At 40.6% G+C, this 144,179-nt stretch overlaps 8 protein-coding genes and 4 long non-coding RNA genes across 20 annotated transcripts; 3 read left to right on the plus strand and 9 right to left on the minus strand.

Moving 5' to 3' along the window:
- Positions 1–3,985: 3,985 nt before the first annotated feature.
- Positions 3,986–24,939, minus strand: LOC134226225 (dynamin-like 120 kDa protein, mitochondrial). 2 transcript variants are annotated; one of them, XM_062706844.1, is made up of 11 exons: positions 24,776–24,939; positions 23,103–23,524; positions 22,929–23,045; positions 15,931–15,975; positions 15,001–15,770; positions 14,527–14,801; positions 14,289–14,450; positions 13,717–13,904; positions 6,902–7,493; positions 4,577–4,866; positions 3,986–4,510 (listed from the first exon to the last, which is right to left on the minus strand). In XM_062706844.1, exons 1-11 carry the CDS (start codon positions 24,802–24,804, stop codon positions 4,446–4,448), a joined length of 2,955 nt encoding a protein of 984 aa, XP_062562828.1. In that variant the 5' UTR covers positions 24,805–24,939; the 3' UTR covers positions 3,986–4,445. The 2 variants fall into 2 exon arrangements, with proteins under 2 accessions (XP_062562828.1, XP_062562829.1); XM_062706845.1 differs by lacking the exon at positions 15,931–15,975.
- Positions 24,940–30,578: 5,639 nt separating this feature from the next.
- LOC134222857 (uncharacterized) lies at positions 30,579–32,337 on the minus strand. The gene is made up of 2 exons (XM_062702002.1): positions 32,115–32,337; positions 30,579–31,069 (listed from the first exon to the last, which is right to left on the minus strand). Exons 1-2 carry the CDS (start codon positions 32,134–32,136, stop codon positions 30,579–30,581), a joined length of 513 nt encoding a protein of 170 aa, XP_062557986.1. The 5' UTR covers positions 32,137–32,337.
- A 1,199-nt stretch (positions 32,338–33,536) lies between these two features.
- LOC134226226 (nucleolar MIF4G domain-containing protein 1 homolog) lies at positions 33,537–36,892 on the plus strand. Its single transcript, XM_062706846.1, has 3 exons — positions 33,537–33,698; positions 33,771–35,648; positions 35,888–36,892. Exons 1-3 carry the CDS (start codon positions 33,688–33,690, stop codon positions 36,840–36,842), a joined length of 2,844 nt encoding a protein of 947 aa, XP_062562830.1. The 5' UTR covers positions 33,537–33,687; the 3' UTR covers positions 36,843–36,892.
- Positions 36,893–44,305: 7,413 nt separating this feature from the next.
- Positions 44,306–70,273, minus strand: LOC134226228 (eukaryotic translation initiation factor 5A). Of its 3 annotated transcripts, none has more exons than XM_062706848.1 (4): positions 70,120–70,273; positions 46,768–47,162; positions 45,217–45,415; positions 44,306–45,149 (listed from the first exon to the last, which is right to left on the minus strand). In XM_062706848.1, exons 2-4 carry the CDS (start codon positions 46,974–46,976, stop codon positions 45,075–45,077), a joined length of 483 nt encoding a protein of 160 aa, XP_062562832.1. In that variant the 5' UTR covers positions 46,977–47,162; positions 70,120–70,273; the 3' UTR covers positions 44,306–45,074. The 3 variants fall into 3 exon arrangements, with proteins under 3 accessions (XP_062562832.1, XP_062562833.1, XP_062562834.1); XM_062706849.1 differs by having other exon boundaries at positions 70,057–70,206; XM_062706850.1 differs by lacking the exon at positions 70,120–70,273 and adding an exon at positions 70,082–70,102.
- Positions 70,274–71,290: 1,017 nt separating this feature from the next.
- On the minus strand, positions 71,291–72,703 carry LOC134223379 (uncharacterized). The gene is made up of 3 exons (XR_009982551.1): positions 72,598–72,703; positions 71,921–72,525; positions 71,291–71,546 (listed from the first exon to the last, which is right to left on the minus strand). It is a non-coding gene; the product is annotated as an uncharacterized LOC134223379 (long non-coding RNA).
- Positions 72,704–80,518: 7,815 nt separating this feature from the next.
- LOC134223381 (uncharacterized) lies at positions 80,519–81,604 on the plus strand. The gene is made up of 3 exons (XR_009982552.1): positions 80,519–80,629; positions 81,293–81,398; positions 81,474–81,604. It is a non-coding gene; the product is annotated as an uncharacterized LOC134223381 (long non-coding RNA).
- Positions 81,605–83,601: 1,997 nt separating this feature from the next.
- LOC134223380 (uncharacterized protein K02A2.6-like) lies at positions 83,602–85,724 on the minus strand. The gene is made up of 2 exons (XM_062702524.1): positions 83,733–85,724; positions 83,602–83,670 (listed from the first exon to the last, which is right to left on the minus strand). Exon 1 carries the CDS (start codon positions 85,292–85,294, stop codon positions 84,362–84,364), a length of 933 nt encoding a protein of 310 aa, XP_062558508.1. The 5' UTR covers positions 85,295–85,724; the 3' UTR covers positions 83,602–83,670; positions 83,733–84,361.
- A 5,585-nt stretch (positions 85,725–91,309) lies between these two features.
- Positions 91,310–94,144, minus strand: LOC134223382 (uncharacterized). 2 transcript variants are annotated; one of them, XR_009982554.1, is made up of 4 exons: positions 93,954–94,144; positions 93,422–93,902; positions 92,716–93,071; positions 91,313–92,652 (listed from the first exon to the last, which is right to left on the minus strand). It is a non-coding gene; the product is annotated as an uncharacterized LOC134223382 (long non-coding RNA). The 2 variants fall into 2 exon arrangements; XR_009982553.1 differs by having other exon boundaries at positions 91,310–92,652; positions 93,422–94,141.
- A 929-nt stretch (positions 94,145–95,073) lies between these two features.
- Positions 95,074–97,848, plus strand: LOC134226231 (NF-kappa-B inhibitor-interacting Ras-like protein). Its single transcript, XM_062706854.1, has 3 exons — positions 95,074–95,321; positions 95,495–95,731; positions 97,054–97,848. The coding sequence occupies exons 1-3, from the start codon at positions 95,208–95,210 to the stop codon at positions 97,357–97,359; spliced, it is 657 nt and encodes a 218-aa protein (XP_062562838.1). The 5' UTR covers positions 95,074–95,207; the 3' UTR covers positions 97,360–97,848.
- LOC134226229 (uncharacterized) lies at positions 97,809–119,970 on the minus strand. 3 transcript variants are annotated; one of them, XM_062706851.1, is made up of 5 exons: positions 119,813–119,970; positions 108,080–108,461; positions 107,317–107,845; positions 107,127–107,243; positions 97,809–98,106 (listed from the first exon to the last, which is right to left on the minus strand). In XM_062706851.1, the coding sequence occupies exons 2-5, from the start codon at positions 108,407–108,409 to the stop codon at positions 98,021–98,023; spliced, it is 1,062 nt and encodes a 353-aa protein (XP_062562835.1). In that variant the 5' UTR covers positions 108,410–108,461; positions 119,813–119,970; the 3' UTR covers positions 97,809–98,020. The 3 variants fall into 3 exon arrangements, with proteins under 3 accessions (XP_062562835.1, XP_062562836.1, XP_062562837.1); XM_062706852.1 differs by lacking the exon at positions 119,813–119,970 and adding an exon at positions 119,396–119,747; XM_062706853.1 differs by lacking the exon at positions 119,813–119,970 and adding an exon at positions 119,217–119,389.
- On the minus strand, positions 98,124–101,679 carry LOC134221387 (uncharacterized). The gene is made up of 2 exons (XM_062700578.1): positions 100,518–101,679; positions 98,124–98,185 (listed from the first exon to the last, which is right to left on the minus strand). Exons 1-2 carry the CDS (start codon positions 101,230–101,232, stop codon positions 98,124–98,126), a joined length of 777 nt encoding a protein of 258 aa, XP_062556562.1. The 5' UTR covers positions 101,233–101,679.
- A 10,757-nt stretch (positions 119,971–130,727) lies between the features above and the next one.
- On the minus strand, positions 130,728–132,763 carry LOC134223383 (uncharacterized). Of its 3 annotated transcripts, XR_009982557.1 has the most exons (4): positions 132,650–132,763; positions 132,403–132,572; positions 131,222–131,493; positions 130,728–131,161 (listed from the first exon to the last, which is right to left on the minus strand). It is a non-coding gene; the product is annotated as an uncharacterized LOC134223383 (long non-coding RNA). The 3 variants fall into 3 exon arrangements; XR_009982556.1 differs by having other exon boundaries at positions 131,222–131,489; positions 132,403–132,757; XR_009982555.1 differs by having other exon boundaries at positions 132,403–132,757.
- Positions 132,764–144,179: the final 11,416 nt, after the last annotated feature.

Here is a 144,179-nt window from a genome sequence, read left to right on the forward strand (position 1 = left end):
GGCTTGACGATCCTTCCCCAGGTCATCTGTGAGTTGTGACGCCTGCCTAGGATGTGGTGGGGTTTGACAGTTTGCTTACTTACTTATGGATCCTGTACACCTCCGGTGGTGCAAAGGGCCGACTTGGAAGATCTCCATCCTGAGCGTTGCCCAGCTATCGCTTTAACCTGTTGCCAGGTTAGATTTCGGTCGACTTCTTTTATTTCTTTATTGAGGCTTCGCCGCCATGAGCCTCTGGGTCTGCCTCTGCTGCGATGTCCCGCTGGATTCCAGTATAATGCTTGTTTACAGATTTCGTTTCCGCCCCTACGTAGAGTGTGGCCGATCCAGCTTCCCACTTCCGATCCCGAATTTCTGTTTCTGATGACAACGACGATGGAGCTCGTTGTTTGAGATCCAGTTGTGAGGCCACCAGGCCCGAATTATATACCGCAGGCATCTGTTGATGAACACCTGCAGCCGTTGAGTGTTCTCCACGGATACACACCATGTTTCGCTAGCGTATAACAGCACATATTTCACGTTAGAGTTGAAAATTCGTATTTTGGTGCGTTCACTTATCTGCCTATTTTTCCAGATATTTCTTAAACTCGCAAAGGCAGCTCTTGCTTTCTTGATCCGTGCGCCTATGTCGATCTTGGTACCTCCGTCTTAAGCCATTTGACTACCAAGATATTGGAAGCTTTCAACATTCTCCACTGGTTGCCCGGCTACTGTGAAACTGGAAGGGGTCACCGTGTTTACATCCAACGATTTGGTTTTGTTGACGTTTATGGCTAAACCTGCCGTATAGGAGCGCTCGGCAAGGTCGTTGAGCTTACTCTGCATGTCAGAGCGCCGTTGAGCGAGGAGTGCAATGTCATCAGCCAATTCGAAGTCGTGCTTATAGGCTGCCATAGAAGCCCGCGGTTTGGTTCACGGTCATTCGCACCTACCAGAATCTCGTCGATTACGATGAGGAACAGTAACGGTGATAGAATACATCCCTGCCTCACACCAGCTACGACCCGGATAGGGTCGGACAAGACCCCATTGTGCAGCACTCTACACGAGAAGGCCTCGTACTGTGCCTCGATGAGGCCGATGATTTTCTCAGGAACCCCCTTGCGTCTCAGGGCGCCCCACATATTCTCGTGATTGAGACGGTCGAAAGCTTTTTCGTAGTCAATGAATACCAAGTAAAGGGACTCTTGGAATTCGTTGACCTGCTCCAGAATGATGCGGAGCGTGACAATATGGTCCACACAGGATCTTCCGGCACGGAATCCGGCCTGCTGCCGCCGGAGAGTCGCATCGATCTTCTCCTGAATCCGGGCTAGGATAATTTTGCATAGAACTTTGAGAACGGTGCATAGCAGCATAATGCCTCGCCAGTTATCGCATACAGTCAGATCACCCTTTTTGAGTGCCTTCACTTACCTTGCATCCTGTCGACCAGAAAAGTTGCGATGTCCCAGATATTACGAAATAAACGATGCAGTAGTTGAGCGGATGTCATGGGGTCAGCTTTGAGTATCTCGGCTTTATGCGATCGACCCCTGCACAACTAACAATTTTGGTGCTAAAAGCTTCAACTTCTAGCTAGTATAATATAATGAATAAAAGCATTCAATGCTGAATAAAAGAAAAGCCTCCGCAAATAATCCCTTAAACTTCAACTCGATTATTACCCAAATATCTATCAGCTAGTCAATTTGTGCCAAATATATTTCATCTTTTATCGTTTATGCAGCTTTCATATAGTCATAAAACAGCTCTGTCTGAATTAGCAACAAAGCTTATCGGTTAAGAGCTCATGTATGTAACTGAGTTGCTTATTAGCAACTTCCCATATCACGGTGAGTATCATTCACAATGAAAACGTTTTCGCTGTTGTTATCCAGCATTTTACGAGCGCTAATGGCCGCCACAATCCAACTCAGTTTTTGGTAGGGTGGAAATAGTTTGAAGTTTGGCTTGTGTCGTATGACACAAAAACGATAAGTTTTCATCATCATAATGATGAATACATGATGATGATGATCGCTGCGGTGTCATATGACACAAGCCAAACGTCAAATCGAATCCATCCTACCAAAAAGTGAGTTAAATTGTGGCGGCCATTACCGCACGTAAAATGCTGGATAGCACTAACAATATAGCGTAATGCCGCTATAAATGAACTAACGAAGCTTTTAGGCAACTTCTATATCTTTGAAGATTACACAACGTTTAAGTGAACCTTAGACTGCTTCTTTTAATAGCTTATCAGTATGGAACGTCAAAACCGCAATATATGCATTTGATTTTTGTTTCCGAAGTTGTGTATGAGCTATTGATTTCTGTAATGCTGCTACAAAGGTATTCACCTGCTCTTATAGTAACTGACAAAGCGCTGTCATTATGCTAGCAGATAGTGTAAGAGAACAAGCCATTTAGAAGCGATATTTCTGTTGACGGCTACTGTTAAACGATTAGCAGCAGAGTAGCATTTATACAGATCGAGAAAATTTTACTCTGAAAACATTAAAAAAACTTATTTAACAGATTCCATTGAAGCGAATTATATTACTAAATGGTTTAGTAAAGATTGAGAAAAAATGTGTAACATGCTGTAAAGTAGTTGTGCAGGCACGTCAAAAACAGCTGAATAGATTCGCCAGGTTTGCTGGTAAACGCATTGAATAGAAGTTCTTGATCATATGTATAGCACATTCACTCAGCTTGAAGCCGTATAGACGAGTTGAAACAACATTTACATTGACATTAAATATTAGTTGGGTATTTTCCGGGCATTAAACCACCGACGAAATGGTACCACTGCAGCGCTATATCGAACAGTAAATTTAGGAGCGCATGCGCATACCCTGCTGGTTACTAAATGATGTTAAAACTTCATCTGCAACCCTTACAATTGATTTCGATCCGTTCACCGTTACACAAATCTACCGTATCCGTTTCGCCGAAAACCCATGTTGTAGCATAATTATTTACCTCAGTCGTATCACTGAACCGTACGCAGTTTGGAAAGCAATGAACAGATTATGTGTCTGCAAGGTGTTCTCCCGGAATTTATCAAGGATTTGCCTGAGGGCAAACAGTTGATCGGCCCACACGTCACCACCTGACACCCACTTCAGTTTTATCTTTCAACAAATTCCCTTTTTGGTCGTTGCACAAGACGGGAGATTACACTATGGGGAATCCTCATACATATCGGTGGCCAAAAATATGCAAATGCAACATATATTATAAGAAGGAGCATCCAGGGACTCTTTTTCAACCCTTTAAAGGCCGTCGTTAACTCTTCAACAAAATTATAATTTAGTTTGTGTATTGAAACAGTATTAATAAAATAGCAAAAAAACATATTTCTGGTAATAATGTTGTTCATTTTGGTATCATTACGAGGTATACTGCCGTGAATCGCATATCTGTCCCATCTTTGCTGAGTTTCCTATTCATATGGAACAAATATTCTATTCACGGCAGTATAGAGAATTAAAACCACAATTCTCAAGAAAATTTGGATTGCAGATGTCTAATAAAATCCCAAATATGCGTAAGCTAGTCACTCACTATAGGGGTAGTAGGTGCAATATGAACATACGGGGCAATATGGGTCATTCTTTTTAATAACTTATTAACAAATTTTATCATGTGAAAGTTTATGATCTTTAAGAGAATGGTCCACATATGCCTCAACGTGAAAACCGCATTAAAATTCAATTCAAACATGAAAATGTAAATTTTCGCTGCATAGGCAGAATTTTTATAAGATTTAAGTTAAGGTTTTGACACAAAACCAATTAAAATACAGGTAAAAAATGCGAACAAGTCCAGTGACTCAGTGTGGAAAATTCTTAAGTGTTATGCATGTTTGTATGTGTCCATAATTTAGAAAATCGAGAATTATTTTTTGAGTTTTTGATTGGATAACGAATTTAACAGTCGTTGAGAGTAGAAAATGTGATATTTTTCAATTCAACAACAGGAATTCAAGCGATTTCGATTCAGTTTAGATTTTTATTACAATCAAACGTGCCATTCAATTCAGCCAATCAGTTCGCTCAATACGTTTGCTTTAGATCACAAGAAATGATGCAACTGAATAAGGAGTCCAAGCGTAACGAATTATCACTGTACTTCAAATAAAAACCAAATAAAATCACAATTCAAACAAAAATACTACCGAAACGATTAACTGTTTGGGTACAATTTAGATCTGGAAGAAAAACGTGAAATAATAATATAAATAGCTTGGGCTGGAATCGCTTGCGGTTATGTCCACTTTGATGAACAATGAGTAGTTTTGCTCACGAAGGATGCTTTGGAAGGTACTTTGTTTCTTAACAAATGGGATGCCTTTCTCTTCGTTTTCGAATGATGAATGCTTTTGAAGCAGCGTAGTGTGTTTTGTCCGAATGTTCGTCTCCGAAATGCGCTAGAGGCAGTTTTTACGGCTCTCACTTCTCCTGGTTGAGCGCATTGATAAATTCTTCCAGCTTCTCTTGAATGTGTCTTACTCGAACTGGAAGAGAACAAAATCATGGTTGAAACTTCGATATTCATTCAAACGTTGAATGTTAACACTCACTAAGTTCCTCGGCCAGCGTTACGCGTTTTCCGATTAGCAGTTGTTGTTTTCTATCATCGTCTTCACTGTACTCGTCTAGCACTTCTTTAATTTCCTTATCCAACCGGCGGGCTTCTCGATTGATCACCTGCTGCCGCAGGGCGTTGGCTGTCACTTTGATCACCTGTTGGATGCGCCAGAAGAGCACCACGTCGCTACAGTTTATCTCACAGTCGGAACCCTGCTGGGTGTACAGATAGTATGCTTTGCGGCAATCGTATGCTCGGTTGATGGCTTGTTTTAGGAAGTGCCTACAATTAAAAGGTGTTGTTTAATGGATCAAAAGAATGAAATAATTGATGAAACATGAACGAGAATAAATTAAATAAACTAATACCTAAAAGAGTTAGAGAAAAGAAAAGCAGTGAGGAACTTTGGAAAGTTACATATCGCGTATAAAACATAAATCCCTGAACATGTACGTGGCAAAATCACGTAAGCAGTGTTGTAAAATGTCATTTGCATTCGTTTGAATAATTTTCCCAGAACCTTTTTTCAGAAGTTAGCTATTGATTCTTAATGTATGACGAACTTATAGCGCCTAAATGTGCCTACAACCTAACAGGATATTGCTGTAAATATGTAATCTGAGGCGTGGGAGGCAAAATGTAATTCAAATGACATTATGTAAAATGACACGTGACATTTTGGAGAGCTTTCACTCTCCAGCCTTGGATGTTATATTTAGAGCAATATACCCTTGAACAAAAATATAGCCCTACTCAAGCTTTATGAGTACATCTAAAATTATGATGTGAATTTTACTTCTGAAGAAAGTTATTTATAAATTAGTCAAATGACATGCAGATGACATTTTACAAGCCTGCACGTAAGTTTTAAAAAACGGCGTAGATTTCTAAATTTGCATAAAAACAACTTCTACGGTAATTAGTTTTCGCGGATTTTTCGTACTCCTCGTGCTACTTAAAAACCTCGGTAACATATTTTGTGTTTAAACCACGTAAACAAATGCGTGAATTCTTGAATATGTGTAAAAACGTTATTACGCATTGCAAGAAAGATTTTGAATACGGGAAAATTTTATGCGCTTCCAATGAATATTTTCCTGGGTAGTGATCAAAGGCAGCCTATGCTAAATTTGCAATGTTTTGCTTATGTTTTTTTTTGACACCTAACTATCACCTACCAGAACAATTTATCTGAAAATAAGAGGATTATTGGGGATTTTTTATTGGATTTATACCCGAGCTTTGAACGAGGAGAATGGAAGGAGGATGGAAATAAACAATGAGTAATCAAATAATAGAAAAGCGAACTTCAAGGAAGTGGAAAATTCTTAGGAAACAAGTTTAAAATAATATTTGTTTCATCCTTAATCATTTGGCGAGGAACGAACAATTGTGTAACATAAAAAGTTCGGTTTGGAGTGATCCTAAAGACTTTTGATGAAGCTATAGGTATAGATACAACTTTGTTTTAGAGTAAAGCCATTCAATGCAAGGAATAAAAGATACTTTTAAGGGGATCCTATGTCCAAGAGCTTGTCTTCCTTGCAATGGCCACTGCGAATTGGGGGCTTGGCATACATAAAAAGCTACATGTATTCGCATGTAGGCCCTATCAAAATGATCGTGTGGTGTGCCGCTCACAGCATATAAACCCAAGCCCTGGTGGTGGGTGGGACTCTAAACAGACCTTACCTATACAACGGCCACCGAGGAGATAGGATGTTTGTGCAGACCCTATAAGCCGCATGTAAGACCAATCATTATAAACTGCATAAGAACTTTATGATAAATCTATGCATAACATTCATCTAAATTTAATTTTGAAATAATTTAATGTTTACGAGCTGTTCAACTTATTAAACTTTGTGACAGTTGATTTGCTCTATTGTTTGAACTCAATTCAACGCACACTATGCATGATTTGTTCTGTGCGGGGATTTACCTCTGCGCGTTATTTCCGCGTAGCCATCCAAATTTTTCTTTTTCTCCGTAATAGCTCAATGCAAAATAAAACCCCGCATCAATTCACCAATGTGCCTTGATAAATTTTTGTTGATTGTGTGGTTGCCAGCGTGGTTCCAGAGTGCATATTATTATGATGTCATCTCGCTATTATTATCATAACCAACAAATCAGTTCCAAAAACTTTTGTGCCCGTATGCCCGTCTGAAGCAGTGCATTGGCTATATCTTCAAAACGTAATGACCGATTCGACACATTAGAGTTTTTGGAGTGATATTACAGTTTTTAAATAATGTATGGGAAAGGCAGAAAGATAAGAAATTTGAATTATCCAATGCTATTGTAGTAAATTTACCTTCTGTAGATTGGATACCACGTTTCCCGGATATAATCTGTTTCCACTTCCACATTGCCTCGCTGTAAGTTTTTCCGCACTGTCGTCAGTTCATCGTAGCTCAGCGTGGGCGAGTGTTTTGAATCACTTGCGAGAATTTTGTCCAGCTCACCTTTCACGTGCTTTCGCTTGCTCTGTTCATCGGTGGATGAACGCCACTGGAGCCACTTCTGTGACGTCGTCGGACCGAACATTTCACTGATTGTTTGCTCCGTTTGTTGAAGCTTCTCCTTGACGGAGGTTTCGAAGAATCGTACCGCTTGATCCCATTCGTGTTTATCGTGCACACTGCGGTCTTCGAGAGTGTTCAGTTGAATCACCCGCAGCATATCGATCGCTTTGTCTTCCCACGTATGTCGGCGAATGGCTTCATCGATGACCGCACTTTTCAAGTGATCGTACAGATTATCGTGATCCGGTGTTTTTCGGGCCACCTCCATCAGATGCTGGAACTCTTTCTGCAGGGCCTCCCATCCTGCTTCAACGGACTTGGCAGGTAGCGCTTGTTCGGCCCACTGGCGTAACTTGATATCAACCATGGTGTTGAAGGAATCTGAAAAATAAATTGATTATGTATTGAGATTTAAAGGTAAAGGAAATGGTGATTCAATTGTTATTCAAAAAATTGTTATGCAAAACCGTCATGTTACACCTGTGTTCAGAATAATAGCAGCGGAAGCCGTTTTTCATACAAAATGGTCAACTTTGTCAAGCTGTAACTTTGTACCCCGATGACCGATTGAGCTGAAATTTTGGCAGTGAACTACAAATATGTTGAAATTTACACATACTATGTATTTTTTTTGAGTAGCGCGTTCAAAAGTTACGCACTAGATCAAATTGTTTAAAATAAAAGCTGTTTTTGTTTTCAAAATATCAGGAAAACTATTGATTGGAATGTTATAAATTTGAACTCAGGTGCTATGAGACACTAAGTTTATAATTTAAAAAATACAAATTGTGGAATTTGACATTTGAATTGGCCAATATATCAAAAATAAAAACTGCTATTTTTTTGAACAATTTGACCTAGTGCGTAATTTTTGAACGCGCCACTTGAAAAAAAATGATACAAAGTATGTGTAAATTTCAACATACACCCAGGTTTTTTTTTACACGGTTGGAATTCATCAATTTCTCGGTAAACCCGAACTTTCACAACTTTATAAATACCCCCTGAATTTTCTTTGATTTTTTGTGAATTTTTTGGTGGAATCAACTCATTGTTTCTTTGACGCTGAAGGTCTTAAACGACTAAAACCAAACCGTGTAAAAAAAACCTGGGTGTATTTGTAGTTCACTGCCAAAATTTCAGCTCAATCGGTCATCGGGGTACTAAGTTACAGCTTGTCAAAGTTGACCCCTTTTGTATGAAAAACGGCTTCCGCTGCTATTATTCTGAACACAGGTGTACATATGATATTTAATATTTTGCAACGTATGCAACATCTCATACAACATGAAATTACAATCAATTGGATCACCGTCCATTATGACTGACCCTCTTGTACAAAAATTGTCAAAGAACATAGTGCCAACAGATGTCCATTATGTTCAATTCCATATCGTCCTCGCAGTAACTTAGTGATTAGGCAGTTGAATACGGACAGGCAATAGGAATAATAGTTCTCGGTGGGCAAACATTTTCACACTCGTTCGTAACATGCAACAGAAGCTTTACTCGATAGCAATATTATGGAGAACAATACCTACACTGCCGTGAATCGCATATTTGTCCCATATGCATAGGAAACCCAGCAAAGATGGGACAGATATGCGATTCACGGCAGTACATCTAGCAAGCCGTGTCCATCAGCAGTATACCGGGCAGAGTTGTGATGTTCTATCCTCCGTATGACCCCCCTTGTCACCTCACTGAGTCTCAAAGGAAGAACTCATATCAGTGATGAGTGATCACACAGGAAGCGCAGGAGAACATGGCTGGAAACGATATGCGAAGGTTTTAAGCGAGTGTTAATGGCGCCCGGCGTAGGAATGCACCAGTGCCCGCTATGTGCAATGAGGGGAATTTGTTGACAGACAAGACCAAGATGAATACACCACTAGGTGTTCCAATCTGCCAAATTCACGATTCAGCCATCTTGAATTTTAGTATGGGAGAGCCAGCCGGTTTGTTGTCGTTTTGCACTGAAAATGAATTTTTCACCCCCGCCTTCTTCTCTTCCACAAACTGAGCACATTGCAACACCTAGCTGTGTATTCATCTTGGACAAAACTATGGTGGCAGCCAGGTGGAAGAAGCTCTTCGAAGATTTTGTTGAAAGGAGACAAAGAAATGTATATTAAGGCGAAGGACGGACATAGTCGACGACAGTTAAGCTGTGGTACCACCAACGCTGAATGAGGTAAAGGAGGCTTTAAATGAGCTGGAAACAGTGAAGCTGCTGGGAAGGACAAAATCCCGGACAAGAAGCTGCATCAATCGATCCACCACATTATTCAAAAGATATGGGATGATGGAGAACTGCCTACCGGCTGGTTTGATGGCCTTTTATGCCAAATATATTAGAAAGAGCACAGACGAGAGTGTGCCAATTTCAGAGGGGAGATGCTGTTGCGTGTTCGGCGGCGAAAATCAGGCAAGTTTTCGTAAGGTCCAATTAACGTACGAAGTATTTCGTTGCGATCGGAATCAACACAACAGCAGGAAGTCTACTGGTGGCGGTGTCTTGATTGCCGTGCGTTCCGGAATCAAAGCAAAACCAGTTGAAAGCGATTCTTGGAGGAGTCTCGAACAAGTCTGGGTATCAATCGAGATGGGTGACCGAAGACTGTTCCTGTGCTCGTTGTATATCCCTCCTGTTCTGGTCTGTGACATACAACTCATCGATACTCACTGCCAATCAGTCTTCGCCGTCTTAGAAACAGCCACTCCGACTGATGAAGTGCTTGTCCTGGGCGATTTCAACCTGACTGGTGTCCCTTGGAAGCAGTCCCACAGCGGTTTCCTTTACCCTGATCCAGAACATTCGATCCTGCATGCTGGCGCTGTCAGCCTTTTGGATAACTACAGCTCAGCCACTCTTAGCCAAAATAACGGCTTTCTGAATGAAAACGTTCACTTTGGACCTATGCTTTGTAAACAGAGCAGACAGGACAATGTACCGCTCATATTTCCAGCACCTTGCGCACTGGTGCGCAAAAATGCTGCTCATCACCCTCCACTACTTATCAGCATCGAATACAGTCATGTACACGACTTCATCGAACGTACTGCGCTCGTGTCATACGATTTTAAGAAAGCCAAAGCCGACCACTTAAGTATTACAGATGTATTTTATCGAGTATCGATTGGGGAAACGTTCTGCTGGGGGGAAAGCTGCTCTAGTCTTCTCACATGTCATGATGTACGTCATCGATAGGCACGAAAGAGAGTTCTGAATAACATTTCGCGACCTCTCTGGCAGACAAGCGGATTACGAAAACTGAAGACAGTTAAGAGAGCTGCTCTGAGGCAATTTACCAAGTATCGGACACTACCACTGCGAGATCAGTACGTGAGGCTCAACCATGAATACCAGCGTGTCAGTCGTCAGAACTTTTTGCGTTACCAGCACAGTATTGAGCGTGAGTTCAAGCAGCGGCCGAAATATCTTTGGAGTTACATCAACAAACAGCGCAAAGAATCTGGTCTGCCATCTTCAATGCAGTACAACGGTGAAACAGCGTCTACTCCATCGGGCTCTGTGGGCTATTCGCTGAAAAATTTGCCAGTGTCTTCAGCGATGAGCGTATTAGTGCTGTGCTGACCAAGTTAGTCTCGCAGCTAGCAACGTTCCATTAAGCAACCAAACATTAGGCGTGTTAGATGTCGACGTTGACGCTATATCTAGGGCCGCACAAAACTCAAGTCGTCCTATAATCCAGGACCAGACGGTATTCCATCTGCTTTCCTCAAAAAAACAAATTTCTTGTTTGCTTGACCGTCTTCATCGTATTTTCCATTTGTCACTGTCTAGTGGCATATTTCCATCTTGCTGGAAAATCGCTCACATGTTCCCGGTGCACAAGAAAGGTAGCAAACGCAACGTAGATAATTACCGAGGAATCACGTCATTAAACGCCGTTTCTAATCTGTTCGAACACGTTGTTATGGAACCACTACATTCGCACAACATCTCAGCCCCGACCAACACGGCTTTACCGCCGGTCGTTCTACCACTAGCAATTTGCTATGCCTTACTTCGTACATCACCAACAGCATGCTCAGAAGGATGCAAACCGATGTTATCTACACCGATCTGTCTGCCGCATTTGACAAGTTGAACCATGCTATCGCTGTTGCCAAACTCGACAGGTACGGCATCGGTAGTGATTTATTGTGCTGGTTCCGCTCATACTTGACTGGCCGACAACTGATGGTGACTTTAGATGACTGCGAATCGAATAGTTTCCAAGCAACATCTGGAATACCGCAAGGAAGCCATCTTGGGCCACTAATATTCCTGCTCTACTTCAATGACGTCCATCTAGTCATCGAAAGCCCTTGAATGTCGAACGCTGACGATTTGAAAATGTTTCTCCAAATTAGTTAAACTACTGACTGTCTTAATTTACAACGGCAGGTCACTCATTTTGCCAGCTGGTGTTTTCTAAACCGTATGGTCGTAAACCCAGCCAAGTGCTCCATCATAACGTTCACTCGAAAGAAACAACCGATAATTTTTGACTACAACCTACTTGACACGACACTCGAACGCACGAGTCACATCAAAGACATTGGTGTAGTCCTGGACTCAGAGCTAACATTTAAGCAGCACATCTCGTACGCTGTCGATAAAGCTTCTAAGACATTGGGACTAATATTTACACGCCACACAGAGCCTGTTGATGTTGTATACAAATAAACGCGGATCAGATGGTTAGCCTGCGGATGATCCTTGATAAATTCCGGGAGTATTTACAAACTGCAGACTCACCATCTGTTCATTTTAAAACGCCGTCAGATTCAGCTAAAAGAAATTAGCTGTGGCAGATGTATGAACATGGTTTTCCGGTTTAACTGATTAGGCTGATACGTGCAACGCTTGATGACTCGAAATCAAGTATTCGGATTGCAGACCTCGTTTGTTTCCTTAGATGGATTGAAGCAGGGTGATGCACTTTCGAATTTATTGTTGAATATTGTACTCAAGAGCACGATTAAGAGATGTGGAATGCTAAGAAACGGTACTATCATGGTCGCTGTTGCTTCTGGGCTTTGCGGACGACATCGACCTCGTTGGAATCGATCGCAGGGCAGTAATGCCCATGATTTCATGATTCAACCATTCGAAATTGTCGAGTTTTACTTATCACGCATTTCCTAGGGCAATCGAACCGCTGCAACATCGATACGTTGCTTGTTCCAAACCTAAATTATTCGAAATACATGCCAACGTGCAATGATTGTTACGTCAACTATGGAACCATGGGCAGAGTAGTGGTGGCTTTTGTCACGCTGAAGAGGGAGGCTTAACCATTAACTCTACTAAGGTAAAGTGCATGGTTGCGGGTAAAGGTAGACCCAGTCGTGTTGGTTCTAAAAAGACAGAAACACCGTCTTCGACCAGAACTGTACCATCTGCGGGAAAGGTCGTTGGGTTATTATTCTGCAATCAATTGTGGGAATATAATTTTGCTAAGCTGCTGATTGACTGATTCAAGCAAATAATTTAATATTCACTGTCAATGATTGTTTATTTCGACATTTCACTAAGATCCAGCAAATCCAATTACTGAACACATATCAGCAATGAATCTTTTGATGGAAATCAGTAATTTGGTCTTGCTGTCAAAAAACGTAAATTTCGTGTCAGCCGCTTTCTACCATGCGTTCGTGTTTGAGTAATATTTCGCATATTTTTAGTTTTCACACGTTTTATGGTCATCAGGGGAGTTTAAGTTGAGAATAAACCCACAGCTTAGTAAAAAACAAGCTTTGTGGATATTTTTGTGTTGGAAGAAACTACCTCGGACTACCATTCCGCGGGAGACTGCAAAGTTTATGCATCGTTGGCCGTTGACGTTCGATCCGGTATGCAGACTGTCCAGACTTACTACCTGAGCTATCATGTCGCCGATAACGATTTTTATGTCTCGCAGTGGGCATCCATCATCCATCAGCTGTGCATAAGACGCTTCTTTATCGTCGTCGGGTCGCCCTATGTTTGTTTAGGCGGCTTATTGGGCTTGCACAAACCTCCTGTCTCGTCGGAGGACCGTCGTGTCAGGTCTCTTTAGCGTCCCATCTAACTCCTGGACTTGGGCTTGTGCGCTTTGAGCGGCACACGATCGCTTTGGCGGAGACTGCTTGCGGATACATGCAGCTTTTTATAGAAGTTTAACAAAGCTCACTGTCAAACCCCACCACATCCTAGGCAGGTGTCTCGCAGATGGCCTGGGGAGGAATCGTCAAGCCCTTGGACATTGTCGCTGCTGCCCAGTTTTTACGTCCTAAGTATTATATGACGTAACAGCCATTTTACAACATGCATGTTTTCCATTTTTCTGTTAAAGAACTCGATGAGTAGTACTCATTAACATCATTTTTGGAAAATGGCGTATACGTCACTTTTTCAGATTACGGCAGAATAGAACTTCCTTCTATGTGGAAATCATTTCATATCAATTCATACCTACATTTGTTGAAGGATATCTTCAACTGTTTGGTTGAGAAATATCCGATACGATATTTCGATCGATTAGTGATCAATTAAATCTGCAGAACGAAAGCGGAACAAATAGGACTAAGAAAACAGAATACATATACTTACTCGTCGATCCTGATTGCGCCGCCGGTAGATATACGTTCTCAAACACATAATTGGACAATTTCTCCCAAAGCTTATCGTTCAGTAACTCCTCCCACTTTTTGGCAGACACCTGCGACAAGTTGACGACTTCATCCAGCACTTCACCTTTGGCTTTTTCAAAGAGCTCATCTCGTCCAGATTCTCGCAGTCTTAAAAAAGAATAGTAAACATTGAGCACATTAAATCAGATATATAAACCGTTGACAGAAAAAGTGATACATAAACCATTTTTGTCAATAAACTAGCTTACTAGGAAAACACAGAATGGATGTTTCTGGAACATGCTTCCGAACTCAAGTGGTACATACATTACCACTTTTACTGGTAACGATTTTTGGATTATGTTGAGTTTTGTTTCCAGTAATAGTGGTACCTATGCTTTTCATACCTCAATCTTAAGTCACTTTGATCTTAACAGGTGGTGCAATTGAATTGCAGAACTTGTAAGAGACGAATTGTAAAATCTACTCTATTGGTCAATGCAATGTACCACTTTCGCTGGCACCGGGTCATAGGTTTAAATATCCACAAACCTTGGGAAATTGTTTTTCCATTCCGTCTCCAGGTTGAAACGAGTGGCCTTGAATGCATCGGCTTGTTGCTCGATGGTTTCTCGTACCATCTTCCAAAATCGATCAGCCACTGCCAAACTGAGGTTACGCGTTGTGACCTGGTGTGACATCGTGACACCACTCCTGCAACAGACAATTCATAGTTTTATATAGTTAGCTGTCTATCAATTCTGAAATATAATTATATAATTCAACTTACTGGAACAATTTGGAGTTTTTGAAAAATTTCTCCTCGTATTCGCGGATGATTTCGATTGAATCATCCTTCCGACCACGCCCGGTAACAACTGCAAAGTACCCAAGGGCCTTCATCGGGAACAACTTTCCGGACAATATTTTCCTGATGCGGTTAGGATCAGCTAACTCCTCGGCCATGTCCACCTTAGTCAGTACAAATATGGTTCGCTTGCCCAGGGGATCGCACTGCGACACCAAGTCGGTGACATTACTTCGTTCGGCGTCAACGGAACCATCCTGGAAAATTGTATTACTGTGTTTAACGTAATTTTGGTCTTTGAGGAAGATTAGGTTATTAAAAACATATAGGAAGATAAAAGTAAAGATGTGGTAAGGGCAGAATAAATAAATAAATGTATCAGACTGCTAAAATTATAAGCAAACAAAAAGAGCTAGTTCATCGTGAAAATTTGGAAACCATGCAAACTTTACAAACCTGAATGCACAAAATGATCGCATTGGGATTGCTCATGTAGTGCTCTGTCATGTGTTTGATCGAGTCTTTGGTATCGGCGGCCATGTCCACCGTCTGAGTTGAAATTATACCCGGTAGATCGACCAGCACCATTCGTTGCAAACCGGGCCCCTTCACCGTCATTGAAATCACGTCCATACTGACGGTCTTACCACCTCGCACCGAATTGCGCATCCTGATCTCCACATCCCGACGCAACTCTGCCAAATCACTCTCCCTCGTCAGATCATACTCGCGATCCGAGTCACGGAATTGTGCCACGTGATACGGGCCTTCCGAGAGTGTTACCTTCACGGGCGCCCGGGTCATCATTTCTCCGCTGCCCCTAGGGAAAATACGCGCTTGTGCGATGGCCTCGAGCACCGAGGTCTTTCCGCTACTTTGATCGCCAACGACCACAACTCGAGGAAGATGATCGGCCGTACTGTAGCTTGTATCGTATCCTGACAACTCGTCCAGTACTTCCGAATACATATCGATAAGCGATTTCTTGATACGTTTCTTTTGTGGTTGTTTGCGATTAGTCCTCAGAATGAGATACTGTTGACGAAGATCGCGGTTCTCCTTCTCCAACTTTTCGATCTCACGTTGATATTTGAGCTGAACGTTCATAATTTCCGTTTGAAGCGCATCGACCTGGGTCTGGAGCGTTTCCACACGTCTCCGGCTTTCGTCTGCTGACAGAGTCTTGGCATTTACGGTGTTCTTGCTGCGAAGTTCTTCTTTGGTAGCTAGAAAATGAGATGAACAAATAGTTAGACAAATGAGAGCGATCGTTAGTCAATGTTCGTTGGATTCAAGAATGACTAAATCACTACACGAAAGATGAACTTGGGACAGTTAATTGTAAAAGATAGTGAATTTTGGGCAGGATGGTTTTCAATGCATTACCTCCGTATAGATCTGATATGAGTTCAGATAGATTCTGGAAGGAACCTGAAGAACGGAAGAAAAGAAATAAAAGTTGTCTTAGGTTAAATATTTTACGTCGTCTCGTCGTGGCTTGGCATTGTGGATGACAAACTATGGTCGATTTCTATCATGGCCTTAGGTATAGGATTAAATTTCTTGATTAATCATTCTTGAATGGCCCAAAACCCCTACCAGCTACGACGATACTGACTGTAAAACAGTGTGTCTATGACCATTATCATTCAAGAAAATCACATAATCTATATGCATAAAAATGAATTTCTGTCTCTCTGACCCTTACAGACTCTAAAACGACTAAACCGATCGGCGTGAAAATTTGTATGCAGAGGTTTTTGGGCCCGGGGAAGGTTCTTAAGATGGCTCCCATACAAATGAAACACTAATTTCATCATCACTCGAGAATTAATCAAGCAAATGGAACCAAATTTGGCATCTGAAGGTTTTGGAAGGGAAGATATGTTTATGTGGTTTTGTTTGTTTGTTTTATTAGCGGCATTTCACACTGCTAGAGTGCATTAATGACGTATCCAAAAATATCCCTCCCATTACCCATTACAATACATCATTTCATTTCTTCTTCGACCTAGTGTTGTACACTTTCCATCCTGAACCTGAATCGGACAGATTTTCTCCATACTGTACTGCAACTCTTCTCGGCAGCTTTCATCATCACACGATCTTTTCCGATCTTGTTCGTATCTACACACTTAACTCAATTCACCGTATTCGGTAAATTTTACCGAAATCTCAACAGCAGAACTGTTCGGTAATTATTTTACAGATTTTCTGTAATTTTTTCCATTGTTCAACTGTCAAAATCAGTAAAATTATTTACCGAACAGTTCTGCTGTTGAGATTTCGGTAAATTTTTACCGAATTCGGCGATTTATTTTAAGTGTGTAGCCTCGATCGATTCGCTTGTTCCAGTCGACAGTCGTCTCTTTGCCGTGGTTCCGGATTGTGGGTTGTTGAGTGCGTTGTCGTCGTCGTCGTCGTCGTTCTCATCGTTAGAAACGTTGTCGCTGATGTTGTGATCTGCCGCATGCGGGGTAGCTTCAATTGTATCGGTGCGATACTCGTTTTTGTCCACGTCTTTGCTCTGTTGTTCGGCGATGTAAGAAGCTGTTCGTTTTTCTTGCAGAGTTCCTCCGCTCGATGTCACTTGTTTTTTGCCTCGAATTGTTACTAGTGTAAATTTGTTGACTATCACCATACGCGATGGTATTTGCACTTCCATCCTCATCCGTATCACTCTGACACCGTTCGGTATCCCAGGAAAGAAATTCTTCCAAACTTTGTTTTGTATGGAGATTACTTTTCCATGCTGCTCCATGTGTTGGGTGATGGTTGTATTGGACATACATGGTGGCAGGTCATGTAGCCTCACGGTGGTAGTGGGGCCATCTACATATATAGGGATATAATATTTTACACCATGGCATCGGAATGTGTATCGCAGATGGTGCTCTTTTTGCAGCCGCAATGCCAACCTTGCATTGTGGTTTATGTGGTGGTTTGAAACCCCTCACCCTTCTGAGAAGGGGGCTCCCATACAAATTAACCAGAAATTTCTCCATAACTCGAGTACTTATCAGAGAATAAATCAATTTTAGGCGAAACGAAATTCGTCGGGTTAGCTAGTTGATAATAAAGTTCAAACATAATAAATACGGGAAATTATGGATTTTTTTTTACTTAAATCATTTTTTTAAAGACTCGCTCGTCGTATCCAGCTTTACAGAGCCAAAAACTTGTTTCCCATTGTTTAGGGAAGACTGATCACCGCATATTTTTTTGATTTCATTTTCTTACTTTCACACTTAAATCATTTCACAGATTTCGGTGAATTTTGTTGCAATTTGTTCGGTAATTATTTCACCGATTTTCTGCTGTATTTTCCTTTGTTCAACTGTCAAAACCACCAGAAAATCTGTAAAATTTTTACCGAACAGTTCTGCTGTTGAGATTTCGGTGAAATTTCACAGAAATCTGCGATTTATTTTAAGTGTGTTCGCTTTGAACGCCGCCGCTTGTGTGTAACCTTTCCTGTCAAAAATTGTATCTTGTTTTATTGTCTCAGCCGGTTCTTTGGGTTATAATTTGACCTTAAAAATTTCCCAAAGAACCCACAAAAACCGAAAAAGTGCTGCATGTGTGAACCGGTTTGAAAAATTGATGTTCGTTCCCGATGTTCGTTCAAAGTCGGACAAATGTTAGGCCAATTTTGAAAAACAGCACTTTTTCGATTTTTTGTTTTAAATTTTAAAAATACTGAGGCGTAAAAAAATATGAGTTCTTTGGGAAAGTTGGAAATAAAATAAAGAATCGATTGAGCGAATAAAAATGTTTGGCGGAAAAGGACAATTGTAGTCGACAGATGAACTCGATGTGTTCTCGTCAACGTCAGTCCAATCGTCTTCGTTCAGTTCGATGTTCACAGAAGGGAAATTAGTTTGAGAAAACAATTCGTCCGTTGGCTTGGATATAGGTGAAGCTGCTGATGGGGTCTTATTTTGAACGAATGTGGATGTGTCCTTGCATTTTGTTTTGTTGCGAGATGCGGCCTCGAACCGTGTATTGTGGCGTCAAATTGTTGTTTCGATGTAAACTAAATTAATGAATGAAACGGAAAACTGCAAACAGACACCTGAGGAAGTTAACTCAGATAGTGTGGGGATGGATGCTGTACAAAAGCTCATCAGACGCACTAAAACTAAAACCCTTTTTTTTTTTTTGTTAAATATCTTGGCTGTGCATATGCACAGCATATGTTTCGAAATGGACAAATTGATATGAAATTTGCGAAAAAGAATCCACGTGTCTTGGAGGGACTCGAACCCTCAACCTCCTACTCTCTAGATAGGCGTGATAACCCCTACACAACAAGACCACTTGAAGGTCACGTTTGCGGAAAAGCCATCAGAATCCGAGTACCAACCTCCACCGCGGTTAGCTCTCTTTTTTGTAAATTGAATATCTTTCGGATGCTTGATTTGTCCAATCTCCACATGTGCTTTACTATTGTATACCCACAGCCAAGCGAGTGCACATTGTTTATTAAACGAGAGGATCGCACTCCATGCCCCCCCAGTAACTGTCTGGGCGGGACGGTATAGAATGCGAATTCAATCGCACTCTGCTGTGCCAAAGGCTTGCTTGGCTAAAGCATTTGATGAGTTTGATTGCCTTAACGTAAGCGGTCGCCTTTGGCACAGCAGAGTGCGATTGAATTCGCATTCTATACCGTCCCGCCCAGACAGTTACTGGGGGGCATGGAGTGCGATCCTCTCGTTTAATAAACAATGTGCACTCGCTTGGCTGTGGGTATACAATAGTAAAGCACATGTGGAGATTGGACAAATCAAGCATCCGAAAGATATTCAATTTGCAAAAAAGAGAGCTAACCGCGGTGGAGGTTGGTACTCGGATTCTGATGGCTTTTCCGCAAACGTGACCTTCAAGTGGTCTTGTTGTGTAGGGGTTATCACGCCTATCTAGAGAGTAGGAGGTTGAGGGTTCGAGTCCCTCCAAGACACGTGGATTCTTTTTCGCAAATTTCATATCAATTTGTCCATTTCGAAACATATGCTGTGCATATGCACAGCCAAGATATTTAACAAAAAAATGGTTTTCGTACGGCCGAGTTGCCGAATAATACGCAATTAATTGTAAAACCCTTTCGCCAATCCGTACCCCACGGTCCGCAATTAAACAATACTTCAAGGGGATACTCTTGAGAATGCTCACACTTATGCTAACGCACAAGGCATAAAAACACATTAACTTCATAGGTGGTAATCTCACCACCCGTCGATCACTAGCAACAACAATCGCGCATGGACTGCAATTAGGTACCTATCGACGTTGCTAGTAAAATTGAGCTTGTTTTCGATCATCACGGCCAGATGCTTTAATGCTCTGATGGACTTAACTGTGCAGGTCCCTACAGTTATTTTGGCTTCCTGCAACCCATGGTGATTATGCACCACAACGACTTTCGTCTTGTGATGTGCTAACGCCAACCTCCTTGAGTTGAGTCATTCCTCGACTCAAGTTCGTGTCAGGACATCGCTTACTCGTCGCCGCTTAGGCCAAAAGTCCGATTTCCCCATCTTATTGATTCATCTAACAGTTCCGGGTTGAACAGCGAGGTACGCCTTCCTAGGTCAACTGTATTGACCCACCTTATGGTTATATTGGGGGTATAATTGACCATTAACCGTACTTCCTGATGGTCGCTCGAAGTACACACACTCTAGCAGGACAAAACCTCTGGCGTCAGTGAACCGGGATCCCCAGTTCAATGGTTTCAGACCAGATAGTGCGCCTACGCAATCCTATCACATACCATAGACTATGTGTACTGCTCTGTGTTCCATCTAGGAGAACAGAAGCAGCTACAAAAGTAAACACCGTTTACTTTGGCTATTACAAAACCCTCATCGTCAGGAGATGAATTTATTTCTTGGATTGGGTACTTCCTGCATGTCACGATTGACACTGCTCTGGACTTGTCCGCAATCCAACTGCCTTTCCCAGCAGGGATGCAATACGGTTCTGACGGCGGTACCCCGTTTGGCATAAAGCCATATGGCATAATGCCGTTTGGCATAACGCCGTTTGGCATAATGGTCATTTGGCATAATGGCCGTTCGGCATAATGGCCATTTGGCATAATTTGTATGCGGTGTCAAATTGAGGGCCGTTTGGCATAATGGTCATTTGGCATAATGGCCGTTTGGCATAATAGCCATTTGGCATAATTTGTATGCGGTGTCAAATTGAGGGCCGTTTGGCTTAAAGGCCATTTGGCATAATTTACATACTGTTCCAAATTAATTGCCCAGGAATCTACTTAACATCATCGGAGGTGAATTACTCCGATGATGCTAAGTAGACTTTAAAGCAAATTATACGACAATTTGCGGTATACAACATTCCGCGGTAATCCATTTCTTGATGAACCACATCGCGATCATAACCATTGCGCAATATTCCATTCTGCGTTTTGTATCATTCCGCAGTTAGAATTATTTTGCAGTGAATCGTTTTGCTGCCAATACCCGAGCAAATTCGAGTATTCAAAGAAGGCAAAATAACATATTTGGCCTTATACCGGGCAAATGCGAGCAGTTGTAGAAGGCAAAATAACACATTTTGCCTTATAACAGGCAAACACGTGCATCACGAAACGGTACACCATAAAATTGTTGAGACAGTCAAACCTCCATGAGTCGATAATAAAGGGACCATCGGCTCATGGAAATATCGAGAAGTGGGATATAAAATCCTTGAAAAGCTTCCCGAGCAACAAAAGTCAGGCAAAAATGGTTGCAGCAACTTGTTTGTGACCAATTCTGATCACAGATGAATTGCAGTAACCTATAGGGTTTTTCAAGGGATTATCGCAGTAATCCATAACATATTTTATAATATGGCATAACTTGCTTACATGACTCGTTATCGAGTCAGAACATCGTCTCTTGAAGGGTTCACTGTATATCCCGCTAAAGATTATTCACTTCAACACCTTATCATTTTAATTTCCTATAATTTACCCTTCTTTGAAACGCGAGCAGTTCTTTGTTTATTTCAATGGAATTTATGAACTGACCATTTCTTGAAAGCCTTGATAGAAAAACTTTCATTCATTTTTTCTGTAATTTACCCTTCTTTATTGCATATGAATTGTTGCAAACGGCAATTAATTTGGAACCGTATATAAATTATGCCAAATGGCCTTTATGCCAAACGGCCCTCATTTTGACACCGCATACAAATTATGCCAAATGGTCGTTATGCCAAACGGCCCTTATGCCAAATGGCCATTATGCCAAATGGCCTTCAATTTGACACCGCATATATATTATGCCAAATGGCCATTATGCCAAACGGCCCTTATGCCAAATGGCCATTATGCCAAACGGCGTTATGCCATATGGCATTATGCCAAACGGGGTACCGCCGGTTCTGACAACAGGGCAACATCAGACTTGACCGTTGTAGCAACGCTTGCGCTTGTCGAATTGATCGTGCTACCGACAAAGGAACAGTAGTCTTGAATCGTAGAATGAGAGAACTTACACAACGGTCTTCGTCTTTATTGCTCGAACGCCTTTAATGAAGACTATGTAAACTGCCAATCGTCTTCAATGGCCTTTGCGAGATAATCATGGACGGATCCGATAATTCGCTTGGTGTTTTTGTTCCTTTTAGCGGTCAACCGTGCGTTCAGACGAAGTTCTATTAATTTTGCATTAATCGATATAGCACACATAAAACCGAACAAATACAATCACCCCTATTCTTGTTTATGGACGAACGAAACTTTAGAACGAATGCAGTGCGTTCGAATCTTTTCCCCATTTGATTTTGCTGGCGTAAACGAGAATGCACATCAGCTTTCGTTCGAAAGCGCGTTCGTACGTAAACAAGAATAAGGATGAATAAGAAAACGGAACGTAAAAAAATAGGTTCTCGTAACTATTGATATTTATTTTTGAAGAGTTTTGTTTCTATCATTTATCGAAGTGAATTTTCACAGCAAGCCAGTTCTTCAAAGCAAATGCGGTCATATATCTCAAAATATTATCCTCAAATTGAAGAACAAGCGCAACGTTTTGTAATACCAGTTTATGGATTTAACTAAGTTTTCCATTGGATGTTTAGGAGATTGAGTGTGAACAAATCTGTAGGCTTTACTACAGATGTTGTTCCAAAGGTTTTTTTTTTGAGACACCACAAAGGGGAGATTAAAATATGCCTGTTATTATGTCCTTTATCTTCAATAAAATTCTCAATCAAAATATTTTCAATTTCTCTTCAGATAGAAAATGGCTCATCTCTAATAGATTTTATTTTAAAATTTGGACCTATTTGTTGACAACAGTCAGAGACACACTGTGATAGCAGACACCAATGTTTTCATATATAACATACACACTATTAGTACTCACTTTCTATTTGAGGATTTTGCTGGGTCTCTGCCGCCTCAATAGCATTATCTAACCGTTTATCAAACCATTCTCGCCACTCATTAATCTTATTCTCGCTGAGCTGTTTCAGGCGTGGATCTAAAACAAAATACTTAGTGGACTGCTTAATATTTTAATTTATTTTTCAGAACCTACCGATTTCGATGGAATCCTTTACTGAGTTCTTCACGGCCAACAAGTTCTTGGTGAACTGACCCCATTTTTCATTATCGGGCATTACCTCTTCGAGCCACTTCATATCCGGCAGTCCATCCTTCCATTCCTCGTAGCGCTTGTTTAGAGTTACCCCACCGCCTATCGCTCCACCCAGTACCAAATAGCGCAGTTTCAATACTCCTCGTAAAACACGCCCCACCAGCATTGCGTATCCACGTGACGATTGATAGTACTGGTAACCTCCGAACTTGGGTCCTCGTAAAAACTCTTGGTAGTAGAAGTTCTGACGTCGCTGGCCATTGCCTCCACTACTACCGCTACCATTGTACGAGAATCCGGAAAAGTTTACTCGACTTAGAGCGTACACTGTTGGTCGAATGTGTTTGAATCGAGGGTCAATGCTGAAAACAATTTTAATTATACCATCATTAATGCTAGTTCGAAAAATTTATTTTTACGTTATAATTACATACGACTTTGTTCTAAATGCAACATATATTTTTTTTCGTGGCGACTTGTCAATAACAAAAAAACACTATTTGAGAAAGATAATTAGGCCAAAACAAATATGAATTCCTCCTTTTGTCCTGTTAGTATTTGCTTTACGAAGGGGTTGGAAATAAACAATAAATGAATAAATTGTTAAAATCGCAAAACTCATCAGTTTTCTTAAGAATTTTCTGGGCAAGTTCAATTATTTATTAATTTTCCAATAGAATTGTCAATTAATGTAAATCAAATTCATATAATAAAGCCAAAAAAATGAGGGCCTTGGAGACAGAAGAAAATAATTGTTCCGGTCTTATTCCTTAATTTCGTTGACAAAAGAATACAAATGTAACCACATGTTATTAAGAATACAGAAATCCTTGAAAAAAAGTTGGTTCACGATTTTTCACACAATAGGCGTGTTTGACAACAACTCAGTTGCTTCAAATGCTTTGTGAGAATATGTACCGGTATGCTGCAGATAAGGCACTTCAGATTGGTCAGTTTTTTCACGGTCGAAACTAAAGTTTTGTTTGCATTTCGTTAGATAATTGGATCTAATTTCCCATATGTTAAAACGACGTATTAAACAATGCAAAAATTGAAATTTCTAGATACGTCGATTCGATAAAAAAAATGATTTAAGGACTTGAAGATCTAAAATCAATAAACTCGATGTGCATTATATAGAGCCTTGAGTGATCGTGTTATATTAGAAACCACTTTTTTATTTATTTTTTGTTAGACAGGGCAGATAGAAAAGTTGGGCTTGAATAACAATTTATCTTACCCATAAGCATACATTGTAACAGGTTTACGTGATCCTTTTCATGTTAAATAACGTAAATAACATTCAGCTATCAAGTCGCTAATGTTAAGCTATTTACGATATATTAGAATCAAAGTGATTTTCGGCATTGTTTTCCCAGTATAAAGGAAAGCGTCACAGAGGAGCAACTTTCTCACCCCATCACACCAAACAGATAAAACGAGGAAAAAATCAATAAACTTTTTACATAACATCATCTCTGGTTTTTCACCGATCGCTTTTGTATGTGCAAAAGCCAGCCGCTAGCTCGGGGAGGGCGGATGACGATCATCATTTTTTCACCCCAGCAGAGATTTTCATTGCAGATTTTTTGATAGATTTCCGTCCACCTTACCTGATTTTTCCACGCAATAATTGTGCCATCGTTGTTCCGGATCGGTTTTCTGCACTGATTGCACTAATCGGACATTCTTTTCCAGAAGAAAAATGGGAAAATTCAAGACCACAATCACCGGGCGATGTCGTGAACTTTTGCTTCGAGCACTGACAGAGAAGAGAAAAGATGAAAAACCGCGGATGACGTAAAATGGAGCATAGGCGTATGGGAAAAAGTAGGGACAAAGGAAGTGATCAACGATTGCACAGCTGTCGCACGATTTTCTTGTCCGGTAATTTTTTTTACCGATCTGAACTGCAAAGCATAAAATTACCGAAAGACTAAATTTTTCGAAATTTCAATGAAAAGATATTTTAGTTACAAGATAAAGATTGTCGCTTCGGTTCTCTTTGTTCTGCTGTCCGAAACATGTGTATTACTAAACTGTCAAATCGTATGTATTTTTCCTTCATTGATATTTAGATCCCCTATCCTCGCCAGCAAAAGCTGTTCCGGACAGCGACGACAGCGACAATCTTTATATATATAGTAACCAAGACCATCCTGAGCGTGGCTGGGTTTGATTGCCGGTACCGGTCAATCACACTTGAATCATTTCACAGATTTCGGTGGATTTTGCTTCAATTCACTGAAATCTCAACAGCACCCAACAAACAATTCAAGACAAAATTTTCAAAACGACTTATCTGCTTTTGTAAACAAAGATTCAAACGACGATTTGACGAATCCGATAGCTCTCCCACGCAAACCAACACCACCAATAGGTAGGTGAAGGTTTCCGCTACCTGTTGATGGTGTTGGTTTGCGTGGGAGAGCTATCAGATTCGTCAAATCGTTGTTTGAATCTATGTTTACAAAAGCAGATAAGTCGTTTTGAAAATGTTGTCTTGAATTTATAAGCTGAACAAGCTACTTTTTTAGCTGAACAAGTTTTCAACGAAATAAGGCCTTTTTCAGCTTCCAATGTTTGTTGGGCAGATTTGTTCGGTAATTATTTCACAAAATTTTCGGCGATTTTTTCTTTGTTCAATTGTCAAAACCACCGAAAATCTGTAAAGATATTCACCGAACAGTTCTGCTGTTGAGATTTCGGTGAAATTTCACATAAATCTGCGATTTATTTTAAGTGTGAGGCAATTTTCGGTTTTGAAACTGTTTCGACTTCCCTGGACATAAAAGTATCATCGTGTCTCATGGTATCCAGCTTTCCACGCTCGGTAATGGCGGCTTGTCGGTGTGCAAAAATCAATCGGTCACTGTACTGTTTGACACTAGCTGGAGGAAAACTCACTGCCGAAAAGGCCTTTTTTCTCTTCCCCTCACCCACGAACGCCAGTCGGCTTTCCTCCAGCTAGTGTCAAACAGTACAGTGACCAATTGATTTTTACCCACCGATAAGCCGCCATTACCGAGCGTGGAAAGCTGGATAAAAATGCAAAAATGGTAACTTAGCTTAGAAACCTCGCGTTTAATAACTGTATTTAAACATGCCGAAACCTCGCGTTTTATAACATGTATATTTACACATGCCGAATTGCACATTAGTGTGCGAGCGCTAAACGTCACTCATCTCCTCTCATCTCTAGCTTCTCTATCAATGTAAATAAATACTTAGGAATGGAAATCCATATATTATGTGCGTGCCTTTTGTGTATGGCGAAAAATCTTTCACTACTGCATTCGAACGAGCTCCCATAAGAAGCCGTGCAAATATGTACGTCACCATTTGCTGTTTACATTTTTCATCGTCCATCCAGCTTTCCACGCTCGGTAAAGGTAGCCTCACACCTCGGGAATTTGGTCCGCGGATTTTTTCCCCATGTGTTTTTACATATGCGATGTTTTCGGGATTTGGGCACGGAAAATAAAAATCCCGGCCCCCTTTAAAATACACGGGGACCAAATTCCGACGGAAAATTTTCCCGAGGTTGTAAAATGCGGTTATTCGTCGGTTCCTATCATACAGTAACTTTATACTTATGAACCGTTGCCTTGCGTTGCCGAACACTGACTGACTCGCTTGCCACTGCTATTCCAGTTCATCTCCTGTTTACCTCTCACCCATTCGTAGGTTCACTCATTCGTCCAGCTTTCACCCGCTACTGAATACTAGTTACTCTCGCGTGTTCTCTTACCCGTCAATGAAACACCATGTCATTCGATACACCCGTTACATCCCTCCAATTTTATAGTATTTTGGTTAGTATTTGTCTTTCAGTTTTTTTCTTCAGTAGAGTATTCCTATTGGCTAGCATTTTATAATAAAACTTTATTTATGTATTACCTTGAATTTTATTTTGATTATTATTCCACAAAATCCGCTAACTTTGTCGGGCGTCGGCTGATACGCTTTCGTGGTGATCCTGCCTTCTCGGTTATATTATCTTGTTCTCCTGCTGTTTCGCTATTCGATGTTATGGGCGGTTGGACCTCGCTTAGCTTCTTCAGATGTGAGCTGTTACGCTTATACGATTTTCCTGTTTCTTTTGATTTTACAGTAACCTCTCCTCCTTTGATGTCTGTTACTTCGAATTCTTCCGATCCAAAATTTGGTTGGTAGGCTCCGGTTTTCAGGTTCTTCATTAATACCATATCTCCTTTCCCCAATTTATGATTTTTCACCTGCCGTGTCGCATCTGCCCTTGTCTTATGTTGTTCCTTCTTTTCCATATCTCTGTCCCTGCATGACTCCCATTTCAGACTCGGCGCCTGATGAATAGATGGAATACGATTTCGTATTTCCCGGCCAAACATCATTTGACCGGGGGAAACACCGGTTGTCTCTTGAGGTGTCGAGTGATAAAGGACCAAGTACTCATAGAGATCGGCCTTCCAATCCGAATCCTGTATGCAACTGATTTTTATGCGCTTTCCAATATTTCGCATCTGCCTCTCCACTGCACCATTTTGTTCTGGCCAGTATGGCGTAGAAAGATTTAAGTGGATTCCGTAGCTCACGCAGAAATTTTGGAATTCAATCGCCCTGAACTGTGGTCCGTTATCCGAAGTAATCGATCGCGGTATGCCAAACGAACTAAACATACGCAATAGTGCTCCGATAACCTTTTGAGTTGTTGCTGGTTTCATTGGGTCTATCTGTACAAACCTTGTTGTGTAGCATACTACAACTAACAAAGAAACGTCCCCTGGAGACCTTCCTTAAAATCTATTGCTAAATCTTGCCATGGCGTTGTCGGGATTCGTCGAATCATCGGATTATGCTTATCTGGTAATGATGTCATCTGACATGGTTTACAATGCCGGATAATAGTATCGACCTGTCTATCCATATATGGAAACCATACTTTCGACCGCAATAACGCTTTCATAGACGCTCCGCCTTGGTGTCCCAAATGAGCCAAATCAATAACCTTTGCTCTTAATTGTGTTGGAATAACAATTCTATCGCCTCGTAATATTAGTTCGTCGTAGAGTGTTAAGTCATGTTTAACCGTGGCTGTTCTAAATTCACTTGGAACTTCATCCCAGACCCCTGAATATAGAGCCTCTTTGACTTTATGTAAGTCGTCATCCTTCAAAGTTTCCTTTTCCAGCTCTTCAATAGACAACATTATGGGCTTTATTTCTTTTGCCAACCAACCTATAACATCTGACTCTGTATAATAGGCTTTCGAGCCTTGGGAAAGACGAGGAAGCGGGTCAGCGAGATTTCCTTCTCCTGGTTCATACCTTACTGTGAAATCGAAGCTTTGTGAGCGTGGGATCCATCTTTCAATGCGGGCTGACGGTTTCGACTTAACCCGGTTGAAGAGATATTCCAGAGGTTTACAATCTGTTACGAGCGTGAAATGCATCCCATAGAGATAAACGAATAGTTTCTCCATGGCCCAAATAATCGCGTAGCATTCTTTTCCGTTTGGCAGTATTTTTCTCGAAATCTGCCAAGCTTTTTGATACACACGATATTGTTCTTTGGATGCCATTCTTAACTTGAAATAGAATTGCGCCCAACCCGTAAGGACTAGCGTCAGTGACAAGAACAGTGTCATCCTTCGGGTCAAAAAATCCAAGGTAATCGACTCTGCCAAGCACAGCCTTGACAGTATCTAGTTCTCAGTTATGTAATGCAGTCCAATCGAATGAGCTTTGCTTGTTTAGCAAATTTCTCATATTAACAGTCATTGCCGAAAAGTTTGGAATGAACTTTCCCACGAAATCTATTAGCCCTAGAAGGGACCGTAGCTCCGAGACAGATGATGATGCGTGTAGGTTCAATATGGCTTTGATTTTGTCATTCGTAGGTCGGATGCCTTCGGTAGACACGATGTGTCCTAAGAAGGTCTGGATGATACCCCAAAAACAGACTTTTCTTCGTTGATTCTCAAGTTTAACTTTTTGATACGGCTGAGAACTTCTTGCAATGTCTGGTCATGTGCTTCCTCTGTTTCCCCATGGATTAAGAAATCGTCCATATAAACAATCAGACCATCAATACCTCGGAATAAGTTTTCCATTTCTCGTTGGAAAAGTTCTGGGGCTGATTTAATACCAAACATTAGTCTACAGAACCTGTAAACACCGCTTCTGGCAACAAAGGTAGTAATATTTCTACTGTCAGGGTGGATCTCAAAGTGGTAATAAGCGGCTTCAAGGTCAATTTTGGATAACTTTGCAACCTAACAGTATAAACAAAAAAAAACATATCTAGTATTACGCATAATGAAAAACAAATACGTATAAATCTTTAACATACCTTCTTTATTCGTGACATTGCATCATCGATGTTTGGCATTGGATAGTTTTCCCGCTTCACTGCAATATTGGCCGCTCGCATGTCCACACACAATCTGATTCTGCCATCTGCTTTCTTTATTGGGACTAATGGTGATACCCATGTTGTAGGAGTTTCCGCTCGTTCGATGATTCTCTTTTCCAAAAGTTCTTGAATGGTTCTCTCCACGTCCGCTTCCATGGACATGGGAAATCTCCGAACTGGTTGTACGACTGGTGTTACCGTTTCGTCAACTTGGATTGACAAACGAACATCTTTGATTTTCGGAAATTCCTTTTTGTTGTCTTTAGTGGCCGTGCCTGCTGCTGAGATCTGGTTCACGTGGTATCCGATTTTCAATATTCCCAGAGCAAACGCAGTACCTTTGCTGAGCAAACTAACTTGCCCTTCAGGGGAAACCAAGAAATGAGACCAGATTCCAATTTCTTCACCAGGAATTTTCACCTCCGTTTCAAACACTGTACTGAAGTAAATGTCCCGGTTGGATGCGAACGCTTTGAATTTCATTTCTCCGCTTTCAGGTTTTCTTTCATTCAGGATCTGGGCTCCTTCGTTTTTCAATCTGTTGAACGTCTTGCTGTCGATGATATTTGCTGGGGATCCAGAGTCAATGACGATCTTGGTAATTATTCCACCAATATCCAGCTCAAGAATCTCGTTCAGATCTTCGGAGACTTTTACGAAGAAAACTCCTTTCTGTGTTTCTGTTTCATCATTCAGAATTGCGCGAATTTGCTTAGCTCCGGAGTATTTGATACTGTTTGTTGCTTCGCTGTGCTTCCTCTTCCGGCAGCAAATTTTAAAATGGCCTTTCGTTCGACATCCATAGCATTCCGAATTCCTCGCCGGACATTTGTCTGTTTCCCTTGCAAGATGACCCGGTCTATTGCAATTATAGCATTTTCTTGAGCCTTCCCATGATCGAGTACTGGACACGGTCTTTCCTACCACTTTCTGAACCAAAGAGCCGTTGTCAAACGAAGATGAGGGTCTGTCGTATTCTCTCGTCTGTTTCTGGACCTCTTCTATCGTTTTTCAAAAGTTAATTCATTCCAGCAACGTCAAATCATCCGTCAATAACTTCCTTCTCAGATCAGCTGATCTACATCCTTCGATAATTTGATCTACGATCATATCGTCGCAATCAATGAATGAACAACGATTTGCCTGTTCTCGTAGTCGGAATACATACTCTTCAAATGGCTCTTGGTCGTTCTGTCGCATTGACCTCAGAAGATGTCGTTCGAATCTCCTCCTCAACTGGGGTGCAAAGTATTCATCAAGTGATAAAATAGCTGACTCATACTGGAGAACCACTATTTCTTCACCCTCCTCCACTGTTTTGTGCACCTCCCATTTCGCTACTTTGTCGTAATATGTTTGGAGATCGATACCGCCCAGCACTAGCAGCAAATTACACTTTTCTTCATCATCCTCGATTTTGTTCGCTTGCAAAAACCGTTCCAGTGCCCTCTTCCACTTGATCCAATCATTTCTTGGATCTGTGCCCACCTTGAAAGGTGGCATTGCAGTCGCATCTGGAACAAAACACACACATAGACACATTTCATATTATAAAATATTCGCCGACTTAATTGTTTTCCATTTCGCTGTACACAAAAAAAAAACTCGATTAGTTAACAGCCCCCTAACCTAACCTCACAAATCATTTATAGAAATCCTCATAGATGTCAGCATCTTAATTCGCACGAAGCCACTCTTCAAAATTTACCAAAAATGCATGTGTGTGTATCACTATTCAGCTTTATTTCTAAATACAGTCTGATGCTCGTTGCTACACTCTTGCAAAAACATCCATACAAACCACAAAAAAACATGTGTATGTATCCATGTAGGTCACCACAATTTCCGAAGTAATTTCATTAAAGTTTTTCATATGACACCTTTTTCCAGCACGAAGCATAATTCCACCGCAACACACAAACCCACATCAACGTACTGTCTTTTAGAGGTTCAAATATAAGCACATAGCACACCATCCAGAGCACAAGAAATATTTTCTCACGTATTCAACCTGAATCCTTCCTTCCACAATTTATTTGCCCCAAGCATTCATCTGTAGCACGTAGCCTTATCGAATTATTGTTTAGAACCTAGCAAAATCTTCAGCACGAAGCTTAAATCCTCAGTACGAAAAATAATTCATCTGTACGAAGCATAGTTCCTTAACTTTGAAGCATAGTTCCCTAGCACGAAGCATAGTTCCTTAGCACGAAGCATAGTGTTTCCCAGCACGAAGCATAGGATTCCCCAGCACGAAGCATAGGATTCCCCAGCACGAAGCATAGCTCTCCAGCACGAAGCAAAAATCTTTCAGAACATTTTTATTTTCGCAATCTCATAGTCTTCGATTTGCTCATGATATCTGCAGCCATTTTTTTTTTCTTTGCATCGGTGTAGTTGCCCTTTGGCGCCGCCATTTTGTTTTTCTCTTAGCGTCTTCCGAAAAAAAAAATCTGATCCACACCATTCTCTACTTCATTCTAATAAATAATCCATAATTTTCATCATCAACTGTGCATCAATTCACAGTTTAGTTTTCCTGTTGAAAAAAAAACTCACCTATTTTGATCCTCGTCGCCATTGTAAAATGCGGTTATTCGTCGGTTCCTATCATACAGTAACTTTATACTTATGAACCGTTGCCTTGCGTTGCCGAACACTGACTGACTCGCTTGCCACTGCTATTCCAGTTCATCTCCTGTTTACCTCTCACCCATTCGTAGGTTCACTCATTCGTCCAGCTTTCACCCGCTACTGAATACTAGTTACTCTCGCGTGTTCTCTTACCCGTCAATGAAACACCATGTCATTCGATACACCCGTTACAGAGGTGTAAGGCAGCCTTAATGGCGGCTTGTCGGTGTGTAAAAATCAATCGGTCACTGTACTTTTTGACACTAAATAGCTGGAGGAAAGCTCACTGGCGTTCCTGGATGAGGGGAAGGGAAAAAAGGCCTTTTCGCCAGTGATTATTCCTCTGGACTAAACCACGATGACGTCAAGCGTCGATTTTCAGTAAGAAGAAAACCTCATCTGAGGGCAAAGTTTACAAAAAATGAACATCAACGTGAACATCCGGTGAACTAAAAGCTCTGAATTCACTCAAATGTTCATCGGCCCGCAGCGGATGTCATTTTTTCGAGCGAAGAGAAGAAGATTCGTGAAAAAAGAAGACGCTCGTGGTTAAGTCCCTAGCTAGTGTCAAAAAGTACAGTGGCCGATTGATTTATACACACCGACAAGCCGCCATTAAGGCTGCCTCACACCTCGGGAAAATTTTCCAGCGGATTTTGAGCCCCGTGTATTTTAAATGGGGCCGGGATTTTGATTTTCCGTGTCCAAATTCCGAAAACATCGCATATGCAAAAATGCATGGGGAAAAAATCCGCGAACCAAATTCCCGAGGTGTGAGGCTGCCTTTACCGAGCGTGCCCGAATAGAAAATACAATAGAATTACATTAAAATATCATTAAATTACAATACGTTTTATTGAGGAACAATCAATTCTATTGTTCTTCTATTGTACCAATTAAATTGCCTTATTGTTGTTCCAATAAACGTACAATAAAATCTATTGACAGAAAAATGTTGACAATAGAATAACAATAAATTCTATTGTAATTGCAAAAATTTATTCGAGAAACTTGCGATTTTTTTATTGTTACGGTAACTAACAACCCCTAATTTCTATTGTAAAATTGCCATTTACAATAGGATTTATGGTGGCAAACAATATTCTTAATTGTTATTCTATTGTGAGCAACAATAGAGTTTATTGTAATAACAATTAAACTTATCGTATTGTTACAATAATTTCTATTGTAATTCTATTGGACTTTTTTATTAGGGTGGAAAGCTGGATAGTATGCAGTCTCGGCAGTGGCACATGAAAAGGCCTATTGACGGTAAAAAATAGCTGATTTTAAACGTCTCGTGAAAAGGACTATTGAACGCTTGTTTCGGCAGTAAGTGAAACACGCAAAGACCAGGCGGCTGTCACAAAAACACGTGCTTATTCGATTATTTGTTTTGCTCTCTATTTTCGCTATGTTATGTTTTGCGCTATTTTCTATTAAATTTTCACAATAAGCGTATAGATTTTCCATTTTCAGTTAAAATAATTGAGATACAATGAAAATCAGGTAACCATTTCATATTCCTATTTATAGTGTTTAAAACGTTATTATTTTTGAATATTTGTTTTATAAAATAAGACCGCAGAAACATGTCCGCCAAGGTTTCTCAGGCAAATCGAAACTTCAGCGCCGGTCGAATCAGCCGAAAACCCGGAAGGAAATTCGCAAGGAAAAACGACAACAGAAAAAGATCAACAGATTCAACTACCATAGCCGCAAACGAACCGATCGCTACCCGCAGGAAGATAGCCGAGCTGCAAAGGGTAAACGCGATACCGACAGTGAAGAAGAGGAGGATGAGTTCGACGATGAGGAAATTGAGTCGGAATTCGAGGACGAAGTAGAACAAACGTTGCAGGAGACGAAGAAAAAATGTCCGCCAATAAGCCAGATGGAAAGGGAACGGCAAGAGGAATTGAAGGAGCTTGAAAACTATGAGCAAGGGCTAAAGGAAAAGCGAATCGAACAGCTGGAGGCTGCCAATGAGGAGGATGATTTGATCATAAAGAAATACGAAAAATTGCTGAAGATCAATAGACGAAAGAACAAGCAGGGCGTTCCCAAGAGCTTTAATGATGGGTTGGATTATGCATTGGAACTTTGCACGGACGAAAACATAAGGAAAATGTATGATGCAGCCAAAGAGGCCGCCCATTTAGATGAACATTCGGAAGATGAGTTTGCAGATGATGTACAGGAAGTTCTAGGAAAGAAAGTGAAGGGTGAAAAAAGGTCTAAGAAGCCCGATGCAGTCAAAAATGGGAAGAAGTCACGTCAAGAGAAGGAGAAGCAACGTATGGAAAATTTGAAGGAAATCGAGAAAAAGTATTTAGGAGATGACGAATTAGACAGTTTAGGTGGATATGACTCTGAAATAGAAGCCGATGTAGATCAAAGTGCGGAAGAGGATTATTCGGATAATGATGAGTTGTATGATTCAGATAAAGATGAAATGGATGAGTCATTAGATGAGGATGAAGCAGAACAGGGAGCAGTCACGAAGAAAGGCAAAACTAAAAAGGTGACATTCCAAATGGAAGATGTATGTTCTAAAGCAAAAAAGGCAAAAAAAATTGTAACTGAACCGGAGCCGGAGGAGGATTCAGAATTTGATGAAGATGTATTTGGGGGCGATGATGAAGATGATGGCTTGGACGATCTTATCAAAGAAAGTGATTCAGATGACGAAAATAATGTTGAAGGTGAAAACAAGACAACTGTTGAGGAAGATTGTGAAAAACCAGAAGTTTGGGAAGATATCTACGGTCGAAAGCGTGATAAAGGAGGAAATGTAATCAAAGAAGATTCGGGAAGTGGGAAGTATGTTCCGCCACATATGAGAGCTCGCATGGAAGCTGCAAGTGGCGGTGATGCTAAACGCCAGGAGAAACTGATGAGACTTAAGCGGCAACTTAAGGGACAGATTAACCGACTGGCAGAAACTAACGTGCACCGAATTTCTATTGAGTTGGATAATTTGTACATGCAAAATGCTAGATTCGATATGAATAATACCCTGACGAATCTGATTCTGGAAGCCATAGTGTCTGCAAGCTTATCACCGGAACGAATGGTCTTGGAGCATGTCCTTTTGGTGACGATTCTGCATGCTAACGTCGGCTCGGAGGTGGGTTCTCACTTTTTGGAAACGGTTGTAGAGCGGTTCAGCAGTCTTGCGAAACAAATCGACTCCATCGATGTCGAGGATAAGACTTTGGACAATTGCATTCTAATTTTGTGTCATCTGTACACGTTTCAAATTTTCAAAAATAAGCTTATTTACGACGTTATTGATCAGTTGCTTCGAAATATTAATGAAAAAGCGGTAGAATGCGTTTTATTGGTGTTAAAATCTATCGGCTTCGTGCTACGGAAGGATGATCCACTTGCGTTGAAGGAAATGATTCAGAAGGTGCAGAAGAAAGCAGCCGAAGCACCAACCGAGCTTAAAAATGAGTAAGTTGTATACTATTTAATTATGCGATATGAGGTTGCAATACATTCCTTCATAGATTGTTTTATTTTAATTTTTTCTATATGTTTGTTATATTTTCCATTATTGTTTCTTATTTTCCACATTTTATTTTAGTTTTCAATTATTTTATTATGAGATTCGTCTTATTTGCTTAAATAGATCATTTATTCAATATTTATTTGTGTTAAAATTAGTTTAATATTGATTTTTCTATTTACAGCTCGCGTGTGAAATTCATGTTAGATACGCTCTTAGCGATCAAAAACAACAACATGAACAAAATCCCTCAATATGATCCATCTTTAGTGGAGCACTTTCGTAAAATTTTGAAGGGTATGATCACAAGCGGAAAATATGTCAGCACTCTTAATATAGGCTTGGATGATTTACTCAATGTTGACGAGCGAGGTAAATGGTGGTTAGTGGGATCTGCTTGGCATGGAAAGAAAGACAGCAAGGATGTAGGTGCCACCGCCCCCTCAACCGGCGCAGTCGCTGGAGGGTTTAGTCAACAATTGCTGGAATTAGCACGAAAACAGCGAATGAATACCGATGATAAGCGGAATGTTTTCTGTGCGATTATGAGTGCTGAGGACTATCTGGATGCGTTCGATAAGATTCTTCGTTTGACCATCAAAGACCAACGAGTAGTGGCTACGGTAGTACTGCACTGCTGTTTATCGGAGAAAGACTACAACCCATATTACAGTATATTGTCACAAAAGTTCTGTGAGTATGATCGTCGCTACCAGTTGGCTATCCAATACGCTATCTGGGATCGGTTGAAGGAAATACATTCGTTGAAGCAAGCTCCCTCCAGGAACTTGTCTAAATTGTTAACTCATTTAATTAGTGAAGGAGGCTTAGCGCTGTCCGTACTGAAAGTGATTGAATTTGCCGAAATCGATAAGATTACATTGCGAGTAGTACGGCAGATCATGCTGGGCGTGCTACTATTGGAAGATGAGAATAAGTGCTTGCAAGTGTTCAATCGAATTGCACCTAGCCAGAAGCTGAAAGCGTTCAAGGATAGCTTGAGATTGTTCTTGCACCATTTTCTGCTGAAAGGAAGTGATAAGTCGCGAGTTGCTGAGGTTCAACTCCAGTTGCTGCAGCAGCGAATTCGGATGGCCGACCGGATGTTGGATACGTCGGACTCGCGCGTGCAGTTCTAGGTAACATAAGGTTATCAAAAATAAAGAAATAAAAAAATATTTCTCCGAAAGTTATGAATGGTACCTATGATTGCTAGAATTGGAAGAAATTTTATTCTTATTTATATTATAAACAGGTTGGATACCACTCACCTTGCCTAATTCAGTTGCGGGTGTTCGATAATGCACACTGGGGTTCAATCACTCAACTGGACCTTTTGAGTAGTCTTTCGAAACAAGGTGTCTTAAATGGTGGTGTAGGTAACTTGGTTCGAACCTGCTACGAAGTTCGAACTGCTTCTGACACATAGATCGGTCCCCTGTTCTTGTTTGTGCCCTCTATCGCACCGCCAGGCGTAATACTCGACGGAGACACGAAAGGCTTTGTGGTATAATAAAGTTTAGTTGTTTTCAACTTCAGTTTCGTTTTTGCGGGATCGCTACGCATGTATTTTGGCGCGTGAAATTTTCCTTTGTACAATGCAGAGAGTAAACAACATTCACAATAGTCAAAAGATGTATTCCCAGCAGGGTTTGCAGAAATCGCTCTCGATAGATAACGAACAACGAAAAAAGAGAGGCAAAAACCCCTTCGAATCATAACAAGCCATGAAAACAAAACTATCGCACTTGTATAACTGATTCGGATAGGCGGCCCCCATTGAGGGGGTTTGATAAAACACGTTTTTCTCATAAAGCAGAAAAGCAATCGAAACTAGAACCTAAATCCACGAAGATGACGTTTGTGGGCTATTCGGATAACCATAAAGCGTATCGCTTCATCAACCCATCAAGCGATAAGATAGTTTTTAGTCGAGATGCGCGTTTCCTAGAGAATGAAAACATCAGCAAGCCTCAGATGATTGAAGTCGAGTCCAGCGTTAGTTCAGAAGGTGACAATGTACCAGTCCATGATGAAAGAGAATATGAAAGCGAATCAGAGTATGAATCTGGTGAAGAAACCCTAACTTCATCATCCGAGGAGATAGTGACACCCGTACGAAGGTCTCAACGAAGTAATCTAGGAGTGAAACCAGCCAGATTTACAGAAACAACCAACATGGCGAAAAAGCAGAAGCACGTTTCTGAGCCAAGAAGCTATGACGAAGCTATCAGTGATGCAGAGAGCGTTCAATGGAAAGTGGCGATTGAGGAGGAGCTGAAGTCGCTTAATAAAAATTGTACCTGGGACTTGATGCCACTTCCAACTGGACGCAAAGCAATAGGATCAAAATGGATTTTCAAACGTAAAGAAGATGAACATGGTAACGTTGTACGCTACAAAGCCCGCTTAGTAGCGCAAGGGTGATGACGTTTCGAGTATTGCTGTCGGTAGCAAGTCAAAGAAATATGGTTATCAAGCATGCTGATGTTAAGACTGCATATTTGCACGAATACTGGAAGAAGAAATTTACATGCGATCACCGCCGGGATCCAACGTCACGGACAGTAATCTTGTGTGTCATCTACGCCGGAGCTTGTACGGTCTGAAGCAAGCCGCACGCGTTTGGAAGAAGACCTTTGATAAAGTGATCAAGCAGATGGGATTCGTACAATCAAATAATGATTCATGCTTGTATGTCCGAAAGAATGGAAAGTAGTCTACTTACTTGGTCGTATACGTCGATGATCTTGTGGTGGCATGTGAGACAGAAGAAGAATATGAAGATATCATTCAAAATTTGAGCAATCATTTCGAAATAACGTCTTTAGGTGATATAAAGCATTTCTTGGGCATCGAGATACAGAGAAACAGCCATGGAGTATCTTTGAAGCAGAAAGCATACATCAAGAAGCTTTTGGAACGTTTTGGAATGCAAGATGCTAAACCGTCCAAAATTCCTCTGAGTCCCAGCCACATCCAAACAAAGGAGGAGAATGAAGACAACTTGCCGAACAACAAACAGTATGCTAGTCTAATCGGAGGATAGTTAATACACGTCCGGATATAGCGGTCAGCGTGTCTATTCTGGGGCGAAAAACAAGTAAGCCTTCTCAAGCGGACTGGGTGGAAGCCAAGAGAATTCTACGTTATCTCAATATACAATGGACAACGAGCTAGTGCTAGGTCTGGACAATTCTCCGTTGCATGTCTACGTTGATGCGGACTGGGCAGGAGATTCAAGCGACAGAAAATCTACCTCAGGATTCATATTTCGTTTTGCCGGAGGATCAATAAGTTGGGGCGCAAGGAAGCAAACTTGTGTCACTTTGAGTAGTACCGAAGCCGAGTATGTGGCACTTGCCGAATGTTGTCAAGAGTTCCGGTGGGTTCAACGCATACTAGAAGACTTTGAAGATTCAAATGCCGGTAATCATATACGAAGACAATCAAGGTTGTATCAAACAGTCTACTTCACCAACCGTGGGACGTAGATCCAAACACATTGAAACCAAATATCACTATGTCCGGGAGTTACAGCAAAATGGAGAAATTGAACTTCGTCATTGCCCCACCGAAGAAATGGTGGCAGATATGATGACGAGGCCACTCCAAGCCATCAAGTTGAAACATTTCCGGGTGTCCTGCCGTCGAGGAGGAGTGTAGGAGTCAGCGACGATACAGGATTCACAAGCATGCCATGATTACCAAATTGTTACTATGTATAGCAAATAAATAATTGTTTTTGTATTCACTATCTGAACATCGTACAAGACAGACGTGTTCTTATTTGATCTATGGCTATATTTCTACACAAACCATGACCACCGTTCACTTTATAGAGTTTAAGTTCGAATGCACTCACCTTCCCCCGGGAGACCCGTAATGCTGGGTAGACACCTTTACGTGGTGTGTTACGGGGTAAGATCTACCACGGTTACATTGCCAGCTACAGGCAAATCCTGACCCAACGATTACCTTCCTCATTATCCAACTCCGTGGTACTTATGAGGGTGTCGCTAAGTCGGTGGCCTCTCGTTAAGTAAGTACTACATCAACACTTCCTTCCTCTCCCTAGTTACGGTGAAGATGGGCGTGGCCAGGAGTAGTAATCCTCATGCTTTTGTTATTTTTGTTTGAGACTGGAATCAAGGATTACTCCCCTTCTTGATTTCTGATAGCATTCTAGATAAGGATCTCAAAAGTAAAACATGAGTATCACTAGTGTCCAATCTACGAATTACACCGTAACAATGCTAATGCTAATGCTAATGCACTCACCTTCCCCCGGGACCACATTAGAATAACCGGATGAAAAACAAAAACAGCCGTAACTCCGGCGACAGGGACCGGATATGTAATCTCTCATCTAGTGGTTCAGCAAAATATATCCAAGCCATACGTTTATTGGAGAGGGAGCATCTTCTATGTGGTAGACAGTATTCTGGTCAACAACAAGAAGATGATGAAGCAATTAGCACTATCAGAAACATCACCCTTCCGTTCGAGGTGTTGAATTCGAAAATGAAGAACTCACCGGCAAGCAACTCCCTAACATTGCTCGTTTACCTTGCGTTGAAGACAGATCTTGGTGTGACAGAAAGCCCAGCATTGATTGGTCAGTACGGAGAAAGTACAGGGTTGGGCAGCCGACTGCCGAAGCTAACCAGATTTATCAACAGTTGATACAGGTTGATACACACCCTCTACGCACACTTCAAAAAAATCTTCACGGACGGCTACGTCGACGCAGAAAACGTAGGATTTGGCATAGCATACGACGATGTGTTCAATATTTTCCGCATAAGCAATGGCTGTCCTGTACGCGGTTGAACATCTCGTCGAAGAAAATGAACAAACTGTGATTTTCTCGGACTCAGCCAAGGATGTTATCGATCATTTAGAAATTTGCGTTCGATCATTTAGTAGTTTGTCAACAACTAATTCCAGAAGCTGAATTTCAAAATGTGTTGTATGGTGGACTTCTAGTACGAAGGTTTTTCTGCAACTCTGCCTAATGGTTCGTTATAAGCATTCAACTAATAACGGAGCTATAGCACTAGTTGCAGTAACTTGAACTAAATGATTGGAATTTTGTTATCATTTAGTTTAAGCTACTGAAACTATAGCTATAGCTCCGTTACTAGTGGAATTTAAACAACGAACCATTAGGCAAAGTTGTAGAAAAACCTTCGCACTAGAAGTCCACCATACAACACATTTTGAAATTCAGCTTCTGGAATTAGTTGTTGACAAACTACTAAATGATCGAACGCAAATTACTAAATGATCGATAACATCCTTGGACTCAGCGATTTTCTCGGAGGCGCTTCAGAAGGGCATGGATTCACACCCATGGATTCAGCAACTAGAAAAAGGAACTGAGAGAGAACAAAGCTAGTGATGCTGTGCCGGATTCCAGGGCATGTCGATATAGAAGGTAACGCTAAGGCAGATAATTTATCAAAACAAGGAACAACGGCTGAAAAAAATAGAGGTTACTATTCCCGGAGAAGATGTACTGCGATACTGAAAAAAGCCATTCGTCTTCAATGGGAAAACGAATGGTATACTTAACAGTTTGAGATTTCTTAGAACTATAAACGTTTCCACTATTCCGTGGATTGATCGTAATGTAGCAACAGAACAAAGAGCATTAAGCAGACTAAGGATAGGTCATACAAATGTAACTTACAGACACCTTTTCTGCAGGGATTCGAATATATGTGAAACGTGCAATGTACAGCTAACTGTACCTCACATACTTGCAGAATGCCGAAAATGTACACAGAAGGGAATGTACATCGGAGAATAATTTAAATGAGATAGGGCTAAGGTAGGCATTTTCGTCTTTCCGTCATAGACTCGAAAACCAATAAAAGAGACACTTTTTTCTAAACTCATCCGCACTAAATGGTTAGCTCAGTAGAAACGTTCTGCAATAGTGAAGTTCTAGCAAATGGCCGTTGCTTTCGTAGGCTTTAGCTCCTACGACGATGGACGGAAGCCGTGTCCCTACTCTGCTTTGTACAAAATGAAGAAGACAAACTAATTAGGTACCTAAGGGAATCAAAATTCTAAAATCTAATAATTTAAATAATTCTTCTTCTTATTGGCATTACATCCCCACACTGGGACAGAGCCGCTTCGCAGCTTAGTGTTCATTAAGCACTTCTACAGTTATTAACAGCGAGGTTTCTAAGCCAGGTTACCATTTTTGCATTCGTATATCATGAGGCTAACACGATGATACTTTTATGCCCAGGGAAGTCGAGGCAATTTCCAATCCGAAAATTGACTAGACTGGCACCGGGAATCAAACCCAGCCACCCTCAGCATGGTCTTGCTTTGTAACCGCGCGTCTTACCGCACGGCTAAGGAGGGCCCCTATTTAAATATCATGAATCGTATTTAAATCTACCGTAGTTTCGCCGGTAAACCATGTTCTAGCATAATTTGCCATAGTTCATTGCGTGTCACTGAATCGTACGCGCCTTTCAAATCAATAAACAGATGTGTCTGCAAGTTGTACTCCCGGAATTCATCAAGGATTTATCCTAGGGTAAACATTCAATTCCTCGTTGATCGACCCTCACGAAAACCTGCCTGGTATTCACCGGTGAAGGACTCTTTAAGTGGACTCAATCTGTTCAACAGGATACGGGACATATTTTTTTACGCCAAATTATGGATGGCTATATTCTTTGGAATTTGGCGCACTCCAGCCTGTGCCCTTTCTTAAAGCGTGAGCAAATGAGGCCGGCCAACCAGCTATCAGCCATTTCCTCGTCTTTCAATAGTTTCAACATAATATGGTACAGAACGTTCAACCGGGAGCTGACCCTTCTCCACAGCCTGTTACAGGGCTGTTACAAACTAAGCAAATTTTAAAATGAAATCCTCGACTGCAAAAAAAAAAGCCGCGACGAACCGAGTACCCGACACCAACATCCGGCTTCTGGCAAAGTTCTTCTCGTCTGTAAATCTCTGACTCTTCACATCGAACTAACCCGCCCTGGGTCGCCTCTGTGCAGTGCGTATCACTTTTCGTGCTTTTATGCTCACCTATGCATGGATTGACTTCCATAGATCGTTGATGTTGTTGCTAGTATTGCACTTATCCGTTTGTCGAGCTTCTGCCGATGCCAACAACCATTCTAATTCCTGAATGAAATTCAAAATTATTTCAAATGCTGAGGTAGATTACTTTCGACTGTGGAAGGTAAATTATGGCATTATGGCGATACGCGATAATGTCTTTTGGGGACCCTAACGAATGGCGGAGTCACAAAAGGCAGACTCCAGCATCAAAAGGCGGACTTAATTATAAGGCGTAATTACGAAAGGCGGAATTTCAAAAGGCAGAGTCATATCTTACTTTGCTTTAAGTAAGCATCTGTTTCTAGTAAGGGAGAGAAATATTTTATTCTATGAAAATTTGCACCTGCCCGGTCTAAGTCGAGGGAAGATATGAGTTCTTTTTTTAACGCACTCTTTTTGGTATCTTCCTTCTTCCTGTCTGTTTGGATCGCATTGCACAACTGGAACAATACCGCCTTGTAGATTAGTTCTCATTGATCACGTTCATATTTGTGGGTTGTAGAATATTTCACTCGAAAACTTCGAGAGACGGACTTAGCCACCGTCAACACGGTTTGCTTTCTCATACGTCTTATCGCTCATCTACGGAAGGTCTACTGACCAAACCTAGAATGCACCTCTAAGGCGAATATCTTATGATAGATCTGCTGGTGCAAGATTTCCACCAAAGTTAAACCAGCCTTAGGCAATGAATTATTGGCAGTGGCTGATCTTCTACTCGCCGCTTCCACATTCAGGCGCTATCGTATATGCGCAAATAGCCAGCATGAGTTAACTGCCAGAAATGTGTATGGCGAAAGACATCTAACGCGGGTTTTCTCAAAATTAGGAACTTTTCATGAAAAACTATTTGGTACCGGTTATGTAGGAAGGTGTCCGCTACTACGCCTACCAAATATTTTTCCGATGAAGGTGCTTAATTTTGAGAAATCGAACCTTAGATGCCTTTCGCCATACTGATTTCAGAAAGATAACTCCTAGTGCGCCGTTGTAATTACGCTCAAAGCAGGCGATTCATTATGCTTTCTCGACTCCGCCTTTCGTAGGACACCCGTTACTCGATACCTCGGTTGGGGTTTATAGCCACTAGATTAAATGATGGATACCTTGATCAAGTTTATGTTCATTTTAAGTTTAATTCGGGTATTAAGACAGAACCTAGGAAAACGTCAATTTGATTTCGAGTTCGATCATGCCCTAAATTGTCAAGTAGAAAGCAGTTTTCTTTACAAATGTGCAAATTAAAGCCAATTGGGAGTTTTGTTTCGACAACATTATGTTTTTGTTAGAAAATTAAATATTTTATTCAACATAGGTAGCTTGCTGCTGGTGCTCTAATTTTGTAGCGGTCCTGCCCTGGTTTCGAATGCGGAAGGGGATTGTACGATTGCCCTTAACTATCCGTTCCGTTCCGCCGCACTGCCATAACTTGTCTCTTGATTCAGCTCTCGCCGCATCACGAAATGAATTTCTTTAGTTATTGATTTTGCTGTTCGGGTGGTTCATTAAATTATTATAATATTTTTATTATATTATATTGGTTTTCTCCTTCTTTAAATTTATTATAATAATTAATGTGTGTTTCGATTTTTCTTGCCTTTTTTGTTGATTTTTGTTTTAATTTGTTGTAGCATTGTACAAAAAAGGGGGAACCTGTGCTTCTCCACTCTTAGTGTTCATTACACAACTTATGAAACACCATCACTTACTGATCTGTCCCTTTTCTCTCTCTCTCTTGCTTCCTCCTACTCTCTCTCCCGGCATGGATTTGTTTGTCGCTGTTTTCGCCTCAGCTCTCTACTACCTCAATTTCCTCAGCTTGTCTTCTTTTCCACTATTGTATTTGAGTTTAAAGTTTTGCCACTGCTGCTGCTTCCTAATATGGTCTTTTGCTTTACCTCAGTTAATTACTTTTACCAGAAAGTATTAATTTATTAATTTTCCTTTTTTGTAATTTGTAATAATAGCTGTTTATACTAATAAGATGCAACTGTATGTGTTTGTGTTCGTTTTTTTTATTTAACCGTTAGTGTTTGTGTGTTGGTGTGTACAGAAGAAGGGGAGGAACACGTTTTGCTTACACTAGAGTATCTGTGTCCTCTCCGGTATCCGGTTGAGTGTTGTTGCTGTAGAATGCGAATGTTGTAGGTTCTTGCTGTAGTAGTAGTAGCAGCGCGTATAGAACTGTTTGGATTGTTGCTGAATTGTGTTTTAACGGTTGGTGTGTGAGTGTGATTCGCGGGATGTTATAATAAGCAACGGGCGAGGTATTAGTTTTTATCAGCAGCAGTGTTGTTCTTGATGGCAATCACAGTTTCTTCGCCGCATGATTTAAGAACGGTACACTGGGGGGAAAAGAGAACAGAAGTGATGTGAATGTGGCTCACAGATGAGGATGGTTGAAATACTTACAACTAACTCCTTGCCAGAATCGAATTCAGAACGCAATTGTGTTCCCAAGTCACCGTCTGGAATTTTAAGATCTTCACGTAAATCGCCGTTGTCATTCAGGAGAACTAAAAAGCCATCATCGATGTCAGTGAGCTGGTAGTCTTCGCGCTTAACATGTGGAACGTCCATGTTGTGGGTGGATGGGCAAATATCTTCGTATCTGGGAATAAAATATATGATGATCAATTGATTGGCTACTGAGGACTCATTGAACACTCATGATATTTAAACGGGTGGATGAAGGTGAAGTAAAAACAAAAAAGTCTACATCACAAATAACAGAAAGACTGATAAAAGCACGAATCCATGTCATTGTAAGTGAAGCTGTAGAAGTTATGTACAAACATGTGACCACCTTTCACTATTCAGATCACACATTTCCAAAAATACTTCTATCATTGCTCTATGCACTATGCTTTATCGACCAGGGAAGAGAATTGCCTCAGATCGTTGATATTAGATGTGCACTCAGCTCACTTGGTTTTGTCAGGATCAATGCATTAGAAACGTATTTCTGCTTATTCAAAATCTCCAAGAAAAGTCGAAATCTTTTTGATGCCTTGAAAAATAACCACCCTATCAATTCCACTTAAAAAAGTCAAGTTCAATATTCGAGACATAAACTGTCGCAATATCCTAAATACCTATGAACTGTTGATTAGCAAGGTCGACGGTAGAATAATCTAAAATCTCTTACCAGAGGCGTCGCGTCCGCCTGTGCAACCTGTGCTACTGAAGACTCATTGAACACTTATGATATTTAATCGGGTGGTGAAGTAAAAACAAAAAAAGTCTGCCCCCAAAATAACAGAAAGATTGATAAAAGCACGAATCCATGTCATTGTAAGTGAAGCTGTAGAAGTTATGTACAAACATGTGACCACCTTTCACTATTCAGATCACACATTTCCAAAAATACTTCTATCATTGCTCTATGCACTATGCTTTATCGATCAGGGAAGAGAATTGCCTCAGATCGTTGATATTAGATGTGCACTCAGCTCACTTGGTTTTGTCAGGATCAATGCACTAGAAACGCATTTCTACTTATTCTCTATCTTCTAAGAAAGTCGACACCATTTGAATTAGTTATATATTCGCCTTAAAATATGGCCAAATCGATTATACACAAGCTACCCTATAGATTGCACTAGAAAAAGTCAGTTTCGATATTCGAGACATAAATAAACTGTCAACACAAATACCTATGAATTATGATATTGTTGATTAGCAAGGTAAGCGATAGAATGATCTAAAATCATTTTTTTTTTGCAAATAGGAATTGTACGGACATTTCAAATAAAGGCATTTTTCCTATGTAAAGCTGTAGAAGATATGTACAAACATGTGACCACTTTCTTTTTCAGATCACACATTTCCAAAAATACTTCTATCATTGCTCTATGCACTACTTCGTATTAATCTAAGTATTGAGTTTCCTCAGATCACGGTTATAAAGCGTGCACTAACGAACTGAAACTAGGAATTACGAACACACAAACGAATACTCACTTTTTGCCGGTGAAAATGTCGATGCCGACCAGATGTACCTTGGCGTGTCCGTGTTTACCGGTCTTGGAGGTGGACATTTCGACGATTTTGCATGGACGAGCCTTGAGCATAACGTGACCATTTTTGCGGAGCGCCGAGCACTGCATCGGGAAGGTGGCGGACGCACCGGAATCTCCGGCCTCGAAGTGGGTATCCTCCATTTCGGCCATTGCTAGTGGTTTTCTTCTTTTCTTGGATCAACCAAACGAAAATTAACGAAGAAGTGCGCGCGAGTGTGGCGTTCTTCTCTGCTGACTGGATGACGACGCGGTACAACGATCTATACCAACAGGATCTGCTGTATAAATGCGGATCTTATCGGCGGTGTTGTGACGATCTTGAAGATCTTACCTACGCTGCTCGCATAATAAGAACGAAGAAAGAGAATAATTAGTAACGAATGAAAACTTTCAGTCTGAATAATATCCGAAAGTACGGTAAACTTGTTGGTGCAAACTGGAAGATGGAACATACTCTGCCGGAAGCTGGAAGCACTGAGATTGGACAACGAAACTTCAATGTATGACATTATGAACCCAACAGCTGCACTCGACGTCGCCACTGACAGACTCTGAATCTGGATCACTCGTGATCAGCCCTGGTTTATACAAGGCCGGCCGGAATCAATTTCGCTGTTGATACGGAATGGCAATTTACGGTCTACCAAATGGGCTTCAAACTATTCATAATCATTCATTCAGAAAGAATTCAATGATGCATCAAGACGAACAGCAATGCCGATTCGCAGGGTGCAGCGTGTTTTGCGGCCCACGAATACGACCACGATTCGCATTGACTAAGGTGCCATTAGAATGTTTATCGTTAGTAGGTAGTTATTATTTATAGATGTCGTTCAGGAGATTGGTTCAGAAGATTATTGATTCACAGTCTTAGAGACCTTGACAATGGTGGGATAAATGCACTCCCTTAAATGTTGCGGAATTCGTTCCTTAATGATAAGGAAGAAACATATATTTGCTGAGGATTATTTTAGCGTGTTTGTTAGACTAATAGCCTATTCAGATTGGGCTATTTATGACTTTGTTAAGTGAGAGTGTATCCAATTATTACGAGGTGTTCAGACTGCAGCAAGATAATATATCTTGACGTTTCCATGTTTCCTCATTTGCACGCTAATACAGGGTTGAATTCAAGGAGAGTTTTAAAATTTAATTTGCGAAATCAAGCATTTGTGTGGCGACAATCGTACATTTTTTTCTGAACAAAGTTTCTACGAAAAAAAAAATATGAAAAGGGATTTTCGAAGAATATTTGAGGCTCTCATTAAGGATAATGAGCGAAGCTACATTCATTAGTTGGGTGCGCCGTTCTTCGGGGAATCAGACTATTCCTCAATTTATTTTTAGGTTTAAAAAGTATTTTGATTCTGTACTATGATCGAACGGAGATTTTATAGAAAAATTTAGATACTTTTGGGAATTCTCACAAATAAATAAAAAAGGACGATTGGACCAATTTCAAGAAATATTATCGAACTAAAATGTATTTCCGCCAGTATCTCCATGTATGAAGGGCAACTCAGCAATTTATTTTTTTTTTCAAAAATGGAAACTGAACCATTGCGTTCTACTCGACAATCAATTATACAGCTTCTAACAAAATCGAATCGTGTGAATGTAATGTAATTTAAACTGGATTTTGGATGAATTAATGCATTACCAATCCATGTTTTATTCAAGGTTATTCTACTTTATATATACATCCCATTCAAATCGTACAGTTGTCCCACGTGAAAAATGTTGAAATCCAAGCCATTTAAGGAGCAGAATTGAAACAATTTATGAAATCTCGCTTAACTTTTCAAAAGGACCTAAGTAACATGTTTTTCATGAATTAATTTGAATAAAGCAATCAATAGCTTTCATGTTGTTATGTTGATTGCGCTATTCAAATTAATTCATGAAAAAAATGTTACTTAGGTCCTTTTGAAAAGTTAAGCGAGAAATCATATTTATTCATCAAATATATTCGTAACCATTCCTACGTTTTAAGTTGTCTTCCGCATTGGCCCTTGAACTTTGAAAATTTATTCGATTTGTTCTATTAAATCTAGGTTTAAGTTAAATACTTCATGTTAATTCTAGAAAGCATCTGTTTTTTAAACAATTCATGTTGAATAAGTGGAGAATAAATAATTATCATCATTATTTTTCATCGTATAAAATGCTTTCCACAAAACCATCACAATCCGAGTTATTCTTCAGCGCTCAGAAGATTTCCATCTAACATGCATTCGACCCTGCTGCGACAGAAAGAGCATGACTGTCAACTACGAAACGAAATGAAAACAGAGAGAATTTTCTCTCTGGCAAAGATAACGTGACGCTTGTCAGTTTTGTTTTGTTGAATTTCTCCCTGCATCCCAGTTAGAACGAAAGCTCTCTCGTAATAATTGTTCGTAATAAATTCTTTATGACTCTTTTTAGCGGGTATCTTTTGACAGCGCAAAATGTATGGAATATTACGTAAATAATGACATCATAAAGCGTATTTACCCTGAAACGCCAATTATTATGTCATTAATGGCGTAATCTGAATAAGGCTATAAGGCTTTGGTCCGATTCGTGAATTAAAATCGAATTAAACTCAAAAGTGACAGTTCGGAAATTATGAAATCCCCCGCTCATAAGAATGGCTGGTGCTACCCAGCAAGACCAACAAAACATCTATCAAAATTATTCAATATCTGTCAAAAGTAATCTTGCTCTGCGAGCAGGGTTATTTGAAAATTTTCAAACTGTCACTTTTAAGTTTAATTCGATTTTAATTCACGAATCGGACCAAAGCCTAAAGGTCTGTCTCATTTGGAGAATTAAACTGAAATTAAAATTAAAAGTGACATTTCAATAATTATCAAATAACCCTGCTCGCAGAGCGAGATTACTTTTGACAGATATCGAATCATTTTGCATCGATGTCTTATTGGAATTGCTGGGTAGCACCAACCATTCTTATGATTGGGTTATTTGCTAATTTTCGAACTGTCACTTTTAAGTTTAATTCTCCAAATGAGACAGAGCCTAAGGGTCTGTTCTGAGAAGAAACTGAGAATTAAACTTAAAAGTGACAGTTCGAAAATTAAAAAATCACCCCGTTATAAGAATGGCTGGTGCTACCCAGCAATTCCAATAGGACATCGATGGAAAATGATTCGATATCTGTCAAAAGTAATCCTGCTCTGCGAGCAGGGTTATTTGATAATTATTGAAATGTCACTTTTAAGTTTAATTTCAGTTCAATTATCCAATTGAGACAGACCCTCTAAGGGTTTGTCTCATTTGGAGAATTAAACTGAAATTAAAATTAAAAGTGACATTTTCAATAATTATCAAATAACCCTGCTCACAGAGCAAGATTACATTTGACAGATATCGAATCATTTTGCATCGATGTCTTATTTGAATTGCTGGGCAGCACCAGCCGGGTTATTTGCTAAATTTCGAACTGTCACTTTTAAGTTTAATTTCAGTTTAGTTCTCCAAATGAGACAGAGCCTAATAGCCTATTCAGATTACGCCATTAATGACATAATAATTGGCGTTTCAGGGTAAATACGCTTTATGATATCAATATTTACGTAATATTCCATACATTTTGCGCTGTCAAAAGATACCCGCTAAAAAGAGTCATCAAGAATTTATTACGAACAATTATTACGAGAGAGCTTTCGTTCTAACTGGGATGCAGGGAGAAATTCAACAACACAAAACTGACAAGCGTCACGCTCTCTTTGCCAGAGAGGAAATTCTTTCTGTTTTCATTTCGTTTCGTAGTTGACAGTCATGCTCTTTCTGTCGCAGCAGGGTCGAATGCATGTCAGATGGAAATCTTCTGAGCGCTGAAGAATAACTCGGATTGTGATGGTTTTGTGGAAAGCATTTTATATGATAAAAATAATGATGATAATTATTTATTCTCCACTTATTCAACATGAATTGTTTAAAAACAGATGCTCTAGAATTAACATGAAGTATTTAACTTAAACCTAGATTTAATAGAACAAATCGAATAAATTTTCAAAGCGGAAGACAATTTAAAACGTAGGAATGGTTGTAAAACGAATATATTTGATGAAAAAACATGATTTCATAAATTGTTTCAATTCTGCTCCTTGAATAGCTTAATATACTTTGGATTTCAACATTTTTCACGTGGGACAACTGTACGATTTAAATGGGATGTATATGTAGATATATAAAGGGATATATAAAGTAGAATAACCTTAAATAAAACATGGATTGGTAATGCATTAATTCATCCAAAATCCAGTTTAAATTATATCACATTCACACGATTCGATTTTGTTAGAAGCTGTATCATTGATTGTCGAGTAGAACGCAATGGTTCAGTTTCCATTTTTGAAAAAAAATTAAATTGCTGAGTTGCCCTTCATACATGGAGATACTGGTGGAAATACATTTTAGTTCGATAATATTTCTTGAAAATTGGTCCAATCGTCCTTTTTTATTTATTTGTGAGAATTCCCAAAAGTATCTAAATTTTTCTATCAAATCTCCGTTTGATCATAGTACAGAATCAAAATACTTTTAAAACTTAAAAATAAATTGAGGAATAGTCTGATTCCCCGAAGAACGGCACACCCAACTAATGAATGTAGCTTCGCCCATTATCCTTAATGAGAGATTATCCTTCGAAAATCCTTTTCATATTTTTTTAAATATTTTTTTTTCGTAGAGACTTTGTTCAGAAAAAAATGTTCGATTGTCGCCACACAAATGCTTGACTTCGCAAATTAAATTTTAAAACTCTCCTTGAATTCAACCCTGTATTAGCGTGCAAATGAGGAAACATGGAAACGTCAAGATATATTATCTTGCTGCAGTCTGAACACCTCGTAATAATTGGATACCCTCTCAATTAACAAAGTCATAAATAGCCCAATCTGAATAGGCTATAACAATTAAACGTAGGTGATCAACAACATATTCCGCTCAGACTCTGATCACGAATCCCACGATACAAACGGCTCATCGTGCTTGTGGTGTGTAACCAACTACTGATTGAGCCATTGACCATCAACGTTCAAACTTGGATCACTGTTCTGCTTCTTTATCGCATAGCTCTATATATTCGTCATTTAATTTTAGCGGTAAATTGTTCCTTCAAGTAACGTTTCTAGTTTTATAACCCTTTTGAGGACCATTATTTACTCTACAAGAGTGCCTTAAAATCGTTATAAAACCAAAAAGTTTCAAGGGGGGGTTCAACCTTTTTATGGTGTACTATTTTGCGGTATTCATTTTTCCCTTTCCTCGATCTACACTTTCTTCATATCTTTGTCTCATATTGCTCTCTCTCTCTCTTCTGTTTCTCACATCTATCGCCCAACTTTTTCTTCATATTCTCTTCCTCTATCTCTCCACAAAGTTGTACCGAAAGGTTATCATTTTACTCATAATAGAGACCCATTAGCGCTATACACCAATTTATTGACTCACTACTTGAGCGGATACGAGCCACGTTTAAGGTCACTCCTGACGGAATCCAATTTTCAAAGTACTCACGTTTTCAAGGGCACACCATTCGATACGGAAGCAACGCACAACTGTCATTTTTATTTTTTCAGCTTTGCTGAAACTGCTTTTTGACAGTTGTGCGTTGGTTCCGTATCGAATGGTGTGCCCTTGAAAACGCGAGTACTTTGAAAATTGGATTCCGTCAGGAGTGACCTTAATGGCTCGGAATCAGAGTAATAGTGGAGGTTTTCGTTTCACAGGAAAGCGAGATAGGTTAGTTAGGCCCAACCTGCCGAGAATAATGACCAAAGTGACCAACCTGATGAAAATATTGTCCACTATTTAATCTCTTTTCAAATGCAGTTTTCCCATCACAAGATTTGAGAAATGTTTCGTTCTTGCCGGCGTGTTGCGAATCCTCATTGACGAATGATGAACACGTCTCTATCTCTCGTATATGTCCGAAGAGATAGATTTGCAGATATAGATAGAGCTGCATTTTAGCTTCAATGGAAGATTGTTGATATAAAGACTCAAAATAAGAGTGCTTGCGCAATCCCTTCAGTGTTCCATCAGCGATTGGTCTGTTGCCCGGTGCCTGAGTGCCAGTCGCTGAACAGGAGAAAACCAAACTGCATGCACTATCCGAGAAATTAAAATTGCCGGTGATCCTCCTTTCTAACAATGGATGACAAGCTGTATAGGCTGAATGCTAGTGAAAAGATCACAAACTCTATCAGCGTACCGCGATTGTTGTCTAATTTATAGTGGACGGTAAGGGTGAATTTGCGTGCCTAATATTTTGAGGCAGCTACAATAATGGCTTTGTAGAGATGAGCTAATAGTGGTAGAATGAACTGTATCTGCATCTTGACAAACAAGAATGGAATTCCGCCTGCATTGGTGCGTTGGCTTCGTGGCCGTGCGGTTAACAGCGAAAGTCAGCTATGCAAAATATGTTACGCCCAAATCACGAGCAACACGTAAAAGCTCATTAATGGTTTTCAATACGGATGCAGGTGTACCCCACAAGTTTAAGAAACAAGCGCGTTACGAAAAAATGATACAGTAGCGTAAGAATCTTTTTTTTAAATCTAGGATTTATTTGGAAGGCTCATTTGCCGTGAGGGGATATGGAGCCGAAATTATGTTTTTAATTCCATTTTGCATGATTTTTGTTTAATTATGGTAGTTTTGAAATATGAACTGCCCTACTAAATCCCCTTTGAATAAGGAGTCATACTAACCAAGACTCCATAAAGAGTCGTACAACCCGGCTATGCATTCATTCTGCCATAGAAAATGAACCATATTAACCCCGATTGGTTTATTTAGAGAAAAATAGGTTTATAGCCTATTCAGATTGGGCTATTTATGACTTTGTTAATTGAGAGGGTATCCAATTATTACGAGGTGTTCAGACTGCAGCAAGATAATATATCTTGACGTTTCCATGTTTCCTCATTTGCACGCTAATACAGGGTTGAATTCAAGGAGAGTTTTAAAATTTAATTTGCGAAGTCAAGCATTTGTGTGGCGACAATCGAACATTTTTTTCTGAACAAAGTCTCTACGAAAAAAAAATATTTAAAAAAAATATGAAAAGGGATTTTCGAAGGATAATCTCTCATTAAGGATAATGGGCGAAGCTACATTCATTAGTTGGGTGTGCCGTTCTTCGAGGAATCAGACTATTCCTCAATTTATTTTTAAGTTTAAACAGTATTTTGATTCTGTACTATGATCAAACGGAGATTTGATAGAAAAATTTAGATACTTTTGGGAATTCTCACAAATAAATAAAAAAAGGACGATTGGACCAATTTTCAAGAAATATTATCGAACTAAAATGTATTTCCACCAGTATCTCCATGTATGAAGGGCAACTCAGCAATTTTTCAAAAATGGAAACTGAACCATTGCGTTCTACTCGACAATCAATGATACAGCTTCTAACAAAATCGAATCGTGTGAATGTGATATAATTTAAACTGGATTTTGGATGAATTAATGCATTACCAATCCATGTTTTATTTAAGGTTATTCTACTTTATATATCCCTTTATATATCTACATATACATCCCATTTAAATCGTACAGTTGTCCCACGTGAAAAATGTTGAAATCCAAAGTATATTAAGCTATTCAAGGAGCAGAATTGAAACAATTTATGAAATCATGTTTTTTCATCAAATATATTCGTTTTACAACCATTCCTACGAAAATTTATTCGATTTGTTCTATTAAATCTAGGTTTAAGTTAAATACTTCATGTTAATTCTAGAGAGCATCTGTTTTTTAAACAATTCATGTTGAATAAGTGGAGAATAAATAATTATCATCATTATTTTTTATCATATAAAATGCTTTCCACAAAACCATCACAATCCGAGTTATTCTTCAGCGCTCAGAAGATTTCCATCAGACATGCATTCGACCCTGCTGCGACAGAAAGAGCATGACTGTCAACTACGAAACGAAATGAAAACAGAAAGAATTTCCTCTCTGGCAAAGAGAGCGTGACGCTTGTCAGTTTTGTGTTGTTGAATTTCTCCCTGCATCCCAGTTAGAACGAAAGCTCTCTCGTAATAATTGTTCGTAATAAATTCTTGATGACTCTTTTTAGCGGGTATCTTTTGACAGCGCAAAATGTATGGAATATTACGTAAATATTGACATCATAAAGCGTATTTACCCTGAAACGCCAATTATTATGTCATTAATGGCGTAATCTGAATAGGCTATTATATAGAATTGATCATAACTTATTTTTCTAAATCCTTTTTAGCTCAAAAACCCTTTAGCTCATCCACATGATATTAAAGAGGGGCTAAATATTAGATCTAGTTTCAAAATAAGGTTTTTGTAAACAAGTCTATCAGGGATTGCAGAAATCGCTCTGAATAGATAACGAACAACGATAAAAGAGAGGCAAAAACCTCTTCGAATCAAAACAAAGCATGAAAACAAAACTATCGCACTTGTAAATACAAGTAGGAAAAAAATGTTAGGGTTGTATACAAGACACGACCGCTCGACGTAAACTTCGTAAAACCAAATATAGTACCCTTAACCAGTTCTTCTTCTTCTTACTGGCATTACATCCCCACATTGGGACAGAGCCGCCTCGCAGCTTAGTGTTCATTAAGCACTTCCACAGTTATTAACTGCGAGGTTTCTTAGCCAAGTTACCATTTTTGCATTTATCATGAGGCTAACACGATGATACGTTTATGCCCAGGGAAGTCGAGACAATTTCCAATCCGAAAATTGTCTAGACCGGCATCGGGAATCGAACCCAGCCACCCTCAGCATGGTCTTGCTTTGTAGCCGCACGTCACACCGCACGGCTAAGCAGGGCCCCTTAACCAGTTATTCCTCTCTATATAGAAGAGAAGGAACCATCCCACCGAAACCACTACCCAGCTTTAGCAGCATCTCCCAATCGGTTAGGGAGTAGGGACCCCACTGTCTAGTTCAATAATTGATAATACCCTAAAAGTAGGCAATTATCAAGCATTGGAACGTGCTGTATAGGGGATGCATGATGTATGAAAGAACTAAAATTTTCAATAGTTTAGCGTTGATAATCAAGAGTTTCAATACTACTGGCAAATTGGTAGAGAGTTTGCGAATCGATTAAAATATAAATCTTTAAAATCCATTGAAAGATAAACGACATATAAATGTTACAAATCTTACATGATTTCGTGACAGTCTCCAATTTTGAAATTTTCATTTTACACCCTGTATCCGAGTCTTCCCCTTAGACGTAGTTTACGTCAAAAAACTGATTTGGATAGGCGGCCCCACCGATGGGATTTCATAAATCGCTTTGTTCTCGCTCATTTCATTTTGGGAACCATATTTTCTTCACACAGCTGTGTAAATCAAGTTGAAATGCATCATCAAAACCGGTGCCCCCGCAATTGGGTCTTAATAAAAGAAATTTATCATGGGTTGTAGCCCCCCGAATCAGTTCATTATCGTAACAGCTACCGAAAAACGTCTCTCACGGTATGCTATATGCTACTTATCGAGAGTGTATACAGACATGATAAGCGAGAGATTTTCTCATTCTCCTTTGGATTCAAATCCTGAAGTCTATATAATAAAAACTGCCCGGACAGAACGCAAAGTTGAAGGAAGTAATTGAAAAGAATTCGAGTGAGTTGGCTTCGCGGATAACGTTGTCATCATAGTGAGAGGTAAATTTGACGCTATCGTCACCGAAAGAATACAGCAACTGGTGTATTCAGGAAGGTCTTAACACAGAGAAACAGACGTCTCACTTAGAACAAAATGCAATCAAAATCATCGTCACGAAAACATTGTCGCCCAATGCAAAAATCCCGGTGTGTGGCCAAGCGGCCACCAGATGGCGGTAGTGTGCAAACGTCAAACACAAGCAAAATCGATGAAAGCGCCATCGGTGGCCGATTGACCACCTACCAAAAGTTAAATAAACCGTTAAAAAGGTGAACGATGGAACATGCGTTGAGTGAGACGTCTGTTTCTCTGTGGTCTTAACATAAACCCGTCAAAAATTGTATTCCCATCCCTTTCACTAGAAGATCTGAAAAAAATTCTAATGATTGGCGGCGAACAACTTCAGTTTGGGGAACAAGTAATATATTTAGAAGTGATTTTGAAAAGCCAAACTGAACTGTAATACCCATCTTAGATACAGTGATTGGGAAGGCAATCAATGATTTATGGCTGTGTTCCAGAACTATAGTAGAAAATGGGGTCTGAACCCCAAAAATTGTGATGTGGATTTACACATCAGTGGTTCGTCCAAAGGCTACGTATGCTTCACTGGTGTGGTGGCCGAAAACAAAAGGGTATTGCACAAAAGAAACTAACAAAACTTTAACGTCTAGCGTTTATTGCTATTACAATAGCAATGCGAAGCACTCCAACGAAGGCTTTGAACGCTATTCTCAATTTACTTCCTCTGTATGAATACTTGCAGCTAGAAGCTGAGAAGGGTTTGTTAAGGCTTGAACAATTTGACAAATTCAAGGCAGGTGATCTTGTCCAGCACTTGGATGTGTCCCAGCCATTGGCGTAACTAGCCCCGATGCCTAGGGAGGGCTTTAGCCTCTTCATCTTCTTCTTCTTCTTCTTATTGGCATTACATCCCCACACTGGGGCAGAGCCGCCTCGCAGCTTAGTGTTCATTAAGCACTTCCACAGTTATTAACTGCGAGGTTTCTAAGCCAAGTTACCATTTTTGCATTCGTATATCATGAGGCTAACACGATGTTACTTTTATGCCCAGGGAAGTCGAGACAATTTCCAATCCGAAAACTGCCTAGACCGGCACCGGGAATCGAACCCAGCCACCCTCAGCATGGTCTTGCTTTGTAGCCGCGCGTCTTACCGCACGGCTAAGGAGGAGCCTCTTCATCTATTTTCTCTATTTTGAGCTTCTTTCTAAAAAATCTCGAACATTTTACCACCTCATTAAGTTATCATAGTGGTAATGTGATAAATCCGGTAAAACCACCTAAGGCAATTGTGGATCAATCACACTCATCCAGATTCTTTTTTCTCAAGCACGTGCTTTCTGTTGTAGCCCACAGTATAAAAGTGAGCTTGTTTGCCTACCGAGGATTGCAACAACGACTCAAATTGATAGCGTATGGCTATTGCATATAAGTGCAGTAGCGTTCGCCTTTGTCCCGCATACTAAATGGACAATATGTGATGGATCGCCGTCAGGTTCCCACCGAGGCAGTGAATGTATTTGCATATTTCTATAAATATTCCATCTATTTCAAATGAAAAAAAAATGCAACATTCCGACGGATTCAAGGATTCCGATGAGAATCCTTTTAATTCGGGAATGATTCAAAGATTCCGACGGGAACCTTTAACGGGAATCCTCCAAGCTACTGAAGGGGACCTCCAAGGATTCTGAACAGGAATCCAACAGGAATGTTCCAAAGATAATAACCTCCGAATAAAAACCTCCAGGAATTCCGACGGGAATGTTTCAGCAGTTCCAACGTGAATGTTCCAGGGATTTCATAGGCAATGTTCCAGGGATGTAGAAGCAAATCGTCGAACGATTTCGAAGCCAATCGTCGAATGATTCCGAAGCAATTCGTCGAAGGATTTTGAAGGAAATCGTCAGAGAGATTTCGATCGTCGATCGATTCCGAAGCAATACATTGAGGGATTCCACGATTACCTAGATTGATATCATGATGATTTCAAATCCATTGATTGTACGACATTTCGCGGTAAAACATTCCGCGGTTAACCATTTCGCGGTGTACCAGTTCGCGGTCTGCCACTTCGCGTTCAGATCATATCGCGGTATAACATTTCGCGGTTTATATTATTTGGCGGTATACCATTCCGCGGTTAGTACTATTTCGCGGTGAACTTTTTTGCGGTCCAATTCGCAGGTTTATTTTTACTAATGATACAAGTAGCTCAATAATGTGTTCTTTAGCTTTGTGAAGCCTCAAAATTTACCTAATTTTAATGTAAAGCGAATAATCATTGAGTTTACACCAGACTTGTTTAAATTTTAATCCCAACAAAAAATATTTGGATGCAAAACATATTTGCAAATGCGACTATGTAAAGAAGGCGAAACAACACAATTCGCCTTATACCGGGCAAATGCGAACATTTAAAGAAGGCAAAACAACATACTCCACATTCTACCGGGCAAATGCAACCATTAAAAGAAAGCGGAACATAATATTTTGCTTTATACCGGGCAAATGCAAGCATTTAAAGAAGGCGGAACAACATATTTTGCCTTATACCGGACAAATGCAAATATTTAAAGAATGCGAAACATCACAATTTGCCTTATACCGGGTAAATGCGAACATTTAAAGAAGGCAGTACATGATATTTCGCCTAATACCGGCTAACATTTAATGAAGATATATTTTGCCTTATGAATAATTTTTAGGCATTCTATCTTCTGAGTTCTACCAAAATAAATAGACAGACAGCGAGCTTTATCATATAAAATAGTGTACAGTAGACGTTCGATAACTGCAAGTCATTTAACTGCAATGCTTTTTAATTGCAATTCGATAGTTGCAACAGTTTTGCAGTTATCGAACCGCTAAACTTCAAACTGATGTCAGACTCAATAACAGCTGCATCGCGCTGCACATTTGAATGCACTTTTATTGCATCTGACGTCGATTGACAACCGTTTGACGTCTAGAATGCATTGCAGTTATCGAACGGCATTCGTTAACTGAAAAGTAAACATGTTGCAGTTAACGAACGGCTACTGTATCTTGATGACAAAGTTCACACATCTAATTATCATATTGACAATAATGTATGTTTTTTTTTTGGAAATAGCATGAAATGGTGCGTAAAAGAAAAATGCATGAAAGGGAAACGCATTTAAAGAAACGGCCAAATAAAGAAGAGGAAATTGAGAGTTGGTAGAAAAAAATGACGAACTCTCAAAAAGAAAAAAAAAGGTAGAAAGATAAGCTAAGCTTGAATACCGCGAAACGGAGCACCGCGAAATGAAATACCGCCAAATTGTATAAACCGCGAAACAGATTACCGCCAAATGATACAGACCGCGAAATGGTACACCGCGAAATGGTTTACCGCGAAATGTTTTACCGCGAAATGTCGGACAACCAAATCCATTAGTTATTGCCTTTTCATTATTAACTTTCATTGAGAGCAATGAAAGGGCAGACGAGCTGGCAAAACAAGGTTCCAATTTACAGTTTATCGTCCCACAGCCTTCTTGTAGAGGATCGTATTGTGCGAAAAAATTCGAATTCAAATGTTGGGAAGAACAAAGGGTGATGGCCAACTGGATGATTGTCCATGTGTTCAATCAAAACGATATATTGCCCCCCTCAAAATATATTTTTTGGGCAAAAAAATCCTGGGGGGAGGGAGGGTGGTGTGTTGAGGAGACATAAATTATTTTTAAATATTTGTATCGGCCTTAATAACTAAAAGGCTACTCGAACTCAACAAGCGAGGTCTAAGTACATTTAGGGGCCTAGTTACTGGGCACTGTCCGAGTAGATATCATTTAAAAAATATGGGCCTGGTTCAAAACGATATCTGTCGTGGAACGTGGAAATATAGCATGGAACGTGTAACATCGAGCATCTGCTTTGTAGTCACATACACGAAGATCCAAATTCTTAAACTTAAATGGTGCATACATGCCTGAGCGAGCACGCGTCAAGACCCCTAGTTGGTTCTGATTTTCCAGCTGATTTGGTGCGACTTGTTGAATAGGAGTTCACCACAAAATTCCAATTAGTGGACGCAGAGGTTCTTTGCCCCAACAATGAGAAAAAAAACATATTATAATTTTTCACTGACATATAAAATGATTTTTTTTAAATTTTTACAGCCCAAATGGAAAATAAAATTAGCAGAGTTGCTCATCCTTCAAAATTGCTCAAAATTAGCTCAGAGTTGCTCCACGAAATCCAAATTTAAAAGTACTCGGGTTTTCAAGGGCACACCACTCAATACGGAACAAACGCACAACTGTCATTTTTATTATTTTACGCATGCTGCGACGAGTGTCTACAAAATTGCAAGCACGAATTCACAAAGTAACCATAAATCAGATGTAGGTACCTTGGTCCACCACCTGCCGAAGATGCCAACTCCCGATAATCAGAGGTTAACAAAATCACTGTTGGAATGATAACATTACCCTATCAAAACTCGGATGAGCAATAAAAAAAAAAAGATTTTAAATTAAAATGACAATAAACGTTTATCAACGTTACTGTTTATCAAATAAATAAAAAAAATCGTAATCTAGGCTATATTCTGTTATTATTCTGTCGTAGTCTAGGCTATAGAGCATGAATTAAAATCCGAATCCAAATCAAGTCAGTTAACAACATATCAAAAAAAGTCGGGAATAATCACGCCGTACCGAGATTTTTGTCACCGCAATCTCTGATATAATATTGCCAAAAAACATAAGGTAATATAGAAATAACCAATTATTAGCACAAATACACAGTTATTTCCGCAAACGTCTACAAACGCCGACGTCTGATTGATTACTTAACACGTTAGCATATCGCGCCACGAACGCGAACCTATCGACCATGCAGTAGGCACAAACTGTTGAGCGGCAACGTGGGGTGGTGAGAATCCTGCGTTATCTAGCCGGGGTAATGAAAACACAAGAGTCGATTGCCGGTTACCATCGCCTGCTGATAACCGTTCAGTAACGAAACGATACGGTTATGAATAGACTCGAAACCTCAAGGAAAATTTGAACTGACGTCATCATGTTTGGAGATTGAGTTTGAAATCGTTTCGCTGCCCTTTGACACTTCATAACATTAGGAGATTGTCGAAATTTATCGTTAGAATTGAATATCGAACAATACGACCATGTGCCGTAGTAATTTGACCAATTGGTGTCACGAGTGCCTTAATATGTAAGACATGTCGGCGATGACATGATTTCTATTCAGGTAATAATGATGAAGCACTAAAAATAGTTTCGTGATCCTTGTAGAATGGAATGACTTTTTTACGCTAAAAGGATAGAGCAGAATCCTTGTTACTAGCCTCTCAATTTTGGTAGGAAATTATTTGCACAATGCCAGATGTAATATTTAGGTCAAGCGTCATCTCCACTAGGGAGATTAATCTGATTATAATGTGGTCTGATAGTAAATTGCTTCTCTTGCTTATGTACACGTAAAAGTAAAACAGAGGTCAATCATCAGATTTACAATCGCATGCTTTCGCTGTTCGCCCAACTGAACCACCTGTTGCCACCTCATTCTAAATTTCTACTCCCCGCTAATCAATCGCTCGAACCATGTGCGGCAACGCACAAACACGTGCTAAAGCAAAGCTCAATCAAAATAATGGCACACCGATGCCTAGAGACCGATAACCACTTGCCGAATGAAAGCAGAAGTAAAAAAAATCATGTCCGGCGAGGTTTCGTCATTTCGTCACCGAGCGAATGTGTGGAACTTCCAACGTGGACCGTCAAGTAAAGAATGATTCAAGATTCAACTGCTGCAATATTACTTGAAACGTTCCAGTCCAGTCGGTGGTGGTACGGAATGGAAGCAGACAAGAAAAAAACTGCAATATCTTAGCTAAAAATAGCTCATAACTTCAATCGAACGGAAAACGAACCTACGGTCGATGCCGTCTCGCTCGATTGCGGACGGGACGTGGTTTCTGGCGGCTGATGCTGCGACACACCTATTTTTCCGATGCAAACGCTGACAGCTAGGATAGATTTTGATGTTTCAATTTCCTTTGACTCCTCTGCATGGTTCTAGCGGTGCAACGATGTTAGGGTAATTCCGAATTTGTAAACGCCGCTCAAGGTAAGTTTTCTATATAATATACCTAGTGTTTTCTCAATTATTGATTAGGACGCAAACCGACAGGCAGAATTAATCTGTAAGGCATCACTTAAAAATTTTTATTCAAGAATTAGCGGACAATTCAACCAAATAAGAAAATAATTTTTAGTAGGGATTATCCCAATTGGCGTAAGTTGGATAGTCAGAGAATTTGTACAAACACCATTTAACATAAAACGCATCACTTTCTTCCGTTTCCACAGATAGTGAATTGGACTAATCATAATTTATGAAAAGAAAACAAGGCTTTTTCCAATAGACGAGGCCCTAGATCCATTTTGACAACATTCTTGCGAATGCTGAGGAAGAATGGTCAAATCTACTGATGCAGAGAACTCTCCGACTTTTCATAGGTGCCTCGGGAGGTTTAGGAATTGTTAGTATGAAAGGTTAAGTTGGGAAACCTCTAGGGAGAACGTGAAACAGAAAGGCTGATATGCAAAGTAGGAAGCAGAGTAGTCTGGGTTTGAACCTACGGGGCAAGATGAGCATCCCTTTTAAAAATCATTTTTTCAAACTAAAAAATGCATTAGAGCACCAATATTTACATTGGCCATATAAATACAATGAAACTGTTTTTAAGACCGATAAGTTATTATTTTTCATTGATACTATCAAACTTACATTGAATAGCAAAAATCAGTTTAAAATTTCAGTAAATTTGTTAATGTACGTTACTCAACAGATTCAGCGCACAGTAAATCATAATTGTAGGTTGTGCAGATCATTTCATTGTTTAAAAATGGGGTGCTCACCTTGCCCCATTTGAGATGAATTATTCTAATCTATTTAAGCATGGTCAAACATTTCACTGTGAATATTTTAAATTGCCCTAAAACATTCTTTCATTATATAAGATGTGTACTTGGTCAAGATTTTCATTAAAAAATATTTTCTAATGCTGATTTCTTCCAAGTTTTCACCAACTTTTGCTAATTTATCTGTATTTCAGATTCATTTCATTTTTATAATATTTTTTCAGTGTCAACAGTTTTGTTGGACTATAGTTTAACAGTGTGTGGGGTTATTTAGAGAGAAAAAGTCATATTAGCTGTAAAATTAGGGGGTGCTCTTCTTGCCCCGGGTGGCGATCTTGCCCGTCCTCCCCTAGCCACATACTTATAGAATATATTTTTACCATACTTCAAATACGTGCCTTGAAAAAAAAGGTATTAAAGAAATTGGGACAAGATGGCCATCCTAAGCGGTAACCCTTGTAAAATAGTGAAACACCCTTGAATTCTACTGATTGGCTATGAAACACCTTTTAGATGACCTGTCTTCAGTATCTTATAACTGGTTTTAAAAAAGGTGTTTTTATGATGCCTATATTTACCATATGGAGCGATATGGCCACCCCTGGGACAAGACGAGCAAGGACCAAAAATTATATCAAGAGTGTTCTGAATTTATTTAGAACGGATGACACATTTCTTGCACTTCTAGGGATTATGTTCAAATGATGTTTCGCTTGAAAATGTCGTTTTCCATAATTTGTTGATCACTGGTTCTACGGCAATCGAGACGGCAATATTTGAATTTGCCAAAAGCTATTTTTTACGACTAAAACTGTATCCGCTGTTTTAAATCATCTCTGATTCAGACACAAACTATTTTGATGATTTTTGAAATGGGGGGAAGCCCATATGGCATAATGCCGCTTGGCCTAACAACTTAAATGTCTAAAGACCATTTAGCATAACGACCATTTGGCATAATTTGTTCTATACCTCGAGACCATTTGGCATAATGACCATTTGGCAGAATCGTTGAAAAGATGTATTAAATACAATGGGCCGTTTGGCATAACGATCTTTTGGCACAATTGTGTGCATTGTAAACACAAAAAAAATTAATCGTGTTGTATGATTTTCGTTTTTAGAAGTATGTTTTCGCCCGGAATAAGGCAAATGAGTAGATGACTCCTTCTTTCAAAGTATGCACTTGCCCGGAAAAGACAAAAGAGTAGATGACTCCTTCTTTAAAAGTACGCATTTCTCCGGAAAAAAGGCAAAAGAGTAGATGGCCCCTTCTTCAAATTACGCCTTTTTCCGGAAGAAGCAAGACGACTAGATGACCCATTCTTAAAAAGAACGCATTCGCCCGGAAAAAGTCGAAGCGTATATGGAGCCGTACACTAATTACGTAAGCATTTTTTCAGGTTTTTTTAGCCCCCCTCCCCCCATGTAAGATTTTTCCAATACAAATTATTTTTTATTTATATGGAGCGTAAAAAATGACAGACCACTCTTCCCCCCATAAGTGCTTACGTAATTCGTGTACGACCCCTATGATTTCTTTTCTACGCATACGACCGGAATAAGACAAATGAGCAGATGTTTCCATCTTTTAAAGCACACAATTTCTCTTATAGCGAGAAAGCATGCACGCATTTGCTTGGATGAGTTCTAATAAAAGATATTTTAGTTACTAGATAAAGATTGTCGCTGTCCGGAACATCTTTTGCTGGCGAGGATAGGGGAGCTAAATGTCAAAGAAGGAAAATCCATACGATTTGACAGGTATGTACCACACATGTTTCGGACAGCAGAACAAAGGGAACCGAAGCGACAATCTTTATCTAGTAACTAAAATATCTTTTGTTCTAATGAGTAGATCATTTGAAGCTCGCATTTGAAAACAAGTCTTCAAAAAATCAAATTTCTCGGGAATAAGGCAAATTAGAACATTATTTCTTCATTTAAATCACGATTAACCCGGAATTAGGCGAATTACTTCTTAAAAACACGCATATGTCCAGAATGCAATAAAATCATTTTTATACCAAATGGTCGATATGCCAAATGGCCAAAAAATCATTGACTATTTTTTTTATTGTGCCAAACAGTCGTTATGCCAAATGGTCTTTATGCCAAATGGCATTATGTCATTTGGGGTAGCCCTTTTGAAATGCATCTAAGGGTTAGGCGATTTTTAATCCTGGAGATGATCTTGTTCTCAATGCAGTTGGGAATACCGCCCAAGCCGACATATAGGGGCAGTAGGGGCAATATGAACATACGGGGCAATATGAGCCACCCTCATTTTGAGCTTATTGACATGTTTTATCATGAAAAAGTTATATGATCTTCAAGAGGATGCTCCACATATGCATCAACGTGAAAACCGCATTAAAATTCAATTCAAACATGAAAATATACTTGAAAATGTAAATTTTCGCTGCATAGGCAAAATTATTATAAGATTTTAAGTTTATAAATAAGGTTTTGACACAAAACACACATGTTTATATTGATACAAATCTGAATTCATCATAAAACTTTTTTTTCCCAAAACCAGTCTCTATGGGGCAATAATGGCATATCTGCATAGAACAAGATATCTGGCCTTAAAATGCGAATAAGTTCAAATTTCAGTATTCAAATACAAGAATATTATCATATATGTAAGATTCATTACGGAAAAATTACAACAGCGCATTACTGCGATAGAAACAGAAAAAATGACCATTGACCAATTGAAATGTGGCTGTTCAAACGGTGAAGAGTGGCAAATCAGTTCAGTCCGCTGTTGTGCAGTTTTTTCATTTTATTTGGTGTGGAATACTCACAACTGTTGTAGGAATATCATATTCTTCTATATTACGATACTTTTTTCGCCTAAATTAAGGTTTTGGAAGGGTGGCCCATACTGCCCCAAATGGTGGCTCATATTGCCCCGTATAGTCGAGAACACACATTGAAATCAATACATTTTCAAAAGTGCATTTCAACAATTTCCAAACGCATTTTTCGTCATCCATCGACGTCATATGAAAGGTAACAATCTCTAGTATAAGTCAACTACATTTGAACGATGCTTTTTTGAGCTTTTCAGCGCTTTTCGGAAAGATTTCCTTAGGTGGCCCATATTGCCCCGATAATCCCTATCCAAAGATTTATATCCTATCGATCTAATTACTATGAATCTTCTCAAATTATAAATGCAGATAGGCTATATTTTAATAAAAACCTTGGTAAATATCAAATTGTGCTGAAAAATTAGTAATTTAGGCTTCAAATCTTGAATTATGTAACTACCAAATTATAAGAAAGCTTGTATTTCATTTGAAACATCTTAAAATCAATATATCAATAACAAGTGAGGTTGGTCAACTGTGTTTTCCATTTTTATAGCCTTTATGCATTTTTGTTAATTATCCCTCGTGAATATAATTCTCTCTTAAGGTGGTTATACAACAAAGCCACAAATCGGCCATCTTGGAAACCACGTGCTTTTTCTAGTGATTTTTCAAGAGCACGAATTGAAAGAACAACAACGCCCATGGGGATCGCAACATCTGTAGATCGTTTGATTACTCATACTAAGCAATCGACTTTAATTTCAGCATTGTACAACAAATATTACGCTGGTTTTGAACTTTTGATAATAGGAGTAGAAAAACGTGTGGTGAATTTGATATTCACCACATGGCTTGATTGTATAATCACCTTAAGTCATAATCAACGTTGGCTGTCTTTCCCCATATGGCGATCGTGCCCCACTTTCCCCTACATGAAAAAAAAAATCATTAGTCTTTTCGCTGACCTTATGCGTATTTTGACAAATGGTCAGACGGTGGGGTAATGTAAAGAATTCTCGCTTTACTTTTCAAAAGGATCTAAGTAACATTTTTTTCATGAATTAATTTGAATAGCGCAATCAACAGAAAAACACGAAAGCTTTTGATTGCAGTATGTACTCAAATTAATTCATGAAAAAAAAGTTACTTAGGTCCTATTGAAAAGTTAAGCGAGATTTTTGTAAATAATGCAAATAAGTCTGGTAAAATATTTTAAACCAAATACATATTCTCATTAAAATGTTACCTGACAGGTATGAACTTTTCGTTTTATCATAGACAAGCAGACGAACCGAGTTCGAACAAAATAAAAGGGCGGGCAAAATTTTATTAAAATTGAATTGATCAGTACTCTGTGAAATATTCACCGATTCTTTTGGTTCGGAAATTCGTCTAGTTTTAAAAACTGGCTCAAAATCATGATTGACCGGGTAATGTTGAAATGCTATAGTTTTTGTGCGCCCACAGACAAACAGACATAACACATTGAACATTTGCTCATCAAATTCATCGTCGTACAAACACTAACGACATCTGTTGTTGTCACTAAGTTGGGCAAATCACGAACCAGATGGCGGTAGTGAGTAAATGTCAAACCCGAGGAAATCCGATGCGTGCGCCACGAGTGATCGATTGGCCAACTAATGATTATTTAAATTGACCATTAAATCAGTGAACGATGAGAATTTCACGAGTGTTAGGTCTGTTTGTCTGCGGTGCACCTATAATATTTACATGGGTGAAATATTGGCCCTTAATATATTTTTCCCCTTCTAACCAGTCTAAATCTACGTTATAAATGATCCCACTGTCAACCAAACATATAACACTATGGGTCTCCGACGCTTCTATAAAAAGTTCGTTTTCGGAGTGAAATGATAGCCTTTCGGTACAACTCCGTTGTACGGGAAAGACAAAAAAAAAACATTTTAATTCACCGAGTAGGGTAACTGTCCTATTTTGGACCCCTATAGGGAGTGCTTCCCAATATATGCTTATATCTATTGAAATACTGGTTCGATACGGGCGAAAATGAAACAATTTCAAAGATGAAGGTCTTAAGGTATTTATGAAATACATATTTTAAATACTATGTTTTTGAACCTTCCTTAATCTGACCAAAAATTTGACAATGCCGGATTGGTAGTACAGTAAAAAATTATGTCCAACATGAAAATCGCGCGCTTCGGATCATAAGTGCATTGATCGATTTCTCTTCGTAGATGTTTTCTTCTAATCAATGCAACGAATTTCAGCAGTTTTGCGTAGATTTTATGGTTCGATGTGATAAATGACGGTTGCATTTTGTCCCAGACGCATCAATCATGGTTGTAACTTATCTAGTTGAGTTACGGAAGACAAAATCGATGAAGAGAAATCAATCAATGCAGTTATACCCCTATGATCCCAAGGGCCAATTTCTGCACCTCCGCTTAGTGCTTAAACCAAGTTTAATCGTATGGGTAAGCACCGCTTAAGAGTTAAGTGGAGGTGAAGAAATTGGCCCTAAGCACGATAGATTTTAAAACGTGTATAGCAAAAAACACTGTCACCTATATTTTTGTCCGATTTTCTCGCAACAAGTTGCGTTTAAAGGGGACTGTCGCAATGAGACATGTCCACATAAAATTTTCTCAAAAGATTTAATGCACGGTAAAAATGGCAACACCGCTAGGGGGATTAATCATGCTTTTTTCTCTTTGAATTACGTGAAATCTTACGCCCTTGGTGCTATTTTAAAATTGTTCTTATTGAAAGGGGCTTCCAGTTGTGTTATGGTTTGCACCCCAAAATTGTCAGAATCATATCTTGCTTCTCAACCAGCCAATTGAGGAAATGGGAACCACCCTAATCATCACTCAGCACAAACCGATGACGCCCTGTTACTGCAGCAGAGGATCCGTTTGCCTCGTCATCACCTACAAAGTTTGACGATTGACAACCGCTTGGCTATTACTCTGCGTGCATGTAGGTAAACACTCAAAATTCCTCCAGACAGGAATTACGCGATGTGTGTGAGAATTTAGACACTCAGCGGACCTGTTATCCAGCACTAACCAATGGTTTGTGAATTTTTTATGCAACTCGTTAATCGGAAGAAAACAGCAAGCCACGTCGACGGAATTCCATAGCATCCTATCTCAGGAATTGGAACTTATTCCTCACAAAATTAGCACTGGAAACGTGTTTTCCTCGTCTCGCCGCTTCCGAGGCTGCTTCTTTTTCTTACTCCGTTTGTTCTGCTTCTTCGGTTTTTTTCTGCCAGTTAACTTGAATGAATTTGGTCAGTTCCTTCGGCATACATCGAAACGTTGTAAATATCGTTAATATGCACATTCCGTAGAATCATATCCTGAGACTGCTTCGATAATTTACTCCGTTCATAGAAACTGCATCCGATATCACCGGACAAAAACATCAAAATAATCGCTCAATCTTTTCCTGACAACACACTCAAAAAATTTAAACTTCCCAACCGGGGCAGGAAGAGTCACCTCCAGCAGGTTCAGAAATTTTCGCACATAGCACAGCAACAGCAGGCCGATGGCACTTTTTTCCTGCTGACCACTCATTCGTCGCCGCCTGCCTCGGACGAGCAATCTTCATCACATTCGCTCACCGCCGCTGTCGCCGATACCCACATCCAACCAAAGCACTGGATGACTCGATGACAGGAATTTTTTTCGGATTTTTCACAAAACAACGGCGCTTGCAGCGGTTACTTCCAGCGTTCCGTACAATGTCCACAGCAGTCGCTTCCAGCAGAACCAACAATTACCGTTTAGCACCGCAATTTACAGAACTTTTTCACTTGACTAGGCGGCAGAAAACCCCAACTCACATGTGGAGATCAAAATGGTCACGGACAAAAGAAGATCGCAACTATGGCGTTTGGTTGCGGAAATACATCTCTCGTCGAGGTGAGACCGAAACAGACGACACCTGATGATGGAAGATGGCTATGGCGCGAGCGAGAAAGATAGAAAAACGAGAAGCGATGACAGTCGCGCGCGCACACACCCGGCTGTCAAAGTTTGCGTTTCAGTTGCCGCGAGCTGTCAAGATAGTTTCCGGTACAAGATAGGGCTGCCAGTTTCATCTAGTACTTCAATACTTGATAAAACCAAACATATTTTATCAAAATGACTGAAGTCAGTGTTAGGAAATATTAACGCATATTTGCTCTCCTTGCTCCCCTGCCAGGGGACTGAAGAGTAGACTAATACGCCTACACACCATTCATTCAATATGGCGTACAATGTTTTTGTTTTAATTTCGTTTAATTCATGAAAACAAAACTTCGGAAGTATCGATAAGCTTTTTTTCGACATAAAGAAGCCATACAAACACAACAGGCTTGAAGTACCACAACTAATTGCAAGTTTTCGCCAGAAGAAGTTAATTGCCGATAATTAGCACTAACTGCGTACGAACCAATCACCCAAAATGAGCGCTGAATTCGGGTATACTACCCAGAAACTGGGTACCAAAAACAGAAGTACCAAAAAGGATGTTGGGTAGATCTGGAGATGAGCCAGCCTCGGGCTGAAAGTGTCCTAAATAAAGACAAAAAAAAGATGTTGGGTAGAGTGCCATTGTACCACGGATGACAGGCGTTTTACCCTCCTGTCCTCTGCAGAGGAAACGACGCACCGCACTTTTTGCTGCCCGTATACTAGATTCTTATGCACGCTTAGTTCAGTTCACCCAAATATGGGTGAACAGTACCCATAATCTCCAAAAAGTGCACATACGTATTTATGGGTGAAGTGCCATTTACCCATATTTGAGTACAAGTCGTTAATGGAAATATTGGTAATGTTCACCTATTTATGGGTATTCTATTATGGGTAAAATTCACGTAAATATGGGTGAAATTTTTATGTTTTCGTCGAGGTTTTCGTTTCGGAAATCGAAATGGATAAAATTCATTTTTTTTTTAATATAAAGCAAAACATTTATTGATTAGGTATGTAAATACCTATAAAATAAAATATTTATTCCGTTGGGTTAAATACATACTCTACATTTTAATAAAATATCTCGATAAATATTCATCTTCCATGTTGCTAAATGCCAGGCCAAGCATCTCGGAAGGGACGGAATATCCCTGAACAGTAGCTTCGTGGCAGTATATATGTTCAATCGTCAAGCGCCTCAAGCACGGGAAAATAAGTAAAGCACTGGTGTGGATATTTGACGGCATTCAGAAACTGGATATGTCGTTGGACCGATTAATTAAACTATTGCCACTTATCGGAAGAAGATCTGAAAAAGTAGAAAGTAAAAGTTAAATGCTATATAATGCCATTAAACTATAAAATTTGAACTAAATATCCAACCTACAATTGAAATCAAAAAACTGCAATGAAGAAATTTGTTCTTACAACATCGTATTGAAAACAAACTTGTACCTAGAAATACTAGAATAAGAGATCGGCGAAGACGCCATCTTGTTTCCAATCGAACCGTCAAAAGCGGTTCCATTTCAACTTGTTTACTTTTTGCTTCAATAAGAAGCAAGCAAAAAGTTCAAGTGTTGCCAGTATAATTTAAACGATTTCATGCATTTTCATACGTTGCCATTTTGTCAGTTTTTCACTCCTCCGGTCTCTGGTTATAGGGTAGCTACTTGTACCTACTTGGTTTAAAAAGAAATCAGCATTCCCATAGCGCCTACATGCCATTTCCCCCTTGCGTTTCCTGTATTTTCTACGGATTCGTGGTCTGGATTTTCCTCTCTCATTTACCCGAGCATTTACCAGTTAATTTGGTCGTCTGTTTTCCTTGTCGTCATCGCGGCCACCACCATAAGCTGGCGATCGGAAACAAGACGAGACAACATGCAAGTTGCAACGAACATCGCTTAGCTCTCCTCATTACAGTTGTCCGGAAATATAATCCATTGGAGATTTTAGTAACAGCCGGCCTTGCGATCCATCGATGTGCTGGGTGCCCAATGGCAAAACTGTTGTGCTGTAGGATTTATTGATACCGAAGCCGAGACCAAAGCAGCGAATTGTGCCGTTTGCGGTCAGAAATCGTCAGTTAAATGAGCAGAGATGGTTCTCTCCGTCGATGGTTCGGAACTACATATTCTGTTTCCTATAACCGTTGATCGCCATGTCACCAGGTGCACGAAGCAAGGTATTGTGCCGTTTGTGGTCAGCAATTGTTTTCCTATTATCGTTGATCGCCATCGCCAGGTGAACCTTCGAGGAAGCCGATATGGTGCTGCCGACCGGTGCTGGAAAAAATGTTTAAGAAGTTGCAACCTATATGTTGTGTATCGAAAACCAATATTATCAAAAATAGTTACCTTGAATAATGTTCGGAACAAAGATTATCACTTTTGACTGTCCAATAAATGATAAAAATATAGGAAAAAATAAATATACTTGCGACGACGACATTGACGCGGCGACCATCAGTTTGGATTTGTTTATGCTCAATTTTTCACCCAAATATGGGTAAATGCGATTACTCAAAAATAGGTAAAGTGGGTTTTGTTAGAATCTCAGTAAACTTCACCGATTTTATGAGTAAGTTTTACTAATAATATTAGTATAATTGCATTTACCCATATATGAGTGAATGAAGTACCCATAAATAGGTAAACCAATCTAAGCGTGTGGGGAGATACAATTGCGGCGTTTCCTAGGGTGCGGTTGTTCCTTTCGAATGGGAAACGCCGCGTGGAATCTTGTGCAAATGCGCTTTACAAAAGCCGCGCGGTGTATCGCATTGACAGCACCCTAAAAAGATATTTTAGGTACCAAATAAAGGCTACCTTACACCTCAGGAAAATTTTCCGCCGGGATTTTGATTTTCCGTGCCCAACTCCCGAAAACATCGCATATGTAAAAATGCATGGTGAAAAAATCCGCGGACCAAATTCCCGAGGTGTAAGGTGGCCTTAAAGGCTACCTTACACCTCGGGAAAATTTTCCGCCGGATTTTGGTCCCCGTGCATTTTAAATGGGGCCGGGATTTTGATTTTCCGTGCCCAATTCCCGAAAACATCGCATATGTGAAAATACATGGGGAAAAAATCCGCGGACCAAAATCCCGAGGTGTGAGGCTACCTTAAAGGCTGCCTTACACCTCGGGAAAATTTTCCACCGGAATTTGGTTCCCGTGTATTTTAAAGTGGGCCGGGATTTTAATTTTCCGTGCTCAAATTCCGAAAACATCGCATATGCAAAAATACATGGGGAAAAAATCCGCGGACCAAATTCCCGAGGTGTAAGGTGGCCTTAAAGGTTGGTATAGTGTTCAAAAGAAATTTCTTTTTCTATCTCAATCACATGTTAAAGGTACCCTTTAAGGTAGCCTCACACCACGGGAATTTGATTCGCGGAATTTTTCCCCATGCATTTTTGCATATGCGATGTTTTCCGGATTTGGGCACGGAAAATCAAAATCCCGGCCCCATTTAAAATGCACGGGGACCAAAATCCGGCGGAAAATTTTCCCGAGGTGTAAGGCAGCCTTTAAGGCTACCTTACACCTCGGGAAAATTTTCCGCCGGAGTTTGATCCCCGTGAATTTTAAAGGGAGCCGGGATTTTTATTTCCCGTGCCCAAATTCCGAAAACATCGCATATGCAAAAATACATGGGGACAAAATCCGCGGACCAAATTCCCGAGGTGTGAGGCTACCTTTAAGGCCACCTTACACCTCGGGAATTTGGTCCGCGGATTTTTTCACCATGCATTTTTACATATGCGATGGCCTTAAAGGCGTACCCTTCCGGCTTTAGCTACCTTCTGGATACTGGGTTCGCCGTAGAGTTGGGCGAGCTCATGGTTCATTCTTCGCCGCCACACACCGTCTTCTTGCACACCGCCAAAGATGGTCCTAAGCACCCATCTCTCGAATACTCCGAGTGCTTGCAAGTCCTTCTCGAGCATTGTCCATGTTTCATGTCCGTAGAGGACAACCGGTCTTATGAGCGTCTTGTACATGACATATTTGGTGCGGTGGCGAATCTTTTTCGACCGCAGTTTCTTCTGGAGCCCGTAGTAGGCCCGACTTCCACAGATGATGCGCCTTCGTATTTCACGACTAACGTTGTTATCAGCCGTTAGCAAGGATCCGAGGTGCGGATACCTTCGAGGTGGTCGAGGAATTCGTCTATCGTAACACTGCTTCCCAGGCGGGCCCTGTCGCGCTCGGTTCCGCCCACAAGCATGTACTTTGTCTTTGACGCATTCACCACCAGTCCAACTTTTGTTGCTTCACGTTTCAGGCGGGTGTACAGTTCTGCCACCTTTGCAAATGTTCGGCCGACAATGTCCATGTCATCCGCGAAGCAAATAAATTGACTGGATCTGTTGAAAATCGTACCCCGGCTGTTACACCCGGCTCTCCGCATGACACCTTCTAGCGCAATGTTGAACAGCAGGCACGAAAGTCCATCACCTTGTCTGAGTCCCCGGCGCGATTCGAACGAACTGGAGTGTTCGCCCGAAATCTTCACACAGTTTTGCACACCATCCACCGTTGCTTTGATCAGTCTGGTAAGCTTCCCGGGGAAGCTGTTCTCGTCCATAATTTTCCATAGCTCTACGCGGTCTATACTGTCGTATGCCGCCTTGAAATCAACGAACAGATGGTGCGTTGGGACCTGGTATTCACGGCATTTTTGAAGGATTTGCCGTACAGTAAAGATCTGGTCCGTTGTCGAGCGGCTGTCAACGAAGCCGGCTTGATAACTTCCCATGAACTCGTTCACTAATGGTGACAGACGACGGAAGATGATCTGGGATATCACTTTGTAGGCGGCATTAAGGATGGTGATCGCTCGAAAGTTCTCACACTCCAGTTTGTCGCCTTTCTTGTAGATGGGGCATATAACCCCTTCCTTCCACTCCTCCGGTAGCTGTTCGGTTTCCCAGATTCTGACTATCAGTTTGTGCAGGCAAGTGGCCAGCTTTTCCGGGCCCATCTTGATGAGCTCAGCTCCGATACCATTCTTACCAGCTGCTTTATTGGTCTTTAGCTGTTGAATGGCATCCTTAACATCCCTCAAGGTGGGGGCTGGTTGGCTTCCATCGTCCGCTGAACTGACGTAGTCATCTCCTCCGCTACCTTGACTTTCACTGCCTGTACTCTCAGCGCCATTCAGATGTTCCTCGTAGTGCTGCTTCCACCTTTCGATCACCACACGTTCGTCCGTCAAGATGCTCCCACCCTTATCCCGGCACATTTCGTCTCGCAGCACGAAGCCTTTGCGGGATGCTTTGAGCTTCTGATAGAACTTGCGTGTATCTTGAGAACGGCACAGCTGTTCCATCTCCTCGCACTCCGCTTCTTCCAGGCGGCGTTTCTTCTCCTGAAAAAGGCGGGTCTGCTGTCTCCGCTTCCGTCTATAACGTTCCACGTTCTGCCGGATACCTTGCTGCAGCGCGACCGCCCGCGCTGCGTCCTTCTCCTCCAGAATCTGTCTGCACTCTTCGTCGAACCAATCGTTCCGTCGACTTCGACCCATATACCCGATGTTGTTCTCCGCTGCGTCGTTAATGGCTGCTTTAACTGTACTCCAGCAGTCCTCAAGAGCGGCCCCATCGAGCTCACCCACTTCCGGCAACGCTGCCTCGAGATGCTGCGCGTATGCAGTGGCGACATCAGGTTGCTTCAGTCGCTCTAGGTCGTACCGCGGCGGTCGTCGGTACCGAACATTGTTGATGACGGATAGTTTTGGGCGCAGTTTAACCATCACCAGATAGTGGTCAGAGTCGATGTTAGCGCCACGATATGTCCTGACGTCGATAATGTCGGAGAAGTGCCGTCCATCAATCAGAACGTGGTCGATTTGTGATTCTGTCTGCAGTGGTGATCTCCAGCTGTACCGATACGGGAGGCTGTGTTGGAAGTAGGTGCTACGAATGGCCATATTCTTGGAGGCGGCGAAATCAATTAGTCGTAGGCCGTTTTCGTTCGTCAGCCGGTGAGTGCTGAACTTTCCAATAGTCGGTCTAAACTCCTTCTCTTGGCCAACCTGAGCGTTCAAATCTCCTATGATGATTTTGACGTCGTGGCTTGGGCAGCTGTCGTACTCACGTTCCAGCTGCGCGTAGAATGCGTCCTTATCATCATCAGTGCTTCCGGAGTGTGGGCTATGGACGTTGATTATGCTGAAGTTGAAGAACCGGCCTTTGATCCTCAACTTGCACATTCTTTCATTGATCGGCCACCACCCGATCACGCGCCTTTGCATATCGCCCATCACTATGAAAGCTGTTCCCAGCTCGTGTGTTGCCGCAGCTCTGGTAGATGGTATGACTACCTCTAAACGTTCGCACTATTGATCCCTTCCAACAAACCTCCTTCAGCACTACGATGCCGAATCCACGGTCCTTGAGCACATCGGCGAGTATGCGTGTGCTCCCGATGAAGTTGAGAGATTTGCAGTTCCACGAACCGAGTTTCCAATCGCTAGTCCCTTTTCGTCGCAGTGGTCTTCGCCGATGGTTCCGGTCCGTACTCTCTTGTTGATTGTTCGTTGCTTATGATTTTTAAAGGCTGGCTTGCAGGGCCTGACACCAAACCCCCTAAATTTCCGGAGGACCATTCCTCCTTATTTCCGGTGGACCATGGTGCACAGTTTCACTTAGAGTCCCTCGCTGGCACTCGGACGATGATCAGCCGCCCCTAACATGGATAACAGACGCTGTTGTGGGCCGATCCTGCACTGAGCTCAAAACTCCATTATATTTAATGTACAGCAAGCATATAAAAATGATTCAACGACTCCCAATGAGATTTTATGTGCGGCATTTAAACTGTACTAGAATTTATCTGCTCTATATTTAAATGTTATTGGTGCTACTAATAGAATTTGAATGTGACGGTCAATACATAAGTTCTATCAAGCCTTGCATATATAATACGATACAATGAACAGCTTGAAAATAATAATAAAATGTCAGACAATCTTCGCACATACGTGGTGCCGCTACTTATTACAGACAGGTAAATGTTATAATTTTCAAATCAGATTTCATCTTTTGTTATTCAATTTCTTGCTTTTAATACATTTTATTGTATATCATGAAATTAGCGTTAACCCAAGTGCAACGTACAAGGCAACGTATAGGTTCTGGGAAGCGTTAAAATGGAGCCAAATGTTCCTCCTGCTAGCAGCAAATCGCTGATTCTTGGCTCTTTGGCGCGGTATCCTCTGCGAACGCTGGTGAACTACTCCGCGAAACACCGCATACTTCATCAGCAGTCATCATCGGCCGGAAGATCTATCGTCGAATGTAAATAGACAGCAGCTCTAACCCAACTCCCGAATCCGACATTGCTATATTCTACGGAGCCAACTTTACAAATAAGTTATTAATGCAAGAAATTGTTACTCCGTCAGTAACACCGGTAAGAAATGAGGACGATGAAAGGGACAAATATGTGCTGACTATCCAGTTTTCCGCGAGCGGTAATGGCCGCCAGCTTACCTGCGGGTTAGTCTCTGATTTGACGTTTCTGGAGGTCAACTGCACCCACCATTCGAGCATTTTGATCAATGTGGTATATAAGAAGGCTTGAATTCACTGAATCAGCACCTTCTTATATGCAACATTGGTCAAAATGCTCGGAGCGGTGGGTGCAGTTGACCTCCAGAAACGTCAAATCAGAGACTGACCCGCAGGCAAGCTGGCGGCCATTACCGCTCGCGGAAAACTGGATAGAATTTAACTATCGGTTTCAGGAAGGCAAACATCATGTAGCCTGATCTATCGGAGCCGATTTTGCGAGATCGCGAGTTAACGAATCAACAAACAGATTGTCGGATGATGAGGAGATCAAAATCAATCGGTTACTTTCGGTTATAGTTGAGTCCGCTGAGACACGATTGATCCGGATTGAAAGTGCCTGGTCGAAGCATCCGTCCTCCGGATGCCGTTGGGGAAGATCAGTTTGCGCCGAGGTTTGCGCAGTATTCGAAATAAGGTGTTTAGAAGTGACAATTGTTTACAGTTTATAAAGAAAGGTCTTGTCGAGAGAGACGTATATCCTATACGTATCTACGATGGTAAAACTGGCAAAACGTTCGCAAACGTATCCATTGTAGAGGGCTCTGAAGGCCTCAGAGCGAAATTGAAGAAGACAAAAAATTGCAATGTCTGAAAGTTGATGTACTTTGATGATAAAATAAATAAAAAAGAATATTCTTGTTATTTTATATATTAAGAATTTAAATATTAAATCAGCTTGAAACGATTCTAAAAGTGGGTCGAATGATTTTTATTAGTTGCTGTACATGAAAGGTATTCAAATTGCCCAATAAGATATATTGCACATGCCTTTAAATTCTATTTAGCGGTGCACATAAAATATAAGAGTTGCAAAATTTCTCATTCTATGTGCAAGATTAATAAAGTGCATGTGCAAAGCTTGATTGCAAAAATATATGTGCAGTGCACATAAATTTTAGATGGAAATTTATCTGAGTGTGACATGGAGAACAGACGCTCAATAAGATTTGCACCTCCGGAGAGGAGCAAACCCCCCCTTCCCTGTCAGCATACGACTATAGTTCCCACCGGGGTTGGTTACCCGATCTTCCCTAAGGTTGCTCGTATCCCGGCCAGCACCGCGGGGAGGTAGGGATAGGAGTTGCTGGGTAAGAGGTAATCAGGTACACGAAGTACCAATGGTACGCTTTACCCAGCATTTGCCGTGCCGTGTCTAGAATTTATTATAAGCATTTTAAAATGATCTTCCTATGCTGCGCTGTAGGATCTGTCAAAATTAACACCGTCGTGTCTTCTTCTTATTTTTACTTGGATTCGTCTATAATGGTTCCCCGGATAAAAATTTACAGTAACTTGTATGACATAACCCATTGAAATACAATAGATTGTGTGGCAAACAATACAAACTATTGTATGCTTATTGTAAAATGTTCACGGTTGTAAAAGATCTTTATTGTACGTACATTAAAATAACAATATATTTAAATGTTTCCGATATTGCGCACTTCCCACCTCGTTGGACTCCGCACTTCAGAAGTGCGAGATAGTCATAAGTGCGAGATGTCAAAATCCTTTGTTCTCCCGGTTGGCGGGTTGATGAATCGGGTGAAACGGGTTGGCGCCAACGTAAGTTGTTTATGTTTTCAAATGAACACGTGGGCTCGGCAGGGTTGCCATTACATTTGTTTGATCAAACTCTAGAAAAATAATAATGATTTGTAGTGCAAGTTAATCTTTTAGCTACTTTCAAGTTAGTTATAATTTGAATTCTTTGCGGAAGCATACTACAATAATTGCAATAGTGGTTCAATAGACGGTTATTTCCAAGTTTCATACATTTAGATGAAGCTTGGAATAATAATAGATATTGTAAAACATTTGACATCACTGCTCGAAGTGCGATCTATGATTTTCCCAAAAATCCATCGAGTGCTGGAAATGGCAATATATTCTATTATATTTTTATTGTTCGCTTATGTTTAGTATTGCTCATCCAAAAACTAAACAATTTTTAAAAGTATTCGGTTTGAATGATCTGGAAATCCGTCTAATGTTATTGAATTAATATAATTTTGGAATATTTCATAGATTTATTATATTGATGAAATAACAATTGAAAACAATAAAATTACAATAGCTTTGTTTGTTAAATAAATAAAAATGTTATACCGGTTCTCAAGTATATATTTTCATATTGCAGGTCTTGTTGCAGGTCTAGAAATGTTTTGCAATCCAGTTTTCCGCGAGCGGTAATGGCCGCCAGCTTGCCAGCGGGTGAGTCTCTGATTTGACGTTTCTGGAGGTCAACTGCACCCACCGTTCCGAGCATTCTGACCAATGTGGCATATAAGAAGGTGCTGATGAAGTGAATTCACGCCTTCTTATATACCATATTGATCCAAATGCTCGGAACGGTGGGTGCAGTTGACATCCAGAAACGTCAACTCAGAGACTCACCCGCAGGCAAGCTGGCGGCCATTACCGCTCGCGGAAAACTGGATAAAAAAATGATTTCAAAAAAAATGAAAGGGAACAAAAACTTTTGCCTATTATTTTACTCGGAGAATGGCTGGATTCATTTGAGCGTGTACAGTTTTGTTTATAATTATATGGGGCACACACTTGTGGTATTCGTACCATGGTACAAGGCGACAAGAAAATAATTTCAAGGCTATCTTTAATGAAGACAATAATTGGTATGGCACTCATTTCAAGATTTTTGTACCATGGTACGAATACCACAAGTGTGTCCCCCATATTAGTGAAGAGATGAAAATAATGAAACTGCATGGTGCAGAAAGTGTTTTTTTTTTCATTGCAGTTTCTGCTGCTGGGAAAGCGGTAGATCACTATGGCTTCTGTACCGTGGTGAGTATCTAAAGTGTTGAAGCGCGTTAGAGCATCATTACTGGGCGCGAGTATTTTGATCACTCTCACTGTACTGTCATTTTAGATTAGTCACTCTTTTTCGCATCGGTCACTATTTTCGGTATTTTCGGTTATCATTTCGGTGGCTGCATTCCGTATCGGTGACGCTCGACGTTTGATAGTTCATCAAATAGTAGCGCTGTTATTTGGTCAATTTGGTCACCTGTCAGCTGCGCTACTGTTTTAGCAGCGCGTTTAGTAGCGACCGGTAAAGTGTCAAGTAATGATACTGCGCTGACAAACGGTTCATACAAAAGATATTTTAGTTACTAGATAAAGATTGTCGCTTCGGTTCCCTTTGTTCTGCTGTCCGAAACATGTGTGGTACATACCTGTCAAATCGTATGGATTTTCCTTCTTTGACATTTAGCTCCCCTATCCTCGCCAGCAAAAGATGTTCCGGACAGCGACGACAACGACAATCTTTATCTAGTAACTAAAATATCATGGTTCATACTCACCACCGGTAATCGTAATCTTATACTAAAAGTTCAATGTACATAATGAACGCAGTGGTTCATCCCGAACAAAAAATAAATGAAAATTTTATCATCATAATACCTGATGACATGCCTGGTAACATGTATCCTTGTTCCTTTACAGAAATGAAGCTTATGATAAATAAAATACTGCTGCTTGCTGGTCACTGATCGTTCATTGGCTACCATTGGCCAATGTCACCAACGGAATGTAATAAGAACTGATGCAGGTATTTTTCTCTTTTCTTCTCGACGTATTTTTTCTAATAAAACTGACATTCTTTTATAATTTACATTTTTCACAGGTTTATATTTATATGTATTGTCTATTCGGAACAAAGTGAGTACGCTTTTTAAACCGATGTTGGATTTTTCTCCAGATACAGGCAACCCACTTAACTTTGGAAGTAGTGCGCTGGATTCGTCTAAAGATATGCTAAACAACCGGAGGAAAATAAAGTAATTTGTAAAACAATTAATTGTATTGTATTTTTATTGTAATATTGAAGTATAATGTATTCTAAATCCTGTAGTATTTCTATTGCAAAACAATAGAAACAGTAATTGAAAACATTTAAAGCACAATGTTTTCTATTGTTTTGTCGCTCGAAATCATCCCATTGAAGAACCGTAAAGTCAATTGTTTTGCTCGAATTTTGTATGAAAAATTTTCGATTTTTTATTGTACAGATACATAACAACCCCCCTTTTTAATTGTAAAAGTCCCATTTACCATTCATTTTATCGTGGAAAACCATTATTTCTCATGTGATTTTATTGTCAAAATTCCATTAAATTCAATGGTAAAAATTATGTTTTAAATGGTGTTGTAACAATAAAATTTATGATATTTTAATGATATTTTTTATCCGGGTCGTCTTCTTCGTACACTACTTTTACATGGAGCGTAGTGAAAATTAACTCCCTTAATAGCAAATTAAAATATTTTTCGGCTTATCAAATTGTTTCTAAAATGTATTTAATTATGAGTGTGAGAAAAAGAAGCGGTCAAATCACAATCTATCCCCCCGCTGATCCGACAAATGTATGGCCGGACTATCGAGGTTTCTCTCGTTAATCCGACTGTCAAATCCATACAAATGAACCAAAACAAAATCACAGCACAAATTTGAAAACTGACAGCATAATGTGTTCAAATGGGTGTTGATACTTTTTTATCCGGAAAATTCCGAATTAGCGAGATCCGGACTAACGAGTCGTCGGATTAGCGAGGTCCGGATAAGCGGGGGGATACTGTACATATATGGGCCTTTTCACGAGACGTTTAAAAACAGCTGATTTTATCGTCAATTGACAGTTCTTCTATGAAAGTGACAGCTTCGGACTTGCAGGCCTGTTCAGCGGTTGTAAACAAGTGCAGTCTCGGCAGTGTCACATGAAAAGGCCTATTACAATAAATCAAGCTCTATCTGAAATATAGGCGAATGTCGCAAGAGAGGATTCTCTTCGTCGACTTCCCCTCTTTTTGATAAAAGTGACAAGCAGCGGATTTCTTCGTGGTTTATCACCTCTGCACGATAGAAAACAATGCGAACTTGCACTCTGAGGTGCTAAACTGCATAGAAATTCTCTGCTTGTCACTTACAGTATACCCCCGCTGATCCGACAAATGTATTGCCGGACTATCGGGGTTTCTCTCGTCAATCCGACTGTCAAATCCATACAAATGAACCAAAACAAAATCACAGCACAAATTTGAAAGCTGACAGCATAATGTGTTTAAATGGGTGTTGATACTTTTTAATCCGGAAAATTCCGAATAAGCGAGATCCGGACTAACGAGTCGTCGGACTAGCAAGGTCCGGATAAGCGGGGGGATACTGTATATTTAAAAGAGGGGAAGTCGACGATATTATTTTCTCTTGCGACATTCGCCCTTTTATCAGATAGAGCTTGAAATATATACACAGAAAAAATTAAGAACCAAAAAAAAAGTTTAAAGCATACACTTAATTTTTATTACCGGGCTCGGTTATCAGATTACCGAATTCTCAACAGCTGAGCTCTCGGTAGTCAGCTTGGTAAACCACATTGACTACCGAGTCCTCGGTACTGCGTTCTATTCGATGAAATGTCAAATTTTACCGAGATGTTCTGTAAAACCAACTGAGCATTACGGTAATTCACATGTTCGTTCACATGTCAAAAAAATTAGTTTTACTGATATCTCAGTACTTTTTCTTACAGTTTTCCAGTACTTTTTTGCGGTGCACCTGTAAAAAAAATACCGAGCGATTTGTAATTTTGTTTTTTTTTTAAATATTTCCGACGTAAATAAATATGAAAAATTAAAATTAAACATGTTTTATTTGAATTACTCTCATTTACATATTATTTTGTTCGTATACTTCTGTGCATACATATATAATCCGCAAATCCCGTTTCTTTGAAAACAAAATCCAATCTGGGGGAAAAACTGGAAGTTCGACGGGGCGTAGCGTCCTTTCTATTGATAAGGGCCACATGAGGAAAATGTATCTACTGCTGGAAATATAATGAAAACACTTTGATTTTACAACATAGTTACAGTCTAATCATATTACCAGGGACTAATACCGGGATCCGACACTCGCGATTTTCTCGTGTTGCGCTTAATTCTCAATCGGTGTGTAGGAGTCCTAGGTATACAACTGAAAAGACACTAAAGACGCTGTCACTTTTCCGCGTGTTTCTCTCACCGTGCATTACTGACAGCATAGTTGTTTTTGTTATGCTTGTCAAATGCTCGGTTTTCTCTCTTCAACCTGCGATTTTTGTAAGTATTTTTCGTAAGTAATTTTCAATAAATAATAATAATAATTTTCAACACAGCTTTCACATCTCTTCACAAAATCAGCAATGTGGTCAGCGTCAGGGCCCAACGTTGAAGGCGGTTGGCCATGTGAACCGGAATACCCTTCTTCTGTCCGAATATCCGCAGGAGTGGCTGATGATCCGTCTGGAGGGTGAACTTGCGTCCAAGCAGCATCCGATGGAATTTCGTTACGGCAAACACCAGTGCAAGACCTTCCTTCTCGATCTGTCCGTTTTGCCTACGCGGGTGTGAGTGAGCGGGAAGCGTGTGCAACAGATTTGAGTGAGCCATCGGGGAACCTGTGTAGAAGGCAGGCACCGATTCCGGACTACGAGGCGTCGGCAGCAACTATGATGTCTAGTGATGGATCGTAGTATATCAGAAGCAAATCCGACTGGAGTACTTCAAGCGCCTGAACGATTTCTGGCACTCGCTGTTCCAAACGAATTTGGCATCCTTCTTCAGCAGCGCGTCGAGTGGCTGCCGCATCTCCGTAGAGTTGTGACATCTTTGGGCGGTGGCATCTTGACAATAGCTTCCACCTTGGATGGGTCTGAGCGGAGACCGTTCTCGTCTACGATGTGCGCCAATGCGCGAAATGTTGCACTTTTCTTCCCTCAGAACGAAACCGTAGGCTTGACGGCGTTGAAACAGTGCGTTGAGCATCTTGTGGTGCTCCTCTTCGGTTTTGCTGGCCACGAAGATGTCGTCCAGAAACGTGTCCACTCCTTCGAGATCGGCAACCATGCTGTTCATCAACTGCTGGAAGGCCCCGGGAGCGGATTTTACTCCTGGTGCGAGCCGGTTGAAGCGGAAGAGACCTCGATGCGTGTTGATTGTGAGCAGCTGCTTCGAGTCGTCGTCAACTTCCACTTGAAGATAGGCGTCACTCAGGTCGATGACGCTGAAATATCGGCACTTATTGAGCTTGGTAAAGATGTCATCAGGGACCGGTAGCGGGTAATGGTTGGCCTCCAGGGCAGCGTTCAGTCCAGTTGAGTAATCGGCACAGATTCGTACTTTTCCTCCGGGCTTCTTCACTACGACGATCGGAGCCGCCCACTGCGAAAAATCGACAGGCGTGATGATGCCCAGCGATTGAAGTCGGTCCAGCTCCGCATCGATCTTCTCCATGGACGTGAAAGGAACTGGGCGCGCGGCTTGAAAACGGGTTTGGCATCGGGCTTGAGATAGAGTCGGACCTTCATCTTCTTGCAGTGTCCGAGGCCGTTCTTGAACACTTCGGGATACGCAGCTTTGTACACTTGGATTTGATTGACTTGACCATCGGCAACGTGGACCTGGTTGCATATTGCAGATAGCTTGAACAGCTCGATCCAGTCCAGACCGATCAGGTTGATGCTGTTATTGGTCACTTGAGACCCGTTGATATCCACCGTTTGGAACTTCCGTCTAGAAGTGCAGCTGACCTGGTTGATGGAGAAAATTCCGTCCACGTGCTTCTTCTTGAGTGCCGCCTTCGATGTGTAGCTGCCACAATACCCTTCTTTGTGGCCGGTTTGCTTACAGTCCCGACAAACGTGCTTCGTGTAGGTGTAGTCCCGGACGATGCTGGGTCATTAGGCCGAATGGTCACTAGGCCGAATGCAAACTGGGGAGTGACAAGTGAGTAGTGCGAAGTGAGGAAGAAGTAGAACGGAAGAAGGAAGAAGGACGTAGGAAGAAAGAAGAAGGAAGAAGTAAGAAGGAAAAAGAAAGAAGGAAGAAGGACGAAGGAAGAAAGAAGAAAAAAGAAGGAAGAATAAAGAAGGAAGAAAGAAGAAGGAAGAAGAAAGAAGAAAGAAGGAAAAAGGAAGAAGGAAGGAGGAAGAAAGAAGAAGGAAGAAAGAAAAAGGAAGAAAGAAGAAGGAATAAGGGAGAAAGAAGAAGGAAGAAAGAAGAAGGAAAAAAGAAGAAGGAAGAAAGAAGAAGGAAGAATGAAGAAAGAAGAAGAAGGAAGAAGCAAGAAATAAGAAGTAAAAAGGAAGAAGAAAGAAGGAAGAAAACGAAGAATGAAGAAAGAAGAAGAAAGAAAGAATAAGGAAGAAGGAAGAAGGCAAAAAGGAAGAAGGAAGAAGGAAGAAAGAAGAAGGAAGAAGGATGAAGGAAAAAAGAAGGAAGAAAGAAGAAAGAAAAAGAAAGAAGGAAGAAGGGAGAAGGAAGCAGGAAGACGGACGAAGGAAGAAGAAAGAAGGTATAAGGAAGAAGGAAAAAGAAAAGAGAGAAGAAGGAAGAAGCAAAGAAGGAAGAAAGAAGAAAAAAGAAGGAAGAAGGAAGAAGACAGATAGAAGAAGGAAAGTGCAAGAAGGGAGAAAGAAGGAGGCCTAAGGTGAAGAAAGAACTTCTCATTTTTCACTTTTTCTTCTTTTTGCTAATTCGGCCTAATGGCCATTCGGCCTAATGACCATTCGGCCAAATGGCCTTCGACCTAACGGCCTAATGGCCTGACACCGTCCCGGACGTAGTGCATTCCGCCACACTGCCAGCAGGGTGTTTTTGGACCTTCGGACTTCGTCTTCTTCTTCTCTTTGGAACTCGGTGTCATCGGTGGAGGCTTGTTCTGCTTGACAGCGTTATGTCCAAAACCACCCCCGTGGCTACACCACTGGTGGTATAGATTGTTGGAACAAAGTAGAATTTATTATAAGATTTATCTTTCGCGACCCACCAATTATTAGCTCGTGACCCCCCATGGGGATCGCGACCCACATTTTGGGAACCCATGGGTGATCATGCATGATTATAGATGATTCGTTGCGGTTGCCTTTGCATCAGGCATTGCTACCTTTGACCTGGTAGACAAAGAGAAGGGCTTTACAACAGCTTGGAGCTCCTACATTCTAAGAAATCTAAGTCCGACAGGATCAGGTAAAAACAAAATCCTGTGTACTTGGAACGTTAGGAGTCTATTAGAAGTTGCACGAGTTGTCCTCCTTGCTCGAGTGTTGCAAAGAGTAAAAATGACAGTTGCAGCAGTGCGATGGAGAGGAACAGGAGAACGGGAATCCCGAACAGATGCCCCAATTTCAGGTCTACTAAAGTATTGGCGAGAAAACGAAGCATGCATGGCGTTGGAATCTCTGAATCTTTAATTTGCTCAATCAATTAATGAATCAAACACTCAGTGAATCAAACAACGGATCCATCACACAATTACTCTACTACTCACAAACATTTATTTAACGTAGCCTTTATGCTGTGTTTCCTCTTAGAACTATTTCTTTTCTTTCAAATATATAAGATGTAGACTCTTTTAAGTAGCCTTAATGATTATTAGTTCCTGATGGAAGCCTAGGTTGATTCGATAGACCATTTTACTCAAACTCCAGGCCAATTTGAAGATCTTACAACATTTCAAATGCCTGGATTTGAGACGCAAGTGAAAGATAAATACTCGGAGGACATAAATGGATTGATACCGTGGCTGGGGGCATCATGAATGCCTTGGTTGATTCGATAGACCATTTTACTCAAACTTCAGGACAATTTTGAGATCTTACAACATCTCAAATGCCTGGATTTGAGACGCAAGTTAAAGATGAATACTCGGAGGACATAATTAGGTTGATGTCGCGATATGGGACATCATGGAAGCCTTGGTTGATTCGGTAGACCATTTTACTCAAACTCCAAGGCAATTTGGAGATCTTACAACATCTCAAATGCCTGGATTTGAGATGCAAGTGAAAGACAAATACTCGGAGGACACAAATGGGTTCATACTGTGACTGAGGACATCATGGAAGCCTAGGTTGATTCGATAGACCATTTTACTAAAACTCCATGTCAATTTGGAGATCTTACAACATTTCAAATGCCTGGATTTGAGACTCAAGTGAAAGATAAATACTCGGAGGACATAATTGGGTTGATACCGCGGCGGTGGACATCATGGAAGCCTTGCTTGGTTCGATAGACCATTTTGCTCAAACTCCAGGGCAATTTGGAGATCTTACAGCATCTCAAATGCCTGGATTTGAGATGCAAGTGAAAGACAAATAATCAGAGGACAAAATAGGGTTTATACTACGGCAGAGGACATCATGGAAGCCTTAGTTGATTCGATAGACCGTTTTACTCAAACTTCAGGACAATTTGGAGATCTTACAACATCTCAAATGCCTGGATTTGAGACGCAAGTGAAAGATAAATACTCGGAGGACATAATTGGGTTGATACAGTGGCGTAGCCAGAAAATTGGTCTGGGGGGGGGGGGGCGGGTTTTCTGAACATTTTTTTTTTCTGGAAAAAAAAAATTTCTTCTAAAAATTTTGTCGCTGGGGGGGGTTTATGTCCAAAATCACCCCCGTGGCTACGCCACTGGGTTGATACCGCGGTATGGGACATCGTGGAACCCTTGGTTGATTCGGTAGACCATTTGACTCAAACTCCAGGACAATTTGGAGATCTTACAACATCTCATATGTTTGGATTTAAGACGCAAGTGAAAGACAAATACTCGGAGGACATTATTTGGTTGATACTGCGGCTGGGGGCATCATGGAAGCCATGGTTGATTCGGTAGACCATTTTACTCAAACTCCAAGGCAATTTGGAGATCTTACAACATCTCAAATGCCTGGATTTGAGATGCAAGTGAAAGACAAATACTCGGAGGACACAAATGGGTTCATACTGTGACTGAGGACATCATGGAAGCCTAGGTTGATTCGATAGACCATTTTACTAAAACTCCATGCCAATTTGGAGATCTTACAACATCTCAAATGCCTGGATTTGAGACGCAAGTGAAAGATGAATACTCGGAGGACATAATTAGGTTGATGTCGCGATATGGGACATCATGGAAGCCTTGCTTGGTTCGATAGACCATTTTGCTCAAACTCCAGGGCAATTTGGAGATCTTACAGCATCTCAAATGCCTGGATTTGAGATGCAAGTGAAAGACAAATAATCAGAGGACAAAATAGGGTTTATACTACGGCAGAGGACATCATGGAAGCCTTAGTTGATTCGATAGACCGTTTTACTCAAACTTCAGGACAATTTGGAGATCTTACAACATCTCAAATGCCTGGATTTGAGACGCAAGTGAAAGATAAATACTCGGAGGACATAATTGGGTTGATACAGTGGCGTAGCCAGAAAATTGGTCTGGGGGGGGGGAGGTTTTCTGAACATTTTTTTTTCTGGAAAAAAAAATTTCTTCTAAAAATTTTGTCGCTGGGGGGGGGTTTATGTCCAAAATCACCCCCGTGGCTACGCTACTGGGTTGATACCGCGGTATGGGACATCGTGGAAGCCTTGGTTGATTCGGTAGACCATTTGACTCAAACTCCAGGACAATTTGGAGATCTTACAACATCTCATATGTTTGGATTTAAGACGCAAGTGAAAGACAAATACTCGGAGGACATTATTTGGTTGATACTGCGGCTGGGGGCATCATGGAAGCCATGGTTGATTCGGTAGACCATTTGATTCAAATTCTAGTTCAGTTCGGAGATCCTAAAACACCATAATTTATTATCACACATGTTTCTTATATAGTTTACATTTATTTTAACAAGTGCACAGTAGACAACATGCTTGAAAACATTTTCTGGAGCTTCATACATCCTGTAGTATAATGTGGTTCCTAAAGGCATCGAATTATCAACGTATGCATAGTAGGGATGCTTAAAATGTGTTCTTATGTTCCAGGTAATGTCTTTTATGTGTTATTTTATCATTTCCATCATCACTATATGAATAGATATAATTTTTGGTAATAAAATAAAAGTATATCTCCAAAATCACATTTTTCTAAATCCGTTGCTTTACTCCCACAGCTAGTGAAAAAATGAGCACCCCTAGATACAATATTTGACAATGTCCAGAAACTAGAGAGATGGCTAAGAGGTTGGTGAAAAAACTGAGAAAATCGGTTGAAAAACCACTGAGATATAGCCATCCGCGTAAGTTTTTTAGCGAATCAATTCTAGTGTTAAATAACCATCCTATCAAGCAACAATCAACCAAATCAATCAAACAACCAACCAACCATTCAAGCAAGCTACCAATCAATTAACCAATAAATCAAGCAACCAATTAACCAATCAAGCAACTAACCAACCAATAAACCAATTAGGCAACCAACCTATCAAGCAACTAACCAATCAAGCAAACAGTCATTCAAATCCACTTCCAATCAATCAAGCAACCATTAACCAATCAAACAATCAATCAATCAACCAATCAATCAACCAGTCAATCAATCACATAACCAACAATTCAAGTAACCAATCAAGCAAACAATCATTCAAGCCCACTTCCAATCCATCAAGCAACCAATTAACCAATCAAGCAACTAATCAATCTACCAACCCAGCACTAGCAATCAGCCAACCAACAATTCAAGCAAGCTACCAATCAACTTACCAACCAAGCAAGCAATTAACCATTGAACCAACTAACAAATCAACTAATCAATCAATAAATCAACCAAACAACTAATCAACCAATCAATCAACCATTCAAGCAACCAAAAAACAACTAATCAACTAACCAGCCGACCAACCAATCAAGCAATCAATCAACCATTTAGGCAAACTATCAATTAACTAACCAACCAATAAACCAATTAGGCATTCAAGCGAGGTACCAATCAACCATTCAACCAACTAAAAGCAACCAACCACCCAATTATTCATCCATTCAAGCAAGCTACCAATCAACTAAGCAATAAGCTAAATTAGGCAGCCATCCTATTGAACAACCATCCTATCAAACAACCAATCATCAAATATACTCTATTACCAATATAGTCCACTCCGAGAATCCCCATACATTAGGCAACGGACAGCACAATCACACCATCTTGCGCCACGAAGGGCAACTAACGTCTGAAAACAATAGCCAAGGGGTGTAATGATTGTAAAAATTACAGTAATATAACAATTTTTACCAATTTAAACCACATTTTTCAAAAATTTATTTTCAAACTCCGATATCAAAATAGAATCATATGATGATTCCTAACACATTATTTAGAAATATCATACTGCATATTGCATCATACGTTTGAACACCCCTCGTTATGTCTTCTCACTACATTACTTGCCTTTTGTGACACCACGGCGCTACTGTGTTGTCTTTCGAAATCAGCCAGAGTGGACTATATTGTTAATCTACTATATTTGCAATCATTCAACCATTCAAGCAAGCTATCAATCAATCAACCAATAAATCAAGCAACCAATTAACCAATCAAGCAACTAATCAACCAATAAACCAATTAGGCAACCAACCAATCAAGCAAACAATCATTCAAGCCCTCTTCCAATCAAACAAGCTACCAATCAGCCAACTAACTTATCAAGGAAATAACCATTTCACCAATTAATCTAATTAATCAACCATTCAAGCAACCAACAAAACAACTAATCAACTAACCAGCCGATCAACCAATCAACCAAATAACCATCCAATTAAACAAACAATCAACCAATCAAGCAGCCAACCAATCAACCATTCAACCAACTAACCAATCAAGCAACCAACCACCAACCAGTCAAGCAAGCTACCAATCAACCAACCAATCGACCAACCCACCAATCTACCGACCAACCAATCAAGCAACCAACCTACTAATCAATCATTCAACCAACTAACGAATCAAGCAAGCAATCAACAAACCAGTCAACGAATCAAGCAACCCACCATTCATACCATACCATTCAAGCAAGCTACGAATCAATCAAGCAACCAACCAACTAATAAAGCAATCAAGCAACTTAGCAATCAACTAGGCAATACACCAATCAATTAATTTTTCGAGCTGAGTCGATTGATGTATAATGGATTTCCGGACTTCCTATCAAAAGTTCGTTTTGAAGTGATCCTAAAATATTTATTCGTAATAATTAAGGTAATTTATTATTACGGCAGTGTTGGAAACGTTGGTAGATTAATGTGAACTGGAGATTGCTATGGAAGTGAGCATCGCTATGGAAGTCTGGTCGCACCGGCTGCGTTTTTACCCATCAGTTAGGGCCCTGTATTTACAACATTGCTCTCGAATTCACCCTTCGGGTCCGTCCAGAAGCGTCGATCGCAGGAATCATTGAAAGCGGCTGTACGCACGCCGACGTCATTGTACTTTGAATTGTTTGGAAGGGGTCCACCGACTTCACTGGAGCCATTTGGAACCGCGGACTTTGTCGGACTTTGGCCTTCCTTCGACGTGTTAGTCAATGTTATCAAAACCAGAACTACTCAAAAATCTTCCGGCGGTACCAAGGAGCGTAGAATGGCAGAGCTCGCAATGATTCGTTTTTGCCTTGTTTGATCACCGATGCATCCGGTGCACAACGTATCCACCAGTGTTCAATAGAAGCACAGAACGACAGCTCTGGTATCCATGTAATCTTTGTCGTCGTCTATCTCTCTGAAAGAGGATGCGAGAAGCCTAGACCAGTGATCGTATCTTCTGCCTCATCCTGCTTCTTCCTACGCCTTGAAATCTTTTCTGACATCTTGTTGGCTTCGTTGATAGCCTTCATCAAACCTTCACCACGAAGCGCAGGACCCAAGCATTCCGTACGTCGGATCAACAGACGAATGACAAGATTGGCGTTCTCCTCAACGCTTTCATCGTTGACCCAAACACAGAAGCGCAAGAAATGTAGATAGCGTTCGATAGTCTGTCAATAAGCTTGACCAACGGCCTAAAATTAGAGAGAGCGGTTGTTAGTTAATTACTTTCCGAAATTCACGCAGCTGATACTTACAAGAACATATTTTTAATGGAGACGCCCATCGGATCACGGTTGTGTACAAGATTCATCTCAACCGTCAACCTCGTTGGAAGAACTGCAGCTGACAAACGGCTAAGTAACTTGGAGTACGACCTAGTCCCATTAGGAGGTTTGCTTGTGGCTTCAAAAAGGTTAGCAGAGAACAGCTTGGTCTAGGGTTCCATCAGAAATACGTGGGAGATCTCCTTTCCTTAACAGGCGAAGCGAATCCTAACCGTGGCCGTATCGGCAAAGCATCCAACGAACATTCCTTGTGATGCTCCTTTTTCCAGAGGCGTCTTGTGAAGTCCTGTGTAAGTTTCGATGAATAATAACTCGCACGACTGACGCTGGATATATTTATTTATGTAGTATAATCAGGATGATGGTTTTAGATCTCGCATGATTTTTGAAAACGTCGAATATCCAAAAGAGAGCCTCCCTTTGTTTACTTTCTCTTTCGATTATTACAATGCCACACAAACATTTAGGTAGGATTTTTTAGCAGAGATCTGAAGAAATTAACTAGCATGCTGAGATGAAAATATTGCACATTTTAGACAATATTGCGATATTAGCAAAAGAGAGCTTAATGAAAGAGAATCTTTCATTTGGACACGACGTTTTCAAAAATCATGCAAGCAGTTGTAAATGGTTTTCATTTTAAACAATTTTATCCTCAAATCAATGTTCTACTTACACTTCAAGGGTTTTTTATTCTTCTATTTGATCCTCTACATCCTCCTTGCTGTGTACGTAAGACCCAGCCAACGTAGACGTGGATTGTTCGTTGATTAATTTCAGGCATCCGGCATTGCAGATTTTACTCCCGAACGACACGACAGCTTGCGGGCTGCCCATAGTTTTGCGATCGGCAAACATCTTTGGTGCTCCTCGGATATCGGCGTTCTAAGCTGTTGCAACTTCGGTGAGGTTCCGGTCCATCCAGCATGGTTAGCGCAGCGGCAGCGGCAGGTTTTGTCTTACTGTTAAAACTCGCTGCTGCGCTCTTCATTCTGGGGACCCTTTTACGGTACTACAGTTTCTCCTTACCCAAAAGCCGACACGAATGTTATGTTTCTCTCGTCATCTCGTAAGCATTCTCCTGGTCGGACAGGTTTTCTCCGTTGATCTCAATCCCTGGTGGAATTAGCGTTTAACCCGAAGGATTTCTTGGAGGACTTCACGATGGGCGAGAGAAGATTATTTAGATTGGAGAAGATTATTATTACGCCCGAGCTCCATCCATCGAGGGTGACACTGAGAGGGTCATTGAGGATTGATGTTATAGGAATCTGTCAAAACTCACAGCAAACACTTTCAAATAAATTTACCATAATATGAGTAAAATACACTAGCGCCTCTGGCGGTGCTGGTCTCGTCAGCTCATCTGGGTTGCATGAATTTTAAATCGGTTCTTCGGGACTCCGATGTCCCGGTAATTAGTTCCTGATATTACTTACCCACAAAACGTTGAATATCACTATTTCATTTCGTTTGATTCGTATTTTCTGCTTTTCGTTCATTAGTTTTGAACACGAGGAGATGTTTCAAAAATGGCGCTTTCTGAAGTATCACATAAGACGTAAGACTGCTAACTGAAAACTCGGTTCAAAAATTAACGACGTTGGTAAGATTGATTACAGAACACGGTGAAAATATAGAAATATATGTGAAAACCGATTAGCTCGGTAGTTAATATTTTTGACTTTTCATTTTACTGAAAGATCGGTGAACAATATTACAGATGTCAGTAATTTTCCAACCATTAACCGAGCTTCCGGTATGGAATAATTTTTACAGGACAAAACCAGTAAAAAAAATTACCGAGCTGAAATAATCGATTTAAGTGTGCACTCAACTTTGAGTACGAAGTTTAAATTTTTAACTCAATATTAAGTAGTTTTCTCACTCCCTCTCATGAATGATATTATAAACAAAGATAGCTGCATCGACCCAACGTGTGCTGTTCCGTGGAAGAAGCCAAATTTGAGTTGTTTTCACCATAGTCTCGGGTGAGTGAAAATAACATAAACTTGAGTTGGTGAAACTTCATAGTGGGTAAAAATTCAACACGGGAGTGAAGGCAAAGTACTCACCGGTTTTTTTTTTCGCATTTTACTTATTTTTGGCTTCTTCCACGCAAGGGCGGATTTGAGTGAAAGGAACCATAAAGTGAGTTGTTTCGCGGTTCCGTGTATATATTTTAGTGGTACTAGAGTGGTACTAGAAATCCATTGCAGAATGCAGCTACAATTTTACGACATTCCTTGGACACAAACCATAACGGACGATGATATTTGCAAGAGCTAACTTTGCTCATTCAGTTTGCGTTTTCGACGTTTCTCTGACTGTTCGTATCTTTGTTGTAAACAACGGTGAAAATTCTTCCGCCAAAGCGCTTTTACTTTTTAGTCGCGTTAATTTACCAAAAATCTAATGAAAAGTAATGATTATTCTATAATCAGCTAAACGCTGTATACGAAATGCTGACCTCAAAGATAAGTAAAGTGAGTAAAGTAGTAATTTGCGGTGGTAAAGGCGTAGGAAAAACTGCCATCCTGGAACAACTGATCTACGGTAATGTTACCATCGAGTCGGTAAGTACATTTACCTACTTATGAGTAATGCTCCCTGGCTTTGAAACGGAAACTGGGTGAATAACTGGACTTTCTCTAATTAATGTGCAATTTACGCATTAGCTGCGAGGGCTTGCCTGCGACGGATTGCTAGGTTTAGAAAATGAGTAACACTGATGGAATTATGGTTTCAGGAAATCCACAGCACAATTGAGGACACCTATGTGGCCAGTGTGGATACCGGAAAGGGCAGTCGAGATACGCTGCGAATCTACGATACAGCGGGTCTGCAAGGCAGCGTCCAACTCCCTAGGCACTATTTGACCTACCCGGATGCGTTTATTCTAGTTTACGACCCAAGTGATCCGTCCAGTTTGGATATGCTGGGCGGAATCAAGAGCGACATCGATAAGTTTAAGGATAAGAAAGAAGTAAGTTTTTCAGTCAACATGAATAATTTGCAGCGTTTCTGAGATAAGGGCGAGTTTCAGAGATAAAAAGAGTTCTATTACCTAATCAATTAAAGTCAATTAAAAGTAATAGTCTATTGAGGTTACGGGTTTAATGACATGATACAAAGTATCTTGATGTCAAAGTTCACTCATTTTATTTTCATTTCATATGATATTCCGTAAAAAGAATCTCGTAATTTCAATAGACTATAAAAAGCTTGGTTGAAGATTTGTTTGTGTGGACCTTCAGACCAGCTCTGGACAAAAGAAGACAACAAAAACCTACATTTTGGAGTTTTAAACCTAAATTTTTTTGTCACTTCTATTTAAAAGAGAGAAAATTGATGGAGATTGATTTCTTCGGCTGCATATGCTTTGAGATGCGAGGTATCGACAATTCTCCCTTCATTCGAAACGCCTCATAGGTGAAGACTTCGACTACCGACTATCATTTTATGCCTTGGGAAGCCAGAATAAGTGAACGGAAACCATAATTTCTTGTCGAAAAGGCTTACAAAATTCTTGACAGGTACTCAGAAATGATTCATAATAAACCACAGGCGGTAAAAGTTATTTCTTGAAAATCATTGTTGTTTGCGGTATTATTTACATAAATAAAAAGAACGACTAAAACTTTTAAATTTTTTTGGGGTGACAAAATCGGGTCGAAAACGGGACAAAATCGTTTCGGAAACGTGATAAAATCGGGGGTAGATAAAATCGGGGAGTGACAAAATCGGGTCGATACTGTAATTGTTATTCGTTTGCGTGAGTTGCATCGCATCGTATTGCACGTTAGTCACGTTTACTCTGGCAGGTATCGCGTGCTTACAGCGGGACACTAGGAGTTAACTTTCTCTAAAATGAGTTTAATTTCTCGAAAATAAACACCTTTAGCAAAAAATATTTAGTAGGCCTAGTAGCGAACACTTTTCTACATACCTGACACCAGTGGGGCGATTCAAATATGACGTCCACTACTTTTTGAGATTTCTAGACCTCCCCTCCCCCCTCTGTCACGCTTTTTTGTATACCTAGTAAACATGTATTGTCACAAAATCTTACAAAAAACATTAGCCAGTACAGTAAGATCCCGATTCTATCACCCCTCCTCCTGAGAATTTTGGGGTGTTAAAATAGGGTTTGTGACAAAGTTTTAATTTTTAATTTTTAAATTCCTTTCACAAATATGAATCAGAAAGGCAGACATACATTTTTAATTTTTTTTGGGGTGACAAAATCGGTTCGAAAACGTGCTAAAATCGGGACATGATAATCAAAGCTCTCATTTGCATTTTTAGATTTTCATCATTGTGATAGCAAACATGCGATCACGGCAGTCGCGCTCGGCCGGATCATCCCCGATCAATTCCTCTCAGCAACAGTATCAGATGAACAACGACGCAATCGAGTCCAACCTGACTCGAGCGAACAATTGGTGCGCTCGAGAACGAATCAAACATTACACCGTCAACGCAATGGAGCGTGCCTCGCTGTACGAACCGTTTGTCCAGTTGGCCAGCCGGCTGTATCCTCCTCAGACGAAGAGTAGCTTTCCGCAGCTCCGCCAGCTTACTCAGAAAACCTCCAAAGTGGACAACAGTTAGTCGACACCGCTTCAGTTGGCGTATTATTGTTCTTACAACCAAAAAATGCTCGAGCTAGGGCCAAATTTTATGTGACTCTTTTTATATTGAAGACTGGTTATGTTGGAATAATCCGGCATAATTACTCTTAGTGATGTTTCGCTGCAATTACAACTATTATTCTATGAAGATTAGCTTCTCTTCCTTTTTGATCAGGGAACCTGTTAGACTGCACTTTATTTTTTTAGGATAATTTACATAAATATCCAAAAGTAAATGCACCATTATCAGTATCCAGTTTAGCTTTTAAGTTATGATCATGTATTAGAGGTACGTAATGCACCCAGTTTATAAGCGTTTTGCTTCCTATTAGTCATCTATTGAAACGTGTATCTCCTTAAATTGTACTTAATACGATTAAGCAACAGCAAAAATTAGATTATTTGAGCTATACAAAAAACAGACAAGTCTTAAATGAAAGAAATACATTTATTTTACTTTACATAAAAATGTTTTCATTGCGACACGGTGTATCTTCTGCTGTACAATTAACCATGGGATAGTAAAACACGTGTTTCTTAACATTAGGTAAGTACTTTGCTTTACTTTATTTGGTACTGCTGCATGTCTTCTGGCAACGCATTAACGCTGTTTTGTTGCGGAGTTTAAATAAAACGAATGTCTACCACTTTAGGAGATATTTGAGCTTGCGCAACAGGATTGTTGTGCCGAATACCTTGTCCCATAACGTACTGCTGATGCCGAAACCTGAAAGTAAGAAGAAATCAACCTTTTAGTTGAGTTATTGTGGTTTTGCTGAATACAGGCTGGCCAGTGATAAGGAAAACTGGGAGCACCGGGAAAAACGGAAATTGAAAATTGTTGGAGCTATCAAGCAAGCCATGATTTCTTAACGTATTATGTCATTATTAAAATAGATTCATTTTTGTTCTACCACTCAAACTGTTCAGTTCATTATTGTTCAATGAGTAGGTAGAACATAACACTTTTGACGACGAGGATTAACGAAACCGCACTCGAAGCAATCCAGCTTTTCGCGCACGGTAATGGCAGCTCTTTTTTTTACAAGGGAGAATGCATTTACACACTAACCCAGCACACGTGCATTGTAGTTGCCAAACTACCACACGGAAGTGTGCTGGAGTGTCGGACTCGACCGTACCGGTAATACCGACTAAACTCCCTTGGGCTCCGCCATTGTTTCCCCCAGGAATTACCTCCCACTACTTCTGGGGGATGGCAGTACTTAACGTACTCGCTCATTCTCGCTCACACAGGCACCCGTCCCATGCGAGTCTTACTTGGGTGCTCACTCTATCGCACCCTCAAACACACCCTACATACTCTGTTGCACCTCTGTCATGCCGTGTGGGTCTGACTTGTGTGCCCACCCTTCTCATGCCATAAGGGTCTGACTTGTATGCCCACCTTTATCATACCATCTGAGACTGCTCACCTCTTTCATTCAGTTCGCGCTGACACATACTACTCTAGTCATTCGACCTAACACTCGCTCTGGCATCCCTTGTGGGACATTTCGCTTAGGTTCCCACTTCTGACATACCATGTGAGTCTGACTCACCTCGCCCAACTCAAACATACCGTGTGAGACTTATTTGTAGGCTCATTCCTTTGTACCGTGTGAGACTGACTTGGATGCTCACCCACACTCCTCTGCCACGCCGCGGGGTATCAACAGTCATAGGAACCAACATTCCTGCGCAACTCCCAGCGCGGCGTGTGCAGTCCATACATATACCTATTCATTCACAGTTCTGCCATGCTTCGAGGTGACGATCTCGGTTGCCACCCGCTGCGCCAATACCTCTGCGTGGGCAGACCATTCACACACGTCTCCGCGTTCGACACTTTCGCTCTAACTAACCAATCACAAGTTAGTCATGCTTGTCGATTGTTGCTCGGCGCGCCAGATTCTCTGCAAGCTGCAGGCAATCTGAGTGGTTGCAGTCGAGACTGCGTTCCACTTCTCCACCGGATAAGGTTATCCGGAGTTGTGTCCACGTCTAGCATTGCTCTTCTTTCGACGTCGAAACGAGGACATACGAACAGTATGTGCTCTGCAGTTTCGTCAACACCTGGGCAGTCAGGGCAGACGGGGACCTCCGCGTGCCCAAACCTGTGGTGGTACTGTCGGAAAAAGCCATGGCCTGACAGGAATTGTGTCAGATGGAAGTGAACCTCCTCATGGGGTCTCCCCACCCAGCTTGATATGTTAGGAATCAGCCGGTGGGTCCACCTACCTTTCGAGGAGTTATCCCACTCGCGCTGCCATCTGGCAACCGAAGTCACTCTGGTACGCTCGCGGGCTCCTCTGGTGCCAGGTAGCTCAAAACACTCCTCGTCTTCCCGGATGACCAGCCCGACTGGCATCATACTCGCTATCAGGCAGGATGCGTCGTGCGATACCGTGCGGTAGGCCGATATCACCCTGAGACACATCAAGCGGTAGCCTACGTCTACTGGCGCACACCTTGGATTTTTTTTTTTTTTTTTTCTTTATTAAGGTGTTTTTTTAATCTACAGACTAAGTTCAACACCACACACCTTGGAGCTGTTGGACATCATCCTCGATAATGCCGCCACAGCAGTCGAAGCCTTCTTGCACGCATATTCGACATGGCTACCGAAGGTAAGCTTGTCGTCTATGATGACCCCAAGAATCTTCAGACTCCGCTTTGAAGTGATCGCGACGTCTCCCACGTGAACAACTGCATGTTGTGCCGACTTACGAGTTACGGTTGCTGACGATAACCACCTCCGTCTTATGTTGAGCGAGCTCAAGGCCTCTCGCTCTCATCCAGTCCGCCACAGTGCTGATTGCGTGTTCTGCGGTTAGTTCTACTTCGGGGATTGACTCCCCGTAGACCTCTAGGGTTACATCGTCAGCAAAGCCGACGATGTTCATCGCAAGGGTGTTAGCCACTGCGAGTAACTCTTCGTTCGTCACCGAAGCCACCATTTCGGCCTCACTCCCAGCGCCTTGCAGCACAGGAGGCCAGGGACGGGACGGGAAGAGTACTTCGATAATCCTCGCCAACCGGTCCGGTGACCGTTCGAGGGGTGAAGAGCCCCATTTTGGACTTGGCCCATCACGATCCTATAGGCGTCACCCCACGGATTCGCATTGGCACCCTCGCACAGGTTGTCGAAGCACGCTCTCTTGCTGCTCTTAATGGCCTTGTTAAGGGCCAGTCTTGCAGCTCGAAACACTTCCCGGCGGACCGCTCTTTCCTCCTCGGTGCGGGCTCGTTGCGTCCTACGTCTAAACTTGAGGCAGGCTGATCGTAGGGCTGCAATTTCGGCACTCCACCAGTATGCCGGGCGTCTGCCATTTCTTGGCAGGGCTTTCCTCGGCATAGTAGCATCGCACGCGCGTGATAGGACAGCTACCAGCGCATCCCCGCTTAGATTGTCGGTGTTGGCCTCCAGTCCCAGGGCCGCGGTGAAAACTTCGCTGTAGAAGTGATTGGACTTCCACCCACGGACCTGACAGGGATCACCCGCCCTCGGACGCTGCACACCATAGTTGATCTTGAAGCGAATTGCTAGGTGATCACTATGGGTGTAGCCCTCGTCTACCCTCCAGTCCAGGTCAGAGACCAGACCGGGGCTGACAAACGTTACATCTATCCATGACTCGGCCCCATTCCTACGGAACGTGCTACTGGCTCCGTCATTGACAAGCACTGCGTCGAGTTTTGCAAGTGCCTCGAGTAACGCTTGTCCCCTCTGATTGGTGCAGCGGCTGCCCCATTCCACTGCCCAAGCATTAAAGTCTCCCGCTATAACGAACGGGCTCCGACCTACTAGGTCGGACGATAGCCTGTCGATCATCTGGTTGAACTGTTCCATTGGCCACCTTGGTGGGGCGTAGCAGCTACAATAGAACACCCTATTGATCTTGGCTATCGCGACACCCTCCGCGGAGGAGTGTACAACCTCTTAAACGGGGTACCTTCCCGTTGTGCAGATTGTCGCCGACCTAGACCCGTTCGCCACCCAGTTGCCATTGTCGGCAGGGACGTTGTACGGGTCGAACAGGAGGGCGACATCGGTCCTCGACTCCGAGACCGCCTGCCACAGCAGTTGCTGGGCAGGTGCACAGTGATTCAGATTCAGCTGTGTTACTTGCACGGCTTTTTTCGATTGGCTTCTCCGAAGGGACACGCAGGCCCGCCCATAGCATGGTTCCGGGCCTGCTTCTTACTGGCAGCGACGACACATCTTGCTTCGGTCTGGGCCCTTGCAGTCATAAGACTTGCGCCCGGACTCAAGGCACCGGTAGCACCTGTCCACTGAAGGTGGCTGGAGCACGCTTACTGGGCATACTGACCAGTTCCCTTTCTCAGTGACCTTTTTGGCGTCAGCCACCGGTAGTCTGAGATAGGCTACCTGCGTACCAAAGAATCCCCCTCTTAGACGTACAGAGGACCGCTCAACCTCTGTGCCGCACTGCTCTTTGACGGCAGAGACGACGTCTTCTGCGGTCGTGACCTCGTTCAGTTGCTTACACTGGAGGGTCACTTCCGCACCCAACGACCTGACCTGAGCGCCGTCCCCCAAGGCCTCCTGGGCAAGCTTTTTGTAAGCCACCCCGCTGGATTGCGCGCCACGCTTCAGTACCAAGATCATTTCACCGTTCTTGGTACGTCTGACGCTTCGCACATCCTGGCCCAGGGCCGATAGGCTATCGGCCGCTTGCAGCAATTTCAGGACATCGGCGTATTTGTCCTTGTCGGTTTTCACCAACAAGGCCTCGCCTCCGTCTCTCACCTTCTTCGTAGGTCGAGGGGTGTTAGACTTCCGCACCCTACTGACCAGCTGCCAAGGATTTGCGTCCCCTTCGGCGGATACCGATGGCTGGCTGGGGCCAGCTTGTGGCTCAGCAACTTGTGCCTGTCTAGTGCCTTTCGCCTTCTTGGGCACACGCGTTTGGGTCGCTTCGAACTTGGCGTTTTCTTACCCTCACTGGCCGTAAGGGCGGTCGCCTCTTTCGCCGCAGTAACACCGCTAGGGGAGGAGAGGGCCTTGGTCTGCGTACCTTTGGCTACCTTCTCTGCTGCCGCTACACGCCTGATATAAGCGTCCTGTTCTTGTCTTGCGACACGAACAGCTTGCCGAAGCACCAACAGGCTCTGCTTAAGCTCCTTGTTGGTGTTCTGCCTGCCGCTTATGAACTCGATGATCTCAACGAGTTGCTCGGCCACCACCCGTATCCCTGGTAGTGGCACGTCAGGCGTGCAGGTAGGGCTACTCCCCACCACCACTGGAGACTCTTCGGTACTGCCCATAGCAGCAACCGTCACTCCACTCGACCCTCTTTAATAGGGGACCTCGCTAGACCCCTTTTGGCAAAGGGGTCCATCACCTCCAACTCCAATGATTGATTTCTTTCGACACTCATTGCTGTATGGGTCCCCCTTGCGGCTGCCGCCGAATCCTACTGGAGTAGTCGCCTTCAGTGATCCCATGGTTATCTATGCCTGCCTTGCGGCAAGCAGGGAGGCCATGCGAGGGTTGACACTTGCGTGTTCAGAGCCAGATCAGCGCAAGTCAGGAAAGGGCATCTGAGCCTACTCCCACCCAGTAGGCAAAACTGGATGGCAGGATTGGGCAGCGTGCTACAAGGCCCGCCACGGTTTTATGGGACGGAAGACAGCCTAGCCATTAGCCCACTCGCCGTTTCGAGTCGGTGTCACCCGGCCCTACTAAGAGAGTAGAATGTCAGACTGCCAGCCCTCGCTTCACAATAACACAATATACCGTACACATAGCCATGACGTGCCTGCCAGAAACATAATTGAGACCTTACTGGCGTCAGCCTCTATGCGCTACCGCGCTCTCTCGTTTGTAGTTCATTTAGCCGCCTAGCCCTTCAACTGCCGTTGATACGCTATCGTTTCCAGCGAGCACCGCGCGGAGGCGAACTACGCTGCCCGCGGTAATGGCGGCTCTGTGGGTTTAAAAGTGTATCCGTCCCTGTACTTCTTTGACATCTGGCTTGGGTTTGACATTCCGTTTTCCTCCTGTTCCAGGATGAGGGGAGAGGCTAATCGAAATGTCAAACCCAAGTACGATGTCAAAGAAATACGGGGACGGATACATTTTTAAATCAACAGAGCCGCCATTACCGTGCGCGAAAAGCTGGATATGTCTCAATATATATGTCAAGGGCGCATTCTCGAAAAACTATCAGCTTCTCGGGCTGCAGAAGTTTGTGTTGTTCAAGAAGGACAAGGGGACGGTAATCTGCGAATCATTCAGCAGCATCCGGAAGAACCACGTCGACGGAACCAATTTCCGAACCGAACCTAACCGAATTTCTGATAGTATCGTTATCAAGCGCCATCAACGAGTTTAATTTCGACCCGGAAGCAGGAGTAACTTTCGAAGCCTGGTATGCCAAATACGACGATCTGTTCGAAGAAGACGCTCAAACTCTGGATGGACATGATGGACAGTTCGTCTGCTGCTTCGGAATCTAAGTACTGTAGCTCACAAAAAGTATGTGAACTAAATTCTTCCGAAGAAACCAAAAGAAGTGACGTTCGATGAAACAATCAAGACATTAATGCTGTCCAATGAGAGCTTGAAGTTTCTCCCTGTCCTGCTCATGCCCATCGCTAACAGTCAAGCCATGTACTAAACCCGTTTTTCGTCCAAAGCGTTCTGTTCCGTATGCGTCAACCAAAAAGATTGAAGCCGAGCTAGAACGTCTTCATTTCATTTTCATTTATTTAGTCTACATCTAAATAGATAACACTGAATCAACAATTTGAAGCCCCAATACACGGTTCGAGGCCGCATCTCTCCATCCTCGAATACGCCCCACGCTCGTCAAGTCGTACACCTGGTCTGCCCATCTCGCTCGCTGTGCTCCACGCCGTCTCATACCTGCCGGTCGCTGTCCGGCATTCTTGCAACATGTCCTGCTCATCGTACTCTTCCGGCTTTAGCTACCTTCTGGATACTGGGTTCGCCGTAGAGTTGAGCAAGCTCGTGGTTCATTCTTCGCCGCCACACACCGTCTTCTTGCACACCGCCAAAGATGGTCCTAAGCACCCGTCTAACAAATCGAAAACTCCGAGTGCATTGTCCATGTTCATGTCCGTAGAGGACAACCGGTCTTATTAGCGTCTTGTACATGACACATTTGGTGCGGTGGCGAATCTTTTTTGACCGCAGTTTCTTCTGGAGCCCGTAGTAGGCCCGACTTCCACAAATGATTCGCCTTCGTATTTCACGACTAACATTGTTATCAGCCGTTAGCAAGGATCCAAGGTAGACGAATTCCTCGACCACCTCAAAGGTATCCCCGTCTATCGTAACACTGCTTAACAGGCGGGCCCTGTCGGGCTCGGTTCCGCCCACAAGCATGCACTTTGTCTTTGACGCATTCACCACCAGTCAAACTTTTGTTGCTTCACGTTTCGGCCGACATGTCATGTCATCCGCGAAACAAATAAATTGACTGGATCTGTTGAAAATCGTACCCCGGCTGTTACACCCGGCTCTCCGCATGACACCTTCTAGCTCAATGTTGAACAACAGGCACGAAAGTCCATCACCTTGTCTTAATCCCCGGCGCGATTCGAACGAACTGGAGTGTTCGCCCGAAATCTTCACACAGTTTTGCACACCATCCACCGCTGCTTTGATCAGTCTGGTAAGCTTCCCAGGGAAGCTGTTCTCGTCCATAGCTCTACGCGGTCTATACTGTCGTATGCCGCCTTGAAATCAACGAACAGATGGTGCGTTTTAACCTGGTACTCACGGCATTTTTGAAGGATTTACCGTACAGTAAAGATCTGGTCCGTTGTCGAGCGGCCGTCAACGAAGCCGGCTTGATATCTTTCCACGAACTCATTCACTACACACTTAATTTTTTTTATCGGGATCTCAGCAAAATGTTGAACTTTTACCGAGAACCGCACAGCCGTGCCCCAGCAAACATGTTTTTTGCCGAGATTTCTGTAAAAATTGCTGATAATCAGCAAATAATTTGCGAAAATCAGCTAACAAACGTCATTTTTGCCGGAATATCAGTTATTTATTTTGCTGGCACACGGCTGTGCGCATTTTTGCCACGCTGCAGAAATAAAAACTGAGTGTGTAATGGTGACAGACGATGATCTGGGATATCACTTTGAAGGCGGCATTAAGGATGGTGATCGCTCGAAAATTCTCACACTCCAGCTTGTCGCCTTTCTTGTAGATGGGGCATATAACCCCTTCCTTCCACTCCTCCGGTAGCTGTTCAGTTTCCCAGATTCTGACTATCAGTTGCATGCAAGTGGTTAGCTTTTCCGGGCCCATCTTGATGAGCTCAGCTCCGATACCATCCTTACCAGCTGCGTTATTGGTCTTTTGCTGTTGGATGGCATCCTTAACTTCCCTCAAGGTGGGGGCTGGTTGGCTTCCATCGTCCGCTGGACTGACGTAGTCATCCTTTCCGCTGCCTTGACTTTCACTGCGTGCCACTGCCAGCGCCATTCAAATGTTCCCCGTAGTGCGTTGTTCTCCGCTGCGTCGTTAATGGCTGCGTTGACTGTATTCCAGCAGTCCTCAAGAGGGGCCCCATCGAGCTTACCCTCTTCCGGCAACGCTGCCACGAGATGCTGCGCGTATGCGGTGGCGACATCAGGTTGCTGCAGTCGCTCTAGGTCGTACCGCGGCGGTCGTCGGTACCGAACATTGTTGATGACGGATAGTTTTGGGCGCAGTTTAACCATCAACAGATAGTGGTCAGAGTCGATGTTAGCGCCACGATATGTCCTGACGTCGATAATGTCGGAGAAGTGCCGTCCATCAATCAGAACGTGGTCGATTTGTGATTCTGTCTGCAGTGGTGATCTCCAGCTGTACCGATACGGGAGGCTGTGTTGGAAGTAGGTGCTACGAATGGCCATATTCTTGGAGGCGGCGAAATCAATTAGTCGTAGGCCGTTTTCGTTCGGCAGCCGGTGAACGCTGAACTTCCCAATAGTCGGTCTAAACTCCTCCTTTTGGCCAACTTGAGCGTTCAAATCTTCTATGATGATTTTGACGTCGTGGCTTGGGCAGCTGTCGTACTCACGTTCCAGCTGCGCGTAGAATGCGTCCTTGTCATCATCAGTGCTTCCGGAGTGTGGGCTATGGACGTTGATTATGCTGAAGTTGAAGAACCGGCCTTTGATCCTCAACCTGCTTATTCTTTCATTGATCGGCCACCACTCGGTCACGCGCTTTTGCATATCGCCCATCACTATGACAGCTGTTCCCAGCTCTTGTGTGTTGCCGGAGCTCTGGTAGATGGTATGATTACCTCTAAACGTTCGCACCATTGATCCCTTCCAACAAACCTCCTGCAGCGCTACGATGCCGAATCCACGGTCCTTGAGCACATCGGCGAGTATGCGTGTGCTCCCGATGAAATTGAGAGATTTGCAGTTCCACGAACCGAGTTTCCAATCGCTAGTCCCTTTTCGTCGCAGTGGTCTTCGCCGATGTTTCCGGTCCGTACTTTCTTGTTGATTGTTCGTTGCGTATGTTTTTTTAAAGGCTGGCTTGCAGGGCCTGACACCAAACCCCCTAAATTTCCGGTGGACCATGGTGCACTCGGACGATGATCAGCCGCCCCTAACATGGAGAACAGACGCTGTTGTGAGCCGATCCTGACTCCGGGGAGGCCCTGCATCACACACACTTAAATTTGGATTTGGTGGCATGGGAAGTTATATACTTAGTGTGTTTTTTACTCAACTTACCTAAATCATGATGCACAAAGTGATGCTGATAGTGATATCGTTTCATATGGTACAAATGACCTCCGTTGGGACTTCCATAATGGATGTAGTAGTGAATCATATCGTACGCGAGGTATCCTAGTGTGGAAATAAAGTAATAATAAAGAAAAATTTAAATTGAATTGACAAAGGAGCTCATTGTCCGACTCACCTATCAATCCACCCGCCAACATAAGCTGCGGATAAGGGAGCAGCAATCGCACCGGCTGATAGAAGAGCGTGGCCAGTATCACTGCAGGAACTGGCGGGAATACCAGCCGGTACGGATCGAACGGTACCTTGTGGTGGAGACCATGGAGCAAGAAGTGGAATGTGTGAAGGAACCGGTTATCCTTAGGATCTAGATGGAACACCCACCGGTGCAGAGAGTACTCCAGCAGAGTCCACATCAGCACACCGAAGCACAGACAGCCGAACACAACCGGAGAGAGATGATCGCCGAGGGTTAGCTCCTCGGGCGGTTTGGATAGATTGTGTTTAACGCCATAGTGGACGATGTACGTGATGGCAGGGATCCAGAACGCAGGCACTAACCACCAGGGCGTCTTGGTAAGGTTCTCTAACCACGCGGGCCCAAACAAGCGCAGCTCCCGGTCTACCGGTTTGTTCACCCACTCGACATAGTTCTTGCGAAGGGTTATTATCTGTACTAGCATCGGTTTGCTCCAGTCGACGAGGTGCTGTAGGGGTTAAACATTTCGAAATGATAATTTGTTCAAAATCGGCAGGTGATAACACGACTCAGGAAAAGGCGGGGAGAATTAGTCATTTTTTGATTTCCTTATCTATTTGCATAACCGAACAGCCACGTGATAAGATAATATTCTACCAAGCGACGGCTTTACTGATCGATCATGATGTACCTACAAACGGTGATTTTTGTTTAGTTCTGTTTTGTGACGTGGATCACTCACCTCCATGCTGTCGTCGGTGGTCTGGGGAATGACTCCATTTGGAATGGCTCCATTGTTATGTTTTGTTCCGTTTATCTCGTTTTTAATTCCGTTGATGTGGCTATTTGATTTGCCGTTGATTACATTATTGTTCTTATCACAGACTTTGTATTCCTTCATTAGATATTTGGCCGCTTCTGAATGACCTGGAGCTTTCTCAAACCGTTCCTGCATGTCCTTCTGATGTAGCCCTTTTAGTGTATTAAGTCCTCCGGGATGTTTGTGAGCAAAGCCCGACAAGTCATATAAGGAGTCCTTGTAGTGAACCAAAAGCGGGTCACTTTTTCCCATTTTGTGGCTAAAGTTGGTTTTATCTGATCATATAATATATATCATGTGAGCCCTGTAAAACAAAACAAAGATAATTGTAGAGGCATTATGGTCTGTTTACATGATTACGGATCAATATTTGCTTTCATATTCAATCATATTGCAAACACCAACCACGCCACAGCGGCAAATGGAAGTACAAATACTCAATGTGATTAGATATCAAATAGTCAGCGTGAATGTTCCCGTATAGTAGCTTACTGCAATACGCATCACGTGACTAACAGGAATCTCTAGTAGGTACCACTATCTGATCAAGAGATTTTATCACTTCCTTCAAAAGCAAAGCCAACAAATTAACCGTCCTAATCATTTGTCTGCTCTTGCCATTCCACACTGAATATATATGACGAACCTATTGAATATATACGATATCGATTTCAGTCATCATGATAAATAGCAAACAATAATGCCGTCTATAATAGGTCTGAATCCCTAAGTAGGTGAATCGGGCCGACTGCGAATCGCTGATATGGGACCGCAACGGCATGTGTAATTATTTACATGGAATCAATCATCCATCGGAGCCGGAATCAGGATATGGATGGGTCCTTGAACTACGGTCCATCAAATATTAACTTGTTCTGCTGCTACACCGCCCAGGGGGGCTGGTCTATGTGCAAATGCTTATTTTTAGGTATATTAGTGGAAATGTGGTTTTGAAAGTTCTTTTTCCGTTTGTAGTTTTGTCTTTCTCGTCGACTAAGTTTTTTTTTCTACGAAAATCCCAACCGGTAACTGCGCTGCGACAATGTGTAGTTGCGGATTTGTCGCTACGATGTGTAGTTTCGCGCGCGCTCAAACATATGCAGAGTAACGCGCGCTACAACACATATCTAAGACCCACCTTTGATAACATACGCACGGTTTCATGACAATCAATGAATTCCAAAGTGCATAACCCAACTCCTAATAAATCAGCCGAAATCTATATAAAAGTTCATTCAATCATCGTATAATGTACCTACTGTGAAATTGATCTTTAAAACCATTTCAGACCCAAATTTTCCTAAGCGTCATTACCCAGTAAATTTGATATGTTCCATTTTTTTTCGTGATTAATAATGGAGAACTGACAAAACAAGTTGGAAAATATTTTTTCGGGGTGTACTAGAAAATCCAAACTGTCCTTGAATTCAGAACTTGCGATCTACAGTCACCACGCAAGCTTTTTCGTCACTTTCTGCTTGGATATGTATTCAATCATATCCTTGACATATTCCTAAAGATCAAGACAAGGGGCTTTGGGATATCCTGGGTCATCCAAACTGCCCTTGAGTTCAGATCTTTCGATCTACAACAACGACATGGGAAGTGGGTTTTGCGGCATCCTGGGTTACCCAAACCATCCTTGGTTCTTGTGTGGCCCTAATTGACCGGACACGAAGTTGTGACAGAGGCTTTCCTTGGATGCGTGTGCACGCCGCGGAGGTCTGATTGGAAGAGGCCAAGTCATGGCTTGCTGCTCGCTTGCTGCACGTTGGTGTGTGAAATCTATTAACACACGCTGAAGGCATTTTACTCAAACCCCACAATTCCCTTCTTCTCTCATTGAAAATGCAAACAAAAATCTTCTAGCATAGGATGCAATGCTTGTTTTTCTCCTGGGCTATGAGCTCCATTGAAAACTGCACACCAAAATTAACTTGTCTTCAACATCATGGTTTTAATACCAGAACAATGATTCAGAGCATGGGTTCCCAAACTGTGGGTCGCGAAAGACAAAACGTGATTCATACTTTCGTTGGATGATTAGTGAACAGCAAATTTACAAAGCCAATGACCTTCTTTTGTTTGTCAAATACAATTACAATTTCTTCTAACAAACATTCCAAATCTTACCAAAATGCAATCCAAAGCTAAACGGTGTTGAACTACATTACTAATAAGATTTAAGAACAACCTAATGAAGATAAGAAAATCCATGCTAATCCAAATCAAATCCAATCCAAATGTAATTCAAATCCAATCTAAATCCAATCCAATCCAAATCCAATCCAAAATTAATCCAAATCCAATCCAATACCAATCCAATTCGTACATTTAATCCAACTTTTAATTTCGCGTATAGTACACCATTAACCATTTGCCATCAACTATAGTATTGCTAGCTAATAACTCCAAACTAATCTTACGCATAATAAATTCGAACTTCCGAATAGCTTTGTAAAATCCGAGAAACCTTATTAATTTTTCAAGATATCTGCGCCTACAGGTAATCCCGCTATGGCTGCTAAGTCAGTACATTCCAAGATAAATTTCCAGATAATATATTTGACTTTCCAAACAGTTTCGAACAGTACAGCATTGAATATTTCTCCATTTCTCTCAGATTTCGTTATATCATAGCTGAACTGGTAGTCTAATGTACGTCGCCAAGTGGCTTCAGGAAATCTAAATTTGTTTCAATCAAAATCAACGCTCGAAGGACTTTGAAATTGTCTAGATCGTAAACCATATTCCGATGGTCTTCCATACGCACCTTGTAGTTTCACAAACTATAATACATTTTTTTCGGCCTTATAGTTTTCTAAACCACAAATCCAATTACACCGATCTTTCAGACGAGCATTGTAATTTTGCAGAGCACAAACCAATTTCTTACGGTCTTCCAGGCGAGGCTTTGATGTTCTTCAAACCACAAACCATTTTCCGACTGTCTTCGAGACGCGTCTTGTGATTTAGCAAACCACAAACCATTTTTCGACGGTCTTCGAGACGCGTCTTGTGATTGCGTAAGTTCTGAGCTTACGTTCTACAGTCACCACTCTAGCTTTTTTCGTCGCTTCAAGCTAGGATATGTATTCAACCATATGCATAATACATTCCTTAAGATCAAGAGACATGTGTAAATGGTTTGAGGGTATCCTGGGTCATCAAAACCGTTTTTGAGTTCAGAAGGTAACCGTGAACATTCATCCGTACGTGCGACTATAACGCTGCCACAGTGCAGACCAAGGATGTTATCGATCATTTAGTAATCTGCCTTCGATCATTTAGTAGTTTTTCAATAACTCACTCCAGAGGCTAAATTTCAAAATGTGTTGTATGGTGGACTTCTAGTGCAAAGGTTTATCTACAACTCTGCCTAACAGTTCGTTGTTTGAATTTCACTAATAACGGAGCTATAGCGCTAGTAGCAGTAACTTAGACTAATTGATTGCATATTTTGTTATCATTTAGTATAAGTATAGCAACTAACACCGTAACTCCTTTAGCAGTGGAATTCGAACATCGACCTGTTCAGGAGAGTTGTAGAAAAACCTTCGCACTAAAAGTCCACCATACAACACATTTTGAAATTTAGCCTCTGGAATGAGTTAATGACAAACTACTAAATGATCGAACGCAGATTACTAAATGATCGATAACATCACTGGTGCAGACTTGCTTTATATTGGCTTATATAGCCTGGATTAGATAGCTTTATATTGCCGAAAAGGTGAAATATAGTGCTAATGGTTACTTGGAGCTTCCGTCACTCGAAGCTCAGTGTGACGGTTCGCTGCTTCCATCAGAAATGTGGTGGGCATGAATTAGCCCATCAGCGACGTGAGAAGCTCATGTTTACAAAAGCAGTATCGCAGCAGATGTGATGAACAAGTTTTACCATATTTCAAACAAAAAAATATTTGACACATATAGGCTTTTTAGTTGCAGTAGATCTGAAGTCCCGAACTCAAAGACAGTTTTTGTGACATACAGTATATCCAAAAAATCGGCCGATGTATACAAGAATAATAACTTCGAAGAGATGTAATGAAAATGGTTTAACACCTATCGAAACTATAAGTAGCGGAAAACGCTATAATCACTGTTGATTGCATGTTATCAGAGTGCTGAGGCAGCAGGAACTATGTCCAAGGGCTTGACGACCCCTCCCCAGGCCATCTGCGAGTTGTGGCGCCTGCCTAGGATGTGGTGGGGTTTGACAGTGGGCCCTGCTAAACCTCTATAAAAAGCTGCATGTATCCGCAAGTAGGCTCCACCAAAACGACCGTGTGCCGCTCAAAGTGCACAAGCTCACGTCCTGGTGTCAGGTGGGACACAAAACAGACCTGACACGACGGCCCTCCGACGAGACAGGAGGTTTGCGCAGGCCCAATAAACCGCCTTTAAAACAACCATTACGAACGACATAGAAGATGATACGACTCAATACAATCGGCAACGACCTAGGCGACGAATAAATGATCACGATTGGAAGCTTGGAACATGGAACTGCAAATCACTAGGCTTCGCTGGTTGCGACAGGAAAATTTACGATGAATTATATCCCCGCAACTTCGACGTCGTAGCGCTGCAGGAAATCTGCTGGAGAGGACAGAAAGTATGGAAAAGCGAGCATCGAGCGGCTACCGTCTACCAAAGCTGTGGCACCACCAACAAGCTGGGAACCGGCTTCATAGTGCTGGAAAAGATGCGCCAACGCGTGACTGGGTGGTAGCCAATCAACGCAAGGATGTGCAAGCTGAGGATAAAAGGCCGATTCTTCAACTATAGCATCATCAACGTGCACAGACCACACGAAGGGCGACCCGACGACGAGAAAGAAGCGTTCTATGCACAGCTGGAGCAGACATACGATGGATGCCCGCTGCGGGACGTCAGAATCGTCATCGGTGACATGAACGCTCAGGTAGGAAGGGAGGAAATGTATAGACCGGTCATCGGACCGGATAGTCTGCATACCGTATCGAACGACAACGGCCAACGATGCATAAACTTTGTAGCCTCCCGCGGAATAGTAGTCCGAAGCACTTTCTTTTCCCGCAAGAATATCCACAAGGCCACATGGAAATCACCTAATCAAGAAACGGAAAACCAAATCGACCACGTTCTAATCGACGGTAAATTCTTCTCCAACATCACGAACGTACGCACTTACCGCAGTGCGAATATTGAATCCGACCACTACCTCGTTGCAGTATGCCTGCGCTCAAAACTCTCGACGGTGTACAACTCGCATCGGAGTCGTCCGCCACGGCTAAACATTGGGCTAGCCCAAGACTACGCGCAGCAGCTGGAAGTGGCACTCCCAACGGAAGAGCAGGTAGGCACAGCATCTCTTGAAGATGGCTGAAGCAATATTCGATCCGCCATTGGAAGCATTGCAATCGCTGCACTAGGCACGATGGCCCCGGATCATAGAAACGACTGGTATGACGGCGAATGGGAGCAGTTAGTTGAGGAGAAGAATGCAGCATGGGTGAGATTGCTGCAACACCGCATGACGGCGAACGAGGCACGATAAAAACGGGCGCGGAACAGACAAAACTCGATTTTTCGGTGGAAAAAGCGCTAGCAGGAAAATCGAGACCATGAAGAGACGGAGGAACTGTACCGCGCTAATAACGCACGAAAATTCTATGAGAAGTTAAACCGTTCACGTAAGGGCCACGTGCCACAGCCCAATATGTGTAAGGACATAAACGGGAACCTTCTTACAAACGAGCGTGAGGTGACCCAAAGGTGGCGGCAGCACTACGAAGAGCACCTGAATGGTGATATGGCAGACAACGGTGGCGGTATGGTAATGAACCTATGAGCTAGGACACGCGACTACCGGCTCCGAATCTCCAGGAAATCCAGGAGGAGATCGGCCGGCTGAAAAACAACAAAGCCCCTGGAGTTGACCAACTTCCAGGAGAGCTGTTTAAACACGCTGGTGAGGCACTGGCTAGAGCGCTGCACTGGGTGATTACCAAAGTTTGGGAGGATGAGGTTCTGCCGCAGGAGTGGATGGAAGGTGTCGTGTGTCACATTTACAAAAAGGGCGATAAGCTGGATTGTAGCAACTACCGCACAATCACATTGCTGAACGCCGCCTACAAGGTACTCTCCCAAATTTTATGCCGTCGACTAACACCAATTGAAAGAGAGTTTGTGGGGCAGTACCACACAGTATAAAAATGTTACAGTATATATGATGTAACAAAAAGGCTTCGTTCGATTCGGCTCATTTTTCCATCACTTTTTAAAATTACAGGTTGTCATTAATATGGAGTATTCAATATTGCGTACAAGAAAAAGTTGGATGTAAAACTAGAGGCTATTGAACACAAAAATATGGGTTCAAATATTTCCATGGCATGTAATTTCCAGAATTTTTAACTGTGCAGACGGGATTTATAGGTGAACGCTCTTCCACAGACCAGCTGTTCGCCGTACGTCAGGTATTGCAGAAATGCCGCGAATACAACGTGCCCACACATCATATATTTATCGATTTCAAAGCCGCATATGATACAATCGATCGGGACCAGCTATGACAGCTAATGCACGATAAACGGATTTCCGGATAAACTGATACGGTTGATCGAGGCAACGATGGATCGAATGATGTGCGTAGTTCGAATTTCAGGGGCATTCTCGAGTACCTTCGAAATGCGCAGAGGGTGCAACGTGATGGTCTTTCGTGTCTAAACAATAGACTAGGAACAAATACCTGATGCAGACACCATCCCCGTGTCGAAACGTCGGATAAATATACATCTTGTTTCAATAATTCAAGACTGGGTAGCCGTCCTTAAAATCGAAAAAAAACTAATTTAAAACATTTTTGTTTCACTTTGCTTAATGTTACAAAACAATGGTTCATGATTCATGGGCCTATCTTAAAATCGACAAAAATGTATATGTTGCAAATATGCGATCATGGGCAGCATATTTTCATAGAAATTTGGTGTGTTTACTCTACAAAACTATATGTCGGCTTTTCAATTCGAGAATTGCATTTAAATTTCATAGAATAGACCTTCTAGAATACATGTGGATTCTAATTGGCACGTACATTGATTCACGGAACGGAATTAAATTTACAAAATATGTATTTTCATAGTAATTAGGTTTCTTTATTTGTCAAAGCTGTCAACTTGTTGATGAGGTGTGTTGCATGAAGAGTGCGCTTGAGATCCTGGGGTTGAGTGAAGCCGGTTGTCCACGTTGTGCATCGTGGAATTGGCTTCCTATAATGAGCACTATGAACGAAAACTTAAAGCAGTTTACAGAAATCGGTGGTGAAAACGATCTGGAGTTTACTTGTGGGTCAAATCGATCATATCTACGTCCGCCGAAAATAGAAACGGGCCGTGCGAAATAAAAATATAGTGCCAACATCGCGTCAGGCGGCAGCGTGAATCGGTGCAGCGAATTTTCACAGCTTTTTCGAAAGATTAATTAAAAATTAATAGAAAAATCTTCTCCAGGTTTTCCAAAATATTTAATGGTATTTTTTCGGATTTTCCACAGGAAATATTTTGAAGTTTCCACGTAAAATTCTTTTGAAGCTCCAGGGAAGTTTTTGAATTTCCCATGAGATTTTTTTTATTTCGAAGTGAAAATGTTTGATAATTATTTCTACGAAAAAATATTTGGAATTTCCGCAAAAAACTATTCATAATTTCTAACGAAAGTTTCTCGGAATATACGCGAAATATAAAAATCATGAGATATTCTCCGAAGTTTCTTTGTATTTTCCATAACAAATCCTCTTGAATTTCCACGATTAATTGTTCAAAAAAGAAATGGGTGTTTTGATCGAAGGTCATTAAGTGGAAAACCATTTGACTGAATATTACTTGGTCGAAAAATAGGTTAAATCAAAATTGTTTACCAAACTTTATAATTATTATTAATTATAACCAAAGTGGTTCGTATTGCAATAAAGCGCGCCTGGAAGACCGGTGGAAAATGGATTGTGGTTTGTAAAATCACAAAGCGCGTGGGGAAGACCGCTGGAAAATGGATTGTGGTTTGAAAAATCACAAAGCGCGTCGGAACGACCGGTGGAAAATGTATTGTGGTTTGGAAAATCACAAAGCGCGTCTGGAAGATCGCTAGAAAATGGATTGTGGTTTGGAAAATCACAAAGGGAGACAGCCGAAAAAAAGTGTTGCCGATCTAGAAAATTCCAGGATAAGTCCTGGAGGCATAGATTTTGGTTAAAATAATTTTAATTTAAAATTTATGCCATTGACAGTATACATGAGACCACAAGTTAAGCTTATTCTAACGGAATCGTAGACATATGGAGAACCATCATATGCCTCAAAGTTGTTTGGAAGTCGAAACACATTATCTTGAAGTTTATATTTTGATTCACTGACTTAGTAGTCATATCGGAATTGCCCGTTGGATCAGATATCCGAAATTCACAAAGTTAAAAAAAAACGTTGCCAGCATTCAAAAAACTAGAGTTTGGACTGGTTGGCTAATAGTACTAGTTAACATAAGTCTAAAATTGAGGTATAGGCGATTGTTCGGAAGTTGAACATCGACATGTTGAAAGTCAGCTAGACATACACGAGGCTGATAGTTGGATTCATTCGGCAGAATAAGTTATTTAGATTATTGCTGTCTCTTGAGAGATCAATATCAAAACACTAGGTACCAACTTAGATTACCATTTAAACGAGACATTCTATTGACTTCAATATAGTTGTTCTTCGATTGAAAACCCCGATGTTAAGACAAGTTTATTTTGGAGTTCAGTTTTCAAATGCATTAATCGGTTTTCCAAATGCAATATGTTCAACGTTCATCATCGTCTCGCAAAAATAAGTTTGAAGAAAAAAAAACACTGCTTCCTATGCTAGAGGATTTTTTTTGTTCCTTTTTTTGTGAGAGGAGAAGGGGAATGTGGGGTTTGAGTAAGTTATCATCAGCGTGTGATTATATATTACCACCTCAGCGTGTCAATCGGTAAGCAGCAAGCCATGACTTGGCCTCTTCTCGATCTCCGTGGCGTGCACACGCACCGACGGAGAGCTGCTGTCATCGCATTTCGCTCCAGTCATTAGGAGCCACACAAAACCAAAGATGTTGTTTTGTGTCGAAGGAGGCGAAATCCGCCAAACTCGCTAGAACTTCGACTAACAGAAAAATTCTGGGCGATTCTGGGCAAGCTTCGGAAAACAGTGAAGATCTAAAAAAAACGACCAGGATTGGAAGAAAGAGTGGATGGAAATCTTCTAAATAGGGGAACGGTTCGCCACTTCATCTCATAGCTCCTATTTCAATCCCATCAAAAACAAAGCAATGGAAAGGAATTTGGTTTGTTTATTATTTTTGTGATTTTTTTCAGCAGTGAGCACGCATGTTGACAAAAAGAAGCGAGGAATTTGGTGCCGTATTTCTTTGTTTAGCGATGAGATGGATATATGTACAGTGAGATGGAGATCGAAACATTTCCCCTACATAAAAATGAATTTCTGTCTGTTTGAGCCTTATAGACTCCGAAACTACTGAACCGATCGGCATGAACTAAGAAGAGAATAAATCAATTTTAGGCTAAACGAAGTTCTTCGGGGATGCTAGCGTGTAAAAAAAATAGCACAATCGTTGCACAGGATTTGATGGGTAGCGTTAAGCTCAAGGTGGGGGGCACTAGTATAGGAGAGGAGGTTGAATAATCCAACTTTGCAAAAACATAGCAAATATGTGTTTATTTCTTCCCTAAGATTTTCAAAAATATTCGCAATAAAATAAATTTTAATAATATATTTTTTGCCTTTTGTATCTTTTTTCAAGTACGATATCTACGATTAACTATCCTAATAAATGCCTCAATGGGCAATATTCTGTGGTGTGAAATTTCATCTAACGATGAACAAACATATGATATTTTTCTGCAATTATAACCATTTTGTATAGATCTTACTTCCTACATTTGATAGTTTCGCATGTATCGATAGATCCACCAAGCACATAACACATGTAAGTAGCCCCCTTGCACATATCTACATGTGTTATTTGATGTGATAACTGATAAGATTAGTCAACGGTGACATTTCTGTCAATTGAAATTCTATCAATATCTGAACAGCAAAGTCACGTAGGTATATGTGTCGCCGAAATTCTCCTGACTCATTCCACCCATGGATCCAATCGAAATTCTGTAACCAACAGGTGCTTGACCAGTGATTCCCGATGTGAGCAAAATTGTCGTATGCTTGGGGGTGATTTGTAGAGCTCCAAGGCGGCGACCATTATCAAAACGACATTTGAAAGTGGGAAGTTTGATGGAGCGAAAGATAAGCAGACTACTGATAAAGTTGGTTGGTATTTTTGATTGGTATTAACACAGATAAACAGAAAGAATAGGCAGATGTAGTCACTTAATTGAATAAGTAAAATGCGATGTAGGTATGCCACGGGAAGAGAGTTCGAAAATCTTAAAATTAATTGAACCCTACTGCTGCCACTGTATCAATTACGGAAAACATATTTTTTTTTTTTGGGAGGACTAATATGAACTGTATATCATCACTCATCTTCTTTTTCTTATTGGCATTACATCCTCCACTGGGACATTGCCGCTTGTAGCTTCATTCAGAACTCTCACAGTTATTAACTGTGAAGTTTTTCAAGCAAAATTACCATTTTTGCATTCGTATATCATGAGACTAACACGATGACTCTTTAATGCCTAAAGAAGTCGAGACATTTTTCTGTCTGAAAATTTCCTAGACCGAACCGGGAATCGACCCCATCAACCTTCAGTATTGTTTTACTTTGTAGCCTTACCGCACCTCACCGCACGCACGATCAAGGAAGACCCCATACTGTAAATCACGCACTCTTTTATTCATCTGGGGATATGTATTGTTAAATAATGTTTGATATTCCAGTTTTTGATTATGCGCATTTTAGTATAAACAGAAAAAAAAACTATATTTCTATACTTTCAAAACTTAAATTTAAAAAGAGTACATTATTTCTTCCGTACATTCACGAACAATGATATTAATTTAGGTTCACAACTTGCCGTGGAAGCTAAGGCTGAACTTATTAGCACTCTTCGTTGTTTAATAACAGCTGGATAGTTTGTCTTCAAAGTACTCTTTCTTCCTGCTGTTGTTGCCAAGCCGTATTGAGCTTTGAGCTCATTATCGCCTGTTTGACACAATCACGCTGTAGCACACATTTTTTTCTTTGAGCACTTACGGATGATCATGGATCATAACGAATCATTCTCTATAACCACTGTATTAAATCTATCCGTCACAACCTTCCAGAGCTCTTCAATTCACTGCTCGCCAGTTACCCGATGTCGATGGATACCATCGGAATAGATGACCTTATAGGTAAGTACAAGTAGTAAGCCGCGCACGTATCTAATTCCGTCGTCCTGTCCGCTGATAAGATTAGGCGGTGTGAATTTGCTCCAATTGAAATGCAGTCGATATCAGTAGAGTAAAGTCACGCATGTATCACCGAAATTCACCTGACTCATATTAACTGTACCATCGTATCTTTATGGTTTCCTTTTTTTAATTGCAGCTTATATAAGCGCAAACATGATTGTCACTTTTTGAATCACACTATCATGCTCCACATTAAATTTATTAAAATCGAACTTACTCCTTCCGTCGCGAATCTCAAGTTCTTCCGTAAATATGACGGCGTCAGCTGCGAATATCAAAGCACCACGCGTCCGCACCTCTGGCACCTAGTTATAACGCCTCGAAATAATGTTAACGGACCGATGTTTGAATCAGAACTGCGACAGGTACTGAACTGTCGCACGCCGTATACGATATTCCCGTTTGGCGAGGACTCACAAATAAATGGATATGTACGTATGTACAGTACATGCATGTAGTTACTCGTGGCTGAAGGGGCCATCAAGCCAGGCAGGCACGGTTGAAGGTGTGGTGGGATTTCGCGGCTCCCCCTATCATCAGCATGTGTGTAATTTTTAGGAAGGGCAATAATTGCAAAAAAAAACTAACACTGTGCATCGTGTCACGATGGTCTACTGGTAGTATTTATAACTAAGTAGAACTTTAGCACTTCTGGCTTCTGAGTGTGTCACTCCCCAGAGAAATACGTGAAACGAGGATCACGCTGTTTAAATATTCTAGACCTATGATGAGTATTGGATGGGGCGAGAACTAGTTGAGAATGGACTAAAATGCATTGAAGCGGCAAAATTATTCAAACAAATATTATTCTGTATTTGTGAGTAGTTAGAAAAATGTGAGACATTTATCGTGGCTTATACACGATATACCTTGTAGTCAACACATAGCAGATTTCGTCAATTCGTCATCAGGATTGATTAATATGAAACATAAGCAGCGTTGAATTGCTGAATTTTTTTCAAATTATTTTAGATATCATTTCGAAATAAGCACTTTCTAATAGTTTTCCTTTTTCCAAGATTTGAAATTCGAAATGTTACGTTTGCCGAGTATCGAACAGCTGAGATTCTTGAATCTCGGTAAAACTCGGCCGATATTTCAAGCAGCGTTGAAAATGCGGCTACGTAGGCATCAAGCCTTAATCATGTAATCATGCAGGACATGTCTAGTGGCCCGTGAATTCGTTAGTTTTTCACTAGGGGCTATGCGCAAGCCACGTAGACAGAATTTCCACATTCTCAAACCCCCTCCCCCTAGTAGACTTTCGTAGACTTTTCCAAAACCCCTACCCCTCCTTGAAGTATACGTACACTTTTCCAAAATAAAAAAAAAATATTTGTGGTGCACAATAACGCATTACGAAATACTATGGAGATCAATCACGTGTTAAGAAATTCAGTTATTCAAAATTTTAATCGATTCAATACGGATTTTTTTTCGTCGTATTTCACCATAAATTTTGGACATACGGCTTCGAAAACGGATGCAAACCATAAAAAAGTAGAAATATGGGGGAAAATAATTTTGAGTTTTTTAGGGCTTCCATAACTTCCTTGAGTTCAGATCTTGATGATCTACATCAGCGGTTCTCATCTTAGTCTGCATGTACATGGACAAAAATGCATAATGGTGGATGTATTATAATTCCAAAACCTATTGATACATCTTTGATAATTGTGTAATTTTATATTCCAAAACATTGTATTGTACATAATATGCATGATGATTGGTATATCAAAGCCTTTTGAATCCTGCACACCACAACAGTGTATGAAAGACTCTGGGACAATAGATAAAAAGGACAAAGAGTCGAGCCTCCATTTGAGAGGCATGAAACCATTATCTGAAAAGCTTAGTAGCTTCTTTGCCTTTAAGCCTTTAAGAGCAAACTTCCAAGCATCTCGAAAGTGTCCTTTCAAGAGGCTCGGAAGCCTCCTTTCAAGAGGCTCGGAAGCCTCCTTTCAAGAGGCTCGGAAGCCTCCTTTCAAGAGGCTCGGAAGCCTCCTTTCAAGAGGCTCGGAAGCCTCCTTTCAAGAGGCTCGGAAGCCTCCTTTCAAGAGGCTCAGACGCCTCCTTTCAAGAGGCTCGGAAGCCTCCTTTCAAGAGGCTCAGAGCCTCCTTTCAAGAGGCCTGGAAGCCTCCTTTCAAGAGGCTCAGAGCCTCCTTTCAAGAGGCTCAGAAGCCTCCTTTCAAGAGGCTCAAGCCTCCTTTCAAGAGGCTCAGAAGCCTCCTTTCAAGAGGCTCAGAAGCCTCCTTTCAAGAGGCTCAGGCCTCCTTTCAAGAGGCCTGGAAGGCTCCTTTCAAGAGGCTCAAGGCCTCCTTTCAAGAGGCTCAGAGCCTCCTTTCAAGAGGCCCGGAAGCCTCCTTTCAAGAGGCCCGGAAGCCTCCTTTCAAGAGGCCCGGAAGCCTCCTTTCAAGAGGCCCGGAAGCCTCCTTTCAAGAGGCCCGGAAGCCTCCTTTCAAGAGGCCCGGAAGCCTCCTTTCAAGAGGCCCGGAAGCCTCCTTTCAAGAGGCCTGGAAGCCTCCTTTCAAGAGGCCCCGCAGCCTCCTTTCAAGAGGCCCGGCAGCCTCCTTTCAAGAGGCCAGGCAGCCTCCTCTCAAGAGGCCCGGAAACCTCCTTTCAAGAGGCCCGGAAGCCTCCTTTCAAGAGGCCCGGAAGCCTCCTTTCAAGAGGCCCGGAAGCCTCCTTTCAAGAGGCCCGGAAGCCTCCTTTCAAGAGGCCCGGAAGCCTCCTTTCAAGAGGCCCGGAAGCCTCCTTTCAAGAGGCCCGGAAGCCTCCTTTCAAGAGGCTCGGAAGCCTCATTTCAAGAGGCTCGGAAGCCTCCTTTCAAGAGGCTCGGAAGCCTCATTTCAAGAGGCTCGGAAACCTCCTTTCAAGGGGAAGTTGGCAATGCCACTTGAGACAAAATTAAACTGTTTCTATCAAATCGCAGTGTTACCAGAACATCAACGGTACGGTAGTATGTAAGAGTAAAGTTATTTACGTACGAATAATTTAATAAAATTTCACTTCAAACGCTTTTCACCATACTTATACCTAAAAAAAATTTCTCTCAGTACCTCTGCAACCATTTGATGTGATTCTGCGGGATTGTCAACAGAAGGCGCTTCAATAAAACTAAACTTTATGGAAACATTGTACCAAAAGGTATCAATAGTTAAGTTTCTCAATATTTATCATCTTTATCGAAAAATATTTAGGATCTGTCTCAATTGGATGATTAAACTCAAATTAAACTTAAAAGTGACAGTTCAATAATTATCGAATAACCCTGCTGGATGAGCAGGATTACTGTTGACAGATATCGAATCATTCTTGATCGATGTCTTATTGGAATTGCTGGGTAGCACGCAGCCATTCTTATGGCCGGGTGATTTTTAAATTTTCGAACTGTCAGTTTTAAGTAAAATTAAATTTGATTCGGGAAATGAGACAGAGCCTTAGTAGACGTACTGGTAACTGGTGATTGTGTTTTCGAGAAATGCTCGTATTTTTGATGAAATTTATGTAGAGTGGCCATTCTTAAAGAACGTCACATCCTTACTTAAAGGGGGGGGGGGGGGGGGGTGAGTGCGTGACTAATAATAAAAAAGTACTAAAGGCTCAAAGAAAATGGTAATTGTTTTGCAACGTACTTTATGGATCTACCCCCATTTTCCTTCACTAATTTTTTGGTGATCAATTCATGCTAGACCATCGTAGATTTTCTTGTTGATTGATTTGAATGTTAAGATCTGAATTCAAAGACTGTTTGGAGTATCGTAGATATTGAAAAAGATCTGTTATACCGCTGGACAGGCGCAGGATTTTATTATAACACAATTTAATTTCAATTATTTAATCAGAATATGTCAAAGTATGTTGTTTATTCCTTAGAACTTTCGAAATTACAACTCAAGGATAGTTTGGATGCTCTAGATCATCCTAGTGGTCGTTACTTGAACTATGCAATATTTTTCCTGGATGGAACAGTTAATTTTGAACATTTGTGCTGAAGAAAGCGAGGCTCTATCTCTTAAAACTTATTTTCGTCTTGGATCATATGCTAGCTTTGAGCAGTTTTTTGTGAAATTTTCAAAGAATTTCCTGTGAAAATTTACAAGAAGTTCCGAATATTTTTCGGTGAAAATTCTGAAGATTTCCCAGTGGAAATTTTGGTAAATTTCTTGTAAAAATTTAAGATAATTTCCCATGAAAACTTCACAGGCTTTCCTGTGGAAAATGCGATGATTTTTTACGGAAACTCGAAGAACTTCCACGAACATTTCGAAGAGTTCTCGCGGAAATTCGAAAACTATTCAGAAGGATTTCCCACGGACTTCCCGAATATTTTTTGCAGATGTTCCGAAGGGTTTCTCGTGGATATTTCGTAAAATTCTCCTTGCAAATTCCGGAAATAGTCCCGTGGAGATTCAAAAGAATTTCCTTTGGAAGCTTCAAGACTTTTTATTTGGAAATGTCTACAGAATTTTCCTTTGAAATTCAACGTAATTTACCAAAGAAATTTCAAAGATTTTCTTGTGCATTTTCAAAGATGTTTCTGTACCATTTTCAAAGGTTTTTCCGTGGAATCTTAAAATCATTTCGAGTGGACAAACCGAAAAGTTTTTCAAGATTTTGTAAAAAACTTAGAAGAATTTTAGAACTGAAAACAGAAGAATTTTCTGGTGGAATCCAAAACAGTTTACCGCCGAAATTCAGGCTTTTACTCCAGCGAAATCCATTAGATTTTTCTGGAGAAATTTTCCCATTATTGATTTTATTTCAAGACAAAAAATAAAAAGTCTACGTAGACTCTTGGTATACCCTCCCACCCACTTCGTAGACAAACGTAGACTTTCATGAAACTCCTCCCTCTTCTTGAGAGTTTACGTAGTTTATGAAAAGCTCCCTACCGTTATGGAACGTACACACGGTCAAGCAGTTTGACCAACATTGACTCCACCTCTCGTTTATTCCAACATCCATCAAGTTTTACCAACAGCGGCAAGAACAATGAATTTATTCGACCAACAATATCACACACGAACGACCGATGCGCCAACTTGAGCACCAACCATCAAAAAATATATGGGGGTTTGTACAACTTCACTACAAATGCTCAAACATGTTCGGCGAACCTTGACTCCACCCCCGACAACTCAAACCAAAATCAAACCGTTTTAATTTTTTCCAACCGCGCCGCCAACTGTCAAATGGTTGTTCGAACAACTTCACACACGTTCAAACAAAGCAGCAACCGAAGCGTTTTCTTGGGGACGGAGTCAATGTTCATCAAACTGCTTGACTGGTGTGTACGTTGCATTATCTCGATTATGTTCGCCGACGATGTGAACCACAGATGTCATTCGAGTGCTTTTGTAATAGAGAATTTTATAAGTTTTTTTTTACAAGAATAAACAAAAATGCATCATTTCCAGAGTATAATAAAACTTAGTTCAGCTGTCAAAAAATGTGCACTTTGATAATAGAAAATTGTTTAATCAAAATATTGAATTTTATTTAATAATTATGAATAATTATGCCCTTCACTAAGGACAGATACATTTTAATATAATACGTTATCATTATTTATTATTTCTCAGACTAAGGCCGAAGTGGCCTGTGCGTAATCGTGCATACCTCATAGATAAAATTCATCTATATTTACATCATTTTTCATTAAACTCATTGTGATGCATATTAGACCATCCTTTCTAAATTCAGAAAGATAGGCTAGTTTCTGTTTAAGCTTAGGTTGAAGGAATGTAGCCAGCAGCGTCTGTTATGCATACATTTTTGTCATAATATCATTGCACAACTGATAAGATAACTGATAAGACTTCCTTGGGCAATCGTATGTGGACGGGTAAATTTAAAAGATTTGACGGCTTTTTTACTCAGTCGGGCCTATTGATTGAAAAAAAGTACATATGTACAAAGCGAAACGACGCAAGATGAGGCATTAGAGTGATTCAAATTTTGACTTTTTCGCTCCCCTATGCTTAAACGATGACATTTGCTGTTTTATTAATCCTCCTAAATTTTTAGCTGATTTGGATGTAACTAGACTGAGCACGAGCAGTTTGAAGTTTGTATGAAAATTACTATGAAAACAGTCACTTTCGTGGAAAACCGTTCCGTAACGTTACTCATTAAGTTCTAAAAATATACGACTTTATTGGCAATATAGAAAATGTTGCAATGAAACTGGTCGTCTTTGTTGCGAAACGATTCTGTGCTTGTAAGAAAAGTAATTGGGGAAATACTGAATCGTGGCAAATTCAATTTAACACGTAAAAGAATAACATCAATATCAATAATGAGCATTTTTGTTTTCTTTATAACTTTGTTTACAAAAGTCAGATCACTTCGCAACAACAACTGTCCTATAACTAAGTAAGTATTCTATGAAGTCATCGGGTTGATTACATTTGAATATTTGATGGCTTGCAACACGGAACGGTCTTTTGCTTTAGTGACGATTTCTATAGTAATTTCCATACAAACTTCAAACTGCTCGTGCTCAGTCTAGTTACATCCAAATCCGCTAAAAATTTAGGAGGATTAATAAAACAGCAAATGTCATCGTTTGAGCATAGGGGAGCGAAAAAGTCAAAATTTGAATCACTCTAATGAGGCATGTTTGCCATACGATGGTTACGGGTGCTTCAATAGAAAAAGAACGTTCGTTGGTGAGACACATGGTTATTGGAAGTAGCGGTTAACGATTCGTTCCTGTATTAGTTGATAAGTTGTTTCTCAGAGCCAAAACTTATAAAAGAAAATTTTTGTTCATTAAAAAAATTTCGGCTGCGCCGCTGAATAAAACTTATAGTAAATACGTACTTCTTTCTTACTCGAAATTCAACTACCTAGTAAGTAACTATAAGGTGTCCCAGAAAGTAGCACGATTTTGATGCGCTCCTATTGTTTACAGACAAATTTTAAATTACAGGAAATTACTGAGCATCATTGTTTACGTTATAATCTGTCGTTCTGTGATTAATAAGTGTCATTTGGTTAAGTTTTATGGGAATGCGAAACTTTTCCTTGAAAAGCGCAAACAGACCTTGCACGAATGATGCACTATTCCCTACATTCACTAAGTCAGAATGCGAAAATAGAAGATAAGAGCATTGGAGCAGTTTGCAATGTGAGTCGGCAGTATGGTGTGGAGTTTTCATTTCAGGGCATGAAAAAATCTGAACGTAATTGGTCCCTATGTTCGATCAAAAAATCTTTCAACCTTTTCCCGTAAAAATTGTGCTTCTGTTCATAATTTGGAAAAATCTGGGATCATCGAAGAATAAAGTCGACACAAAATGAACTACGGACCTTCAGGAAGCAGAAGAAGAAAAAAAGAAGTGAATAGCATGTCAGAATATGGGCCTATAAGTAATACGATAAATCTCGGGTACTTATTCAAAAGGACGTATGTGATTTTGTAAACAAAGATTCAAACGTCGATTAGTCCGATCTGATGGCACTCCCACGCAAACCAAAACCACCAACAGGTAGCCGAAGCCTCCCCCTATCTGTCTATGGTGATGGTTTGCGTGGGAGGGCTATCAGATCGGACTAATCGACGTTTGAATCTTTGTTTACAAAATCACATACGTCCTTTTGAATAAGTACCCGAGAAATGTTTGTTTGTTAGATCGTTATGCAAGGTGATGATGATAAACCATGAGTGAAGTTCGGTTATAAAATGCTTCCACGGTACCATTCCAATATGATCCGTGTTGGTAAAGTATTGACGATGTTGATAAGCAAGTTTATTTATGAACATTCTGAAAAAGGCAAGGATTTTGTAAGCAATTTGTAAGTGTGGAATTCTCTCAAATCCATTTGCAGCGATCGATACAATAACAGTTGATGTGTACGTTCAGGAATTCTTGTAGCGGCGGTTACTGTCCATTATCTGAAAGCATCATAACCCAGTAATATTTTGGCCGGTTTTGATATCAGTGTATTATGCGATGGACACGGTAATCTGGTACAAAGCAAAAAGAGTCGAATCCGTACTCAAGGAGATGGATTCTCTAAATCCTTCCCGAAAAATTCTTATAATAACTTTTTGTGCTTGAACAAAGGCACATTTGTGAATGCATATTAAGGAAGCGGACTCTATCATAACTTTGTAAAAAAGATTAAAAATGTAGCCTAAATTATTGACAAACGGTCCGTACTGAAGTTAATGGGTACCATCTGATCAAAATCTCACTCCTTGGTGTACGATAAAAAGGATCTCGGAAAAGTGATACTGATCTGCAGTAAAGCATAGTAAAGGATATAAAAGCGAAACAATAATCAGTTATTTCCAAAAAAAAACCATAGTCATAAAGTTATTTTTAAATCGTGCCTATACTTTCTGAGACACCTCATAGGTAGCCTTTTCAATAAATATCCAAAAACTCTTAGAATTTTTAGAAAGTATCGGCATATTATCGACTTTCAGTGGGCAAATAAGAGGAGTTTGAGCTACATATAGCATACTAGCATATTTAAAAGTTGCAATGAAGTTGTTGAATGAAATAAGCTAATTTGAAATTTATAAAATCTTGCTCTTAGAATCGTAACTGTATTGATCGATTTCCCTTCATCGATTTTATTTTTCGGTTAAGTATAACTCAACTGTTTCAAAAGTTTCAATCGTGATTGTTGCTTCTGCAATCGTGCAAGCATTGACGAATACATAGACCGAAATGTCCGGTACAAAGCCATCAGAAAATCGGGCACCATGTCTTCTTCTTCATTTTGAAGAAAATACCCCTCGTGGGTGACGAATTACATAAATATTTTACGAGCGCTGACTTACCCCTCTTGACGTTTTGACAGTTTGTCTGTTTGTTTTTCTCCCTCACCTTGCGACGTCGTTTCGGTTCGTTTCGGCAGGAACTGGAAATGCTTTTGTTTGCTACCAAACGTTGGACATGGCTCACCGAGCTAAGGTTGAGTTGTCCGGTCAGTACATTGGCAAGTTCCAGTGCAAGATAGGATACGGTAAAGCTACTCCGACGACCAGAATTTGGGTTGGTGGTCTTGGCGCATGGACTTCGATTACTCAGTTGGAGCGTTTGAGTTCGACCGTTTTGGTGCCATCAAAAAGATCGAATATAACAAAGGGGACACCCAGGCCTACATTCTGTACGATTCTATTGATGCTGCTACGGCTGCTGTGAAGGAAATGCGTGGATTCCCGTTAGGGGCACCGGATCGTCGTATTCGTATCGATTTTGCTGAACGGAAACATCACCATCTCAAAGCGCAGTGGAGGTTTTGAGGAAGGCGGTGAATATCGTCGCGGCCCCGACTACGAATATCCGGAAGGCGGTGCATCATACGAGGAAAATTCATCGTACGGCTATGGTGGAAGACCGTTCCGCGGCCGTGGAGGATTCCGCGGACATGGTGGTTTTCATCGTGATGGCCCACCGCACCACGGGGACAATGATGAATGGCGTCGATCAGGAGCATATTTGGCAATTATTCATTGCCCTATAGTCCAGGAGTCTAAAATTCAGTTTCTTTTTTATTTAATTTAAATTATTCTTTGATATAATTAAAATTTATTTTTTTTATAGTTGAATTAAAACTTGATTTTAATGCAGTTTTAGTTTACTTTACTGACTACATGTTGAGGAGTTTGCTGTTGAAATGTTCACACTCGTTCTACATGGAGAAATTCAAACAATCTAATAAATAGCTATACAACTATAAGCTATACAGCCGTTCTATGCATAACACTAGACATAACACTCGTCAAATTTGCATCGTTCACCGATTTACTGGTCAATTCCAGTCTTTTTTTTTTAATTCCAAGTTCCACATTAGCACATAATTACTATTCGTTTGATTCTTGGTTGCAAAACTTTCGTAAGTTTCTGACAGAGCCAATGGACATTGCATGCCAGTTCCTTCTTAGAGCATGATGTTTATAGATAGCAGTAAAAACCTATAGTATCTTAAAATATAGCCGAACATTTTGAATGTTTAGCCCTCAGTTTAATCTTATTCAGACTGTTCTTATTTGAGAATATCATATGTGCAGGTCAAAATCGAATTTTTTAACTCACGACAATTAATTTTTCTCCTATTAGTCGTAAGTTCATTACTGCGCATCTGGTGCGCTGCATAGCACATATGGTTGCGAACAATGTGCACCAGTTGCGCAATGATGCGCTATAAGTTAAACGCGAATAAAATCGGTTTTTGTGACTTCGAAATTCGATTTTCAACTGGAATCATGATACCTTCCTGAGAATTTGATGAAGCTGTGGGGAAAGAAGGAAAGACACAATTCTCTCTTATAAATTAAATTGATGTTTTTACTTAGAGAACTTAGTAATGGAGTAATAAAACAGTGTATAGTCTCATCATAATAATTTTTATTGCAATTTAAAATAACAATCAAATAATAGAAGTCTTGAACACTATAGAAATAATTTAGAGTTAAATACATTTATTCAAAACAACGAGTATTTCGATATTTGACAAAATATTTATGATGTCACTCGAAACTGAAATCAAAATAATCTAGTAATAACTCAAAAGGGGCCCTCCTTAGCCGTGCGGTTACTAAGCAAGACCATGCTGAGGGTGGCTGGGTTCGATTCCCGGTGCCGGTCTAGGCAATTCTCGGATTGGAAATTATCTCGACTTCCCTGGGCATAAAAGTATCATCGTGTTAGCCTCATGATATACGAATGCAAAAATGGTATAACTTGGCTTAGAAACCTCGCAGTTAATAACTGTGGAAGTGCTCAATGAACACTAAGCTGCGAGGCGGCTCTGTCCCAGTGTGGGGATGTAATGCCAATAAGAAGAAGAACTCAAAATGGATCTGAGGAAAATCTATTTAATTTTTTGTACCTCACAAATACCAAGTACTAAAATCAAATAATTCATTTTGAATGCGCCTGAGGAATGAGCATTAAAGAATAAAACATTTTCTTATGAAGTTGAACTTCATTACAAACGTTGAAGAATTTAGAATATTAGGGGGAATGACGGCTTTGGCAGGTTTTGTTCTATTACTGTCAGGGGGTTTTTTTTATGACTGATTTTGCTCAAATTGGCCTGAACATTCTTTGCATATCAAAGAATATTGTGGCCAAGTTTCATAAAATTCGGTCGACAAAAACCCCCCTGCCAATAATAGAACAAAACCTGCCAAAGCCGTCTGTTCCCCTACTTAACGAGAATTTATTTTTCCCGGCATGAAATTTTTTTGCCGATGACTTCAATTTCCCGTCTGTTTCCTGGTTCAATGGCCACCCTGAGTCTTTACCAAGGTGGTCCATAATAGGGACTTTCTATTGCGAATCCGCCCTTGAGCTGTGGATGTCCATGTGCTGCCGATTGTCTATCATCCGAGAGTGTTCCGATTTGCTGGGCAGCTGTCGATTTGCTGACGAGATTTTGCTCACTCTATGCGCGTTGTGGGGACCACATTGGTGATAGGTTCAGTATATGGAGCAGTCCGAATGTTCATCTGACGACCACTGGCTTTACTGGTTGCGGGCATTGCCAAGTGTTCGTTGGACACTTTGGGTTTTTCGGAGGTTTGCCATGTTCATCAGGCTAAAATAACAGGAAATGTAAGTATGAAAATAGCGCAGAGTTTATAGTGCAATTACTTACCGGCTGGCTTTCAAGTGACGTTGGTATTCAAGGCGTTGTTTCTCCAGGTTTTCGTGTCGATCCATGTCACAGGGTGGTTGCTTGCTATTGTCCTCCGATGTGGCAGCTTCACGTTGGGTGTTTCCGACGGTGGGATGTATGGTATTCGCTCGGTTTTTTCGTCTTGCGATCGCGACTTTACTTCACGGAATTCAGTGGGAGTAGCGTTTGAGCTGTTTACAGCAGTTCACAGTAGGGTGACCAGATTATTTTTTGATGAATCGGTAGCCTGGCTGAAGAATAATCAGTAGTTATCGGTAGGCCGGGAAATGGATCAAATCGCATCGAACAATCTTTCAACTACATACTCACCCAGTTATTATAAAATATTGTTTTATTTTAATAAAGTTTCTAAAGATATTTTAGTTACTAGATAAAGATTATCGCTTCGGTTCCCTTTGTTCTGCTGTCCGGAACATGTTGGGTACCAAGCTGTCAAATCGTATGGATTTTCCTTCTTTGACATTTAGCCCCCCTATCCTCGCCAGCAAAAGATGTTCCGGACAGCGACGACAGCGACAATATTTATCTAGTAACTAAAATATCTTTTGTTTCCACCCCTCCGTTAGACCAATATAGTACAAATGAAGGAATTTATATTTATTCCGGCCTGATTGAACTTTTATTTTAACAAAATTTGTTTAAAATAACCATTCAACTTAAATTTAATTCAATTTATTTTAAATTTATTTCAATTTAATTGAAAAACAGAATCAATTTGTTTAAATTTATTCCCAAGTCTATTTCAGATTAGGTTTTTCTTAACTTACATTTAATTGTAATTCATTTTCATTCAAGCTTTATTTAATTTCAATTTAGTTTTAATTCAACTCACATAAAATTTTTCTTCAATTTTAATTAATATTATTTTTAATCTATAAAAACTCAATTTCTAATTTTAAAAACAATTTCATTGTAGTTTATATTTGCTCATTTTAATTGAAACCAAATTAAGATTTAAATCAACCTCATTTTTATTTCAATTTTGATTTCATTTTACTTTAGTTTAGTTTATCAATTTAGATTAGTAGAGTAGTTAGTAATTATTCTCACAAGAAATAGCCAAGTTGTGTTTCTGTTTCGGTTCTTCGTGTCAAAGCTTCTTCTTACTGTAGCAACTAACACAGTTTATAACAACTTACATGAATGTACTAAACAGTAACCGTTTATTTCTCCCATGATCGCATCGCATCCGGTACTTTTGGGGCATGTCTATAATCATCATCACTTCCTGGGTACCATCGAATTCGTACTGAAAATCCCGCGAAACATCGCCTTCGGATGGTTCTTGCTGCGCAACATTTTTCTCGGCCTGGAAATGTCCAAAACTCACGGTCTGATTCAGGCACAGTATACTCGTACCCATACGTTGTTTTCCTAGTTTTTCACCTTGTCTTCACTAATGTTCGGGGCCAGTTCTGCTCCGTATTTTAATTTTTCTGTGGTTTACTGCACTTTCCACAAATTTTCATTAGCAACGGCTGTTGAGAAAAACACGAAAGCTAAACAACAAATCAAGAATGACGTTCCGTAAAATCCAATTCAAGCATAATTTTTCATAACGACGTATGTAACAAATATGAGGATTCGAGAAATCCTTTGCTGAAAGTTGGCAAAACTTTTTCTAAAACTGTTTTAAAACTAAATCTTTTTTCAATACTTTTTCCGCTGGCATGCATCATTACAAGACACGTAATAAGCGTGCTTCACAGTAAAGCTCAGTTCATTCAAATTCATTGTGAAAAACGATAAAATTATACATACACCGGTATGCTACACGTACACGGCTGCCAGAAATGTATGGGAATATTACCTTCGAAAAACATGTTATTGGCCGAATAACACCAAAGCGCGAATAACATGTTATTCAATCAATCGTAGTGCGGATATAGTATTATAGATATTTTTATGAAACATATTGATTTAGATTATTAATTTTGATGTTTTATATCTAATTACAATGAAAACTAGATTTGTTTACAATTGTCAGTTCCGCCCTTTTGAAATGTTGATGCCGAATTGATTTTTGAATCAGAAACAGGAGGTAAACAAAAATGGAAATGACAACTGTTGTCAAACTGACGTGATTTGAATTGAGGGGCTTCTCAATGGTCGAGTGATTGTAATAATTGTAATCCGTCACTCCCCAGGGGTATATAGTGGTGCCCGAAAAAATGGCCACCACTCCGTCTATGTATTCGTCAATGGTGCAAGTTTCATCCTTTATAATACCATACAACTACCGTTAATCGCTACATTATTGAGAAAAACACCGACGATTAGTGGTCTACCAATGCCGTTACGCCCTATGATACTAGGCTTGAGAAATGTACAAGGGTTCGACAAAAACTTTCTTTCTTAGTATTCCGTCCTTATCCTAAATTTTAGATCGGCCCACTGACACCGGAGATGTTCCAAGCATTGCGCTCAATGTTTCTATTACTTGCTAGAAAACGCAAAGATTTTGCATCATTGTATTTGAGTCTGAATCAAAGAGTCAGAATCAAAGTTGAATAGAATTTAAAACCAGTACAACAGTTGAAACATTGAAATTTCTCCAACGAACGAAATTTAGAAACGATGACCAATTTCCTGACTACGCCACTGGTTCCACTATTTCTTTTTGAATATTGGTCAGATCGGACTATACCCAAGTTGCATTCGTCGAAGAATCCTGTCTCATTGTTTTCTGTTAAATTGGCCGGATCAAATTATGAGGTCCGCAGTTATAAGAGCGATCCCCGTCAAAAAGCTCAACCACTCAGCTGGCTTGTTTGACACAACTAACTTTATGTTCTTCTCAATGTTTTTTTTAACCTGCTTTGCACTGCAGCGATCGCAAAATATCAGTGCTAGCTATTCATTCTTCTAACATTCTTCTAACTGGAATTTACTGTAGAAGGGAGGATTACCCTGTTCTAGCAGCAAACCCCATTTGTTATGCCATCTTTCAACATGATTGGAGGTCCGTGGAATGTTTTGCGCCAAACTTCCATGAACTGACCATATTAAAGGCGGAAATAGAGGACCGCGACTGTTTTTGTTGCTTTTCGACCATTAATGTAAAATTGATCACATAAATGCTCTGAGATCGTTTTTTTTTCGCAATTCTTGAAATGCATTTGGAATGTATTGACTCGGCAAGAATGCCAAAGCAACAAATTTCTTATACGCAAGTTGGATGTCGCAAGTTGGAGTGCAATCTTTGAAATAAATCGACTTCAGCTGAAGGTGCGTTAATTTTCTCAAGAAACTTTGGGTTAGGTGAGAAAAGCAAGCGTGGAGATCGGTTCCAAGGATATTTCGAAATCCAGTAAAATATGCTTCAGCTCAAGTGCGCATTGGTATTTCTCCGCAATTTCTTCCAGCGCACTGAAAGCTGAGTCAGTCATTTTTCCTCGGTAGCATCATAAACCAAAGAAACACCTACACTTCCATGTATCGTGAAAATTTGAAGCCGTGTTAAAAGTTCCGTCCATAATTCAAATTGCCGATTTTGATAGCACTTTGATGTGTTGTGCCGAAACAAACAATAGGATCGTACCATCATCGCAATCAAGAACAGACCGCAAGAAGAGCTTCCCATCCAGATTTACTTTATAGCGTTCTTCGATATGATCGAAACCATCACATTCCAGTGTCTCTGGTGTCATATCACGACGTCGCCGACGATGTATTATGTGGCGTTAGGCAGATTTGCTGATCAACGGTTGGACCCAGGGGGGGAGTAAGCCTGTCATCCACGAACAAATCAAGCCTACCTAAGATGTATTATCCGGGCCTCGCCGCTTGGGAAAGGCGGGCCACCCTGGGCCACCCCGCTTGGCAAGTGTAACATTTTTCGAACTGGAATCTTGTAGGATATTGGTTAACCTACACTACTGCTGACTAACGAAAAAATTGTGGGATTGTTTATTTACATTTGCTTCATACTACATGCAGAGGAGGCGCGATGCATCGCATATTACCCCCCTGGTTGGACCTTTGAAAAGAAAAATCAATTTACTTAAGCTAATAGCTTTCAATCAATATTTTCCTTCTCAATTTCACATGCTTTTTTTCTGATTTAAAACTAAGAGTAAAATCTAGAAGAATCTGCATCAGCATGAGAATATAAGAAGGAAAAATTATCAATAATCGGAAATTTTGATTGTCACCTCTAAGAAAGTTTCACTCATTTTTCAGGCACTTATCCTTAACCGAATTGCTCGCAACAAGTTGCATTCGACGCAGGAACGTGTTCTACTATTTCTTATTGAACAATGCCTAGATCGGACTATACCCAAGTTATATTCGTCGCAGAATCCTCTCTCATTGTTTTCTATTGAAAATTGGCCGGATCGATTTATGGGCTCCGTAGTTATGGCCAAAATATATTTTTTTCTGAAAAATTACGTAAAAAAATTTTTTAGGCACTCATCCTCAATCGATTTGATTGCCATCGACGCGGAATCCTGTCCCATTGTTTCTTATTGAAAATTGGCCAATAAGCTCAGAAGTTGTGTTCAACATACACTTTTTTAGTGCAAAAAGAAACGTGTAAGAAGGTATCACTTATTTTTTAGGCACTTATTCTTAACTGATTTGCTCGCAACAAGTTGTATTCGACGCAGAAACGTGTTCCACTGTTTTTTATTGAAAATTGGTCGGATCGGACTATAACATAGTAGCCCAATCTGGCTAATTTGGCTGCATCAACTTCAATGTGGCTCGAATTTGTCGCACACATAACACAGAAACTTGTCTATGACAAGTGTGCTGCTCAGGTAGAAAGTTATGAAAAGTCTAGCTCACTTTTTGGGAACTCACCCTCTACCGATTTGCCCGCAACAGGATTCGACAGGGAATCCTGCTCCATTGTTTCCTACTGAAAATTGACCAGATCGGATCATGGGTTAAAAAGTTATTTAGTTATTAAAGTAATTTATTAAAGTTATTAAAGTAATTAACCAGATCTGACTATATGTTTAGATGCTATGGCCACAATACGTTTTTTATACGCAAGGTGCATTTCAAAAACTCATTTATTTTTCCGGCACTTACCCTTAACCGATTTATGCTTGATAAGAAAATTATTTTGAGCTTTTTAATGGAATGTCTTCACTTGTCATAAGACGAGTTTATGCTTAACAAATTGCCTTTAACGGGGAGTCCTATTTCATTTTCTGAGGCCGATATAAATATTAAAAAGAATTATGTCTTCTCCCACTCAGATTTTTTTCCCAAAAATAATAATTTCGCGGGGTAACAATAAAAATTCCAGAACATTTTGGGAATTTTCAAAACATTCCTTAACAAATCCGAGGAGTTTTTTTTTCGTTTTAATACTTTTTTATTGCCTTTATTATTTTAATACTTATTTTTTATTATCCTCCCCCCCTTGTCCTTTCGAAGGCCAGTAGGACATAAATTTTACTAAATGTTTGTAACGATCTTATTGAAAATGGGTCAGATTGAACTATGGGCTTAGAATGGCCAAAATACGAATTCTTGTATGCTAAATACGCCACAAATACTTACTTATTTTAGAGACATTTATCCTTAACAGATTTATTGCCACAAGTTGCGGGGAAGGGTCGTTTGGCCGAAACCCATTCGAGTAGGACATTTGGCCGAATAGTAAATTTGGCCGAATAGGACATTTGACCGAATAGGATATTCAGCCGAATAGGACATTTGGCCTATAGTATTCTTCTCCTTCTTCTTATTGGCATTACATCCCCACACTGGGACAGAGCCGCCTCGCCGCTTAGTGTTCATTAAGGCTCTGTCTCATTTCCCGAATTAAATTTAATTTTACTTAAAACTGACAGTTCAAAAATTAAAAAATCACCCGGCCATAAGAATGGCTGCGTGCTACCCAACAAATCCAATAAGACATCGATCAAGAATGATTCGATATGTGTCAAAAGTAATCCTGCTCATCCAGCAGGGTTATTCGATAATTATTGAACTGTCACTTCTAAGTTTAATTTGAGTTTAATTATCCAATTGAGACAGACCCTAAGCACTTCCACAGTTAGTAACTGCGAGGCACGGTGTAAAAAAATGGAATATTATCGAAGTTTCATGTACCTCTGATTTTTTTTCACAGAAAGTTAGGCAAGGCTACTAGAAATGAGGTACGGGGTGTTTAAAAATATTTCATCGGCGATTTTTTGAAAAAAGTGATTTTTATTGTTTTCTTCCTTAATATACCGTCTAAAAGTCAATTGATAACTCAGTAATGGATAAATTATTGTAATTAGCCCGCGTATTTAAAAATATACATATTTGTAGCCTTTTTTGTATAGAAAACCTATCTTAAAACGGGTCTAAAATTTGTAAGAATTTTGTTTTTTATTGGTTAAGGCGTTTTTTTTTCAAGTATTTCTTTTGTTTAAAATTTTTGCGTTTTTAATAATCTTCTATCTCCGGCATCTATACTGTTGTCTGATGAATATTCACTTGAATATTGTTTTTGCAATTCTAAATTTCGATATTTGCAATATATGACCTGTCCACTGAAGAGCGTCGTATTTTAAAAGATTCATAATATTTTCTCTTTTAAACATATGATATTCCTTGTAATTCGTGCGTAAGCGCCACTCGTCATTTACTGGCCCCTCACTATGTATTGTACACAGCACCTTCCGCTCGGAAAGTTTGAAAGCTTCCTAGTCTGCTTCTTTACATTTCATGTCCGTAATTGCTTATCGGTAGAATTACGGTATTATAAAGAGCGAATTTCTTTTCCGTCTGTATTATACAAGACCTAATTTAGGCCTCAGCTTATCTCTGTTTCTACACGCAACCATGTACTTCATCTAGGCCGTATCGGCAGTACTTACGCATATTGCAGACTTGGGTTTGGTTTTGCAGACGAAATGGTGGAAACTTTTGTCTTACTGAAGATTGAGATGGTAATTCACTCAACAAATTGTTATAGTAATTGTTATAAATGTTGGAGGTTTTGGAGTAATTGTTTCCTTTGAATACTTTGGATTGCTGTTGCGAATATGGTCTTTTACAATTGTCGTAACCAACTTGCTGCCCACTGTATGCATGACCCACACAGAAATGGAATCACTCAAATATGGGACAGTTGGGCTTGTAGCAACAGCTCAGCTTCGGTAACATGCAGTCGGAAATGAAATTCGCTCTGTATAAATCTCTAGTTCATCCGATAGCCTATTTCGGACATGAAGCGTGAACACTGTTATAAGAAGGCCAGGAAGATTTATGGGTTTCAAGTAAAATGTGCTGCAAACAATGTTCAGTGTGGGTCTTGTACATGGCGTGTGCCACAGTAATGATGAGAGATGAGACACTGTATCTAAAGGAAAATATGAATTCTATAAAATATGACAAACTGACAAGGGGCTGGCCATCGAGTGCGAATGTCGGAAGGAAAAAATGTGAATACAACAAACAACCAAGGTTGGAAATAGATGATATTTGGTGAAAAAAAAAAATGAAAAAAATTGTCAATTAAGTAAAAATAAAATAAATATCCGAAAACATACTTTAAAAACGCTTAAGTCACAGAAAAAAAACATATTTTTAAAAATTTTAGATCCGTTTCACGATAGGTTTTCCATACAAAAGAGGCAACAAAAATGTATATTTTTAATTCTGAGGGCTAATTACAATAATTTATCCATTACTGAGTTACCAATTTACTTTTTAGACGATATATTAAGGAAGAAAACAATAAAAATCACTTTTTTTCAAAAAATCGCCGATGAAATATTTTTAAACACACCGTACCTCACTTCTAGTGGCCTTTCTGTGAAAAAAATCAGAGGTACATGAAACTTCGATAATAATCAATTTTTTTTACACCGTGCGAGGTTTCTAAGCCAAGTTACAATTTTTGTATACCATGAGGCTAACATGATGATACTTTTATGCCAAGGGAAGTCGAGACAATTTCCAAACCGAAAAGTGTCTAGACCGGCACCGGGAACCGAACCCAGCCACCCTCAGCATGGTCTTGCTTTGTAGCCGCGCGTCTTACCGCATGGCTAAGGAGGGCCACAAGTAATTTGGCCGAATAGGACCTTTGGCCGAATAGGTTATATAGCCAAACAGATCAATTGGCCGAATAGGTTATTTGATCGAACATGTCATTTGGCCGAGCAGGATATTTGGCCGAATAGGTTATCTGAAAAGTGAGGAATGTTGTGTAAAACGTGAGACGTCTGTGTGAGACTGTGAAGAGTGAGTAGTCCGAATTGAGCAGTTAGTGAGAAGTAAGAAATAAGATATCTCACTTCGCAATACTCTCTTTTCACTGTGAGAAAAGGGAAATAAGTAGAGAGAATTGAGACGTTTCATTATTCACACCTCATTTCTCACTTTTCAAATGACCTAATGGTTAAATGTCCTGATCAGCCAAATTACATGTTCGGTTAAATGATCTAGTAAGGATCTGTTTGGCAAAAAATATATGAACCGGTGCCAGCGAAAGTGGTACATAAACCATTTTTGTCAATTTTGAGTTTTTTATGCCAACGGTTTCTATTTGCAAAGATCTAGTAAGGGAATAACGAAAAAGTGATTTTTGGCAACTAAATCTGGAGATTTGCACATTTTATTTTTTGGTATATATCACTTTGCCAGAAAAAGTGGTACATGTACAGTTCCACCCACAGCTTATTCAAAAGAAAATTTGGCAACATGACTGTTTCACAACAGATTTTAATCCTATTTTGAATTTCAAGATAGTTTACTGTCATTTAGAATGATTTTAAAAATGTACATGTAGGGGAAGTGCACCGGTTTTGGCCAACTTAGTGCCTATTTTGGCCAACCCTGAAAAATACATATTTTTCCCAAATAATCGATCAGTTAAAAGCAACGATGAATTGTGAGGGATATATCTCTTGTTGGAACTAGTAAAACCCTCCCGAATTGCTTTATTTTTGGAGTTATTCGCAAAATTGGCCAAATTATGAACATGGCCAAAACCGGTACAGTTCCCCTACCACTTTTACTGTCAACGTTTTTCGGTTTCTGTTTCCTTTTGTTCCTATTAATAGTGGTACATGTGCAATTTGTTCCAGTAAACTTGAAATTTATCATAAATTTTGCTTATTTTTCACTACTATCTCTAGGCACATCAGTCATAACATGTTGTTACAGTTTAGTTGCAAAAAAATGCAAATATGAATTTATTATCCGATGTTTTTGGGAAAATGCGTCTCCTGAAAAATTTACTCAATGTAACATGTACCACTTTCGCTGGCACCGGTTCATATGCGACCAAATGTCCTATTCTGCCAAATATCCTCAACGGGCAAATGTCCTATTCGGCCAAATATCCTATTCGACCGAATGTCCTAATCGGCCAAATGTCCTATTCGGCCAAATGTTCTAAGGTACCCTGGGGCAAGTGAAAATACAGGGTAAGTGGATACTATGGCTACCGATTAATCGGTGAACGTTTTTAATGGTAACAATGTTCTAGAAAGATGAAGCAGAATTATCAACGAATTCGCCTGACACAAAAAAAAATTGTAATCAAAACCATTTGCGGCACCTTAGTATGGTATTGTTTAATCATGACTTTAAACTACCGGCAAAATCTATTACTTTTATTTTAATTCGATGGAATTCCAACAAAATAGTCGTTTCTAAATTCATCATTGATGTGGAAAGTGAATATGTTGATCAATTAAATAATTATGTGACATCGAAAACGATTTAAAAGTTTTAATTAAAGCCAAAATCTGCAATTTTCACTTGCCCTTAAGTTTTAACATACATGGGGCAAGTGGGACATATTTGAAAAACATTTTCGATAGAGCCATTTTACCTGTTTTTAGATTGTTTTCTAGTGAAAAATAACTTCGACACTCATATATCATATGGATCTGAATCAAATGCAGTTGATATCGTTGGTTTCGTTGTTAAGAAGTAGTGTACAGTTGATTTACCAAATGTGTATTTTACTTTCTGGAAATTATCTTCCTCATGGAAAAGAGCAATGGTTATTACTATGCGAAATTTTCCGTTTACAGTGCAAACAATCTATTTATTCTACAATAGATCAACAGGTTTTTTCTTGTGTTTTGTTATTTTTAAACATCGCATCAGATTAACAGATTTTCAGATAAATAAAGTGCTTAAGACATAATTTGGCCATATAAAGTGAACAAAGATTTGCTCATCTCTTCCATCTAACACATTTGGTAAGAAAGTAAGCTAATGGCAAGCCAGAAAATGGCCAATTAAACAGTAAACCGGCTGTTGTCTTGTTTTTATATCTGCTAACATTGTAATCCCTTTCTTTTTGCAAAAACAAAAGTCTGGCAAGTAATAAACCTTCATCCATGATCGAAAATATTACGACTAAGAAATTACATGAACATTATATCTACATTCTTCAAATTAGTTTCGTTCGACAGTATAAAGCAGAATAGGTCCCACTTGCCCCGTTTGAAGGGGTAAGTGGGTCCCACAGGTAAATTTATTTATGTCACTACCAAAATTTTGGTAACTGAATAAATGGCTTACAACACGTCTATACTTCAACAACGGAAGCATATAATGATGTATCCGAGGTTAATGTCCTGAAATATCCTGTTTTCTAAGTATGCGTTAATGATTTTGCTAAACTAGCGTTTTTTTAGGTCCCACTTGCCCTTACCTTATTACATTCTGGGAAAAACGGCACTCCGTCAAAAGTCATTCTGAAAAAGGTATAGCGCATAAATCCCAAAATTTTATTCCCACCTTTGGGATTCCGCGCCGAGCGGTCCAGGCTCGCCAGACTTCTTATTTAAAAAAAGTAATAATATTATGTTACCGTAAAGCTCATGAGGCAACACGCCTTGTAGTTGGCAGATCTTTATGAGCAAAGTACCACGCGTCGGCGAACCAGCATTTTGGTATGGGTAGTGCGTGAAGGCACGTAGTACATTGTAAGTTAGTCCCACTAGGGCATTTTGACTCGCCAAAATGTTAGATGTTTCATTTAAATGTGGAAAATTTCGAGTTTTACCAACCTTCCTGTACATTATTTTAACACTTTTCTCGCCTAACCTACACAATTTGTTACGGCCATCTCAAACACTGTAAATTTGAGTAAATATCCAAAAGGCATTTTGCCGTGAGGGGCGTTTTAGAGCCTCTTCCCCTAAATCATGTTAGACAAAGTTGAGACAACATTTCAATCAATACTTTATGAATTGAGCTACTGTAAAAGGTTACATAGCAAATGAATGTTAATAACATTTTACAGCACTGCTTTTAACACTTATTATGTTCTCTGTTGGCTCGTAGGGAAACAAAAGATAGTCGACGAATGGATGATTTCGGATGGTTGTTCCTGGCCAAATCAACCAGCCTCATGTGATGCTTTTTCAACCGGATGTAATCACAGCCCTCTCAATATCTCGGGCTCGACTTTTCCTGCTTCTAGCGCTGTAAAAAAAAATCACGAACCATATTTAAGGTGAAAATAACACTTGGGAACTTGTAACGAACTGATTTCTTAAATTTGCTCATGGAAATCCAGGCCAGGCCCTCTTGAACTGCTGCTAATTATTTGTGCTTTATCTTGTCGTTTTTTTCAAGTGTTCATTGAGCTAGATGGAGTTGCTAATTAGATAGAAAGACGCCGTTCTTCGAGGAAAATTAATGGCAAAGGTGCACCATGTAGCAGTAAAAGCGTATAGACAAAAAACAAATCTGAAATTAACTTTTTCAGAGCATTGCTTTCTTGAAGATAATTAGGACGTTACTAATATTAACGAAAGTTATGTCCCAGTGCTCTTCTCGTGCACATTAAAATCGATAAAAAAAGACTCATTGGAGTTGTTAAAGAATGATTTGTAAATAGTAGTAGAATAGTAGAATTTATAAAGAAGAATGTGACCGAAACAATCCGAAGAGGTGGGGGAGACATAATGGTAAACTAACCAAAAATCTAATTGGTCATCGTTAACCAGCCTTTAGCCGCATAGCATTATATATAGAATGTCATATTTTTGAACACACATTGCTAAGCGTTTATTGATTAAATGTTTTAGTTCTGATTGATTATTATTGTCTTTATTAGAGAGACTTGCAGCCCTCGGCTTGTTGGTGGTCTCAATACCCATCGGGATCATTTTCCTAATAATTGTCATACTGATAAATTAGTAGCGATTTGATGCACAACAGAAATAGGAAGTCAAATATAATTATAGAACAACCATTGACTTTGTTGAGATCATCAGTTTTACATGGAATGGATAAATGCGTCACATTACAGCCGAAAACGGAAATATAAACGTTAATATTACTCGACGAGCTTGTTCAGTTAATTCCAGATCATAATTTCAGATTGCTCACCCCAACGTGGTTATGCCGTTAAGCCTGTGGCTCAACGGTCAACCATGGTATGCTCTAATCTCTTTGATTGTGGCACGTTGAATTAATTACCTTCACATTAGAGCTACCCGTTACCCGCAGTTTTAATTATTCTGAGTGATTTTTTTTATTCGATTGAAATATGGGACTAATGTATTTTGCTTACAACATGCTTATATGCCAAAAATAGTCAGAACAACCGTAATTTATTCTATTCTGAGCGAATGTTGTTACCGTTTTTTTTGGATATAAGGGCATGAAATCTTTCACCTAACTAAGGATATGCGGTAGGTATTGCTTCGTTGCGTTCATTTACATTTTCTTCATTCTGCTTTTCTACAATTGAATCAGATTACTTCTGTTCGTTCTACATTTTCGTCTGGACTTGTTCCTGATCCAACACCTAGAATCTTTGCTTCTTTACCATCCCTAGCAGCACACATGTTTCACATAGGTTACTGCAACTCTTATGTGACCAGGTTTAGTCACATTCAAGTTGCTGCAACCATTTTTGTCTGACTTGTGCTGCTTGGGATTAGCTAGAAATACCCAATGTCCTGAACTTGGCTTGAAAAAGTGG

Source organism: Armigeres subalbatus, chromosome 3 (genome assembly GCF_024139115.2).
Source record: "Armigeres subalbatus isolate Guangzhou_Male chromosome 3, GZ_Asu_2, whole genome shotgun sequence".
Lineage (NCBI taxonomy): Eukaryota > Metazoa > Arthropoda > Insecta > Diptera > Culicidae > Armigeres > Armigeres subalbatus.

What these genes read in the sequence shown, in the direction of transcription:
- LOC134226231 (XM_062706854.1), top strand. Translation starts at nt 95,208, where the DNA reads ATGCTGACCTCAAAGATAAGTAAAGTGAGTAAAGTAGTAATTTGCGGT. An exon ending in GTAATGTTACCATCGAGTCG is followed by an intron (nt 95,322 to 95,494) that starts GTAAGTACATTT and finishes TTATGGTTTCAG; the next exon opens with GAAATCCACAGCACAATTGA. An exon ending in AGTTTAAGGATAAGAAAGAA is followed by an intron (nt 95,732 to 97,053) that starts GTAAGTTTTTCA and finishes TTGCATTTTTAG; the next exon opens with ATTTTCATCATTGTGATAGC.
- LOC134221387 (XM_062700578.1), bottom strand. Translation starts at nt 101,232, where the DNA reads ATGGAACAGTTCAACCAGATGATCGACAGGCTATCGTCCGACCTAGTA. An exon ending in AGCGTGCTTCGACAACCTGT is followed by an intron (nt 98,186 to 100,517) that starts GCGAGGGTGCCA and finishes CGGTGCTCCCAG; the next exon opens with TTTTCCTTATCACTGGCCAG.
- LOC134226225 (XM_062706844.1), bottom strand. Translation starts at nt 24,804, where the DNA reads ATGGCACAATTATTGCGTGGAAAAATCAG. An exon ending in TTATTGCGTGGAAAAATCAG is followed by an intron (nt 23,525 to 24,775) that starts GTAAGGTGGACG and finishes AATTGTTTTCAG; the next exon opens with CATTGACCCTCGATTCAAAC. An exon ending in AAAGGATTCCATCGAAATCG is followed by an intron (nt 23,046 to 23,102) that starts GTAGGTTCTGAA and finishes ATTTTGTTTTAG; the next exon opens with ATCCACGCCTGAAACAGCTC.
- LOC134226228 (XM_062706848.1), bottom strand. Translation starts at nt 46,976, where the DNA reads ATGGCCGAAATGGAGGATACCCACTTCGAGGCCGGAGATTCCGGTGCG. An exon ending in GACATTTTCACCGGCAAAAA is followed by an intron (nt 45,416 to 46,767) that starts GTGAGTATTCGT and finishes TTTTATTCCCAG; the next exon opens with ATACGAAGATATTTGCCCAT. An exon ending in ATTCTGGCAAGGAGTTAGTT is followed by an intron (nt 45,150 to 45,216) that starts GTAAGTATTTCA and finishes TTTTCCCCCCAG; the next exon opens with TGTACCGTTCTTAAATCATG.
- LOC134226226 (XM_062706846.1), top strand. An exon ending in CCAACCGAGCTTAAAAATGA is followed by an intron (nt 35,649 to 35,887) that starts GTAAGTTGTATA and finishes TTCTATTTACAG; the next exon opens with CTCGCGTGTGAAATTCATGT.
- LOC134223380 (XM_062702524.1), bottom strand. Translation starts at nt 85,294, where the DNA reads ATGCAACCAGGTCCACGTTGCCGATGGTCAAGTCAATCAAATCCAAGT.
- LOC134226229 (XM_062706851.1), bottom strand. Translation starts at nt 108,409, where the DNA reads ATGGGAAAAAGTGACCCGCTTTTGGTTCACTACAAGGACTCCTTATAT. An exon ending in CCACCGACGACAGCATGGAG is followed by an intron (nt 107,846 to 108,079) that starts GTGAGTGATCCA and finishes TAACCCCTACAG; the next exon opens with CACCTCGTCGACTGGAGCAA. An exon ending in CTTTGTGCATCATGATTTAG is followed by an intron (nt 98,107 to 107,126) that starts GTAAGTTGAGTA and finishes TCTTACTTTCAG; the next exon opens with GTTTCGGCATCAGCAGTACG.
- LOC134222857 (XM_062702002.1), bottom strand. Translation starts at nt 32,136, where the DNA reads ATGGCGACGAGGATCAAAATAG. An exon ending in GGCGACGAGGATCAAAATAG is followed by an intron (nt 31,070 to 32,114) that starts GTGAGTTTTTTT and finishes GTTTTGTTCCAG; the next exon opens with ATGCGACTGCAATGCCACCT.